Here is a 102,488-nt window from a genome sequence, read left to right on the forward strand (position 1 = left end):
AGTTTAATTCTATTTAGATACTAAAACTGAATACACTGAATACTGCAAACTTTATTCCCAACCACTCAGTAAAATACTACATACGTTTTGAGACACAGGGAAAAAAAGAAAAACCTAAAAATCTTAAGACTCCTCCTATTTTCATTTCCAATGATACTTCCCAATCTTGATGCTCAATCAGCGATTTAAATGTCAACTATAACCCAGTATTTTATTAGGTGCTATGCAGTATACTAGAGCAATAGAAGAGAGAGGACCTCAAACCCTCTGCTCCCTCAAATTGAAAGGCAGGCTTCCTTACCCCTCCAGACCACTACTGGACACAGGGAAGAAGTCGGCCGCGCTGTCGCAGCGCAGCTTCACCGGTCATCACGGCCCGAGCGCGGCCTCGGGGACGCTGGCTGTGGACACGGTGCCCACACCCGCCTGGGGGCCCCGGCTCGCCTCCCGGCCCCTCGGGCGCCCACCGCCTGGCGGCTGCGGCCCCGCAGCGTGCGCAGGACCCGCGTCGCAGCCAGAAGACGCAGGGCCACGGGTCCCAGTTTGGCAGGCCCCTCCATGCCGCGCTCACTTTGGCGCCGGCGTCTTGGCCCCGCGCCCCGCGGGGCTGCCGTTCCAACCGGCAGGCGGCCCCGTGGGGGCGGGGCTCGAGGACGTCCGTGCACTCGCCGTGCGTCAGCACGCAGCCCCGCCTCCCATGAGGACCCGGCTTGAGGAGCAGGGCAGCTAGAAACGTAGGAGGTGTGGAGAATTAGGGGTTTCCAAAAAGCGTTTGCTGACTGATCCAAGCAAAAGTGAGACATGGTTGTATCAACCCCTTTTTATTTTAAATATTTAATTGCAGTGGTTGATTTTTTTATTATTAATTAATTAATTAATTTTTAAAATTTAATTTAATGTTATATATTTATATATATATTTATTTATATTTATATATATTTATATTTATATATAAATATATGTTTTATATATGTATATTTAATCAATTTTATATAATTTATTTTTTATTAATTAATTAATTAATTTTTGGCTGTGTTGGGTCTTCGTCTCTGTGTGAGGGCTTTCTCTTGTTGTGGCAAGTGAGGAGCCACTCTTCATCGCGGTGTGCAGGCCTCTCACCGTCACGGCCTCTCTTGTTGCGGAGCACAGGCTCCAGACTCAACGCATTTTAAAAGTAGTAAAACTCCCGATAAGTGTCTGTGCTCGCCGCCCCGCCCAGGAGAGAGTGTGCCCTCCGTGAGGGACACGTGAAAGGCTGAGTGGACATCTGCCTGTGGTCTGTTACCTGGTGCACGGGTGTGTGAATTTCTGCGGAGAGCTCTCAATTTCTGTAGTTTCTGCTGACTTGACAGGGTGGTTGGCAAATGGTGACGTGTTCCATGCATTCAGGACATGATCGTGGTTACTAATAATCACTTTGTTCTCTCTGTGCATGTCTGTGTCCTAATTTTTTCTTTTTATAAGGACCCCAGTCATATTGGACTAGAGCCCACCCATTTGACCTCATTTGACCTCAGTTACCTATTTAAGGGCCTCATCTCCAAATACAGTCATATTACGAGGTATTGGGGGTTAAGACTTCCACATATTAACGTGAGCAGGACACAATTCAGCTGATGATAGAAGGTAAGAGTAATTTAAGCAAGTAAGTAACTATTTTTTAAAGTGAGTTGCTTAAAGATATGAATTGACTCAAGAAGAACAAGAAGAAATTACATAACACTGTACGTTATACAAAGGTATTAAATTAATCATCATAACATCCTGTGAGATCCACATGAAATCAGACTAAGCAAGATTAAGCAACTTATCCAGAGTTGTATAGTTAGTACTTTCCAGAATTTAAACCAGGTTATTTTCCCAGTTCCATTCTACATTATATTTTCATTTCATTATTTGAAATGAATTTTGAGTCTTCATTTTGCTTAGTTTCTGAAGTTCTATGGGGATAGAATGGAGCTGGATATCGTCAGTGACATTCACACATGGGGAAGGAAATTGAGTCCAGAAGCTTCCGTGATCTTTCCGTGGAGAACGCTAACAACAGAACCAGAAACACCGTTATCCTTTTGGTTCAGTCATCTTTCGTAACACACTACAAGAATTAATTTTAAGAAGCCCGCTGTTTTCCAAACTTTCACCAATGGGCTCTGTAGGGTCCTCTAATAATACCTAAGAGACTCATTAGTTTCACATTCCAAGCCACTTAAGACCAGGAGTTCTGACTGTTCTTTGTGAGAAAATCAAGTGACAATCATAGCTCGTAATTTAGGATGGTTTCTTCAGGGCCCAGGCAAAACCTACTACACAGGAATAATCATTGTTAATTGCATCTTTGACAATGATTGATCGGGTATCAAAGAGGTGTATACATTGGGAGAAATTATGATCAAAGAGAAACATAGGCCACAGATGTTTAATTAATGCTCAATTATTTATGAGTTTAACTTTAGTTAAGCTAATTTTCCTTCTTCCAGACAATTTCCAATTCACCTCTACAAAGAGACCAGAATAATCACCTTCCAATACAAGATTTATTGTGTTCCTTTAATTAAGAGCCTACAGTGACTTCTACATTCACTCCACGAAGTTTTGCTATGAGAGAAAAGGAGCCATTATATTTTGTCTTGAATTAGATATGCCACCATACTTGACTTAGCTCATCTTACTGGAAGCACTTTGAGGGCAGATCCTACAGTCTTGTCTTACATCCTCTACAGAATCAAGCCAAGGGAATCACACATAGTTACAGCTGGAAGAACACTTGTTCTGGGTTGATATTTTTAGCCTTTACCACCAAGACTTTATCACCAAGACCTATCTTCACAGTCTCTAAACAGAAGACCTTCTTGCCTTCCGTTTTCCTATTGACTAGGAATGTCAAGGGAAGAACTGAGAAGTAGCCATAGTCGGCTAGCAGCCAGCCCAGATACACCATCTGTGGAGATATTGTTTCTTTCAAAAGATATAAACATAAGAGGAAGTCCTAGAGTTTGTAACAATTGTGCATAATAAAATTCCATGAAAACCTAGAAATCCAGATGCAGATCAGTAACATATTGGTTAAATAAGCTGTTATATTCATGCAATGGACAAGTGTACAGACATTAAGAAGAACGAGATACTCTTTTCTATGAGATTCTCTTTTCACTGAACTCATCAGTGCTGCAAAGACAATGTTACATAATAGCTTTTCTTTAACATTATATCAGGCATCTTCATCTTGTCCTGTACTTATTGCCAGTGTTACTAAAGGTTATCATTTACCTCTTTCTCTTTTAGATATATAATTTCTTCTTACTGTGGAAGCATTCATCAATCCCTATTTTACTATTTCTTTTAAATTAGAAATGAATATTGAATTTTATAAAATATCTTTGGGGACTATTTCAACTGATTGTATACTTTTGTTCTCTTTTGACCTTGTTATATGGTAAATTATATTTTGTTATTTTATATTATGCTATTTATTATATATGGTATTATGTTTACTAATTACATTTATTATATTATAATTACATTATAATTAAGGTAGCATTTTGTTTCAGATAGACAAAACAACCAGTGGAATAGGAAGCATCTTAAAATTAGATGCAAGAGCGTAAGGGATTTGAGATTAAAATAAAATTGACATTTTGGATCAGTAGCCAAACATATTCAACAAAATTGGGAAACTATGGCTATCATTAATAAATTCTAGATATAGCCACTAGTTAAAAGTAAAAAAATCATGAAAGTGTAAAAGTATCAGAAACCTGGGAGACTTGAAATAAATTATTCATGAGCAACACCTTTCTAAGATACAAAGAAAAAAGGATACATTTAATTATATAAGAATTAAAATTTTCCTCATGGCAAAATGCACTCCAAAGGTCAGAAAACAAGCAAAAGGAATTGGGAAATATATTTAGAAATAGATATGCTCTCTTTACAACTTTTGAGAGAAGCACATGTTTCTTTTTCCTTTAACCTGTTATGTGGGTATTAACCTATAGTGTAAGTGCATGGTTCCTTTCCTTTAACCTGTAATGTGAGATTTCATCTGTATGGTTAAGTGCATGGTTCCTTTCCTTTCATCTGTAATGTGAGTGTCCACATGGGGCACTGTTTCCAAGCACAGACTCTGGATGTTCCTGTGCTGGTCCCATCACTGACCATCCACAAAAACTTGCAAATGTTGCTTTCCTTTCCTGGGGGTTAGAGTCTTAGCTAAGAAATGGAAGCAAAATAGAACCTTCCCCCAGGGATAATAGAAGGTTTAAAGGAGTAAATATGTAAATGACTTAGGACAGTGCCTAGTACAAGAGAGATCAATAGAAGTACTTATCAATTTTTTAAAGAGACAGACGAAAGAAATAAAATGTGGTGATTTCAGTCTATTGATATATATTCTTGACATTAAACTACCTTTTCATTCACTGGATGACCTAACTTGCTCATGCTTTTTCTTACTCTAGTGAACCTGGGTAGCTAATATCATAGCTTAACATTTTTGCTTTTATATTTACAAGTAAATTTGACCTGTAAATTTCTTTTTCTTACAGTCCTAATCTATTTTCAGTATTAGGATTATATAGACTTCCTAAGATGAATAAAGGAGCATTCTTCCTTTGCTACTCTCTAGAAGTTTTTCTTTATTAATACTGATGTTACCTGTTTAATAGAAGTTTGATAGAATTCCCCACCCAAACGTTCTGGGTGGGTCTGGTATTTTCTTGGTGAAAGATTGTAAACTATTGACTTAATTCCTTTACTGGTGAAAGAACTCCAGCTATATATTTCCTCTTGTGTCAGTTTTGGTAAACTTTAGGAGCTAGGAAATTGTCCACTTTCCATAAATGTTCAAATTTACTGGCATTTCAGATATTCTCTGTTTGTCCTCTCTGCTATAACATTGCCCTGATTCTTTCTGTGTATTATTTACTTATGTTTTTGTTTTGCTTACTCAAAGTGTGTTTTTAAAATCTTTTCAAAGAATATTCTTTTGACTTACTAAATCACCTCAATTATACACCTTTTTCTGTTTTATTAAGTTCTGCTCATATCTTTATTATCTATTTTTTTCTATGTTCTCAGGGTTTATTGTTTTGCTCTTCTGATGTCAATTAAAACACTTGGTTATTAATTTTAATAAATCTTTTTAGTTATAAATAGTTGAACTTCTTGAAGATGCCAGCTTAGTTGTAAGTATCTAAGGGTCAGCACCTCCACATTGTTGCTGGCCTAAGCCTTACTGCACTCTATAGCAATGTATATATTGACATTTTTTCCCCTCGACTTTCTGTGTTTTGCTACTTCTCACTTTTCTTTGGAGAGAAGCCCTCTGAAATATCCTTGAGTTACTTTACAGCCAATAAGTCTTTAAAATATGTGTATTTTTTTTAAGATAAATCTACTTATATAATTAGGCAAAAAATCTGATTTGCCATATTTTTGAAAACAGCATAATTTCACTCTTCTCCATGATTAATCTGCTGTTTTACACAACCTTTGAGTTTTTAGCTTTATCAATGACATGTACTTTAGAAATTTTTTAAAGAGCCTACCCACTCTTTTAAAACATCCTGTTCCTTGTTTCAGTTCTAGTTTTATGTCTATTTTCTGCCTTGCACCTGATAATTCCAACATTCAATGGATGGCCTTGGGAATCTAATTCTGGTATTGATTGTTTTTGCTGATTCTCTTCCATTGTAGCTGATTTCTTCATTATTGTGTAAATTTAGATCATGAGCTCATGTTTAGCTAAACTTTATCTGTGGGAACGCTATAGGCCTGGGTTGAAGGTCTACCTCTCCAGAGAGTGTTTAGTTCTGTGTTTGGAATACCACCCATCTGGGAGCATTTTAAGGTAACTTCTTACCTTCTGTTTGCAAGACCGCAAATAAACTTGCAACCCAAACACTGTGAACACAGATCTGGGGTTCAGAATTCTCCAGATTTCCTACCTGTTTCCTACCCAGAGCAGAGGCCAAGAGAATTTGGTCTTAGTCTCCCTTTGCCAGCAGATATTTTTTTTTACTAGCACACCCTTTCATTAAAGGTGAACCTAGGGATAGATAGGTTTAGTTCTAACTTCCCATCTAGGAGGGATGGAGTCTTATCTCCTGCCTCCCATGTGGTAATGGCCATTTTAACAACAAGTCTCTGTGTCAGGTCAGGTGTGTCATTAAACTATGGCCTGTATTCCAAATCCAGACAGCTGCCTATTTTTTATGGCCTATGAGCTATGAATAATGTTCACATTTTAACTGGTAATATTTTAAATGGTTGCTTAAGTACCTAAATAATAGCCTCAATTTTGCCTCTTTGGTCCACAAAGCCTAAAATAGTTGCTATTTCGCTCCATAAAAACAGGATTACCAGCTTCTGTTCTAAGCGATCAAGATCTTCAATCCACTCTTAATATAGCTATAACTCTCACACATGTACCCCCCTTCTTTCCGGGGTCCTGGAAATTTCTACTGCACACTTCAAAAATCAGACACGCACTTAAAAATAAGGTGTTTACATTTAACCTAGCATACCGAACTCTTTTCTTTTAGGAGAGTTTTTCAAGGAATCTTGCCCACCAGATTCTTCAGAGCTTCATTAATAATGGCAAAAAATTAAAACAACTTAACATTCAACAAATGGGAATTGTTCATAACAATTATAGAAGCACATACAGTAGAAAACTATAAACTGTTATTGAAACGGTGAGACATAACTCGTTTTATTCTTCGAGAACTATGTTTATTTAGGTCTCTTTTGTTTAAATAAGTATATTTCTGTGGATGTATGTATATAATCGTGTATTTATGTACACATACATTATTTATATGATATATTTATACAAATATGTGAAATACATACCTTTGATTTATATTTGTCTACATACACAGGAATATAATTATGTATATCGTATATTTATATACACTGAACTGAAAAGTGGTAGTATACATATATATTGTGTATAAATGTGTGTATATGTGCATGTGTAGAAAAACAGGTTGAGCGATATGTAAGCATGATTTAGACAGGGTTCAAGCTTTTAAAAGTAGTTATGTGTAGGTAGTGAGATTATGGCCCATTTGATTTAAAATATTGCATATTTTTACATCAATTGTTATGAACAGATTCTTACGTAAATGAAGTTATAAATAGTTATACATACTTGTATGTGTAGTGTATAATTAAAATATATCTACTTTATATAAGTATTATATTTATATTATATAATATACTTGTCTTATAATAATACATTATGTATTGTGTTATATAGACTACATTAACTATAATGTATTATCTCAGGTAATGATAATGATGTATTTCTATATTATGATATCATTGTTTTATAATCAATATTACATGATATATCATATTAATACTGTGAACATATTAAACGTATAAATACATTGCATTAGTCATATAGTTTGTGTACAATATATGCTATGCAAAAATACATGTTAATAGAATACATAATTGTTATACATTCATATAAACAGTAATATATTACATTTATACACCAATATAATCTTTAATATTGGTATATGTATATTCTATTTAACATATACATGGCTAATGCTCTTTAAAGCCATCTGCTACAAGAAGTAGAATGAGACCAGGAGTATGGCCAAAGCAAATTCTAAAAATATTAGATTATTTATATTCACTTATATGTCATTTTCCTGGAATCTGCATCTGGCTGTTAGAGAGCACACACAGCACAATCCCGATAAAGTGCCCAGGAGGACATGGGATCCTTTATTTACTGGGACCTCAAAGGAAACATAGTGCTATTCAGTCCCCCATCAAAGAGCTAAGAGCAAATCTTGAAGCACCCAGTAAAAGCCAATTGAAACAAAAAAGCTTTTCCACTTCAGCTTGAAAAAGTTAAGTTCCCAAGAGACCCCCTACATCAACCACCGAAGCTCATTTGGCAGTAAAAACAATAACATTCAGCGGACAACAAGAAATCGAAAACAATAGTTGTTTTAACAAAATAAAATCCAGCAGCTAATCAGTGTCTTTCCTGTTTGAAAGAAGGCAGTGGGAAGTGGACAGAAGACCTGATAGGAAAGATAAAAAGAAGAGGAAAAGGAAAATAAAAGTTTCCAGTTTGACAATCAAGCTGTCTTCTGCATCCATTTCATCCCAAGACCACCAAGCCAGTGTGGAGGCTTTTTCCTCCTTTCCTTTTCGTGAGACTGATCACAACCAGCACTGCAGAGTCCATTAAATGAAGAAATGCTGTTGCATACATGTGTGAATGAGCTGTGAGTGAAGTACTGGAGTAGAGGACACCTAACTTGAAACGTCCTCATGAATGTCCATGTGGCTGAGCAGGAAGTTAACCTGTCATAGATGTGCTAAATCAGAATAGTTGGGTTTTATTTTATTTACTTTTCCCGGGACTCTGTTGAATGACTGTCAGCTACAAGTTCAGGCCAGTTTTTGCTGAAGATTAATGCACTGGGAGAGCTGAGAGAAAACTGAATAGTAGAGCTGTCTTTTTCTTGACCAGTTCACCTTACTTTCCCAAACTCAAAGTCTTTCCCTATTTCTTTCTCCTTTTTATTTTAGTAAAATGAACATAACATAAAATGCACCATTTTGATCATTTTACAATTCACTGTACAATTCAGTGGCATTTAGTACTGTCACAGTGCTGTGCAACTGTCACCACTGCCTAGTTGCAAAACATTTGCATCACCCCAAAAGGAAACCTACACCCATTTTAAGCAGTCATTCCCTATTTCCCTCTCTTCCAAACCCCTGGCAACCACTACTGTATAATGTTTTCCGTGTGTATGGATTTGCCACTGCTGGACATTTCGTATAAATGGAACCATACAATCTGTGGCCTTTCGTGCCTGACTTCTTTCACTTAGTTGCATCCATGATGTAGCAGGTATCAGTGATCCACTCACTTTTATGGCTGAATTCCCTGATCCTGTTTTCTGCATACTGTTTGAATACCAGCTTTAAAAGATGTTGAGGGCGAAGCTCTGTTTTAATGGCACATCTACTAGGCCAATTCATTTAAAGAAGGTGAAAATGGAGATATTGTTGTGAAATGATCATCGTTGAGCAGCCTCAGCTAATTTGATAATGAAAAGTTTGGGAAATATTGCAAAAAATTATTTGCTTTATATTAAAAGCCTTTTAAACAAGGATTCAGGAGATTGTCTTTTTCTTGCAGGTAACTTAAATGAGGCAGAAGAAACTAACTGCCCTTTAAAACAGATTTTGAAAGGATTTTATTTATTCTTAATAGACGAATGGGAGTACAGGTTGTTCATATCCAATATGGACTCCCTGTCCAAACACTGTTTATCATTCTAGCCACCACTATCGAATTATATTTCTTGAGACTAATGCAGCTTAACTCCTGCATATTACTTTTGAAAATTCATCTATCAGATCCATTAATACAGTATAAACAAGAGATGTTCATGTTTCAGTGCAGTTCAAATATCAGGTATAAAGAGCCCTCAGTAAGAAAAGGAATCCTATATCTCTTGCCAGAATGTGGTCAGCTCTGGGGTGCTTTGCTAGCTGAAAGACACTTTGATTGTTAAGAGGATAGAGGTTGTTTAAGAGGGATGAGAGGCAAAAAATTTTAAGTACTTGTTTGTGTTAAAAACAGTGCTAGGCTATCTCATACTCTATATCAGTCAAGGCTCACCATTTTACAGATGTGAAAAGCGAAGTTAAAAGTGTTTCAGTAACTTACGAAAAGGCACGCAACCACTAAATTCAAGCAAGAATTGAATCCCAAATCTGTCACACTGAAGTTTGAGCTAATATTGAGATTAATAAAAATAGCACGAAATTAAAAGTTCAGAGATATTTTTTATTTCGTACTCTTTCACTAACCCTCTTTGGAGATAAATCATTTCATTTATATGGGCCTTAGTTTTCACAACTATAATAGTTGGAAGTTTGACTAGGTGACCTCTATGTAGTCTTCCAATTCTAAAATGTTCCATTAATTTGGCTTCCTACAATAATTGCCATTGCAATATATGCGTGCTGCCACCAAGTAGCAGTAGAGAGTACTAGTTCCTTTTTTAACCCTAGTGGGGAATGCCTTTTGACATCAGACTTATCCGTCAATAGTACAGCCTGTTAATATAACTATAAAATAACAAAATAATCTGGTATTATTTCCTGTAAAGCAGAAGCTTTACATTGTGTCTATGAATCGTATCAGAATCACCTGTAGGTTTTTAAACATAGAGGAAATCCAGAACCCATTGGATGAGGATTTTCAGAGATGGGACTTGGGCATCTGGATTTTTGGGCTCCCATCATTTGTATATTTTATTTTATTTTGTTTTTTGCCTATGTACAACATTTGTCACATCCTCTTGAATCTTTAGCAATTTCTGTTTGTTTTAAAAGTTTAGAATATTCCATAATCTTCACCTACTTTTCATAAGGCGTTATCTGTTATGTTTATTCACTCTTGTGCTTCTCCTGGTTAAAACTTCATTTTTTCTTTCTTTTGGGGGGTGGGGCCTGCCTCATGGCTTGCAGGATCTTAGTTCCCTGACCAGGGATTGAACCCCAGGCCCCCAGCAGTGAAAGCGCCAAGTCCTGACCACTGGACCACCAGGGAATTCCCAAGACTTCTTTTTTAAATGACTTTTTTTCCCACTCTGATTCATTCCTGGGATCAGTTTCATGTGGGAACATTAAACCAACCTTGCATTACTAGAATAAAGCCACTTTGATTGTGATATATTACTCTTTTACATACCATGGATACAGTTTGTGCTTTTATTTACAAATTTTGCATGCATGTTCAAAAGAGAAACTGGCCTATGATTCTATTCTTGTAATATTCTTTTTACTTTTGATCTGAAGCTTTCGTTGGCCTTATAAACATTTTGAGCAATATATTATTTTCTGTTTCCTGGAAGGGTTTTATGTAAGATTACCAATATTTCTTCCCTAAACATTCGGAGGAATTTACTTGGAAAGCCATTTATCCCTGGAAATCATTTTCTGTAAAGGTACTTAATTATACAAACAACTTTTTGAGTAGATATAGATTTTTTAGATATTTCTTTTCTTGGGTTAGTCTTGTTAGGTTGCATGTTTTAAGAATTTGTAATTTTGGATGAATTTTCAAATTTATAAATATAAAATTATAATTTTAACAGCTTTATCGGGATGTAATTTACATACCATAATTTAACCCTTTCATGTATACAATTCAGTGGTTCTTAGTGTAACCACTAAAAGACGTGTGTAACCATCACAACCATCCAATTTTAGATTTCTGTCCCCCCACAAAGAAACCCAGTACACGTTAACAATGTTTTTTCATTCTCTCAACCCTCTCAGCTCTAGGCAACCCCTAATCTCCTTTCTGTCTCTACAGATTTGCTATTCTGGGTATTTCATATAAATGGGACCATACAATATGTGACCTTTTGAGAGTGGCTGCTTTTCTTTACAGAATGCTTTCATGGTTCATCCATGTTGTAACATGGATCAATATTGCATTCCTTTTTATAGCTGAATGCTAGTCTATCGTACGGATATTCCACATTTTGTTTATTCATTTGTCAGATTGACATTTGAATTTTTTCCACCTTTTGTTTTTAGAAATATGCTTCTATGAACATCCACGTACAAGCTTCTGTGCAGACATAAGTTTCTATTTCTCTTAGGTATATATTTAGTAGTGGAACTGCTGGGTCATAGGGTAACTCTATGTTTAACACTTGCAGGAACTGACAAGCTGTTTTGTAAAATGGCCGCACATTTTGTACAATGGCTCAGACTGTACTTTCTATCCAAAGGTATCCAAAGTCACTTTAGATGCAAAATGTTTAAAGTTGACCTTTGCTGCTGCCCAAATCGTAGCCACTGTGGGCAGTCTGCCAGATGGCATCTTAGGTTTCTCAGGAAGAAATTAGAATACACGAAGGGGGAAATAAGTGTACAATTACATAATGTAGATTTCATATTTAATTTTTGGGAAAAGCAATAATTAGGTGGCTTTTGGTTTTAACTGGAAATAGCCACTCATTGGGAAATAATTACTCGCTAATGGCCTTAGCGAGTCACTCTGGAGCTTCTCCTAGAACTAGAAAACCTAACTAAGTTCTGCTCCCAGCAGAACATGGAGACGGTGCCCAGTGCTGGGGAGGCAGCACAGAACAGGGGAGTCGTCGCTGGAGGGAGCGGAAGACAGTGCAGCCACTCTGGAAAGGAGTTGGCCAGCTTCCTAGAAAGCGAAACTCCATTGCCCACTTTTCCCCAATGTCACCTCTTGTGCAAGTCAAGTCAGCGTCCCAGCAGGATCCTGACGTTGACACGACTGCCCCTGTCATCCGTTGCCCTGGGAAGGCCCCCGGCGGCTTTCGGTCTGGGGCTCTTCCCAGTCAGGGGAGCGCTTGTGTACAGCTTCTGTGTGGACTTCAGTCTCCATTTCCCCGGGGTAAGTGCCCATGACTGCGGTTGCCGAGTCCTGCGACGGCTGCTTTTTGAGGAAGTTTCGCGGTAGGGGAGCGCCTGGCCTGAGCCCCGCGTGCCGGCCTCTGCCCATCTCTCAGCCGCCTCAACCCCAGGAGGGAAGGTCCACGTGGACCAGCGCTCCCTCTGCACCTGCTGTGCCCTCGGTCCTCAGGGCCACAGGGCTTCCCCAGAGCACGGGCGGCGTGGGCCCCTCCCTGCGTCCCGCTCCACCCCCGCCTCATCCGGGCCCCCCGCCGCCCGTGGCTTTGGTGGGAGGGTCTCGAGGAAGGACCCCCTCCTCCGAGCCTACTCCACCCCCAGCCCCCGCTCCCACAGAGCTTCCGTCCCGACGCCAGGCCCGTGGGGCTCCCGCAGCAGCAGCGCTGGGACTGCCGGGTTTCCGCAGTTCAGTTCGGACTCCATCTACCCAGAGTCAGAGCCCGCAGGTCAGGGCTCGGCCCACGCCAGCCACAGGTCCACGTCGTCCTCTGCGCTTGTGGCCGACAGGCTGTGTCAGGAGTTCCCACGCCCCCAGCCTGAGTTCCGTTCGTTGGCTAGCGCGGGCCCCCAGAACACAGGCCCCAAGTCCACGGACTAGAGCACCGGGCTATTAGAAAGGAACAGCCAGGTGGAAGGAGGAGGTGGGGAGGCGGGGGGGTGGGGGTGGGGGGCGGGGTCGGGGCTTCCAGGCCGCCTGCAGGCACCCACCCCGCAGCTCTCTGAACCCCGTGTTTACCGAGATTTTGTTCCACGAGCACGATTACAGCGGGGGCCATGGGCAACGGATTCACGTTGCAACCCCTGGCCCTCTCCCCTCGCAGGAGGTGGGCAGGCAGGGGGACTGTAAGATGCAACCCGGCCTGTGGCTTTAGGTTTAGGAGCTGTGTGCCAGGACTGGGGGCCAAGACCCGACCCCTTTCTCCCGTAATTCACAGCGCGGCTCATCCTGGGCACGGAGGCTGGGGGACGATGGGAGGCTGAAGAGCATGGCGTCCGCCTTCACCCCCTCCCTCCTCTCTTGGCTGAGCCCTGCGGCCGCGCGGGTTCCCAGTGGGGCCCCCCCCCGGGGGGCCTGTCCCTTCAGGTCCTCCCAGCTGCCTGACACCCCTCTGCCCCCAGCGTGGACCCCCAGAGCCCCCAGCTCTTCCCACTCCTGGTCCAGCAGGACGGGGTCCCCGCGGCACCCTGGACAGGCGGGCGATGGGCAGCCCGGCCCCTCCCGGGAGGCAGCCCCGTGGGGTGGGGAGGGGGGCGGGCACTGCGAGCCACCCATGGTCGAGCGCGTCACCTCGGTGCGTGGCGTGGGGCGCCGTGGCTACACGCATCTTGATGGCCGGGATCAGACCCAGCTCTGCCACCAACTGGCTGGGTCCCCGGAGGCCGGTCACTGGACCCCATTGTCCCTGTTCACCATCTGCAACGTGCGTGACCCGAGGACCCCCTCACAGGTGGTCGTGAGGGCTGACCGAGTCGGTTTGTGTGGAGGACAGAGAACAGTGAGGCCAGCAGGTGAGGAAAGAGCTTGTCACTCATGGTTCTGGGCAGGGGCACGCCTTGTCACCTAGGGCCTCCCAGGAGCACGAGGGTTTGGCAGGAATGAGGGGAGGGGTGGCTGGGGACTGGAGCCTGAGGTGTGGGTCCCCGGGAAGGAGCAGGCTCAGGATTGGCTAGAATGAGCCCGGGGCTCCGGGCCTCTCCGGGGTCAGGAGGGCAGGGGGACGGTGGCCCCGAGTGTGGGAGCCCCGTACAGAAGGGGCTGGGGTGCAGCCCTGCGCTGGCTGGTTTGCGTCAGAAAGTGACAGACGCGGTGAACGCAGGTACCAGGCCCGACCCAGGGCTCAGCGACAGCTCTTGTTCCTCAACACAAACGCTGTCCCGCTTCGGCCGGTGCTGTGCCTTGCGGTGGAGGAAAGAGGGACTCAGAGGACTGTGGGACTCCGGCATCCAGGGTGGGGCCCGGGCACGTGGGCCCCGGAGTCCACCGGAGCGGCGGGCACATGGAGCTTCGAGGCTGGGGGAGGTGAGGGTGTGGACAGTGGGGCTGCGCAGACCGCCTTGACACTTGAGAACCACTGGCCCGAGGGACCACGGGGACGCCCGTGGAGGGGGGCGCCCAGGAGAGGTGGCCTGCTGGCGCGGGGCGGGGTCCTGAGTGCCGCCCCGCCCTCCCAGGGCGCCCTGTGCTCCTGCCCAGTCATGGCCGGTGGGGCCGTGAGGCTGCAGGGAGGCCAGAGCCCGGCACGGCGCCTGCTGCCCGCAGAGGCCCGGCCTCCCTCGGGCTGCTTCTGAGCCAGGCGTGCCCGACGAGCCCGTGCGCCTGGCAGAGCCAGCGGGCACGCTCCCCCAGCGCCCCTCCTGTCCTCGGACAGGCACGTCTGCTCAGCCCGGGAGCGGGGCCGGGCGCGCTGAGTCCTGGGCCGGGCAGGGGGCGCAGCCTGGGCAGGTCCTCGAGGCGCCCCGCCTGCTGCTGGCCCGGCAGGGGCCCCGCGGAACCGGCACCTTCCTCTGCGCCCCACGTCGCTCCCTCCCCCAGGCTGGTCCATTTCTACCTGTTTCTGCAAACCAGATAGACCCTGAAGGGACAGAAACTTAGCTCCCTTGAAATGGCTGAAGCTTAGGCTGTCCCCTTGGGGTAACTCCTGAGGAGGGTCCTAACAGTTAGGACCCGAGGCCCTTTCTTTCCCATCTCCCTCCTCTCGTCTGCCTCATCCGCCTCTTCTCCTTGAACCCCCCTCCGTGCCCCCGCCCCCTTTTTTTTTTTTTTTTTTTTAAGGATTTTCTTATTTATTTATTTATTTATTTATTATTTATTTTTGGCTGTGTTGGGTCTTCGGTTCGTGCGAGGGCTTTCTCCAGTTGCGGCAAGCGGGGGCCACTCTTCATCGCGGTGCGGGGACCGCTCTTCATCGCGGTGCGCGGGCCTTTCTCTATCGCGGCCCCTCCCGTCGCGGGGCACAGGCTCCAGACGCGCAGGCTCAGCAATTGTGGCTCACGGGCCCAGCTGCTCCGTGGCATGTGGGATCTTCCCAGACCAGGGGCTCGAACCCGTGTCCCCTGCATTAGCAGGCAGATTCTCAACCACTGCGCCACCAGGAAGCCCGGCCCCCTGTTTTTACGGCCATCTTCTTCCCTCAGAAAATCAAGAGCATCAAGAAGAAGCTGAGGACTTCCCTGTTAGCGCAGTGGTTAAGAATCCGCCTGCCAATGCAGCAGACATGGGTTTGAGGCCTGGTCCGGGAAGATCCCACATGCCACGGAGCAGCTAAGCCCGTGCGCCACAACTATTGATCCAGTGCTCTAGAGCCCGTGAGCCGCAATTACTGAGCCTGTTTGCCACAACTGCTGAAGCCCGTGCGCCTAGAGCCCATGCTCCGCAACAAGAGAAGCCACTACAATGAGAAACCTGCTCACCACAACTGGAGAAAACCCGTGTGCAGCAACGAAGACCCAATGCAGCCACAAATAAATTAATTAATTTTTTAATTTTTAAAAGATAATAATAGTAAACATCACACTTTAGCTGGGCAGGAGTCAGAGTTTTATTATCAGTCTAGGCAAGACCAAAAATTCAAAGCAAATTCAATTTTGCTTAAGGGAACATTGTAAGGTAACAATTCTTCATATTACATGCCTCATATGACCCATTTCAAACCATAGAGAATGACACCTTTATGTGTCACTGTCCCAGGAGACAAACAAATGTGAACAGCTAAAACATTTAAAAGTGCACCAAGCTTCGGAAGTCTCAAACAAAACTTGAATTTTCTGTACATACTCCTGTCAAATGAAGTTATTTCCTGTACACCACTCCTCTTGCAAAGTGGTCTTCTATTTCCTTTCATTTGACCTAGATCGGCTAGGAGACCTAGAGTAAGATCGGGACGGCTTGGGATTTCTTTCCTGGGACAGGGATCTCTCTCTTCTCCTATATCTAGAAAGGGACCTGCTCTGGCTGAGGGAGCAGCTTCTCCGTCTTGGAGATGTGTGGCGAGGTGGAGGACTCCTCCTCTGATAATCATCTCGAGGGCGACGACCCCAAGAAGGAGGCGGTCACGATTTCGGCTTCTCTTTTCCCCATTCGACAGGTCCACTCTTACTCGGCAGCCACATAGCGTTCTCCCATCTAGTTCTCGGACAGCATCGGCTGCATCTCGGGGATCTTCACGTTCAACAAGAGCGAAGCTGGGAGGGTTTTTAGCAACCCACACACTTCAGAGTGGTCCATAATAGCCTAAAGCTCGTTCCAATTCAGTCTTGTTACCACTGTTTCCAAGATTCCCTACATAAACTTGACAGTCCGACGGACAGGAATCACGATGCAAGACCCTCGTGGCTCCTGGGTTTCACGGGCCACAGGGTGATCCCGGACCTCTAGAATCTGGCAGCTGAATCTGCTCGCACAAGCTGTCCCGTGGGGATGCTGTTCCCCCTATGTGTCCAGCCCGGGGCCCTACTGGCTTGGCCCGGCCTCCCAGGTGAGACGGTGAACCCCAGCTCCCTGGAGCAGACACTCAGAGCCCTGTTGACCGGACTCACAGGACTGCGGCAGCGGCTGGACATGTGTGGCCAGCCTGGTGGTGTTTGGCCCCGTCTGCAGTTCCGGTTCCAGCTGAGAAAGAGCCTCGCTCTGTAATTTTCTCCTGGTTATGTAAGGATCCCCGGTGTCATTTGACAGAAATGTAGATGGTGTGTTCTTTCTCTGTTTTCTCCCTGCTTCCTCTCCTCTCTCTCTGTCTCTGTCTGTCTGTCTCTCTCTGTCCCTCTCCCTCTCTGCCTCTCCTTCCCTGCTGCTCCCACTCCTTCCTGAGAGAGGATAGACAGAGTGTGAGAGAGGGAGACTCAGAAGGAGAGGGAGGGAGAGGGAGGGAGGGAGAGGGAGAGAGGGAGAGGGAAGAGGGAGAGGAAAGAGGGAGAGGGGGAGAGGGAGAGGGAAGAGGGAGAGGGAAGAGGGAGAGGGGAGAGGGAGAGGGAAGAGGGAGAGAGAAGAGGGAGAGGAAAGAGGGAGAGGGAAGAGGGAGAGGGGAGAGGGAGAGGGAAGAGGGAGAGGGAAGAGGGAGAGGGAAGAGGGAGAGGGGAGAGGGAGAGGGGAGAGGGAGAGGGAGAGAGGGAGAGAGCGAGAGGGAAGAGGGAGAGGAAAGAGGGAGAGGGAGAGAGCGAGAGGGAAGAGGGAGAGGAAAGAGGGAGAGGGAGAGAGCGAGAGGGAAGAGGGAGAGGGGAGAGGGAGAGGGGAGAGGGAGAGGGGAGAGGGAGAGGGAAGAGGGAGAGGGAAGAGGGAGAGGGAGAGGGGAGAGGGAGGGAGGGAGAGGGGAGAGGGAGAGGGGAGAGGGAGAGGGGAGAGGGAGAGGGGAGAGGGAGAGGGAGAGAGGGAGAGGGAGGGAGGGAGAGCGAGAGAGTGAGAGGGAAGAGGGAGAGGGAAGAGGGAGAGGGGAGAGGGAGAGGGAGGGAGGGAGAGGGGAGAGGGAGAGGGGAGAGGGAGAGGGAAGAGGGAGAGGGGAGAGGGAGAGGGGAGAGGGAGAAGGAAGAGGGAGAGGGAAGAGGGAGAGGGGAGAGGGAGAGGGGAGAGGGAGAGGGGAGAGGGAGAGGGGAGAGGGAGAGGGGAGAGGGGAGAGGGAGAGGGAAGAGGGAGAGGGAAGAGGGAGAGGGAAGAGGGAGAGGGGAGAGGGAGAGGGAGAGAGGGAGAGGGAGGGGGGAGAGGGAGAGGGAAGAGGGAGAGGGGAGAGGGAGAGGGAGAGGGAGAGAGGGAGATGGAGGGAGGTCTCTTCCTCCCTCCCTCCCTCTCTCTCTCCTCCTTCTCTCCCTCCCTCCCTCACCCTCTCTCCCTCTCCCTCCCTCCATCACCCTCCCTCCCTCTCCCTCTCCCCCCTCCCTCTTTCCTCTGCCTCTTCCCTCTCCCTCTTCCCTCTCCCTCTTCCCTCTCCCTCTTTCCTCTCCCTCTAGAGACGGAGGGAGAGGGAGAGGAAGGGAGAGGGAGAGAGGGAGAGGGAGAGAGGGAGGGAAACAGGGAGAGAGAGGGAAGGAGAAAAGTCTCCTTCCCTCTCTCTCCCTGTTTCCCTCCCTCTCTCCCTCTCCCTCTCTGCCCCCTCCCTCTCCCTCTCCCTGTCTCCCTCTCCCTCGTCTCTGCCTCTCCCTCTGTGTCTCCATCTCTGGGAGGGAGTGAGGAGATGGAGAGACGGAGGGAGAGGGAGAGTTGGAGGGCCAGGGAGAGGGAGGAGAGGGAGGGAGAGGGTGGAGGGAGAGGGAGAGAGGGAGGGAGAGAGGGAGGGAGAGAGGGAGAGGGAAAGAGGTAGAGGGAGAGAGGGACAGGGAAAGTGGGACAGGAAAGTGGGAGGGAGAGAGGGAGAGGGAGAGAGGGAGAGGGAAAGGGGGAGATGGAGAGAGGGACAGGGAGAGAGGGAAGGAGAGGGGGAGAGGAAGGGACAGAGAGAGGCAGAAGAATAGATGGAGGGAAAGGGAGAGTGAGAGGCAGGGAGGGAGAGGGAGGGAGGAAGAGAGGGAGAAGGGCTGAGGAGGGGGGATCCCTCCCCCTCCCATGCTCTCCCCACTGCTTTCTCTTTCTTCTGCTTCAACAGACACCAGGCACCTTTTAGAGCAGCCCTGAAGTCAACGTTGATGCTTGGACGGCCTGACCTCCCCGCTGACTTCCAGCCCTGGACCACAGCTGGGAGATGAAGTCTACGGGGCCCTGGGCGGTGGCGGCGGGCTGCACAGGCCCCTTCTCTGATGCCCAATCTCTCCTCGTTTACGAGGCAGCCGCCAGCTCCCCTCCCTGACTCCCCAAGACTTTGGGCCTTTTTAATATGTGTCCATAATGCCATGAGCTACTATTTAACTTTTCTACGAGGACCCATTTCCCGAAATGCAGTGGTTTTCGGCCTTGGCTGCACTAGAGAACCCCCAGGGAAGGGAGAGAAGTCTCTCCCTCCCTCTCTCTCCCTCTCCCTCCGTATCTCCTTCTGCCTCTCTCCCTCTCCCTCTGGGGTGATGCCCGATGAGCTCAGATTCGCAGATGTTCCCCCCATCCCCTCTCTGTTCCTTGCGTGGGGTCTGGGGCTTCTCACTGTGGCCCGGGTACAGCCTTGACATTCAGACATCGGTTCCTGCAAGGACACTTGCGTTTGGTCCATACCACGTGTGGCTGCAGCCTGTGCTTCTCCCGTTTAGCATCTTCAGTAGATGGGGGCTGTGCACGACCCCTTCATCTTCCCCGCAGACACCACTGGTGCTTGCTCGGCCTCACGGGTGATGCGGGGGGCACGGGGGACAGTCCTGTGTCCCCACCTTCTTGGGCTGCAGACAGGCCACGTTGGTCCTGTGGTGACTGGGGGCTCCCAGGAGAACCCCACCGCAGACCCGGAGAGGTGGCCCCAGAGAAGGTGGCGTACGCCTGGGGCCGGGCCTCACCAGCCAGCCACGGGCCACCTGCAGCAACAGGCGTCTCGCCGTCCAGGGGCTGGGTGTTCGGGCGCCATGGGCATGAGCTGCTGTCTGCTCGGCAGCCGAGTTTGTAATGTTGAGCCCGGGGAGGCTCCTGGGTGGCTCCTGGAGAGCCTGGCCGCATTTCTTCCTGCCCTTGGCCTTAGAGCCCATCACGGTTCACACCGTTTCTGGTTCCAAAAGGACCTGTGTTAAGAAAGACAACGTGTTAGGACAGCACCCAAGTGTCTAGAAATCCGGGCCAGGAGGAGGAGGGAGGGGGATTGGCTGTGCCCGCCAGTGGCCTGAGAGCCCTGCCCGCCCGCAGAGACCTGGCCCGGGGCCCCACGGGGAGGGCATGGCCCACGGTCCCCAGCGCCGGCCGGCTCTGGGTTCCAGGAGAACTGCACGATCCTCGGGGAGCTGGTGAGGCTGCAGGCCCCGAAGTCCTGCCTGCTGGGGTTCAGCACGCGTGCCAACTCCGTGCTGGAGATGAACATGGCCAAGACCAGCCAGGTGGTGGCCACTTTCCTAGGTAAACCCGCCTCCACCTGAGTCCCAGTGGGGAGGGCGTCAGGCGGACCTTAACTGGACGTGGTGCTGCCTGAGACCCCACTGTGTCAGCCCTTGGGGGTCACCTTCCCGGACCCTTCATTCTGCCTCGAGGGGCGCAGGGTGGGGCGGCTGGGGGGCCGCCACAGGGACATAGCCGAGCCTCTCCCCTCCGCCCGCAGATGAGCTGGCCCAGAAGCTGAAGCCCCTCGGGGAGCAGGAGCGGCCGTGATCCTGGAGCTAAAGAAGGCCGAGTGCCAGAGGCGGGGCCTGCACTTTGCCGGGCCCATCAATGCCTGGGACCTGCACTACTACATGAACCAGGGAGAGGAGACGCGCTACCACGAAGACCAGTACCTGCTCAATGAGTCCTTCCCCATGCAGGTGGTCACGCGCGGGCTGCTGGGCATCTCCCAGGAGCTGCTGGGGCTGACCTTCGACCTGGAGGAGGGCGCCAACGTGTGTCACCAAGACGTGAGGCTCTACACGGTCCGGGACGTGGCCTCGGGCAAGGTCATCCATCGGCAAGTTCTACCTGGACCTCTACCCTTGGTGCGTGCGTGCGTGCGGGAACCTGTCGGCCGTGGGCCGGGGCTCCTCTGCGGAAGCTGGGCCTCACCCTGCGTCCCTCCCCAGGGAAGGGAAGTCCGGGCACGCGGCCTGCTTCGGCCTGCAGCCGGGCTGCCTGCAGCAGGATGGGAGCCGCCAGATCGCCATCGTGGCCATGGTGGCCAACTTCACCAAGCCCACGCCCGACCCGCCCTCCCTGCTGCAGCACCATGAGCTGGAGACCTACTTCCACGAGTTCTGGCAAGCGATGCACCAGCTCCGCTCCCAGGCGGGTGCGGGCGCGGGGCTGCGGGCAGGGGACGAGGAGGGTCTGGGAGCGCCTGGGAGCGCGTGGTCCTCAGGCAGGCCCTCGCCACGGGATTCTTCCGCTGATGTCACCCCGCACGTGGCGACGCCCTCGGTGTCATCTTCCATCGTCAAAGCCTACGCACTGGATGTGTAAACAACAGAAATGGATGTCCTCGAGACTCTGGAGGCTGGAAGCCCCAGATCAAGGAGTCAGGACTGGTTCCCTGCATGTTAAGTACATGTACTCAAGAGCTGCCTTTAAAAAAGACAAGAGAAAAGAAAGGCACGTTGCATGCAAGTCTGGTGACAGGCGGCGATGAGAACCAGAGGGAAGGCTCTGGGGCCGGGAGCACCGCGCCCTGTGAGGCCCTGCGGCTGCTGCCGGTCTCGGTGGAGGCTCAGCAAGTCCCAGTGACTTCCCCACAGCGCGGGGGGGGGGGGGTGGGTGCGGGGGGGCCAGCTGAGCGTCTGGGCCCAGGACCCACTGCTCGTTCAGTCTTCCTGCGGTCAGCCCTTCGTCCTAAGAGCGATGCTCTCACAGGCTGCACCGGAGCGCGTGGGGACAGTTTCCTGAGCTGTGCAGCCATCACTACTGCCCTGTTTTGGAACATTTCCATCACCCCAAAAATCTCCCTCACGTCCTTAGTTATCACTCCCTCCCCTCCCCAGCCCCTGACAACCAGGAACCCACTCTCTGACTCTGTGGATCTACCTGTTCTGGACGTTTCCCCTCAGTAGGGTCACACCCTGTGTGTCCTTCTGTGTCTGACTTCTCTCGCTGAGCATCGTGTTCTCAGGGTCCATGCACGTGGCAGCGAGTGTCAGGGCTTCACCCCTTTGCGTGGCTGAGGGCCGGAAAAAAGAAAAAAGAAAAGAAAAGCACGTTGCCTACGAGTCTGGTGACAGCCGGTGATGAGAACCAGAGAGAAGGCTCTGGGGCCGGGGGCACCGCACCCTGAGAGGCCTTGGCGCTGCTGCCAGTCTCAGTGGGGCACGGGCAGCGCCGTCCCCCAGGGGCTGCGGGACAAGCTCATCAAGTCCCGGCAGGCCAACTCAGGTGCGGCCGGGCCGAGGGAAGGGAAGGGGGCGCCCGGACCGCCCGGCTGGAAAGCGCGGCCTGGACACAGTGCCATCCCCCCGTCTCCTTCCTCCCGCCCCCCAGGCCTCTTCAACCTGCGCCAGATCGTCCTGGCCGAGGTGGACCAGGCCCTGCACATGCAGACGCCTGCGGACCCGGCCCAGGAGAATGCCCGCCTCTGCCAGGAGATCCTCGGGGGCCCAGCCATGCCAGGTAGCCAAGCGCACGCCGGGCCCACCTTAGCGGTCGGTTGGCGGCTACTGCCCAGGTCAAGAGGATCGTCTGGTGGTGTGTGAAAAGGGGACCGACTGACAGGCTCTGGCCGAGGCCCGGTGACCTCTGGCCTCTTCCTGCCTCAGTTCCTTGGCTGGTCCCTCCAGCTGTGGCCCACGGAGTCCGAGGGTGGGGTGGGCGTATCTGCACGTGCTTTCTGGAGAGCCTGGAAGAGGCAGGAGAGGGCTTCATAGCCCGGACGGAACGCGTCGACGAGGTTTGCAGGTGCGTGTCGGTGCGGAGACGCGGTTCACTCCCTCGTGAGCGCTTTAACCCGCGCTCTCCCCGTGCTGGAGGGCGAGCCCTCACTCATCCCTCGGAGCCTCGGCAGCTGACCTTGTAAGAGGCTTAGGGGTGAACCCTCGTGAGCTTCAGCAGAAAGTCGGCAAAGATTGATTTGTGTCCCTCCACTGAGTTGCCCGCAAGGTCCCCGTTTGCTACAAGTGTTGGGCCAATACTCCCTCTAGTGGCAGGAGACTGAGACAGGGCTGTTGGAGGCCCCCGCTCTGGGGAAGGGGCACGGAGCGGCCAGGGGGCCGGGCAGGAGCCTCCCCGCGTGTGTCCCACAGACTCGCCTGCCTGCGACCTTCGGCCGCCTGGCAGGAAGATACAACGCCCAGTCCTATGGCTACCTGTGCAGCGAGGTGTACTCCGCGGATACGTTCTACACACGCTTCAAGCAGGAGGGCGTCCTGAGTGGCAAGGTGAGAGGCCGTCCTGCCGCGCAGACCAACACGGAGGTCCTTGGCCCGGGCCTAGATGTTTGTGCCGCCCGCCTGGGCCAGCCAGGCTCTGAGAGCCCTGCCCTGGACCTCCTGCTCCCCTGCCCTTTGTTCAGTCACAGCAGAGGTGGCCACACCCACACCCTCAGTGAAGGCGGAGCTCCACCCTCCTGCAGCCCCGCCCCCTCTCGGCAGGTTGCCATGGACTACAGAAGCTGCATTCTGAGGCCAGGCGGCTCCAAGGATGCCAAGGGCATGGTGAAGCTCTTCCTGGCTTGCGACCCCACGCAGGATGCCTTCCTCCTGAGCAAAGGGCTGCAGGTTGAGGGCTGCAAGCCGCCGGCCTGCTGACGGCACGGGGTTCTGCCCACCCAGGCGGGCCGGGTGCCTTAGCGCCCCGCCGGGGCGGGGGAGGGGCCGCGTGTCCTCCCAGCCCCTGAGTCCCTGGCGGCCGGCCTCAGCCAAAAGTCTCCACCTGGACGTGTCTGGAGAGCCTGGTGTCAAGGCTCCCCCTTGTTGCACTAATGCAATCCCTTCCTGGGGAGCTTTCCTGCTTACAAAACGGTTCTTTGAAAACGCAGCCATTCATAAAAAGACTCCACTCCTGGTCTCTGCCTGCGGTCCCTTCCACCACAGGAGCGGCATGGGGGCCATCACACTGGGGGGAGTTCTGACCTTGGTCGGGGATCAGCCCTGCAGCTGTTGCAGGCTGCTCTCTGCTGGTGTAGCGTCTGGGTCACTGGGAGATGGCTGAGCTGTGGGGTGAGTTCAGACGGGGATGGCTCCCCCCACCCCGGCCGGGCCGGCTCTCCAGTGAGGGGGGTGTCAGGTTCCTGCCGGCCTCTCGCCTGCCCGGCACTGTTTGGCATGGCGGGGGCTGTGATTGGCTGCAGCTGCTTCTGGCGGTGGGCACAGCTGCGGGAAGCCCGGCTGTGGCTGTCCCTGTCCCCGAGTCCTGTCCTCCTGCTCACGGCCGGCCGGCTGGCTCCCTCCGCTCATCGGCAGCTGCTGAAGTCTGGACCACAGCAAGGGGCCGCCTTCCTGGGTCCTAGCAATTCTGCCCAAAGGCCTCAGGGATGCGGTTTGGTGCAGTAGGAATTCAGAGAGGGTGCTGCCCCACTGGAGCGCTAGGGTGGGTCTGGACCATCCCGTGTGTCCTTCCCTGGCCTTTGAGCTCCTCGGGAGCCCTGCCTCCGGCCCTTCGCCCCCACAAAGGACGCCAGGCAGCGGAGCGAGGGCGCGGGCAGCGCCCCTTCTCCCCGGGGCCCAGGCGGGCAGGCTGTGCCACGTTCTGTCCTCCCCTCAGCCTGCCCGCCCGTTCTCACCCGCCCTGGGCCAGTCGGCTGTGGACCAGGCTGTGGTGTCTGCCCTTCTGCAGACCCGGCTCAGCTCCCTGCACCCACTTCTCTGCCTTCTGTGTTCTGGGCTGGTCGCAGGCCCAGAGCCGGTGGGCAGGCACCCCGTTGCTGGGAGGGCTGTTCCTGCGAATTGCCTGGGGCTCGAAAAGGAGCACAGCCGGCCTTCCATCCAGCGCTTCTCGATGGACGTGGAAGGGGCGTGTCGGGGCCTGTTCCTCTTCCCGTGCACCAAGCCCCCCGATGGTCCCCGTGCAAAAACCAGGTGTGGCGTTGGCACCCCAGCCGTGTGCCGGGCAGTCTGTGGCGGGCGCCACAGGCCTCGGGCTGGTGGGCCACAGGGTTCCCGAGCGGCAGGCAGGTCAGGACTGAGAGGGTGAGGCCTTTCCCCGGGTCCAGGGCCCAGACTGACGCCGGCTGGAGGCCCCTCCGCTCACCGCCCGCACCCCCCAGCCCCTGCCCTCACGTGAGCCCCCAGGGCTGAGCTCAGGTGTTGCATGCCCAGGCTCTCCGGCAGCCCAGCCCGTTCCCACTCCTCCGTGGTCACTGAAGGACTTGGAAGCAGGTTGCCCCACAGAGACTGCTGTTCCCCGAGCCCTGGGCAGGGGGCGGGGAGGACGGGCACAGGGCCCTGCAGGGGTGTGGGCGCCGGGGCAGCCGGAGCAGCTCCACACAGTAAGTAAGAGCATCTCACCAAAAACAGTGCGTTTCTCCAGCCGCCCCGGGATCTGGGCTCAGGTCCTGGGGCAGGAAGGGGCAGCAGTGCAGCTGTTAGCTGTCACTGGGGGTCGACTGTGGCCCGGTGCCACCTCTTAGATCCTCCCCCGTCCCCTTCCGGGGTTGCGACCGGACCCCTGCCAATCGGGTTCTCACTCCTCCCCATCCCCTACGCCTGCTCCATGAAGGTGGAAGGAACACATTTTTTTAAAAGGTTAGAGCTCGGGCTTCCCTGGTGGCGCAGTGGTTAAGAATCCGCCTCCCAATGCAGGGGACAAGGGTTCAAGCCCTGGTCTGGGAAGTTCTCACACGCTGCGGAGTAACGAAGCCCGTGCGCCACAACTACTGAGCCTGCGCTCTAGAGCCCGCGAGCCACAACTACGGATGCTCGCGTGCCTAGAGCCCGTGCTCCGCAACAAGAGAAGCCACCGCAACGAGAAGCCCACGTACCGCAAGCAATGAGAAGTCCATGCACCGCAACCAAGAGTAGCCCCTGCTCGCCGCAACTGGAGAAAGCACGCACGCTGCAAGGAAGAGCCAACGCAGCCAAAAATAAATAAAATAAATCAATAAAATAAATTTTTAAAAATCATATTAAAAACCTATTAATGAGATTTTAAAAAATAGTTAGTCAGTTAGCTACTTAGTTAATTGTGCCGGGTCTTAGTTGCCACAGGCCGGCTCCTTAGTTGTGGTAATCAGATATTTTTATATTCTTTTTTGTTCCTGAACAAAGGCCTCAGAATCCAGTACCTATTTGATACCGCTCACAGCATAGCTCAGCACGGAATAGCCACATTGTTTTTCTTTGGCTGCTATGTACCAAACAGGCTTTTGTACTGTTTTACCAAATGCATGTATTTAATACCTGTTTTTAAAAACATAGTGAGATCTCAAAACTTTAAATTGACTAAAGTAAGATTCTCTCTGTAGTACTACTTGTTTGACCAACAAACACTACCTGATGACACCGGTGTGGTGCACTGAGCCTTACTCTAGCATATCGGGATAAACCCTGTTGCGACAAGTGTTCATCCTCCAAGTCCCCAAGGCCTCTCACACACTGCCAGTGAAACTGCTTCCTGCTTGGGAAAGAGGGCCCCAGTTCGTTTCTTCAGAAGCTTGAAGGCTACGGAAGCCCTCCAAAAGGTTAGAGGGCAAAGAACAACTCTAAAACTGGCACATTTGTTTAAAAAAAAAACACTTGTCAATATTACAAGAGCCAGCTTGCTTTCCCTTGCGACACGTTTTCTTAGGAGGCAAGGGATGTGGCCATGTGACTTGGACAAGCCGTTTCCCTCTGTCTCAGTGTCCCACCTGTGAGTGGGTAGTCTGACTCAACTTCATTACAGACATCTGAATAAGGATCATGAACAGTGGCATCTAATTTCCAAAATAAAAACAGGAGAATGAGTATGTCTTTTACAACAGGACGTCAAGTCTACCTCAATGATATTGCTAGCCTTGAGTCCAGTGCTTCTCGCTCAGTGCAATTGTGCCCCCCAGGGGACATCTGGGAAAGTCTGAAGGTGATTTTGGTGGTCACAACTGGGAGGAGAGAGAGGGAATGTTACGGGCATCTAGTGAGTAGAGGTCGGGACCTTGCTAAACACTCTACGATGCACAGGACTCACACCTACAGCAAAGGTTTATCTGGCCCCAAAAGTCAATGCCTTGCTTGAGAAACCCTGCCTTAGAGCAAACCACGGATACTCATCTTTAGCAGGTAACAGGACATTTACTGCCCACCTGTAAACCTACAGACTTCCCGACTTACACAGCTAATCCTGTGGCAGGAATGAAATAGATAGCGTGTGACCATCTGGTAGTATCTAGGTTTGCCCCTCAAGTCACACGGGACAGTGCTAGAGACTGACATTTTCTATATTGGAGGCCTTTGGCAAGCCACCAGTTTTCTAACCTAAAAAGTCTAAGCAGCATTATTACAATACACATAGTAACACGACAACTCTGCTTTTATAGAGAGATTAGATGTGGGAAAGGAGCTTATCTGACATCAGAAGGAAATGCTCTAAACGCATCACATCTGCTGGTTTGACTGGAAAATCTTGACAGCTGGAGAGGTAGGAAGGTAGACAGGAGAGAACACACCACAGTTACGGGCCTGCTGAGTCCTCGGGTCTAACCATAATACACTACGTACTGCCCTGGGTCCAGGGATATGTTCTAACACCCTCTCAGTCACTTACGGTCCATACACAGACCAAGTGTACATTCACAATTACCAGCAAGTGTACCAAAATAAGGCAGAGTTAAGAAACTGAAACGCGAGCCCTACCTGGTCTTTTTCTTCCTCATCGACAGAATCACCTGATTTTGCTTCTTCAGGGTCTTCCTCAGGTTTCTGTTTGGCAGGGCTGTCACACACAGTAAGGCCAACTGGTAGCTCAGCCAGACCCTAGACTTGCAGTGGGCACAAAACAACTTATATTCCTCCCTACCAAGAGTACCCTCTGTTTGGAAAGATTCAGGCCATGGACACCCTCTTCCCTCCAAGGAGAAGCCCTTTTTGCCAGGACACTAAAACAAGCTTCGAGCTTAATGTTTCTTTGGATGACAGGTTTAGAATACCACCGTTTTGCAAACCCTAAGAAATAATGGATCTAGACTTTGATCAACGGCTGCTAGAATCACCGAAGAGACATTACATGTCTCTGATGGACAGCCCCATACCGTCAATGAAGTCGCACAAAACAAAGCTGGAATCTGATCAGGACTCTAGACCTAACTACCAGTTGACAGAAAACTGGAGACAAGGGAACACATTCACCACCGAAACGATGCAGTCAGCCAGACCTAGAAGCTATTAGACAAAAGACCTCTTTTCTTTAAATAAATGGCAAGAAAATAAGGAATCTATCACTTGAAAGGCTTAAGGAACAAATCAACCAAACTCTGTTAACACAAGGGGAGGTATGAACACTGCTATATATTTGTTAGTAAGGAACTGTTACACTTTGTAAGGCATGTTTTGTCTTCTTCAAAAGACTGTTTGCTAGATGTTAGCAATTATAGCAAAATATGAATAAAAAACTTGTCAGAGAAAGAGACCTTGTCATCTAGAAATATCGTATTTGTGGATAAGATGACATGTCCGATTTGTCTCAAAGTAATCCAACTGGGGGGACACGGGTGTGTATGGAGTTGTAATCCATTTGGAATAGTTTTCACTTGGAGCATATGGCAGTATAGATGAAACAACAGCCAGGAGCTGTTAACTGTTGATACTGGGTGATAGGTACACAGGGGTTCATTTTACTATCCTTGGCAAAAGCAATGTGGAAGTCAGAATTACTAAGTTACATCCTACTAATTCTCTATGTGTTTTACCAAAAACAGTTGGCCCCTAAAATGGGGGCTGTCCATTCATTATATACTGACCCCCTTGTGAAATGAGACGTGATGGTGGTCTGCCTGGTAGTTTGCCTTGTAATCCTGGGGCCCCATGAGACTTCAGCTGCTTACAGAAAAGAAACAACAAAGCCACTAGGAATAAAGAGTTCACAGCCAAGGCACAGTTCTTCAGCATCAGCAAGCTGGTGCACAGACCAGGTTCTGCGGATTAAGTACCCTTCTCTTCTTATTCTAAGCAACCACCGTCTTCATAAAGTCATCAAATTAGCCCCTGCCAGTTTGCTAGGCCAGTTTAACACAAGCTCTTGTATGAAGGGCCCAACCCTGAGACGGACAAGGAAACAGAGCCTCTGCTTATTTCGTCAAACGATGAAGTGGCCAAGCCCCTGACCTGAGCTCAAGTCCCAGGCTCTTATTTTTAAAAATTCCAGAAGAGTTACTCTGACTACAAGCGGGGAAGGAGTCTAAGAATAAATGTTTAGCTTCAACAGGCATGTCACTTACAAGTCATAAATATCAGCAGCTCCTGTTTTCTTATACCTCATCAATTCAACCACATTTGGGGATCTAATGCTCTATAACTTGGTCGAAGACAAAAATTTAAAGTATATATCTAAGCTAGTTAGAAGTATACACAAGAGGGAATTCCACGGCGGTCCAGTGGTTAAGACTCAGCACTCTCACTGCCGAGGGCCCGGGTTCGATCCCTGGTTGGAGAACTAAGATTGTACAAGCCGAGCAACACAGTCACCCCCCACCCCCCAAAAAATAAAAATAAAAAAAAGATACACAAAAAACAAGTACTGCCGGTGGAGGGGTTGTGTGTGGGGGGAACAGACAGACCCTATGGCACCGAGTCTGTCCTCCCCTTAGGCGGTACCAGACTCCAACGAGCTCAAACGAGTCAAGTGCTCTTACATTTTGTTTCTCCATCGGACTTGCTTCTCCTGGGCATGCAAAGTTTGGAAACAGGTTTGGGGGACTTCTTTTTCTCTGCTATTTCCACTCTGCGCTCCTCACCACTTGTCTGGCTCCCGTTTTCTAGACATCCATTCACTTCCCGACTGAAAGCATGTTCTCCAAGGACAAATCTGTATTTAAAAGGGATTTGACTTCAGCCAGGTAGCCCTCCTACAGCAGGAAAGGATAATTTAAGTAGCAGTGAACGTCAACAAGTGGCCATGAGAGAATAAGGAAACACATGCGCTTCCTTTATAACTATCAGGTAACATGGAGAGGTGGGATGATCCCGCCTCCCTGGTCACAGACAAGTTACATGGGAGGAAACGTTTTCTAGCCGCCGGGACGCTGACGACTTAACCTCTGATAATTCTTCTTTATGTCATTTGGTTTCCAAGTCACATAACTGATTCTTTATTTCTGTCTGCAGAAATTCAGGCAAGAGATTCCATTTCTCCTTCACGCATTCCTAAGGGAAGGATATAGGTTTACAAGTCTCCACATTCCCAAGGTAGGAACCAATGGACTAATACCCAAATAGTTACACTGCCTGGTCACACAACAATGACTGAATGGCAGGCAATGCTGAGTCGGCCAAAAAGGAAACTAAATATTCACAAGACATGTTCCTGTTGTTTTCGTTAAGATCATATCACACCATCTCCAGAGTGGTGAAAAATGGAAAGATTAAAGGTGAAACAGACACCTAATAGCATACTAGAACAAACCTGATTTGGAAAAACAGTGTGACCAGGACAAATTATAATCCAGACTCGATGGTACGGAACCCAGACTGGGAAACTCGATGAGTTACCAAAAGCTAACCAATAATAGCCTATTAGTCCAGCACATTAGACAAAAACATCCACGTTATCCTCAACTTCAGGGAAAAGAGAGCCAATTCCACTTAAATTTGTTTTTAGGAACTACATAGTGTCGGTCAAATGGTCACATTTGATCATACATTTTGTTCAGGTGGAGATTACCTTACCTTTTCTGTTAAACTCTCTCTTTCCAAATCTTTGAGCCTGGGGGAAGAAAAAGGGAAGAAACAAACGCTTGTTCAGCAACATTGTCTACCTGTAAGAATACCACAGTTCAAACAAATTTGGAAAGAAGTTTAACATGAATGTTAGAAAAAAAACCAAGGGCTTTTCCCTCCCCCAGTGTCTAGAATGCCCTAAGGTAATGCCTACACGGTAAGAAGTTATTTTCAATATGAATGAGGTCCCCCTTTTGGGGGGTGGTTTTCTGATGGTGGTAAGAGATGGTAGAGGAGCTCTAGAACAATATTTTTTTCTTTTTTTTTTTTTTAACGTTATTTTAAAGACACTGGGTCACACAGTTGGGTTCCTTCCCAAGCTAATTGACCTATAGGTGGTCTTCCTCCAGTTGGACCTGACAAGATTTCATAGAAGGGCATACAGAGGTTAGAAAGAGTGGACCAGGGTGACAGGATGCTGTGGGGAACAGCCAGCTAACTTTCCCAAAGGCCAGGATGGGGTGGTGGCAGCATTCTGAGGAGGAATATACGAAAATGGAGGAGTCAAGGCATCTGGGGCAGCAGGGGGTGCCCACACCCAAGCAAGAGAGATGAAGCTAGAAAAGTGGGCTGGCGCCTCACCCAAGAGCTCATCCTTGCAAATGTTTCTACCCAGTCATTCAGAAGTGCACAACTGTCATGAGTTTAGCTGGAAAATCATGGCCTGAGTTGGTTCTTGAACATCAGTATCTTGCCTCTTTGGGGAGGAAGGCGGCGAAAAGAAGAAAGGAACAAAACTAGAAGACACCGAGGAAATGGGGAGGCTGCTGTTCCTAGCCTGGGTGCTGACTGTGGGCAGTTGGGTGCGAACAGGTCTAACCAGCTGGGCGAGCGTCCCTCAGCAGAGGGGCAGCACCCTGGGCAGGCGCTGGGCCTCCACCATCTATGGATCCTCCCCTCCAGCACCCAGGCTAGGTACTCAGTTACCAGCAGCCCAGAGGGCAGGAACAGAGCTCTGCCAGGCTGGCCTTCCCAGAGGGCACGTGTAAGCAGCACAGCCAGGAAGGTGAGCGACAGGCTTTGCTGGCTTGTCGGGAAGGAGGGCGACACAGCTGGAGTCAGCGCTAGGCTCCCCTCGGACACGGGCACTGGGCCCCCTGGTCTCAGGCGCACACTGGCCTCCAAAGCCCTTCCCTCAGGATGGCGATCAGACCCTCCACCCAGCCCACCCTCCCGCCCCAAACACCAGCAGGTCAAGCACCACTCAGAGAAGGGGGCCTTTAAAGGACTTGAGAAAATCTGAGAATCCGGACATGGAAGCTACGATGTTTCACCTGTAGCTGAGAGCTCTGCTCCCAGAGCACAGGATGGCCGAGGGGGCGAGATGGGAGGGTCTCGCTGTGACCCCCAGGCACCGCTGGCCTTTTCAGCCACGTGCCTGCCTTCCTTGGAAATACATTTCATTAACAGCCAAACGGAACACCCTGAGAAACAGGAGGAATTCTTGGTTCGTTTCAACCCTTAGCAACAGTGAATTTTCACCACCGGGTATTTCGTCTGCTCTCTGCAATGCGCTGCAACTTGCCTTTGGGCTAAACGTGCCTCAGCTGTCCACGGCACCCGACACACTTGGCGACTCCTAATATAGGCCTCCTAATATGCATGTGGTTAATACTGGCTGTTTTAATTTTAGCACATCGGAAAACATAAGGGGTATAAGTTCTAGTAGCATTAAAAACAAGAAAGAGTTAACCAATTCTAATAGTAGCTTTTCCTTTTCGACCACTTCCCAAAATTATAGTTCTCTTTTTCTGTCTAGCAGTTGTGGATGGTTCCTTCACCGATGGAGAAGTTATCCACTGGTACTGAGACAGAAATGATAAATATGCCATTTAAGTTACAGGTAATTTAGGAGGGTTTGATCTTCATTGGAAATTAAGATACTTCAAGTTAATCAAAGGTTTTCAATCTGCATTTCTGGGAACCTAAATTAAGGCATCACACAACATTTTCAAAAACAGAAAAGCCATTTCATTGGACTAAAAACTTAGTTTTAAGGTGGCAGAAAGTACCTTGATAATTTTCTTTTAAGAAAGAAAGAAAAACAAGCCATTAAAGAGAAATTCTTCCGAGAGAACTAAAACATGTTATATACCTCTGACTTGGCACTCCTTCCATCTGGAGAAGTTTTTGGATAACTGCTTTCATCACAGACTGATCTAAAGTAAAATAAATTGAAATTAGACTAATTATTTCCCAGTGAGTGGCTATTTCCATTTAAAACCAAAAGCCAACTAATTATTGCTTTTCCCATAAAATTAAATATGAAATCTACATTATGGAATTATACACTTATTTCCCCCTTTGTGTATTCTAATTTCTTCCTCAAAAACCTAAGATGCCACCTTGCAGACTGCCCCCAATGGCTACTATTTTGGCAGCAGCAAAGGTCAACTTTAAACATTTTGCATCTAAAGTGGCTTTGGATACCTTTGGATAGAAAGTACAGTCTGAGCACTGTCCAGACACTTAGATACCTAAAGCGCATCTAAGATAACAAACCAAAGTCCTGATATTCCCTCAAAAGCTGCTCCTCCCATCAGCCCCCTTCTTCTAAATGATACCACCCAGTTGCACACATAATCATCAACGACTTGTCTCCTTGTTACTATTTCCTTCATACCCCACATCTAATCTATCGGCAAGCCCTGTTAGCTACACCCTCAAAACACAACCTGAATTCAACCACTTTTCACTTGCTCCAAACTTCCAACCTAAGCTAAGCCATAAACATCTCTTATTTGGACCACTGTGATAGTCTCCTAACTGGTCTCCCTGTTTCTCTTCTTTATCCCCCCAAGTCTATTCTCTATACCAGGTCATCTTATTGAGATACTATTTGGATCATGCCTTTTTCCAGTTCAAAACCCTCTACTCATTTAGAATAATCCACACCTTTACTCTGGCCTTCAAGACTTTACAAGATCAGACCCCTGGCTAGCTCCTTGACCTCACGTCATACCACACTCTTCTTCACTCACTACTCTGACCATGTTGGCCTCCTTGCTTTTCCTTAAATACTCCACCCACCTACATGCCTGCATACTCATTGCCTCCTTGTCCTGGAATGTGCTTACCCCAGATCTTCCATGGCTTGCTCCTCTCTTCATTCAGCTCTCCGTTCAAATGCCATTTCTCCAGTGAAGCTGTCCCCTAACAAACTTATCCAATGGAGTCCTACCTGCCCCCACTCACTCTCCTTACATTAAGATATTTTTGCACTTCCTACTATCTAAAATTATATTACTTATCTGTTTACTCATTTCTGTCTGAACCCCTTCACTAGAATGTAAGCTCCACAAGGGTAAGACTTCTGTCTGTCTGGTTCACTGCTTTATCCCTAGTGCCTGACCCGTATCTGGCACACAGAAGCTATTAAATAAATTACTTGTGAAACTGACATATGAATAAAGTACTCCTTGCAAGAATTCAGAGGTTGCACAACAAGGAAATAACGCTCTTGGTGGAAGCAGGCTTAGTATCTAGGGTCACCTCTATTCAGAGTAGAGATAAGAACAATTTAAAGGTATAACTCACTTTAATTAGTACATTATCTGCTAAAAACATAAGGGAAGTGCAACATTACAAAAGTACAGTTGACACTTGAACAACATGGGTTTGAACCTCGCGGGTCCACTGACACACGGATATTTTTCAATAAATAGGTACTATCGTCCTACACGAGCCGAGGTTGGTTGAATCCACAGATGCGGAACCACTGACTATAAACTTATACCCAGATTTTCAACTGCGTGGGGGGCGGCACCCCTAACCCCCAAGCTGTTCAAGGGACAACTGTATACGATGAGGAAAGTGAAACACGTTAAGTTTTAAAAACTGTCAATACGTGAACAAACTCTTTTTGTTTTGCTATGTGTTAATCAATTTTAAAAAAAAAGTGACCACATACCAACAAGTGGATTTTTTTCTTATATCCAAAACGACCAGAGTTCTGTTGCTTTCAAGGGCCTTTAGTAAAGCCTTTGCTCCTTCACTGGTGAGGCCACACTGCTGCAGGTCAAGTGCTTTCGATGAAAGACAAAAGGTCACTTGCGAAGTCCATACAGATTTAACATATAGACAACTCTCATTTTCTCACGTGTGCAAGAGTCCTGCACAAGACCAGCCATGGCAGCTTTGTAATTTTGGGTATGGAAAGAAACAGAAACGTATACACACACACATACTGCATAATCCAATTTAAAAACCTCTTCTTGGAATGTTCATTGCAGCTCTATTTACGATAGCCAGGACATGGAAGCAACCTAAGTGTCCATCGACAGATGAGTGGATAAAGAAGATGTGGCACATATATACAATGGAATATTACTCAGCTATAAAAAGAAACGAAATTGAGTTATTTGTAGTCAGGTGGATGGACCTAGAGTCTGTCATACAGAGTGAAGTAAGTCAGAAAGAGAAAAAGAAATACCGTATGCTAACAGATATACACGGAATTAAAAAAAAAAATGGTTATGAAGAACCTAGGGGCAGGACAGGAAGAAAGAAGCAGGTGTAGAGAATGGACTTGAGGACACGGGGAGGGGGAAGGGTAAGCTGGGACGAAGTGAGAGACTGGCATGGACATATACACACTACCAAATGTAAAACAGCTAGTGAGAAACAGCAGCACAGCACAGGGAGATCAGCTCGGTGCTTTGTGACCACCTAGAGGGGTGGGATAGGGAGGCTGGGAGGGAAACGCAAGAGGGAAGAGATATGGGGATATATGAAAATGTATAGCTGATTCACTATGTTACAAAGCAGAAACTAACACACCATTGTAAACCAATTATACGCCAATAAAGCAAAAAACAAAAACAAAACAAAACAAAAAAAAGCACTTTTTGGATGTGCAATGATAACCCTGCCTTTAGTACCAATAAATCGTCCAACATATTCTACAATTACAGTACTGAAGAATAACTGTATATAACCCATGAGAAAAAAAATCACAAAATGAATCTCCGTTCATAATTAGCAAGGGCAGCAGTGGCATGTAAACCTCAGAAGCAAAAACTGGTGGAGCTGAGAAAGGCACTGCATTCTTTTGATCATGATCTTGAGCTTCAAATCACACTTCTAACTAGTTACAAGGGGAAAATGAAAGAGAAGAAATGTACTAACTGTTAGTTTTAGAGCAAAAAAGACAAGTCTAGGAGGATACAAATAATAACAAATTCAAAGAATGTGTGAAGACACAGTACATACTAAAAACCTATCATGAAAGTATGATGGTCAAGAACTCTCTCAGTAAAAGGTCAGACAAAAACTAGAACAAATGATCATGAATTCTAGTAGTTCTGGGGCTGAACAACCTACTCACTTAAACAAAAGGGATCATCACAAAAGCGCAGGTATTAAAAAATACTACATGAAAGGCAACTATCATGAGTCATTTTTTTAAGTCTTGTGTGGAGCATCACATTAAAATAACTGGAGTCTTTCAACACCCCACGGCACACAGAAACAGAGAGTCAGACATATGGATCTGACAGGATAGGATACAACCGTTACAACCCCTCACTACAGAAGAATGGACACAGGGTATAATTAACCAACTAGCCAAATTAATACAAACAGCCAGTAAACCCACCAGTAAATCAAAGGAATACAAAATAAAACAAAATGTGGTTATTCTCCTATCAGATTAAGCCAAGCCTTTAAAATGCGTATACCCTTTTGATCCAACAACTCTCTTTCTAAGTATTTAACCAAAAGAAATAGTCAGAGATACAGGCAAGGATACATATCAGAGTACTATTTGGAACTGAAAAACTGGACGTAGCTTATATACAAGAATGGAGAAGCTATGTGTACTGTGGCATATTCATATAATGGAACACTGAACAGTCACAAAAAATGATGCACTAGATGCAAATTTACTGACTTGCTAAATTAACTGAAAAAAGTTATGAAATTTGGAGTAATCCCACTTGCATGAAAAAGGGAGAGGTACTCATTTTTGTAGTTTTACACTTTTTTAAAAGTGCTACAAGCCAGTGTTTGAGTGAGGCAGGCTTCACATCCACTGTTGGCGTGGACTACAAATTGGCATAGCGTTTCTGGATGGTAATTTGGCAATGTGTATCAACAGTCTTAAAAAGGCGGAAGCAAGAAGAACTACAATCCTGCAGCCTGTGGAACAAAAACCACATTCACAGAAAGACAGACAAGATGAAAAGGCAGAGGGCTATGTACCAGATGAAGGAACAAGCTAAAACCCCAGAAAAACAACTCAATGAAGTGGAGATAGGCAACCTTCCAGAAAAAGAATTCAGAATAATGACAGTGAAGATGATCCAGGACCTCGGAAAACCAATGGAGGCAAAGATCGAGAAGATGCAAGAAATGTTTAACAAAGACCTAGAAGAATTAAAGAACAAACAAACAGGGATGAACAATACAATAACTGAAATGAAAACTACACTAGAAGGAATCAATAGCAGAATAACTGAGGCAGAAGAACGGATAAGTGACCTGGAAGACAGAATGGTGGAATTCACTGCTGCAGAACAGGATAAAGAAAAAAGAATGAAAAGAAATGAAGACAGCCTAAGAGACCTCTGGGACAACATTACATGCAACAACATTCGCATCATAGGGGTCCCAGAAGGAGAAGAGGGAGAGAAAGGACCAGAGAAAATATTTGAAGAGATTACAGTCGGAAACTTCCCTAACGTGGGAAAGGAAATAGCCACCCAAGTCCAGGAAGCGCAGCGAGTCCCATACAGGATAAACCCCAGGAGAAACACGCTGAGACACATAGTAATCAAACTGGCAAACATTAAAGACAAAGAAAAATTACGGAAAGCAGCGAGGGAAAAACGACAAAAAACATACAAAGGAACTCCCATAAGGTTAACAGCTGATTTCTCAGCAGAAACTCTACAAGCCAGAAGGGAGTGGCATGATATACTTAAAGTGATGAAAGGGAGGAACCTACAACCAAGATTATTCTACCCGGCAAGGATCTGATTCAGATTCGATGGAGAAATCAAAAGCTTTACAGACAAGCAAAAGCTAAGAGAATTCAGCAACCCCATACCAGCTCTACAACAAATGCTAAAGGAACTTCTCTAAGTGGGAAACACAGGAGAAGAAAAGGATCTACAAAAATAAACCCAAAACAATTAAGAAAACGGTCATAGGAACATACATATCGATAATTACTTTAAACGTGAATGGATTAAATGCTCCAACCAAAAGACACAGGCTGGCTGAATGGATACAAAAACAAGACACACAAATATGCTGTCTAGAAGAGACCCACTTCAGACCTAGGGACACATACAGACTGAGAGTGAGGGGACGGAAAAAGATATTCCATGCAAATGCAAATCAAAAGAAAGCTGGAGTAGCTATACCCATATCACATAAAATAGACTTTAAAATAAAGAATGGGGCTTCCCTGGTGGCACAGTGGTTGAGAATCTACCTGCTAATGCAGGGGACGTGGGTTCGAGCCCTGGTCTGGGAAGATCCCACATGCCGCGGAGCAACTAGGCCCGTGAGCCACAACTACTGAGCCTGCCCATCTGGAGCCTGTGCTCCGCAACAAGAGAGGCCACGATAGTGAGAGGCCCGCGCACCGCAATGAAGAGTTGCCCCCGCTTGCCGCAACTAGAGGAAGCCCTTGCACAGTAACGAAGACCCAACACAGCCAAATAAATAAATAAATATATAAATAATAACTAAAGGTGTTAATAATTAAAAAAAATAAAAAATAAAAAAATTTAAAAAATAAAGAATGTTACAAGAGACAAGGAAGGACACTACATAATGATCAAGGGATCAATCCAAGAAGAAGATATAACAATTATAAATATATATGCACCCAACATAGGAGCACCTCAATACATAAGGCAACTGCTAACAGCTATAACAGAGGAAATCGACAGTAACACAATAATAGTGGGGGACTTGAGCACCTCACTTACACCAATGGACAGATCATCCAAAATGAAAATAAATAAGGAAACAGAAGCTCTAAATGAGGCAATAGACCAGATAGATGTAATTGATATTTATAGGAGATTCCATCCCCAAACTGCAGACTACACTTTCTTCTCAAGTGCGCACGGAACACTCTCCAGGATAGATCGCATCTTGGGTCACAAATCAAGCCTCAGTAAAGTTAAGAAAATTGAAATCATATCAAGCATCTTTTCTGACCACAACGCTATGAGATTAGAAATCAATTACAGGGAAAAAAACGTAAAAAACACAAACACATGGAGGCTAAACAATACGTTACTAAATATCCAAGAGATCACTGAAGAAATCAAAGAGGAAATCAAAAAATACCTAGAGACAAATGACAATGAAAACACGACGATCCAAAACCTACGGGATGCAGCAAAAGCAGTTCTAAGAGGGAAGTTTATACCTATACAAGCCTACCTCAAGAAACAAGAAACATCTCAAGTAAACAATCTAACCTTACGCCTAAAGGAACTAGAGAAAGAAGAACAAACAAAACCCAAAGTTAGCAGAAGGAAAGAAATCATAAAGATCAGAGCAGACATAAGTGAAATAGAAACAAAGAAAACAATAGCAAAGATCAATAAAACTAAAAGCTGGTTCTTTGAGAAGATAAACAAAATTGAAACAAAATTGATAAACCATTAGCCAGACTCATCAAGAAAAAGAGGGAGAGGACTCAAGTCAATAAAATTAGAAATGAAAAAGGAGAAGTTACTACAGACACCGCAGAAATACAAAGCATCCTAAGAGACTACTACAAGCAACTCTATGCCAAGAAAATGGACAACCTGGAAGAAATGGACAAATTCTTAGAAAGGTATAACCTTCCAAGACTGAACCAGGAAGAAACAGAAAATATGAAGAGACCAACCACAAGGAATGAAATTGAAACTGTGATGAAAAATCTTCCAACAAACAAAAGTCCAGGACCAGATGGCTTCACAGGTGAATTCTATCAAAGATTTCGAGAAGAGCTAACACCCATCCTTCTCAAACTCTTCCAAAAAACGGCAGAGGAAGGAACACTTCCAAACTCATTCTGAGGCCACCATCACCCTGATCCCCAAACCAGACAAAGATACTACAAAAAAAGAAAATTACAGACCAATATCACTGATGAATATAGATGCAAAAATCCTCAACCAAATACTAGTAAACAGAATCCAACAACACATTAAAAGGAGCACACACCACGATCAAGTGGGATGTATCCCAGGGATGCAAGGATTCTTCAATATACGCAAAGCAATCAATGGGATACACCATATTAACAAACTGAAGAATGAAAACCATATGATCATCTCAATAGAGGCAGAAAAAGATTTCACGAAATTCAACACCCATTTATGATAAAAACTCTCCAGAAAGTGGGCACAGAGGGAACCTACCTCAACATAATAAAGGCCATATACGACAAACCCACAGCAAACATCATTCTCAATGGTGAAAAACTGAAAGCATTTCCTCTAAGATCAGGAACGGGATGTCCACTCTCACCACTATTATTCAACATAGTTTTGGAAGTCCTAGCCACGGTAATCAGAGAAGAAAAAGAAATAAAAGTTGGAAAAAAAGAAGTAAAACTGTCACTGTTTGCAGACGACATGATACTATACATAGAGAATCCTAAAAATGCCGCCAGAAAACTCCTAGAGCTAATCAATGAATTTGGTAAAGTTGCAGGATACAAAATTAATGCACAGAAACCTCTTGCATTCCTATACACTAATGATGAAAAATCTGAAAGAGAAATTATGGAAACACTCCCATTTACCACTGCAACAAAATGAATAAAATACCTAGGAATAAACCTACCTAGGGAACAAAAGACCTGTATGCAGAAAACTATAAGACGCTGATGAAAGAAATTAAAGATGATACCAACAGATGGAGAGACATACCATGTTCTTGTACTGGAAGAATCAATATTGTGAAAATGACTATACTACCCAAAGCAATCTACAGATTCAATGCAATCCCTATCAAATTATCAAAAGCATTTTTTACGGAACTAGAACAAATCATCTTAAAATGTGTATGGAGACACAGAAGACCCCGAAGAGCCAAAGCAGTCTTGACGGAAAAAAACGGAGCTGGAGGAATCAGACTCCCTGACTTCAGACTAGACTACAAAGCTACAGTAATCAAGACAATACGGTACTGGCACAAAAACAGAAACATCGATCAATGGAACAAGATAGAAAGCCCAGAGGTAAACCCACACACCTACAGTCAACTAATCTATGACAAAGGAGGCAAAGATAGACAACGGAGAAAAGACAGTCTCTTCAATAAGTGGTGCTGGGAAAACTGGACAGCTACATGTAAAAGAATGAAATTAGAACACTCCCTAACACCAGACACAAAAATAAACTCAAAATGGATTTGAGACCTAAATGTAAGACCGGACACTATAAAACTCTTAGAGGAAAACGTAGGAAGAACACTCTTTGACATAAGTCACAGCAAGACCTGTTTGGATCCACCTCCTAGAGTAATGGAAATAAAAACAAAAATACACAAATGGGACCTAATGAAACGTCAAAGCTTTTGCACAGCAAAGGAAACCATAAACAAGACGAAAAGACAACCCTCAGAATGGGAGAAAATATTCGCAAACGAATCAACGGACAAAGGATTAATCTCCAAAATATATAAAGAGCTCATGCAGCTCAATATTAAAGAAACAAACAACCCAATCCAAAAATGGGCAGAAGACCTAAACAGACATTTCTCCAAAGAAGACATACAGATGGCCAAGAAGCACATGAAAAGCTGCTCAACATCACTAATTATTAGAGAAATGCAAATCAAAACTACAATGAGCTATCACCTCACACCAGTTAGAATGGGCATCATCAGAAAATATACAAACAACAAATGCTGGAGAGGGTGTGGAGAAAAGGGAACCCTCTTGCACTGTTGGTGGGAATGTAAATTGATACAGCCAATACGGAGAACAGTATGGAGGTTCCTTCAAAAACTAAAAATAGAATTACCATATGACCCAGCAATCCCACTACTGGGCATATACCCAGAGAAAACCGTAATTCAAAAAGACACATGCACCCCAATGTTCACTGCAGCGCTATTTACAAGAGCCAGGACATGGAAGCAACCTAAATGCCCATCGACAGACGAATGGATAAAGAAGTTGTGGTACATATATACAATGGAGTATTACTCAGCCATAAAAAGGAACGAAATTGAGTCATTTGTTGAGACGTGGATGGATCTAGAGACTGTCATACAGAGTGAAGTAAGTCAGAAAGAGAAAAACAAATATCGTATATTCACGCATGTATGTGGAACCTAGAAAAATGGTACAGATGAACCGGTTTGCAGGGCAGAAGTTGAGATACAGATGTAGAGAACAAACGTATGGACACCAAGGGGGGGAAACCACGGTGGCGTGGGGATGGTGGTGTGCTGAATTGGGCGATTGGGAATGACATGTCTACACTGATGTGTATAAAACTGATGACTAATAAGAACCTGCAGTATAAAAAAAAAAAAGTCTTAAAAATATGTCACACTTAGTCATTCCACTTCTAGGACCTTATTCTACAGAAGTAATCCCAGTGAACACAGAGACGTACATACAACGTATTCACATTGTTTCCGACAGGGAAAAGCAAACTGTGTAAATCGAATTGCAAAGAATTGATTAAACTATGGGACATCAATACGATGGAATACTACATGATACATCATTAAGTGAAAAAAGCAGGAATATGAAATAGCAAGTATACTACAATTCTATTTTTGTAATCACTAAGTGTACAAATATATTTATAGAAAAATAAAAGACTGAAAGTGTATGCACCAAAATGAACAGTGATTAAGTCTGGGTATTAAGATTATAGGTAATTGTTCTCTTGTTACTCTGTATTTGCTATAAAGAATATATGCAACTCTTAGAGACAGATTAAAAGCAAAATAAAAGTTATCAGTAAATTGAGGCTTTAAAAAAAATCCTATCACAACAGTATCATGCCAAAAGCTAAGCATATATCATATTAAAAATTCCATATTTTCAATTTTAGAATTTACCTCCAAGCCACAAATCCTCCCTAAGAGATTCTGCCAAAGCACGTGCACCCAGGTCACCGATGAGCGTGTGGCCGTTCAGAGTGACGCGCCTCAAGCCAGCCATACAGTCAAGATCAGGTCTCCTGGAGCGAAGACTCTCAGCCCAGGTTTCTTCATGCCTTCCGGTAGTCTGATACTTCAAAGATTTAATGGGATGAAATTAAGATGCCTGAAGAAGGAAACGGGGTGTGCCTACTGAGTATGGCTTATTATGTCAGAGATTTACACACACACATATCAAGCATATATGCCAGGAGAATCAACCTGAGAAATTAAACAGTCACTGCTGCTTTACGAGTCCAGTGACCCAGATTCTACTTGGTCAGTGATTAGATTCCAGCCACTGGATGACCTGCTCTTGAACAGTTATGTCAAGTTGGACAACTCAATTACAGTCTATGAATTATTTTCCTTATCTTCTAAGTCAGGGAATTGGTTCTAAATTCTATCATTGCTGAGGCTCTAAATGTCATCATTCTGTCCTCCAATGGTCTCCAAACACCTGACTGGGCAACCCATAAGAAAACTTTTTAATATGCATCTTATTTTTTAACAAATTATATACATGAAGTTCTATACATATAATGTATGTACATTATAAACTACACAGATAGTGTTTAAATGATACAAAGCTAAACAGGTTCTAATATGTTCTTTTCCTAACTCCTAAGGCATCATTTTATTTATGTTTTAAAACTATTTATTTGTTTGTTTGTTTGTTTGTTTGGCTGTGCCGGGTCTTTAGTTGCAGCATGCCGGATATTTTAGTTGTGGCATGTGGGCTCTTAGTTACGACAGGCACGTGGGATCTAGTTCCTTGAGCAGGGATCGAACCCAGGCCCCCTGCATTGGGAGCGCAGAGCCTTAACTGCTGGACCACCAAGGAAGTCCCAGGCATTATTTTAAAAACTGTATTTACAAAATGGATCTCACATGCTCCCTACGGTACGCACACAAACTTTAGAGGCCTGGACTATGCACAGCCAGTTGGATGCGCCTTGGGAAAATAGTGGTTTGACATTTAACCACAAGTATTGTCTTAAAGACATTCAATTCTTTATATTCATAAAATAAAGTTTGGTAACAGGGAACACTGACTTTAAATGAAAAAAGTCTTATTACATTCTTGAAAAAAATAAAAGACTCAAAGTGCCTTTGACACTCTAAAACGAACATCATTAGGGTCATTTTTCTATTAACAATACCTTATAAAAGCTCCAAGCAGAAATAACAGCAATCACTTACACAGTGCTTAGTATGCGCCAGGCACTATTTATACAGATGAGTTCATTTAAACCTCATAATGAGGCACAGAGGTTAAGTGATTTGTCCATGGTCACTTGCTATGAAATGGGAGAAAGGGAATTTGAACCTAGGCCATTTGGCTTAGGCACCCAAGTTCTTGACTGTTTTCAACCACAGGGGTCAATGGACTTGCCCTGTAGAGGCTCAAAGAATTTTTCAATTTTTAAAATCTAAATTTAAACATTTCCAGCTTTGTGGGCTATACAGTTTCTGTTGCAACTACTCAACCCCACTGGCGTAGGGTGAAAGTAGCCATAGCTATCAGGTAAACAATGGGTGCGACTATGTTCCAAAGTAACTTTCTTTACCAGGCGACGGGCTGGATCTGGCCCACCAGCCATAGTTTACCTACCCTTGATCTGCACCATCAAACTATTCAGAAGGCTTCATGTCAAATTATTAAATAACTTTAGGCCTAAATACAGGAATTATAACCACTGTAAAGTTGTTCAGGCATTATTTTTAAAACTGTATTTACAAATTGCTGATGTAGTGATTTTTATTAGTTTATAAACTACAGCAGCTAGTAAACACTTGATTCAGTTAAGTCTTGAAGACCATAATGGCATAGTTTTTTCACAGTATCACAATCAATGTGTTCAGTAACTAAAAATACATTAAAATATTATTATATATTAAATCTCTTATTTCTAAAATTAAGTGGACTATCTTTACTACATGGCAGAATCCCAAACTGAAAACTGGTCATATTCTTTCAACAAAACGAAAGCTGCACTCACACGTATCAAAAGACAAAAATTAAATGCCATCTGTATCAATATATTAATGTGCTTCAATCACATATGTTTTCATGAAAGTTCAAACATAAAAAAATCACCTTTAAGATCTTGGCCATGTGATCTGCTCCCTGCCATGTCAGATGACACCCCGTGAAGTTTACTGTCTTAAGAGTGGTAGAGTTCCTAACACCTTGACAAATAACTGAAAGAAAGAAAAAAAAAACACACACACAATAAGATGAAGAGCCTATACATTTGTTAATCTTGACTTATTTGCTTTTCTTGAGTCAATTGGAGGTTTATAGCCACATTCTTAAAATCATTAACTACAATCTTCCCAAACAGGTAATTGACGAACAGACGCATTCGAAAACTTGTCAGTAACAATGCGTTATTCCAGTTTACAGCAGCAGTTTAATTCTATTTAGATACTAAAACTGAATACACTGAATACTGCAAACTTTATTCCCAACCACTCAGTAAAATACTACATACGTTTTGAGACACAGGGAAAAAAAGAAAAACCTAAAAATCTTAAGACTCCTCCTATTTTCATTTCCAATGATACTTCCCAATCTTGATGCTGAATCAGCGATTTAAATGTCAACTATAACCCAGTATTTTATTAGGTGCTATGCAGTATACTAGAGCAATAGAAGAGAGAGGACCTCAAACCCTCTGCTCCCTCAAATTGAAAGGCAGGCTTCCTTACCCCTCCAGACCACTACTGGACACAGGGAAGAAGTCGGCCGCGCTGTCGCAGCGCAGCTTCACCGGTCATCACGGCCCGAGCGCGGCCTCGGGGACGCTGGCTGTGGACACGGTGCCCACACCCGCCTGGGGGCCCCGGCTCGCCTCCCGGCCCCTCGGGCGCCCACCGCCCTGCGGCTGCGGCCCCGCCGCGTGCGCAGGACCCGCGTCGCAGCCAGAAGACGCAGGGTCACGGGCCCCAGTTAGGCAGGCCCCTCCATGCCGCGCTCACTTTGGCGCCGGCCTCATGGCCCTGCGCCCCGGGGGGCTGCCGTTCCAACCGGCAGGCGGCCCCGTGGGGGCGGGGCTCGAGGACGTCCGTGCCCTCGCCGTGCGTCAGCACGCAGCCCCGCCTCCCATGGGGACCCGGCCTGAGGAGCAGGGCAGCTGGAAGGGTAGGAGGTGTGGAGAATTAGGGGTTTCCAAAAAGCGTTTGCTGACTGATCCAAGCAAAAGTGAGACATGGTTGTATCAACGCATTTTTTTTTAAATATTTAATTGCAGTGGTTGATTTTTTTATTATTAATTAATTAATTAATTTTTAAAATTTAATTTAATGTTATATATTTATATATAATTTATTTATATTTATATATATTTATATTTATATATAAATATATTTTTTATATATTTATATTTAATCAATTTTATATAATTTAATTTTTATTAATTAATTAATTAATTTTTGGCTGTGTTGGGTCTTCGTCTCTGTGTGAGGGCTTTCTCTTGTTGTGGCAAGTGAGGGGCCACTCTTCATCGCGGTGCGCGGGCCTCTTACTGTCACGGCCTCTCTTGTTGCGGAGCACAGGCTCCAGACTCAACGCATTTTAAAAGTAGTAAAACTCCCGATAAGTGTCTGTGCTCGCCGCCCCGCCCAGGAGAGAGCGTGCCCTCCGTGAGGGACACGTGAAAGGCTGAGTGAAAGTCTGCCTGTGGTCCGTCACCTGGTGCACGGGTGTGTGAATTTCTGCGGAGAGCTCTTAATTTCTGTAGTTGCTGCTGACTTGACACGGTGGTTGGCAAATGGTGACGTGTTCCATGCATTCAGGACATGATCGTGGTGACAGCACCACAGTTGCAGCCCTTCCTCCAGGGAACTTGTCACAGCCCTGCAAAGCCACTGACTGGCAGAAGTGACAGCGCAGCAGATAGGAGGACCTTAAACCAGAGGGGGCCAGGTCAGCTGGCACATATTTTCAAGTGATTCCAAAACAAACCTTCCATCTGCATCAAACCGTTAGGCAACTAGACTCGTTTTAGGCTTCGAGTTATTTAAATGTATCGACTCAGGGAGAGTAAAGCTTCTTGTTTTCCCTCTGGGTTAGTCTGCTCATTTCAAAGAGCAAGTCCAATCAATCAAGATATTATTCAAGAAGGTGCCGGGGAAGCTGACCCCAGAAAAGGCAGCCAAAGAGTGTGGCACTTTGCATCACTTCTGCTCTCAATACATTCAGAAAAGTGTGGTGAAATTCTTCATTCGAGGTCTTGTCATGTGTTTCCTGGCCTTTGGAGAAAGGTACCACTGTGTTTTGGGAAAGGGGCCAAAAAGCAGATGAAAATCTAGTATTATGACTGGAACTTTTTTAACAATGTAAAATTTCATAGAAAAAAATGTTTATAAAAATATGCCTCTTTATGAATATAGAAGATTACATTTTCTGTTTTTGGTGAGTTCAAGTCAGCACTCCCTGTAAAATGAATTCTCTGTTTTGTGCCTCAAATCCTTTTGAGAATGAGTGTAGAATACATAAATTACATGTTTCTCTTTGCAAATTGGCCTTCAATATTTCATGTGCCAAGAAAATGTTACAAAATTAGGGCAGCATTAATATCTTTATCCTAATAATGCTCTCGAAACACAGTTTTGTGTATTTCACTTCATCTGCATAAACTGGTGGCTGGCAAAACTGGGAGTAGACTAATATGCTACAGACAAAACCCAAGATGCATTTAGTGCTCAGATGTAAATTATTCCCATTTTGGCATCCACTACAAGGGATCTTCACACCGTGTTCTAGGAAAGCTGAATTACAAACGTGATGTCCTGCCTTCGGGTCAGTTACACTGTTTTTGATGAACAGAGCCTTCCTCTACCCATGGCATTCTGCTCAGGGACACAAAGCGCCTGTACCTTCCACCTCTCCCCCACCCCGCCTCCCTCAGTCCCCCAACCCAGACCATCTACTTGTCATGGCAAAGGTCTTATTGGCTGTTTTGCTTTGAAACCAACCACAAAAGGATTGCAAACGTTTTGGTGACCATCCAGAAATTGCTCTCCATGGATTATAGACTTCAGGAATAATGAAAAGTACTGATTTCCTCAGAAACTTTGTCCGGCTATACTGAGGGAAAACCAATTTTAAATGGGCAAAAACCACCTAAATCCTGGTAAATTTCATGCCAGTTATAAATGTGTGAGATTTCTCAGCTTTTAGTTTATAGTCAGAACAGAAATGGATACAGTGACCTATGAAGGTCAAGTAATCGTACATCTTTTATCATCACAAGGAACTACTTGACATCTAAAATTTGGAGGGGGTAGGAAAAAGAATGACAGATTTTTTAGTACACAAAATACTGTAAATAGGCATCTCAAGCAGTCATTTGCTCCACATCTGCAATATCATCGGGACTACTTAGGCTAAGAGTGATTAATAGCAGTGATTGTAAGAAGGTATTTTTTTAAGTGCATTATCATCTGTTGTTTTAAATTTTGGTTTCATGAGGTTCCACTGCCAATACGACTTTGTCATATTTTTCCAGCTGAGTCTTCCTTTTTCTGAGGTTTCTTTGTATCCTAGTGTCCAGGTACTTGAAACTAAAAATAACTTGTTAAATCTTTGTACTCTCAGAGGACATTAATCTTATTTCTTAAGCATTTGTTCTTCAGCTGTGTCTGTGTTGGAGAGGAGTCCTGCTTTTGTTCAGCTGTTTTTCTAGCCCTGATGGGTAGATGAAAAACCTAAATGAGCCCAAAGGATTCCCATGTAATTAACAATTATACCCATTAAATGTCTCAGAAAAGACCACTGCCTTTGCTGGGGAAGCTTTTCTCAGGCTTAGGGAGAAGTTGTCACTGGGCCAGATCCATTCTGTATCTTATCAGCGCCTCATTTACAGCCCTTATGGCTTTCAGAAGTGAGGAGTAGGCCTTCCAAGGGGAAGCTGAGCTCTGTCTGAGTCAAGGGTGATGGCAAGGGCTGGGCTTGAAAGAGAAGACTGACAGGCAGAGGTGGAGCCATAGCATAAAGAAACAGTGACAGAAAAAGTGGAGGAAGACAGCTGTGTCAGGGGTGGATGGAGTGAATCACAGCACACACCAATAGTAAGTTCACAATAAATGTGTGATTGATTGGATCAGATAAAAGGCAGGGAAGGGGGGATTATGTTACTGATTGTTTCTAAAGAAGATTAACTTTTTCTTTCATTTCCTTTCTGCTTATCACCTAAAATTCAATAGCTACACTGAGGTAGATATGTGGCTATTAGTTCCTATTTACATCTTGTATTCTTTTCATTCTTCTTATAATGTGTTTCTTGATTTTTTTTTTAAATAACTGCTTTATCATTTCAATAAAATATTTGGGGAAGCTATTGTACACATTTCATTATGTTAAAATACTTGTTAGTGATTTCTAAGGAGATGATGAAGAAAAAATAAAACAAAACCAAATATGTACAGGCAGGAAACTGTAGATCCTAAGTTTTAGAAACTAGATGGATCTGTCATTTTACAGTTGAGTCGATTATACGCCTTCAGAAATGTTTGAGTTCATAAAGGTACATATTGTCCTATTTTCTTCTAAGTGGAGTTCATTTGGGGGTAGATTCAGGATGTTGGTGTGTTTTGTGGATGTAACTAGTAATTTGGTCTTGAGAATGTGTTAGAAAGTACTCTGGACTTCAGTCAGAGACAGGAGTTGAGATTCTCCTAGAGTGATGCGTAAAGAGAAACACCACAAAAATTACGTCATGCCATCCCCCTGCTTAAAGCCTTTCAGTGACTTTCTTAATAAAATCCAGCTTCTTCAGAAGCGTCCTGTGAGCTCTGGTCCCTCTCTGAGTCTTGTCCTATGTCACTTTCTCCCCTTTGGCTGGGCCCCAGTTGCTCACACATTCTTTCCAAGTTCCTAGAAAACGCAAGCTCCTTCCTGCCTCAGGGCTTCTGTGCCTGATGTTCCTTCCCCTGAAATTCTCTGCCCCACCTCCTTGCCCAGCTGGCTCCCTTAAAAACCAGCTCCTGGGCTTCCCTGGTGGCGCAGTGGTTGAGAATCTGCCTGCCAATGCAGGGAACACGGGTTCGAGCCCTGGTCTGGGAAGATCCCACATGCCACGGAGCAACTGGGCCCGTGAGCCACAATTACTGAGCCTGCGCGTCTGGAGCCTGTGCTCCGCAACAAGAGAGGCCGCGATGGTGAGAGGCCCGCGCACCGCGATGAAGAGTGGTCCCCACTTGCCGCAACTAGAGAAAGCCCTCGCACAGAAACGAAGACTCAACACAGTCATAAATAAATAAATAAATAAATAAATAAATAAATAAAAGAACGTGAATTTCTTAAAAAAAAAAAAAAAAAAAACCAGCTCCTTGGAGAGGTCTTCTCTGACCACCCATCTCAATCAGGCCTCCTGCCTGTTCTCCCAAAGCATGCGAGTGATTTTCTTTGTAACACATGGCAACACCTCTGAATATTTTATATATGTAGACTTTACTGTCTCCCCTTCTGGAATATAAGCCAGTTACCTTATCTTGTTGAACGATGAACCCCCCGGTGCCTGGCCCTATTCCTGGCTTGTGTAGGTGCTCAGTAAAAAGGTTTGGGTAAAGGGAAGCTTGAGTTCTGAACTAAAGCACTAAACTTGCGAATCTGTACAAGTGAAAGGAAGCTGCAAATAAGAAAACCCGGAGACTTGACAACTGAAGTTTAGTGCTCATTTGAAGCATATAGAATGAAAAGGAGCCATTGAAAAACAGAAAGGCAAAAAAAAAAAAAAAGAAAAGGCAAAAAAAAAAAACTTTCATATTTAAAGCAAGTCAAGAATAGCAAAAGTTTAAACTATCAAAATCTTACGATGACAGAGCACAAACAAAAATCAATGTATTTTAGTGCCTTTAAAAAATATATATTTAGAAAGAAATATAAAATGTTCAAATCACCTTCAAATTATGAGAAGAACATGAAAACATTGGACAAATGCTAAGATATCACTTCATGGGCAGTTTTAAGAAAAGGAAAATGGGAAGAAGAGTAAGAAGGTAAATAGGAAAAGGGGGATGGGAAGAAGAAAAACAAAGGAAGGAGAGAAATACTCTGAAGACTCTGGTCACTTGGGGGTTGGAGAACACTTTGCTTTCCCTGTCCTGTGAAGTACTAATCAGTTGAGTAACCAGGGCTGAGGGCTCTGGACCTGCCCCACAGGGGGGAATCTGCCTACAGAGCTGCAGAGCTTCTATCCAGAGCGATAGCCAATGATAGCCGTGGACCAGGTGAAATCAAGCCAGCCGTCAGACTCGGCCAAGAGGACAGAAGTTCCAACAGTGTTTCCTAAGCCACGGGTACTTGTGATCCGGGTGCATAGGCACAGTGAAATGGAAAATGGCATCACTCACAGGGAACTGTCTTGCTTTTGTTAGAATGGTTGGTAGCAGTGCCGCAGACCCTGGGGTTGATCTGGCAACCAGGACGATGGAGTTTGGGAATGGGTGAAAATTGCTTTGTTAAGCCTAATGCAGGTTCTAACCTTGGTGGAGGAAGTGATATTTAATGTCACATAAAACCAAAATGAATTATCCTCTAGAGAGTCATCTGGTTGGCATTTCTTTCCTATTTTTCTTCCTTCCTAGGCCAGCTCAAGTCTATTAAAATTCTGTTAGCTAAATGTCAATGGGTTCAGCATGCCTCCTCTCTGTGGCACATGTTGAAATTTTCCTATAAAATACTATTTTAATGTATTAAACAGAATTTTATTAATGTCAGCCCCATAGATTTCCATACAACCCAGTACCCTGTCTGGAGTTACATTTACCGGCGTCGGTTTATTTTTATTATTCTCAATTCATGATGACAAAATACTTAGTGGGAACAAGAAAAGGGAAAGTAGCTTTGCTGCTTGAGCTAAATTACTGGAGGACTAAGATTTGCATTTAGCATTCTGGCTGTTGGGCTTATTAATTAGGCCAATAGTTTCCTAAAAGAATTGAAGCTAGAGTTTTCTCTTGGTTGTCTAAAAAGAATTAGCCAGGCTTGGCTGTGCCAGGCTGGAAAATTTACCGGTTTATTAAGAAGGGGCATTTTGCAGGCACGACATTAAAAGATTTTGAGCTGCGCTGGCACTTTGGTTTCCCCAATGAGGAATTTTTGACGTTAATCCTGTGTTTGCTCTGAGGAGCTTCTGGGGCCATTAGCACCCTGTGGGCTGACATTATCCAGGGGCAGTGTTAAGATCAGTTCGGTGCTTTGTGACCACCTAGAGCGGTGGGATTGGGGGGGGGGGAGGGAGATGCAAGAGGGAGGGGATATGGGGATATATGTATATGTATAGCTGATTCACTTTGTTATAAAGCAGAAACTAACACACCATTGTAAAGCAATTATACTCCAATAAAGATGTTTAAAAAAAAAAAAGTGAACTCATTTTGGAAAGCTGGAAGGTTTCAGAGTAGAAGTGTCCTTATCTTTTTTAGTACCCATGTTACCGAACAAATTTCGAGTGCCTGACACACAGTGAGGCCAAACAAACCAAAACATCAGAGTTTGGAGCAGAGAAAGGTTATTGCAGGGCCATGCAAGGAGACAGTTGGCTTCTGCCCAAAAAACTCCGAACTTCTCAAAGGGTTTCAGCAAAACACTTTTATTAAAGGCAAGGTGAGGGAGGGCGTGGTTAGTTGTGCAAACTTCTTAGTGTTGGAATCCTTTGTTCTTGCAGATATCTACATAGGTCAGGTCAGGATGTTCCTGTAAACCTCCAATAAAACAAATGTTATTTTCTGTTCTGCAACTTTGTATCTCTATATGAATGGACTCTTAAAGGTCAGAGTCCTGAGAACAGGCTATCCTGTATATTTCAGGCTATAGGCAACATTCTTTTACAAAAGGTTCAGAGCACAGGTAACAGAACAGATCTAGTTTGTCACATACAAGCTTATCTTTCTTCTCGACCTTGGATTCAAGAGTTCTACTGCAAGGAAAAGAGAAACATTGACTTTTTTCTGTTGAGAAATGCTAAAGACATATTTCCCTCTCTCTTCTCACAAATAAAAAGACTTTAATGATCGTTCCATTAATACAAGGTACCAAGGATTATCACTCAGGCTGTTGAGCCGCAAATGCAGGATACTTACAAGAAACTTGCCTACAGCAACTCGTACTTTACTTAATCACAACTGGGAACTCGTTTTTTTTTTTTTTAATGAATCTAAGTAATAAAATTTAATTCATACAAAGATGGTCACAAGAATGCAGCATCATTCCACCCCAGTTAGGGATTAGACTGCTGGGATGAATCATATATCCAGGGGAAAAAAACTGGGCTGCTTTGAAAAATTCTTTGATGGGTGTAAGTTTTCTCCTTAAATGCTTACATTTTCCCATATTTCAGGCTGTTCCTCAAAATGTACCAGGTTCATAAAAGTTAAATCTGCAGTTGTAAGAGCAGCTAAAAGAAAATACAAGCACATGACAGAAAAAAAAAAATCCACTTCTCTCTAAAATGGTGAAAGGACTATGCTAGTAGGGAGGGCAGTTTTCCAGAACATTCCCAAAAGGCGTTCTCAGTTTGGGCTAAGTCTGAGGCATCCAACTGGAATTCAAAGTTTTATATGCATTGCTTTTTTTTTTTTTTAAAGTTTGCTATTGGGGGTGCACGTGCGAGAGCTATATATATATATATATATTTTTTTTTTTTTTTAATTTATGGCTGTGTTGGGTCTTCGTTTCTGTGCGAGGGCCTTCTCTAGTTGCGGCAAGCAGGGGCCACTCTTCATCGCGGTGCGCGGGCCTCTCACCATCGCGGCCTCTCTTGTTGCGGAGCACAGGCTCCAGACGCGCAGGCTCAGCAATTGTGGCTCACGGGCCCAGTTGCTCCGCGGCATGTGGGATCCTCCCAGACCAGGGCCCGAACCCGTGTCCCCTGCATTAGCAGGCAGATTCTCAACCACTGCGCCACCAGGGAAGCCCTATGCATTGCTTTTTAACCATTGGAATTGCTGAGAAAGCAATAGGCCAGCCCCACCCCATCACTACATCCCATTCTGATGGATTGGATTTTCATTTTGTGGATGAAAATGTCATGCGAATTACGTGGCTGTTTCAGGGGAACCCAGTGCACCTAAGCTCGAAGGGCAGATGGGAGAGGATGGAAACTCTATTAAGGTGAACCTGATCAAGCAGGATGACGGCGGCTCCCCGATCCGACACTACCTGGTCAAGTACCGAGTGGTGAGTGGCCTCCTTCCCGGGCTTCACACCACCCCGCAACCCTGACACCTGCCTTCTTGGAGCAGCAGCGTGCACAGCCCAGGGAGGCAGGGGCGGCCTCTGTGCCTGGCAGGTGGCTCCTGGGTCCAGGTTAGGGTTTTACATTCCAGGATTGACTTGCAGCCTTTAGGTCATGTCTACACTGAGACCACTTTTTTTTCAGTCCCCTATTTTATATTTTTTAATTGAAATACAGTTGATTTACAGCGTTGTGTTAATTACTTCTGTACAGCAAAGTGACTCCATTATACACACACACACACATATATATATATATATATATATATATATATATATATATATATATATACACATTCTTTTTCTAATACTCTTTTCCATTATGGTTTATCATAGGATATTGAATATGGTCCTCTGTGCTACATATAGCATGGATAAACACACTGAGACCATTTTAAAACCTTTAAAATGATTTTGGTGACGACAAATCCATACCATGATTGATTTTTCTGCTTCCTAAATTATTCTACGAAGTTATCTTGCCATCACCCAGTACTTTTTGCAAATAACATACTGATATCTGATAATCACACTTGGATAAAGTGTGTATCATAGGCCAGGCGTGCAGGCCCATGATCACATGCATTTTCTTCTCCCCAAGAACCCTACGAAGTTGGTCTTAATGATTATCCCCACTTTACAGAGGAAGTAAGTGAGGCTTATGCAGTCAGTGACCATGTCACTCATACAGCCAGGCAGCCAGGGTTTGAATCCAGGTCTGTGTGCCTGAAGAGATGAGGTCCTTAGCCCCCGGCCTGGACTGCCTCAGGTCCTAAACCAGCTCCTTCCCTCGCCCCACCCCCAGTGCTCGTGCAGCCCATCTGAGCTGTTGTCACCCTGCTGTCCGGCTACCAGTGAGCCTGGCTTTAATCCTTTTCTTCTGGATTTGCCCACCACCCATCTAAGATTTCTGACATTCCACCTGTCATCCCCGACCCCCAAACTGAAAATCATCCCATTGTGGTTTTTTGGGTTTTTTTGGTTTTAGAATGACCCTTGGCCATTGCCTTCCACAACCAATTGCTGAGAGGTTTAGAGGCAGCCTCTGAGCATTGGAAATAGCCTCTTGCTAGGATTTCTTGCCCGTAGAAAATAATGAACTTGAGAGGAGTTTTCTTTCTTCAGATAGCACCCAAAATAGGCTTTTCCCAGGAAGTTTGACTTACTCCCTCTCTGCCTTTTGATCAGCCCTGCTTGAAGTGCCGTGGGAGCCCTAACCCGGTTAGGTTTACGGAGAGTCCGTACAGCACAGAGCACTCCCGGGCACACGTCTCAGCCGCTGGGCAGCCTGTCAGTCCACTCAGCCCTCTCCTACTTAACTGTGAAGTCCGGTGTGAGCCTGATGTTGGAGCAGGAGCCTCAGCTGACTTTCCTAAGGCCCAGCCCAGAGGCACCACCGTCTGAGAGGTCCCTGTGGTTTCCTTGCCGTGGAGTAGGATGCAGGGACTGGGCAGGTGGTCCCATGGAGCCCACTGGAAGTGGGCAGTATGGGGGGAGGATGTTATTATGTGTTGTTATGCTGATGTGGCCCAACAGACATGGGACCCAATTCCAGCTTTGGGACCTGAATAGGTCACCCAGTCTTCCATAATCTGCATTTCTCCATCAATAAAATGGGGAGAGCTTATCGAGCTGTTGTAAAGATTAGTTATAACATAAGCAAAGAACCTGAAATGTGCCTGACACTTGGAAAACTCTGTACATGGTAACTGTGATAATCACTGCTGTGATGCAGGCTGGGGCTGGAAATATCTCCCTTATGAGGCTACATCAGGTGTCAGTGTTCCAGAAGAGCCGTCCCAGCTGTGCCAGGCAGGCCTGCCTTAAAAAGACAACTGGGGCAAAACACTGGGATATGTTAGACTTCGACAACCTTAGCTGTCCTCTCTCTTCCACCTCAAAATCCTAATATTTGCTGAACATTACTATTATTATATATTATTAATATGTATTACGTAACATAATGTTTGCTTTATATTCTGGATCTCTCTTTTGTAATGATGTTTGCCAAGGAAAGAAGCCTTTCAGAGAAAGAGAACAAAAACAGCTGAATTTCTTCATTTTAACTTAAAATGGGGCACATGCTGACACTCTCAGGAGCCAACTTAGAGCCATAGCCCGGCTTCCAGTTAGACTCTGAGGACACGAGCGCCCCCTTCCAGCATTTCCCCACACTGGTCATGGCCATGACACGAGTGCTATCCCATTCCTAAAGGCATCTCTTTGGCTGGTACAAAGCATTTTTCTGGGAAGATGGCTGGCTCTCCTGGAATGTAACTCTTCCTCCAGCCTCAGCCACGGGCTAGACCACCTTCCAGGTGACACTGCTAGCATGTTCTGCTCTTCCGGGGAGCAGCCCAATATCCAGTAGACATGGGTCAACGGCTCCCACCCAGAACAAACTCACTGGCAAACGTGTAGGATAGAACTGGAAAGAACATTCGAGAAAAGAAGGGCACCTATAACTCCAGTTTCGTGCCTGAAATTATGCCCTGGGCAGTGCTCTGCTAAGCTGAGTGTACCTTGTAGGCACTTGGGCACCTCAGCCTTGGACCTGACAGAAGAATTCACACCTGTGACACCTCCAGCTCCAGTCTCAGAGACCAGGTCACACTGCATGGAAAAGGACCATCCAGTTCAGTGCAGCAGATGTGTGTTGAGCTCCCTTCTACGAAAGGCTTTGGGCCCAGAGGCTCTTGGCCACAGCTCGACTGCCCGTGTGGCTTGGGGAAGTCACCTGACCTCTCTCTCCCTTCCCCGTCATCAGCTTTAGTAAGGGCCTGGCAAAAGCGCTGGCAGGCTTGTTGTAGGGATGCAGTGAGAAAATGTGCAGAAAGCCTTTAGTCCAATGCCTGGCACGTAGTGGGTGCTCCATAAATGATAGTTTTTATTTTTAATAAAAGTGGAATCTGTGCAGTGTTCCCATGTCAGGGAGGTGAGTCACACACCTGAGTGTGACCAACATTCTGAAACAGGACAAGGAACACGGTTGTTGGATTACTCTTCTAGGTCATCCTTAGGCCATGGGCCAGCATTCCAGAGTGTAGCTTGGGTCCCTGCATGCTCTCAAGGTGATGCACAGGACATTGAAGAGTTGGCCCCATGCCACACTGGCAGTCTGCCGCTGTTTGTATTTGCAGGCACGCACGGTTGACCTCCTGACCTACGTGATCATTTACCTTTGGGTTTTTCAGGCTGGTTACGAATAAAGACCATGTCCTATCTTTGGTTTTTATTTCTGTTTTGCACAATCCCTTATGTTCCTCCTGTTAGCTGGTCTTAGCAGCTATTTCATCTAAAGCTTTCTGGTGTCTTGTATCTTTCTTGCCGGTTTCTCCCAGAAGCTCTCCTCCGAATGGAAACCAGAGATCAGGCTCCCATCTGGCAGTGACCACGTCATGCTCAAGTCCCTGGACTGGAATGCCGAGTACGAGGTCTGTGTGGTGGCTGAGAACAAGCAGGGAAAGTCCAAAGCAGCTCACTTTGTGTTCAGGACCTCGGCCCAGCCCACAGCCATCCCAGGTATGACGGCTTTGCTTTCTGTGAGTTTCCCGCTTCGAATTAATGCACAAGTGCCGCACCTCCTAATGTGCCTGAACAGCCCCCGACAACTCGCTTGCTTACAGCCATCCTCGTGATTGGTTGCCCATGCAAAGCTTACTTTTGCTTTGTACCTAGCTGTGCAGTAGGTTGAGATGGACTGGACCCCCAGGAAGGCTTGGCCAAGCCTCCTGAATGAAGGTCCTGTGTCATTCAGCCTTGGAGGACTGATGATAAGCCAGTCCGTGGGACCCCTCAGATGGGAAAGACCCCAGCTCCAGCCAAGCTTTGGATGCTGGTTGAGGAAGGATCCTTTTTCGAGACCTTATCTGCTATCTACCATTTCATACAAGGACCACATAACTATTTTTAAGCACTTTCTATCTGATGCTTGTTTGCCTGCACAACTGTGGTCCAAATCTCTTCTCTGTGGGAACCCCGAGAGAAGGAACATATGGTGCCCAGTTAGTTAGTTAAAAATCCTCTCTGCCAAGGGCCTCTCAATTGAAAGAAAGATTAAATTGAGCCACTTGAAACAGAACAAGTGGAGAAAGTAGACGCTGGAAACCCCCATCCATGAAAGGCAGTCCAGTCTGCTAGAGGCCAGGATGGGAGCAGCTCTCCCAGGAGATGCAGATCTGTCTCTAGGGATCCAGGACCAACTCAAGTGTGGGAATAAAGTGAGAGTTCTGCTTTCCGGCCCAGCTGGCTTGCTGCTGATGGCCAGTCTCCTCAATGACCTAATTCCTTGGAGCAGAAGGAGATCTTCATCGTCCCTCTCTGCTTTTCCAGAGCAGCCAGATGCCAACCACAGGCAGGAGAGGTGGGCATAGAACATGCAGCTGCAGCCTAGTGGAGGGGTCCCCATAAACGCTCTGCAGTGTCCAAGTGTGGTAGGAAGATGCTCCAACCTCCCGGTGGCCTTCGTCTGGCCTCCATTATGCCTGTCCTGTCTAGAGTGCTTGCCCCCAGCTCTCAGCTCAGTGATCACGATTGCTCTTTCCAGAGGGAGAGAGGCCAGAAAGGACATGGGCTACTATGACACAGGGCTGTGTGTGTGGAAGTGGGTTAGTCGAGCAGCAACAAAGTAAGATCAGTGTGTGCTTCCCGATGGTTGGTTGTGCATGAGTGTGTGTGTGTGATAGATGTGTGCGGGCCCCCAGGGAATTGGCGGCCATAGCTGAGAAGTGTCCGTGGTCCTCCCCTCTGCATTGACAGGGAGACCCCTTAGCATAGGCTAGGGTGGGTGTCTCTCTGCAGGCACTGGTCACGTGGTCAGTGATGAAGCCAAGGCATCTGGTTGTGACTGTAAACAATGTTCTCCTGACTGCTTCATAGGCTGTCCAAATAGAGGTGGCCCTCTCTATTCTCTGCCCCTTCTTTCTCTGCATTCCTGGGTCAGTTTTTCCCTGAAATTGACAGTCTGTTGGGAGTGTCCAGATCTGCTCGGCTTTTATGGGGCACTTAGGAGATGGGGGAGTGAGAAGCCTTGAGTGATTCCTTTGCAGTGAGACAGATTTCTCCTGGCATCTATTTCCTCGGGTAAGACTTTGTAGGTGGTGATTCCGACACGCTGCGTTCCCAGGCTGGGTACTGCCAGCGGCATCAGCTTCTGGGGTTGGAGAAGTTGGGGTCACTGTGTGTCAGATACAGAAATTCTGGGAAGACCAGTCCCCCGGGTCCTGCCCACCGGAGCTGTCAGAGTCCTTCTGGCTAATCTCCCAGGCTCCCAGTTAAAGGGGAGGGTTGGAGGGGCTACTCACCTCCCCAAGAGGGCTTCGGGCTCTACTGCATAGGTTTTAGAAGGAGGTTGCTTGGTTGGACTTCTCTGGGACCTGCGAATAAAACCTCTGAATTACGAGATGTACGTTCACGGTGGAATTCTGTGGTCAGTGGGTGGTGGAGGTGAGAGGTGCAGAACTAGATTCTCTTTAAGAGCGCTATGGGTGGGGGGATTGTACAATAGCAAGAAGAGTCCGATTTATTGCTGAAAAGGTGGCCCCCATCCTTGCATACAGTTTGCTGCACATACTACAGTGATCAGATGCATCTCTACCCCAATGTGTAAAAAGCTCTAGAGACTAGAAGGCCGTGGGGAGACTCCTGACTGCATCTTAGAGACCTCCCCTTATCAAAGGTAACACTTTCCTAATCAGACTCTTGTATTTGCCTGTGGAGGCTTCTGTTCTCTCACTTTAGTTTCATTTGCTCCCTGACCCCTAACCCCTGAATTCACCCTGCTGTGCTGCTTCTGGCCTTGCTGAGCTTCGGAACTGGCCTTATGGTGATAATACCGCACTGAACTCTTCTCTAACCTTTGTCAGTTTAATTTACAAAGTTGAATTAACCTTTGATTCGTGCATTCTCTATATTTGACCTTTTTTTTTTCTTTTTATCTATTTTTTTTCTCTGTTTCTATCTCTTCCTTCTCTTTCCTCCTCCCCCCTCCCCTTCCTGTGTCTGTCGTCACACATATCACCTTGGACGTCACTGGGACATCCCCACTGCCACATTTGTTTTTAAACAACCACATTCTCTCTGGAGACCCATTGCTTGGCACCTGCAGCAACCTTGGGAGGCTCCTCCGCGTCCTACACCTTTGTCTCATTGCTTTTCTCTGCAGTGACTCTTCTCTTGCTCTGTTAGGGACTTGAATGCCAAAAAACTAAATTTGCCTAAAAGCCCAGTTCCTATGACAATGATCAGTGCCCCCTTTGGAAGAATCTGTCAGGACTGCCATGGCCACACCACCAAGCTCTCTGTGGAAGAGGAAGGTTTGGCAATTCGAAAAAGCTGGACCTCCAGACTTACTACCCTTCACAGATACTCTTGTGCCACTTCATAAGGAGTTTGCCCCCTTTTTCATAGCAGTATAAAAATGTTTGGGAGCTCTTCTCTTTAAACTCTCTCTCTCTATATATATATATTTAAAAAACAACAAAAAACCATTACACTAGGTTTACAGAAAAGTTTCTGCACATCTGCTACTGGTTGCATTTTTGGTTCTTACCTGAAAATGATGTAGCAGAGAAGGATTTCTAAGTACTCTCTAAAGCTTGCATCAGATTGTTAAAGTCACCCCATGTCCCCATTGTAACCCTGTGCTCCTCTGCTGCCCTTCAATACGTAGTTGGCTTCGCTTGCATTTAAGTGCCCCTGGTAAGCCCGCTGTGATTCACCGGAGCATTTTGCTGGCATGATGGGCAAAGTAAGTCACCCTGTTGCCCATGCAGCGGAAGAACTCGGATTTGTTGAGTATTTTCTGGGGCTGATCCAACATCCTGGGAGGCGCTTTGGTCCTGGTAGTATAACCAGCACCCGACGCTGGCTCTGTGAACAGGGCCACCCTAGGACGTGCCCAGCACCTGTGGGCTCTGGAAGGTGTGTGTCTCCCAGTCAGGGTGATACCTGCTGCATGGCTACAGATCAGCCACAGACCTCGTGTCTTGGCGGATGTGGCCCAACTGTGACCCACATTATCGCGTAAGCATCAGACCCCCAGGTTGGAAGCATCCACTGTGAGCCTGGCACGAGTCGCGCCCCCCTCCCCACACGTGCTCAGTAGAGCGCAAGGCAGGGCCAGCCCGGAGTGCCCATAAATTGGAACCCAGCCAGCCTGTCATACTGCCCGAGTGCCCCGACCCCCTGTCGGTCAGTGGCTTCAGTGACATTTTAAAACTTCTGGTGGAAGCCAGCTGCCCCTCTGCTGTTGGGGGTACCCCACGACATGCCCAGGAGAGGAGGTGAGGTGCGTTTGTTAAAGTTCCCCGTAGAGACTCGGGTGAATCCTGCTCAGGGGCGTCAGTGTCTGAGCTCAGGGGTACCTTCTCCTGAATAAAAACTGCCCCCTCCGTTGTGGTCACATATCATTCCACATATCTCATCTCTGAGCATCTCCACAGAAGTTTGATCTTTGTTCTTTTTGGTTTCTTTACTCTTTGGTTCTGTTGTTATTTTTTAATGTTCAAAGACGAGCCTTTCTCTTTGGGAATCCAAATGATCCTATGGTCTGCAGGGCAGAGCTGCCCGTGTCGGTGGGCACAGGCCCGTGTCCCCAGCGCTGGCAGTTTAGAGGGTCAGGTACACACACCGGAGGCCACAGGCTACCCAACAGCTCAGCCAGGCAGCGCCTGTCGCCCCAGCCCCGTTGGCCTCCAGCCCCGCCATGAACCTCTCCCCCGGGATCCCCGATCTCCCGTCCCACCATAGCAGCAGGAGCAGACACGGTTCTTAGGCACAAGGCAGAGTATCAAGAAGAGGCCCATGGTGCCTCCGGGCCCGGCGTAGAATCCCAGGGCCATTAGGAGGGCAAAGGAGGGAGAGGTGGTCCTCACGCAGGTCACCCGTCACTGTCGCCTGACTCCCGGTAGGCTCTTGGTATCATCTTCGGCAGAAGTTGCATATTCACCCAGGAGGGCCCACCTCAGAGGTCTGCCCCACCCTGGTCCCAGTCCCATAGGCAAGGGCCTATGTCTGTGTTTCTGAAGATCTGGCCCAAAGTGTGGGAAGGCCTGACATCCATGACCCTGTCCCCTCAGCTCATTCTGGGCCAGGCAGGCCTCAGCTGAAGCAACTTTGGGGTCATTGCATTGGCCCCATTCAGACAGGCCCATGGTTTGTAAGGGATGCCCTTCGGGAGACAGCATTCAGGCACGCCCGCTCCCACCGGACACTGAGTTCTCTCATGGTGGCTGCAGCCCTCAGCCCTGCCGGGAACCCCTAAGACAGACCCTGAAGGAGGGAGCGCTCACTGCCCCGCTCAGCCGCCCTGCCCCTGCGCCCTGTCTCAGTGCTGCCCAGTCTCGACATGCCACAGGGCTTCTCTGCTCGTTTTTTGGAATATTTATATGGCAGGTTTGGATCACATTTTTCTACTAATAAGAATGCTAACGTTGTGTAGATAATCAGCGAGGCCTTGATGAAGTTTACACCTTTGCATTATTAAAGGAAATAACAGTTCATGTGAACTCACCAGCGTGTTTGGATTTTATTTGATAGTTGTGTATCCTACAAAGTGCCAAAATCCCTTTGCCTCCACCTCACAGGTACCTGGATTACTTTGATTGCCGCAGAGAGCCCTTTAAATTGGACCCCAGACTCGTAGCTTGCTGAGTGGAGTTCTAGCCAAAGGAATCGCTTTCCCTTCCTCATGAAAAGTGATGCAGTTTTCTCAGCTCTCCTAAGAGCTGCTGTGGGTCACCGCCTCCTTGGACTTTCCCCAGCAGACAGGGCGAGGGGAAAGTGCCTTTGCAGAGCCAGAAGGTGGTCACCTTGGGATCAGGGGCACACTCTGGGCCACCAGAGCCACAACTCTGTTGCAAGTTCTCCCGATTGCACGGCTCCCTTCACGACTTCATATCAGAGGCTTCACAGAGTGACGTGGTGACAGAGAGAATCTAAGAGAAGGGTCTCATTGGCAAACCCTATTCTGTTTATAATCACGCTTAATTGGATGCCTCCTGAAAGCCCCAAGGCCAGCCGTCTATTCAGCAGATTCCAGGAAGGAACAAGCAGACGAGTGAACCAGAACCTCAGCTTAATGGTTCCGAGAGTTGGAGGCGGGAGGGGGCACTTCTGCACTCATGTCCCGTGACACAGTGACTCGGGCCCCCTCAACTGCAAGGTGGGAGATATCTTCCCATTTTGAGGCATTTATGAGCGTAGGCACTTGTAGGTCTCAGTCTTGGGCAAGCCAGGTGTTCAGTGCCGACACCTCCCAGACCAGGAACCACAGAGGATGGGCAGCCCCAGCTTCATAACCCCACCGTTCAGCGCAGCTCGAAGCCCAGAGGTTGTGGAGGAACTGCTCCCAAGAAGCACACTATGTATGCAGGTGTGCAGATGGGGTAGCCAGGAGAGGTCAGGGGAAGGTCATGCAAAGATAGACCCCAAAGTTGTTTTCTTTTCCTTTTGTAAAATGTTAAGCAGGATGCAGGAGATAACCTTTGTCCTTCTAGTTTCCTGGACTAAACAATTCTGTAACAGCCACCAAGAGGTAATGAATGTTGGCTTGACTTGGATACCCTTTCATTTGCATCCGGTGTTTCCTTTATTTACAGTTTTTTGTAAAAGCTCCGCACATCCTTTCTCCAGCTTGAGGGGTACCTCACTTCCTCTGGAAGTCTAGACTCTTAATGGTGAACTGGGTGGTCCCTTGGGGATAAGTCTTTGCTCTCTCTCCATCCATCCAGTACATCAGTTAGGTCAGGGCCACCAGGTAAGACTGCACAACTCATCCTTGGGTGGGGAGTCATAGGAACAGCTGTTATTCATTGTAATGCAGGCAGAAAACTTAGAAACAGTGGTCCTCAAAGTCTGGGGTGCATAAGAATCACTGGGGTGCTCCATCAAATCCTGAGCCTGAGCCTCACCCCCAGAGATTCTGACTTGGTGGAATGGGGGATCCCCAGAATCTGAATTCTTAACAGAGCACCCCAGGAATTCTGCTGCAGGTGGAGAAACATTATACTAAAAGGTATTTATTTTTCAACTAAAGATAAAATCATAAGAATCAATGAATAAAGATGGGACCTACCGATTGTCTTGCAGGAAAAAGTCCTGCTCAGTACACACTGTGGAGGACATGGACATGAGGGAATCTGTACCCTGTGCTGGGGACTGTAGGACATCTCACATGCAATGACAGGCTCTTAGAGTTGAAGAGGATCTGAAGACATCCTCTATCCTAGGCTCTTGCCAGTGCAGGAAACTCATCCAGAGCATTACGGTATCCCAGCCAAGGGATTTTCCAGCCTCTGCTTGAATGCCTCTGGCAACAGGGAGCTCTTCCAAGGCAGCTCACACCACACTTAAATAGCTCTTGTGTGTTTGTTAGTTCTGTCTCATGTGAGTTCAAGTTTGCCTCTACCCCCATAGTTGCCATCCATTAGGGACACTGAATAAGACTACTTCCTTCTCATGACACACCTTTAAATATTTGGAGACAGTGTTCTTATCTCCAAGGCTAAACACTGTTCCTTTGTTCAACAAATATTCTTTGAACGTTTCTTATAAGTTGGGTTGTCCTAGATGCTGGGGAGACAAGAGACAGACAGGGTACCTGCCAGGATATTCTAGAGGGCGGGGCAGCCAGATAAAAAGCATGTCAATGAACAGAAAATGGCAGATAGTGGTAAGAAGAGAATAAAACAGGGTAATGTGGTAGGTACTGGGTAGAGGTGCCTGAGTAGATAAGAGATTGGGGCAGGGGAGGGGGGAACCTCTGCAAGAAGGTGACATTTGAGCTGAACCTGCAGGATAACAAAGAGCCACCACAAGGTGACGGGGCTGGAGGGTTCCAGGCAAGGCATCAGCCAGGCACTCTGACAGGAACGGGCTGGGCGTGGTGAGCAGAGAGAATGGAGGTGCTCCTGGCTGGAGCACAGGGATGGGAGGCGGGGCTCAGTTCCCTGAGTTACGATGGTCAGAGGAGTGGGAGAGTCCACAGCACGTGTAGCACTTTTTTTTTTTTTTTTTTTTTAATAATGATGATCCACAGCATTCATGAGCTGCCTTTTTTAAAAAATTTATTTATTTATATTTATTTTTGGCTGTGTTGGGTCTTCGCTTCTGTGTGAGGGCTTTCTCCAGTTGCGGCGAGCGGGGGCCACTCTTCATCGCGGTGCGCGGGCCTCTCACCATCGCAGACTCTCTCTTTGTGGAGCACAGGCTCCAGACGCGCAGGCTTCAGACACGCAGGCTCAGTAGTTGTGGCTCACGGGCTTAGTCGCTCCGCGGCATGTGGGATCTTCCCAGACCAGGGCTCGAACCCGTGTCCCCTGCATTGGCAGGCAGATTCTTAACCACTGCGCCACCAGGGAAGCCCCTGTAGCACCTTTTAGACCAAGGGAAAGAATTTGAATTTTATATCAAATGAGAGAGAAGACCATTGCCCTACCTTCTGTTTTATATCAGTCTCGTTGCCCTCCTGGCCCTTGGAGGTGTTGGCCTTGGCCTTCAGAGCAGTGCAGCCCTCTGATGGGTCTGCTGAGCCCAGAGCACAGGTGGATAACGGCTACTTCTCCCACACGGAGCAGCTTTGCAGTGGTTTATTTTTCTTCCTTAGAGACATGACTAGTTCCCTAAAACGATATTTATGTATAAACCTCAGAACATGGTGTTAGTGCCTTTGAGTCCAAAAATACAGACATTCTTTCCCCACAAAAATACCTTAGGCTCCTTCTGCAGGAAGTAGACACTTAACACCTGTTGGGTACGGGTGTCAGGTGGCCTCCAGCCCTGAGTCATGGGATGGGGAGGAAGCCCAAGGCCGTATTTCTTCCCTGTTCAGGGAAGCAGCTTTGGTATTCTGAAGACCAGGAAGGCCTGCATGTCTTTCTTTGCTTTTGTGTGTGGATGTGTGAGCACCACGGGGAAGCAGAGTGGACGGTGTGCTACTGGGGAGAAGACCGGCTCTAGCTGAATGCAGGGACCCGTGGCCGGTTTCCTGCTGCCAAAGCCCAGAGACAGAGTGGCCAGAGCTGGGTCCTCTGAGCATGGAGCCCGTTGCCAGACTCAGGCCTTCCTGGGGAACAGGCTGTGTCTTCAGTGTGGGGTTGAAAGGGACCAGTGGGGGAGCCTGAGGAGGGGCTGGGAAGCAAGAACAAGGTCCCAAGGAGCCAAAAATGAATATTCAAGATCCTAGGAGGCTCCTGCGGCACAGGCCCAGCTGAGCCCTGGGTGCCAGGAATTAGGTTGTGAGTGGTCGTCTCTTATGTGCTGGCCAGTGGCCTATACCCTGAATTGAAGTTAGAAATAAGGGCCATCAGAATAGGACAGCAGTTGAAGGAGCCCCGCCATGCCTGAGCAGGGCCCCTGGGACACACAGAGGGCCTCCCAGGAGCACAGACCACAGGGAGACAGAGTGTGTGGCCATCTCTGTCACCTTGGGTTACCTGTTCTTTCCGTTATTTGGCACATGATGTGGCCAGAGGCCCCTGGGCCTGGCCCAGATTCAGCAAAGGCCCAGTGAGACCCAGGTTGTGTTGGCCACAGTTCCTGCCTCCAGTCAACAGGCCTGGGTGGCCCCAGTGGGTCCGGAGGACACAGGAAGCTTCAGACAAGGTCTGGTGGTACGATGGGGCTGCCCCTTCTGGAACCCTGTCCTTCCAGAAGAAGAAAAATGAAGCAGCGTACCCACTTTTCAGCCTGGGGTCATGGTTTCCACACTGGCTTCCACAGAGCTCCGCATGGGTTCTTACTTCCCCCAGCACAGCCTTCCGCCTCCCAGATGCTGGTGGGAATCACCAAGTGGTCAGGGGTCCACCACAGGCAACTAGCACCCATCACGAGGGGGCCCGATGGAGCCAAGCCTGGGGTCCTTCTGTGATACCATCAATAGCCCAGGGCCCCCAGGGGATTCTAGATGGACACCAGGGAGTAAGACACAGAGGTTGAGTCATTCAAGTGAGTCCAGCTAGAGCGGGGATGCTGGGTGCTGCTCAAAGGTGAGAATGTGTGTCCGTCTGTGGTGGGCACGTGTCCTGTGTGAGTGAGCCTGTCATGCGTGCGTGCGTGCATCTCTGGGTGAGTCGGCTGGGTTTCCTGAAATCTGATCCAAGCGTGCCTGGCTCCCAGATGGTGAGTATTCCCAGACCTTCCACCTTGCCCTCTGGGCCTGGCGAGGTCCCCATATCTCCAGAGTAAGTGAGCTTCATTCGTCTTCCTGGTGCAATGAAGAAGGATGTGGTCCAAAGTCGGGATCCTCTGGAGCGGCTCCTAAAGAGGGGGAAGGAAGCGCGGAGGTGCGCGGGGCATCTTGTTGTGCCTGACGTCACCACAAGCCCAAAGGAAGCCCTGGGAACCCTCTGTCGCCCCATCTGGGACCCTGTCCCTGGCAGCTCCCAGGGCTCACGGGGAGACCAGCTGAGTGTGGGTTGAGAGCAGGGATGGAGACACAGTGCCCAGTCTCCTCCTGACTTGTGGGTGCCTTGTGCCCTTGTCCCCTGGTCTATGAGAGGAGGCTGCCATCCCTCCCTCTTGAAGATAGAAAGAGACCCTGTTGTCTCAACACCTGGGGGTAGAAAGGCCCCAGGGAAAGTGTCACTCTGAACACAGATGCCACAGCCGTCCTGTGGGCTCTACCCCACCCCCAGGGCTGTTGCTCGGCAGGTCCAGGTCTGCATCTCAGTGTACTAACCAACACCATCCCTCTCTCCCTCCCCCCCAAGCCAACGGCAGCCCCACCTCAGGCCTGAGCACGGGCGCCATCGTGGGCATCCTCGTCGTCACTTTCGTCCTGCTCCTGGTGGCCGTGGACGTCGCCTGCTACTTCCTGAACAAGTGTGGCCTGCTCATGTGCATCGCCGTCAACCTGTGCGGAAAATCGGGGCCTGGAGCCAAGGGCAAGGACGTGGAGGAGGGCAAAGCCGCCTTCTCGTGAGTGCAGACCCGCCCGCTGCTGCGGAGTGCTGGACTCTGCCCCGGCCTGGGGCCCAGCAAGCGAGCCACCTCAGCTTCCCCGCTGGGAACCCCGAGGGGAGCAGAGCATTAGAGAACTGGCTCTCAGAGCAGGGTCTTCAGGGGTACCTGTTGAAAAAGCAGACACCTGGACCCAACCCCACAGCTAGATTCGCATAGACGTTTGAAATCCCTACGTAGGTCAAAATGAGGGGAATTGTCAGAGCTAAGCCCGGAGGGGAGCTACCAGGGAGGGGTCAGCATTTGAGAGACACTTGCCTTGCTGCCGTTACGCATCCATCATTCAACAAATATTTATGGCGCAGCCGCTACGGGCACGGCACCATCCCCAGGCGTTAGGGGACAGCAGTGAACAAAGCAGATGAAAATACCTGTCCTCCTGGAGGACGATCCAGCATCCTCCTGGAGGATGTGCTCCAGCATCTCTGGAGAAACAGATCCTGAGCCAAATAGCAGGAACCTTCACAGACTGTCACTGGGTGGGGCTGAGGTGGAGCAAGGCGAGAAGGGACGGAGCAAGGAAATAAGTTGTTAGCACCACCCCATGCCAGGCCCTGTATATACATATACATATATCATATACTTATACATGTATGTACATGCATATATACATACGTATACATGTTTTACTTACATATACGTATAGCTATACTTATACATGTATGTACTTACATATACTTATACACTTATACGTATACATACATCATATACTTACACGTATACATATATGTACATGTATACTTATATATACATCATATACTTATCCATGTTTGTACTTACATACACATATACACATATGCGTACATACTTACGTGTATACGAATATAGATGACTTGAGCACTGAACTGTGCCAGGCACTGTGCTAAGCACTTTATATCCATTATCTCAGTTAATGTTCATAACGTCTAGGCAAGGTAGAGACTGTTATTTGCCCCATTTTCTAGATGAGGAAACAGAGGTATGGGTGAGCAGGTCACACAGCTAGCAAGAGCGGGGGCTGAGATGCCGCACTTGACTCTGGTTCTGGATCCCACTGCCCACCCCCCTAGCCTCGGGCCAGGCACAGGTGCCTGAGCTGTAGCTGGCTTCCCCGGGAGCCCCCTGCATCCCCCAGCTCCCTGGGATGGAACCAGCAGAGCTGTCTCCACAGGAAAGATGAGTCCAAGGAACCCATCGTGGAGGTGAGAACTGAGGAGGAGCGGACCCCAAAACACGATGGAGGGAAACACACAGAGCCCAACGAGACCACGCCGCTGATGGAGCCCGAGTACGTGGGCGGGTCGGGCTGCCACCTCCTTGGCAGAGCCTCACACCCACCGCGTCACCCTACGCACAGCTCCATGCTTCCCACCCATGGCTCCCCGCCGAGCATGGCAGGCCAGAATTCTGGAGTGCTGGGCCAGGAGCGCCTGACCCCACTCTCTCCCTAGACACGAGGCATTCTTGATTCTACCTGGGTGGCTGTGGATGCCTTAAAGCCTCCGTGCGTACGTGGGATCCCTAGACCCTGTGCCCAGGTCACACACACATTCTGGAAATGGCTTAAGGAGACAAAACTTCATTGAGAGAGGCTGAGCTTAGCAGATTCTGTTTAGGATTTCCAAGAATTCTAGGGTTTTCTGCATTCTTCCTAAAAGGGCAAGGGAAGCTGGGGCCCTGGTAAAAGCTCCCTGGTTCTCCTGGTCTCGGAAGTCTTGGGGACCCTCGGTCAGAAGCCACATCCAGCTGTGATGGTAATGACCACGTGGGTATCGTGGGTCCTGTGGGTTTGAAGGAAATGGAGTTTCACTGAAGCACAGAATCTCTGGCTGGACCACCCACAGCCCTGAGGGACCACGTGGAGCCCTCTTCGTCTCCGGGGCAGGTGGGCCCAATTCCCCAGGGACCTATGACGCCTGCGGTGGTGGACGCTGAGCTCCAGCTGGCCTCTCCCTGAGTCGAGATGCAGGCAGGAGTCCGAAAGGGCCGCCAGGGCCGTAGGGAAGGGAGCCCCGTGCAGATCGGGAGGGGAGTCAGCAGGGAGGAAGGTGACAGTCCCTGTTAGACTGCCGAGTTCTCTGTTGTCTCCTGTGTCCTCTTCTGCCCGCCTGGGCGTGTGCTTCCTCTCGCGTCCTCCTCTCTCTGTGGGCCTGTGTCCATGCCTGTGCGTCCCCCGCATGCCAGCCCCCGGCCCCCGCCTTGGCCTCCGCCCTTCCCGGCTTCTCTGTCCATCTCAGCTTCATCGTCTATCTCTTCTACGTCCTGTCCTCCCCACAGGCTGCCTGCTGACACCACAGCCACTGTGGAGGACATGCTGCCTTCTGTCACCACCGTTACCGCTAACTCTGACACTATCACCGAAACCTTTGCTACTGCTCAGAACAGCCCCACCAGTGAGACCACCACCCTTACCTCCAGTATCGCCCCCCTGGCCACGGCCACCCCTGATTCAAACTCTGTGCCCGCCAGCCAGGCCACCCCTTCCAAGGGGCCCGGCGTTGCCGCCACCTCCCCGCCCCCAGCGTCAGCCCCCAAGGTCGCCCCCCTCGTTGACCTGAGTGACCCCCCGACCTCAGCCCCCGCCGCCAGCAACCTGTCCTCTAGCGTCCTGGCAAACCAGGGGGCCATGCTCAACCCCAGCGCCCCTGCCAGTGCGGGCAAGGCCCCCAAGACCCCTCCGGCTGGCACGCCGGTCCCCCCCCCAGCCGGGGCAGCCGGTCCCCTAGCAGTGGCACCGACGACCCCCACCCCAGAAGCCCCCCAGGCCAAGCAGGAGGCTCCCGGCACCAAAGGTCCGGACCTTGAGCCCACCCAGCCCGGCACCGCGAAGAGCCCAGCCGAGGCAGCCAGGGCCCTCGCCAGCCCGAAGAGCGAGGCGGCCTCCATCAGCACCACAAACCCTGCCCAGGGCGAGGACTTTAAAATGGATGAAGGGAACTTCAAGACCCCAGATATTGACCTTGCAAAGGATGTTTTTGCAGCCCTGGGCTCTCCTGCTCCCGCCGCCGGGGCCAGTGGACAAGCCCCTGAGCTTGCTCCTTCCACGGCCGACGGCGCTGTTCCTCCTGCGCCAGCCAAGACCGAGTACGGCCTCTCTGTCCACTGTCGTTGGGGGGTGTCCCGTGGTGGTGTGCGTTTGTGCTGTGTCCTCCCTGTTAGATGTGTCTTCAGCCTACTCCAGAGCTTCTCCGAGGCGACTGTCAGCCAGGGGCTGGGCCGAGGCAGAGCGTGGGCACAGGCAGCAGGCCCGCCAGGCAGCCTCCTGCTGACTAATTAGGCCACGTTAATTAGGTTTTATCCTTATCGTCCTAGCGGTGGCGTCTGTCGTCCCTGCAGGAGCCTTTGCATTCGGGCCACGGATGAGCGTAGCTTGGGAAGTGAGCTAAAGGAGGCCAAGGTGCCCTGATCGGCCACCCTGGGGCCCGCAGGCAGTGTGTCATCCAGGGCAAGGCCGAGTCCCCAGCAGAATGGCACGGGTATTCGGGAAGTAAGGAGGCAGACCCTGAGGCTCGTGTGGGGAGAGGCTCTGTGTGGTCCAGAAGGCCCCGTCACACTCCAACCGACACACCCACCCTTGCTTCTCCTGCCCTTGAGTGACTGGGAAGACGCAGAGCTCCCAAGCACTGAGTGACCGCTGGGTCTTCCAGGTTCGAGGCCAGGTCCTTCAGCTTACAGGTTTCTTCAGCGTGAGGCCAGGATGCAGGGGCGCCAGCTGGGGCTGGGGTCTGAGTCTGCTCTGGTGCGTCCTTAAACCAGATTCTCACTCTTGGGACTGACAGAGGCAGAGTCAGACAGAGGCTTTTATAGAGGCTCCTGTGGCTGCTCCCAGGTAAGCGGAGGTGCTGCCGCCAAGAGCAGCAAGGGGACCCTCACCAGGAGCCCCGAATCGTCAGAAAATAAAAGGACAGCCCCGCCCACTCCACCCCACTCAGCTCCCCTGCAGCCCGGCAGCCCACTCTGGCCTCTCACCGGACTCCCATGGAAAGCTGCCTCAGTAACAGCATTTTCTTACCCTGCCCGGGCAAGCCATAGAGGCATCACCAGGAAAGGCAGAGCACAGAGGTGGGGGGGCGAGGACAGGCAAGAACAGGTGGTTTGCAGAGGGCCCCCCGGAATCAGTACCAGGGAGCCCAACATACATGATTCATACCAAGCTGGGCCGCTGCAGCCATGCAGGGTGAGGAAAAGGCTGCACCTGCTGCACTTGCACCACCCCAGGTAAAGCTGGAGGCCCTGCATCAGATTAGGGCCGGAACGGCTCCTTCCACTGATTCAGAGCTTCTCCACTTTGGCTGCAAGTTAGAACCACTTGGGTGCTTTTGAAAGTCACCACGTTCAGACCGATTAAATCAGGATTTCTGGGGACACGGCCCAGGCATCAGTGATTTTTAGAGACGCCAGGTGATCCTGACGTGCAGCTGAGTTTGGAGACCAGTGCTCTAACTGGAGCCCCCTTTGAGGAACTGGCCAGAGGGTGCGTTACTGCAGACGATTCTCCGCAGGAAGCGTCCTGTAGAAGCAAAGCCGGAGTGCCAGGAGACAGAAACGAAGCCAGCGCCAGCCGAAGTCAAGACGGTCCCCAACGATGCCACACAAACAAAGGAGAACGAGAGCAAAGCATGGTGGGTGACGAGACACCAGCAAAGATCAAAGTAAAAAGTGACACAACAGCTTCACCAGAGCATCTCCAATATCTCATACACACACACACACACACACACACACACACACACACACACACACACACATATCTCATTCCTCTAGTGTCTTTTGCCTTTAAAACGAAAAAACAGAGTGTGGTCTTTGTGAGCTTCCACCATGGCGTACCAGGGCCAGGGCCAGAAGGTGCAGAAGGTGATGGTGCAGCCAATCAATCTCATCTTCAGATACTTGCAAAATAGATCTCGGATTCAGGTGTGGCTTTATGAGCAAGTGAATATGCGGATAGAAGGCTGTATCATTGGTTTTGATGAGTATATGAACCTCGTATTAGATGATGCAGGAGAGATTCATTCTAAAACAAAGTCAAGAAAACAACTGGGTCGGATCATGCTAAAAGGAGATAACATTACTCTGCTCCAAAGTGTCTCCAACTAGAAATGATCAATGAAGTGAGAAATTGTTGAGAAGGCAATACAGTTTTTTTAGGTGTGCTTTGTTAGAAGTGTAGTTCTAAAGCATTTATTCATATTGTTTTGCTCACCTTTATGTTATTACCAGATGACAATAAATGCTGTGGGATTGTTTTTATTAAAAAAAAAATAAAAACGAAAAAACAAAAAACTAAGCAGATCAACGTGGGATCTCCTTTTTGTAGATTTGTAGAAAGGGTTCCTTTGTTGCGCACTCACTTGTAAGAAAATGAGACAAAAAGGTGAAACCCACAGCCAAACTAGGACTCTCCGTTCCCTGAAACCATTTAAAAATCAAACAAAAGGACCCCAAATTAAGAATCTAGGAAGCTCAGAAAAAAAAAAAAACCTCTAGGTTCAGGAAGACCACACTTGGTGTTGCCCAACTGGCACAGACCAGGTTCAGAGAAATACTTCCAGACACTAAGACTAACTGAATGAACAAAGTCCAAGTTTATTTTTATACTTTCAGTCGAGTTTGAACTCTGTAAAACCTCATAAATAAGTTATAATTTCTGTTCACTTTGTATTTGTTCAGTATGCAAAGTGTGTCACCCTTTCTAGCTGAATTGAATTCCCACATAGACTCTTGTTTTGTAGGAAGAATGCCAAATTGCAGCTTCTGGGGGTAGATCTCAATTTGCAGTATTCGGATTTCTTTTCCTTTCCTTTTCTTTTTCCTTCTTTTTTTACCTTTCTGCCAACTTTGCTTTCCAGTGTTTACAAGTTGACAAATGTTTGACTTCAGTTGTGTTTCAATGTCCATGTAAAATAGCTGCCTTTTCTTTAAGTTACAAGTACTGCCTAAGGGTGTAGGATCATCACAGGACAGCTTCACGAAATCTGATTGTTTACAGTGGCTCTTCCCCCCTTTCTGATTTGAAATTTTTGCCTGTGTGCGACTCAGGTGAAAATCCATCTCGTTCTGGAATGGTTTTGCTTTCGGGTTTTCTGTTCTTTTTTGTTTCCTGGGGGGTTAGACCACTTCTGATTAGCTACCACCTGCCTGTATCTGTGAAAAGGATCTGCTCCCCAGGCATCTCTGTCCTTCCTTTTGAAGGACTCTTAGGCTTTGTTGAATGAAGCAGAGAAGATTGTATAGTTGGGGCTGGTCTTGGTGAACACACATTTTTACCTCAAACATCCCCTTTTTTGTAGAAAGCCAAATAAAATATATACGTACAATTTCGTTTGAGCCCAGAATCTAGATTTGAGTGGAAGAGCATGTGTGCTTCAGGGAATTAGTGTCTTTTTTTAGAAGTCTGTTGAAGTAAAATAACATCGGCCTCCTGTTCACTTAGGCAGCATTTGTAGAAACAAAAGAGAAAAAAAAACCAAAACCAACCTGCTGTCTGGAGTCATAACACAACTTTCCTGGATTGGAAACCAAGTGGGAGGAAAAAAAAATACAGAAACTTTAAGGGGGATGGGAGGGGGAGAAGGGAAAAGCCAGCCCTTTGTATAGAAATTTTGCTTTTTTTTTCCTCATTCTACTTTAGAACTGCAAGCTTGTGCACTGTGGATGCGTGAATATTTTAGTGTGAGACGTGTTTTTGTCATAGTATTGAAATAAAACTTCAACATAGTTTGGTTGTGGAAGGTATAGCAGATAGTTCAGAAAAAAATATTCAGGAAACAAAAATAAATCTTAAAAGGAACTGAAGCCTTCAAACAAAGAAAATGAAGTAAAATTGATTGTGATAATGAAGATGATGGTAAGTCAACAGAAATCAGCACTCTGCAGGTACCTTTCGCAAGGTACAAAACAGCAAGAGGTTAGGGTAGCAAGACTTCCCCTGAGTCTGTTCTGTGGGCCACACTCCCCAGTGTTCTGACACTTCTGCAGACTAATCAGTGGCGCTATGCTAGATAATCATATCAAACTGTGAAAAATAATGGTCTCGTCATTTGCTCAATGTGGGGTTATTTTGCATTTTCTCAGCTCCTGGGGATGGAAATGGAGGATCCCAGTCTACACAGCTCTGACCCTTTGATGTTAGGGCTTGCACAAATCTATGGTTCGAATGCACAGGCCCTCAGGAACAAGTCAGGTGAAGACAGTTGTTAGAGCACACAGAGCACACAGCAGATGGGAGCTCCTGGGCATCTGAGACAGACGGGGAGGACCCAGCGGGGAGTGGTAGGCTCTTCCGGTTCCCCAGGTTGTCAGTGGAATCAATTCTTCATCTTGTGATGTTAATGGCTTTGACTACCTAGGCCAAGCCCACACTATACCTCGTCAAGACTGTGCATCTCACTCCAAGGGGTTGTGGTCAAGTAAACTGATTTTGGTTCCGGTGGTTAGGAAGAGAAAGAGGTATGGTCAACCCTCAGATAACCTGGCCCAGGGCAGCTGACTCCCCTGCCCCCTCCCGAAACCCTGGCTCTGCCATTGGCTGGAACCCAAAACTCTGCCAACCTTTTGTTTTGCCTCTCTCCCATCATACATAGATTTGTCTCTGCATGCGTGAGCTTTCTTTTCTTTAAAAACAAGAGAAAGAAAGAAACAGAGCAGTGCTTTCTTTAAAATCAAAGAGGGAGTCCCTTTATTTTCAAGACGTTCTATCTTTTGTGTTAAAGGATAAAAGCTTATAGTTTTCCTTTTTTAAATTTTTTGAAGGAGGGCTCACTCTACCGGTTTCCAGTGTCTGTGTGTCTATATGTGTATGTGCCGTACATATGTATTCACATAAATACCGGCGTGGCCAGGTTCTGCTGGAGGGGCACTCAAGTGCCATGCAGGGGGCCTCGGAACCCTGAAGGGCTGTAGTATATGTAGTGCAGCTTTGAAGTGGAACGCTATTTTCACACTTTTCTGTGGAGCCTTCCAAGTCCCAGGTTTTCACTGTAGGCTGTCTGTCTGGATGGTGGTTATCAGATCTCCATGAACATCTCTACCCAGCATTCCCGACTTCGGGGGCCTTCTCTCTTGTTACAAACTTTTTACCAAGTGAAACATCGATACCACCTTTGTTTCCATTCTCACTGGTCTAAATACTGAGTACTAACTGAGAATTTTGACTTCGCATTCTGTCAGAATACTTGAGTTCAATAAAAATTGAAAGAAAAAAAAAGCTATTATGGTCCAACTGGGATTTATTTCAAATCCGAGGAAGTCTGGCATGTGAATCAAATGTGGAAATGCCTCTGGTAATTTTTTTTTACCTCACTTAAACCCAGGATCTTGAGTTCATGTTACCTGAATGATAGTTTTTAGTCTTTTCTCTCAGGTTGATAGAGGAGTCCTCATCGAGAAGGGCCAGACATCAGATTCAGAAAGACTGCATTCAAATCCTGGTTCTGCCACTTCCCTGTTGACCTTGGAAGAGTTACCTAATCTCCTCCAGACTCAGTTTCCTCTTTTGACAAACAGGAAATACCAAGCTATTAGAGTTGGGGTGCTGGGTAATGAATGAAGCAGCGTATAGGAAAGCCTTGGCACATAGTAGGTGCTCAACGAATGGGAGTAGAGCTGTTGCCTCCCTGGTGTGTGATATAACATCAAACCCACCTGAAATAACAGTGTACACCTGAGCTCCAAGGTGCCAACGCTGAGGTAGATACATGAGGCTATTCTAGAATACGTGATCCCTCTCCTTATTACTTTGTCATCCCGCTCAGCACGTGGAGCCTTAATTCAACCCCTGGGATTTACTGAAACCTCTGATCTAGACAGAGAGTGAAGAAAACTTTGCCTCAGCTCAGAATTCTCTTGCATACGCTGCTGTCTGGCTGTGTTGGGAAGAAGCAGCCAGTAGAGTTGGGATCATCTATTAAACTATGGAATCAGGAGTTCCTGGGGAAGAGGCCAGGACGAGGGTGAGGCAAGCAAGGAGCCCAGGGAGCAAAATGTAACTCCTTCTCAGGGCCAACCCTGCACCTGCACGAATCTGAGTGACACCATCTTTCGGGTCTATGGCCCTCAGCCTGGTTTCAGCCTGGGTCAGTGGAGCCTTCTCCTGGGGTGGTGTCTGCAGCCACTCCCAGAGTTTGTCCCTTCACTGGCCCTAGGGCCTGTTTAAACGGCACAGAACCACATGCATCTATGTGACTTCCTGTGCCACGGATTTCCAGCTGCATATGGCGGGGTGAGGGACTCTAAGAGCACATTGCTTTCCAAGATCTGGATAACCCTCTCCATTGATCCATGAGGGCTTGCTTCCAGAGCCTTCCTCTTTCAAGCTAGTCTCCTCTCTGATTCACTAAGTATTTCTTGAGTGTCTCAAGGTGCTCCAAGAGACAGCAGTGAACAAAACACTCTCCGGTGGAATGTTTGTTCAGTGTGGGGCTGAGGATTCTAGACAAGAACCTAGTACGTTGTGGAGTCATTGGGCTGTTCACCTGCATTCCAGTTCTCCCCCTCCTTCCCAGCACGTGACAGGATTACACTTCTCTGTTCACTTACAGTAGATGTGGCCATGTGGCTTGCTTCCCACAATGAAATAGGAGCAGGGGAGTGCATGTCCCTTCTAGGTGGAGCCTTTGAAAGCCAGTGGGTCTCTTCCCCTGCCACAGCAGTCAGCAACACTGCACGTGGCAGAAGTGCCATCACCTGGGCCCAGAGTGAGGGGTGTGAACAGAGGACCCATGATGGGCATGGCGTGTGCATGTGGGATCAACCCAGTGAATGTTTAACAACCAGCTCTCCAAAGAAGGAGAGGAGGGGTGGGTATATATGTACGAGGTGTGTGTGGTGTGTGTATATGTTTATTAGAAACTTTGCTGATATAAAGAATGCAGTTTACAAATAGTAAAACAAACTACTCTACACTGAAATGCCATGTACCCAATAGATACAGATGCTTTGGTTCATTTTTGCTGAAGTCTTGTATCCATAATCAACCTATGGCTGCAATTGATGGATGAGTGTACTTCCAACATGAATGTTGCCTGATATATTCATTTATGTTAATAAGTAAGACGAAAGTGACACGATGAAGACCTATGGGTCAGAACTTCACTCATTCATCAGTGGTGAGCAACCTCTTTGCCGAATCAGGTGTAAGTTTTTGAATACTACCTCAGTTTTTGCTATTCACGGTGTAATGGCTGCAGACGTGACACACTTTGAAGTTTAATCTGCATCATAAGTATTTTCCCCATCACTTTTTAAAGTCTAGACAAACACACACAGAGAGACACAAAAATGATCAAACCCTGATTTGTAGCTTTACCGATTTCAGGGGTATGTAAATATTCCCAATATGGCTGATTTCTACATGTCATCACTGCATGAGGAGTTAGGTAGAAATGCACAGTAGCACATATTATATATTAGTATTTACACAATACAAATAAAAAAGACATAGATAACCTCAAGCACAGAGGTCATAATAATATGGGGTAATAATAATAAACTTCATATACATTAATAATAAAAGTAAAATGTTGTAAAACAATGGAGATCTGATGTGTTTTGAGTACGTACTGCCCTCATTTTTAATGTTTGTTAATTGGAAGTTTATGTAATTTAACTTTTAATAATGACCATGCTTAACACTGACTTAAATTTCCTGAAAATTTAACAATTGGCTCTTCTGACCCAGTACAAGCTGGCTTCAGCATACCACTGGATAACCCTTTATGTTATGAGCCACTTCACCTTGGGGTCTGTTACCATAACGTTATTTAGCCTATCATGGCTAAATCAGGGAGTGGTCAGTCCTATGGGCAACAATAAGTCCAGGTGAGGGGGGAGGTCAGAGTAGTCTTCTCTGAAATGATGACATTGGGCAGTGACCTGGAAGAAGTGAGCTACTGAACTATGCAAGTATCTGAACGAAGATATCTCAGGCAGCGAGAACAGCAAGTGCAAATGTCCTGAGGTAAGGACTTGCCTGGTGTGTTTGATAAAGAGCAAGGAGGGCAGTGTGGCCGGAGCAGAGAGCAAGGGATGGTGTAGGACAGAGGCTGAAGAGGTAGGAGATAAGTCAGAGGTATCCACAGCTAGATCACATAGGGTCTGTAGACTATGGTTAGAATTTTGGCTTTTTCTTCAACTAAGATGGAAAGCCAAAGGAAAATTTTTAGCAGAAGACTGACATGACTTTTAAGTTTTAAAATTGTCACTCCAGCTGCTGGGTAGAGAATAGACCAGAACAGGGCAAAAGAGGAAGTAAGGGTACCAGTTAGGAGGCAATAATGTAGATGAGACAAGATGGAGTGCATGGAGCAAGCTGGATCCAGTGGAAGCAGACAGTGGCCAGATTCTGGCTCGGCTGAAGGTCAAACCGTCAAAAATGGATAATAGATTGGATGTGGGTTTAAGAGTGGCGTCAAGGATGACTTCCAGATTTGGGGGCCGAAACAATTGAAAAGATGGAATTGCCATTTACTCTCTAAAAGGAGTAAAGAAGAAGCAGAGTTTGGGGATGCAGACTCTGGTTCTGGACACTTTAAGTCTGAGATCCATGTGAACATCCTAGCGAAGATTTTGAATAGACTGAAGCTCGAGAGTCCGGAGACACAGGTAGCAGCTGGCAACACAGAGCTTGGGTTTAAAACCCTGGCACTTGGTGAGGTCACCCAGGAATGAATATAGATGAAGAAGAGGAGAGAACCAAGCACGGAACCCAGAAAAGAAAATTCACAGGCAGCTCTATGTCAAGGAAGAAACTGAATGACTCTTTATCTGGCACTTAGGACAATGGCACTTACACAGGGGGTCGGGGGAGGAACAAGCTTGCACTGACAAGATGAAAGACCATCTGATTCCATCTGATTCCAGGCTGTCCCTGCCATGTGCAGTCTCCTGACTATGCCTCTCATCTGTCAAAGCCTTGACTTTTGCTCATGATCTTCCTCTCTCCTGAAGCTCCTCCATCACCCTAGATGACTTCAGTGCTTTATGCAGACAACCCTTCCAACACACAGCTTGAACTCCTTGTCTCCAGCGACCTTGAACAACCTAATCCCTTGACCAAACCCCAGACCTGATCATCACCTCAGCCATCCAGCCTGAATCAGACATTCAGACGCATATTCCCTGCCCTCCAACACTGCCGTGGCCATCCAGCTCTCTCACTCAGCTACTCCCAATAAACCAGCGCTTTGTCCTTGTTGAGTCTGCTACTCACTGACTCCCAGATTTTCCCCTACTTGCTACATTCTCCCTCCCCCTCCCTCCGTATCCAGCTTCCATTCCCTGGTCCAGCACGTCAACCACTCATTCCCAAAAATCCAACACTCCTTTGCCTCAGTGTTCTCACTTTGCGTCTCTCTTGTAAAACTTCAGCCCTGGAAAATCATCTGGCTGCTGGCTCTTTGCTCACCCCTGGACAGCTGGCCACCTTTGGAGAGAAACCAGGTAATCAGTCACGATAGTACCAATACATAAGTCCCTCTCAACTAGACTCTGACACTAGCACTGCTTGACAATCTTACGGATATTTCTCAACAACTCGTTCATAGGCTACACACGTCTTCACTTTCCCCAAACCAACCCTTCCCTCAGCCATGCCTTCCATCTCAGCTTATGGTCTTGCTTCCTTCTTCTAAAGGAAAAGTACAGTTGGCAGGAAGGAACAACCTCAAGCACCCACACAAAACCTACAACCCCTCTGTCCCCTTCCCCTCCCCCCCACCATCTCTTGGCTCCCGTATAAGGAAGCAGCATTTCCCCTTCCTAAAGGCTATCTCCATCCCTGGGTGCTGGCCCTTCTCTCCGCCTTTCATGGGGTCTTTCTTCATCCATTCAAGATCCATTCAACAAACATCATTGAGCACTGGCCCCAAGGCCATGACTGTTCTAGATGCTGGGGAAACAATGACCCCCCTCTCATGGAGCTTACACCTAAATAAACATATATCATGAGTCCAGGCTGAGTGCGGTGAGAAATATGCAGTGAGAAATATGCAGTGAGGAAAGGATGCTAGCAGGTCCCGAAGGAGGAATGGCTGTTTGATAAGGAGGAATCAGCAAGGACCTCTCCAAGGATCTGGCATTAAGCAGAGACCTAAAAACATGAAGGAGCACGTGTTCCATGCACCCAGAGCCTTTCTCGGCTGGCAGGGTTGCGTGGTGGGTCAGACTCTCGAATGAATATGAAATGAAAATTTTTTTCTAACGTTGAACTTAATTTCTCCTTCAATCTGCCATGCCATGGGGTGGTAGAAATGTAATCTCCATCAAACTAAGCCCTCAGCCCTCTCAGTGTTGCTGACATGACCCCTAATCGTGTTAATCTCCAAGCCCATCACAGTGATTTTCCCTTCATACTCCATGTGCCAGAGTTAGTGGAAAAAATTGTATTTCCTTAATTATGCCAGGCTCTTCCTCACTTACAGGTCCTGGCATGTCCAAGCGTTTCTTACTGTCTCTGGAATCCTCTCCAGCACCTGCAATGCCCACTAATCCTTTACTCTTACTTCATCCTCAGGTCTCGGCTTAAATATCTCCTGATCAGGTAAACCTCTCCTGACACCTGATCCAGGTTGCATACTCCCCTGTTCGATGTTCTCTCCAGGGCCAGTATACAGCTGGCACTCGCAAGTATAGTTGTATCAGGTTGTTAAAATATTGAAATGCTTCTTCACTGTTGTAAGCAACTGCTGTCACCCAGCCCCTCACACAGGATCTGTCAGATGCCCCCAAGATCCCACAACCCAGGGGGTTGCACCTGACCCTGAAGAGGGTCTTCAGGGTTCTATTCTCGTGCTTTAGCTGGTGTCCATAGCTAACATAACCCCCCACTTTTTTTAATGTCTAATTTAATGCTTCTCTTTCCCTCTGATTCTAAACTTCTCCAGGCAAGGTTCTGTGTCTATCTTATTCACTACTTTATCTTGGTGCCTCATAAAGCACCTGCCATGAAGTAGGAGGTTGGTATTTGCCTGCTTCATGAATCATGGAGTGAATGAATGCATGAATGAAGTGAACATATCTATATGGACACCAGCCATGGTTACCTGCCCATGTTCATGTGTATGTGTGTGTGTTTATGTGAGTGTGTCTGTGTGTGTGTGTGTAAGTGCAAACAGGGTCTGTACCTGGCCAGGGAAGATGCCTTTGAACTTGAATCACACAGCAGTGCCACTCAGTCTTGAAGAAGTCCACCCTAGGGACCAGGGAAGTGTCTGGTCACAGGGCTCACATGTGGCTGGAAAGGGTCTGCTCTGCCTGTCCCAGTCCCTGATCACCTTCCTCCAGGCTGGTAACAAAGTCCAGCCAGTGAGCAGCCCCTCCACGATGGAGGCAGGCTGGGAAGACTCGGGTTAGGGGATCATGAAAGGCAAGAACATTGCAGCTGGGTCGACCCCATCCTGTTACTCAAACCCATGGTTATCTGATGGGCAGGACTGACCAAGCTAGCCCAGGGAACCTCCTTCCATGGTGTTTTCTCTAAGGGGAAAATCTCCGGGCTGGGAGGCTGGGAAGAGCAAACAGAAGGCAGGAGAACAGGCTGGTGTGGTCTGTGGAGGCCTCCCGGTCCCCAGGTCCAGGTGTCGGTGTGTTGGCCTGCCGGGCACAGCACCGTGCGGTTGCCTCTTCCTGAGCAGGTGAGCCCAGGCGCGTGGCTGTCAAGCCCAGCCCAGAACAAGGAAACCCACAGGGTCTGTCTGTCTAGAGTGCTTCTTGTCATGATGGCCAGCAGCAGCCTGCTGGAAACGCGACAGTGAACATGAGGAAGAAGCTCTGACGAGCTCTCGGGCTGAGAGGGGGGGTGAAACTTCTCAGGGATCCGCACTTCGGAGCCCAGGGATCCAGCCCACAAGTCCTGCCATACTCCGTGTCCTAACGCTGAAGGAGGAAAGAAAGCGGGTCCTTAGAGACAAGGAGAGGGTCTCCCTGCCATACTCCGTGTCCTGACGCTGAAGGAGGAAAGAAAGCGGGTCCTTAGAGACAAGGAGAGGGTCTCCCTGCCATACTCCGTGTCCTGACGCTGAAGGAGGAAAGAAAGCGGGTCCTTAGAGACAAGGAGAGGGTCTCCCTGCCATACTCCGTGTCCTGACGCTGAAGGAGGAAAGAAAGCGGGTCCTTAGAGACAAGGAGAGGGTCTCCCTGCCATACTCCGTGTCCTGACGCTGCAGGAGGAAAGAAAGCGGGTCCTTAGAGACAAGGAGAGGGTCTCCCTGCCATACTCCGTGTCCTGACGCTGCAGGAGGAAAGAAAGCGGGTCCTTAGAGACAAGGAGAGGGTCTCCCTGCCATACTCCGTGTCCTGACGCTGAAGGAGGAAAGAAAGCGGGTCCTTAGAGACAAGGAGAGGGTCTCCCTGCCATACTCCGTGTCCTGACGCTGCAGGAGGAAAGAAAGCGGGTCCTTAGAGACAAGGAGAGGGTCTCCCTGCCATACTCCGTGTCCTGACGCTGCAGGAGGAAAGAAAGCGGGTCCTTAGAGACAAGGAGAGGGTCTCCCTGCCATACTCCGTGTCCTGACGCTGCAGGAGGAAAGAAAGCGGGTCCTTAGAGACAAGGAGAGGGTCTCCCTGCCATACTCCGTGTCCTGACGCTGCAGGAGGAAAGAAAGCGGGTCCTTAGAGACAAGGAGAGGGTCTCCCTGCCATACTCCGTGTCCTGACGCTGAAGGAGGAAAGAAAGCGGGTCCTTAGAGACAAGGAGAGGGTCTCCCTGCCATACTCCGTGTCCTGACGCTGAAGGAGGAAAGAAAGCGGGTCCTTAGAGACAAGGAGAGGGTCTCCCACGGGCAGCCACACCCGCCCCACCCCGCCCAGGCTGGGAGGTCAGTGGCAGCACTCATCCGCAGCCACACTTGACCGAGCTCCTCCATCATCCCCTCGGCCAGCCTTCTGGGTCTCCTGAGACACCGTATAAACTGCACATTCCTGGATCCCAGATCCTGAGGCTGCAGGTCTGGGGTGGCGGGATTCCATTGTAGCTGGCCCTGAGACCACAGGTGGAGGAAGGCTGGAAGGCGGGTGTCTGGGGACCACCTCGCTTCAACATCAGGCGCCTGGCCTGAGGGCCCAGCCCGTCCAGCTAAGGGCAGGGAAAGGCTTCTTCAGGAGGCTCTGCGGTAGTGCAGGGACAGACAGGAAGGGCTGCAGACACAGTCGGGGGTCTGGAGTCAGCAAGACACTGCCCACGGCTCAGCACACTTCACCACACACGCTGGAAGAAAGAGTTAGGGTCCCAACGAGCCAGCCGTTTGAGACAAGGAGCAACCAAGATGATGTCGTGTCCGAGGAACAGATGTGAACTCCTGCACACTCCCTGAAATCCAACTGCTGAAGCATGTGCTGACAGGATGGGGCTTAGCAGCAGAGCCTGTTTTTTGAAAAAGAAAGAAAAAGAAAAAAAAGACAATGGATTTTTAATTGGCTATAAAGTCAGCATGAGAGGTGACGCAGTGTAGACATTCAATAATACTTGTGATATTGACACTGACGGTTGTATTCATTTTTGCTTCACACTTCTCGAATACTGTGTAAGCCGCTGTTCTAATTAACTTAAATATTTACTCTGTTAGTCTTTATAATAATTCTATGAAGTAGATATTATTGTTATAAACCCATTTTACAAATGGAGAAACTGAGGCACAGAGAGGTTTCCTAACTTGCCCAAAGTCACACAGCCAGTAAAAAGCAGAGCCAGAATTTGAACCCAGTCATAAGGCACCCAGAGCGAAGAACACGTGAGCCAACACTCCACCCGGCCCTGGGCAGACCACACTTGTGGTACAGCTTTCATACCACAAGATCCCGCATCACATCCAAGAAACACAGGCCAGTGGGGTGTGTCTAGGGCAGAACCACTGGAGGGGGAAGGAACGCAAATCCACGTCCGAGGAGGAGCGTGGGGAGGAGGTATATATGTTTCACTTGAGGAAGAAAACCTGGGAGCAAGTGGGAGGGCGTGGGACTGAATACAGGAGACTTCAAGTGGCTGCCTTCACACATCTGAAGGCTTCTCAATTAAAAAAGAGAATGGGTCCTGGGCATACATCCACAGAGAACTCTAATTTGAAAAGACACATGCACCCCAATGTTCACTGCAGCACTATTCACAATAGCCAGGACATGGAAGCAACCTATATGCCCATCAACAGATGAATGGATAAAGAAGATGTGGTATATATATATATACATATATATATATAATGGAATATTGCTAAGCCATAAAAAAGAATGGAATAATGCCATTTGTAACAAAATGGATGGATCTAGAGCTTATCATACTGAGTGAAGTAAGTCAGACAGAGAAAGACAAATATCATATGATATCTCTTATATGCGGAATCTAAAAAAGTGATACAAATGAACTTATTTACAAAACAGAAATAGGCTCACAGATATAGAAAACAAACTTATGGTTACCAAAGGGATATCGGCCGTGGGGAGAGATAAATTAGGAGTTTGGGATTAACATATACATACTATTATATGCAAAATAGGTAAACAAGTACCTACTGTATAGCATAGGGAACTATACTCAATATCTTGTAATAAACTGTAATGGAAAAGAATCTGAAAAAGAATATACGTGTGTGTGTACGTGTGTGAGTGTATAACTGAATCACTTTGCTATACACTTGAAACTAACACCACATTGGAAATTAGCTATACCTGAATTAAAATTTTTTAATTAAATTTTTAAAAAAACCTAACAAGTAAAAGAAAGGGGGGTGGAGTGGGCGTCCCATGTGATACTCTTGTGGGCTCAAGCAGAACCAGCATTATAGGGAACCTGGCTTTACAAACCAGAGGAACACTACTGTCTCAGAGCAGCCCTAGAAGTGGACAGTCAGGTCCTTAATAGAGGCTGGGCAGCCATTCCTCAGGCATGAGGAGAGGAGATTGATGCATCAGATGCACAGATGATTCTGTTCAAATTCTCGGTTCCTTTGATAGCAGTGACTCTGCGCTCCTGCCACCACTGAATGTGGAGGAAGCAAATTGTCAACGTGATCACAGCCATCGTTCGAATTCACCTTTGGGGATAGACAGTTAAGTTCCAGATGCAGCAGAGGGGCTGGAGCCAGGAGGAGACGGGGCTCTCAGGAGTGTTGAGACTTTCCAAGACAAGTTTCACCTGGCATTTTACCAGGACTTGTCTCCACCCCAAAGACGCTCCAAGCTCGACCACACTCCAAGAAAAAAGACTGTGGCATTTTCATTTACTTATTTGTTCAGTATTTATTAAGGTCGGATATTTATTGAGCACCTACTATGTGTCAGGCACTGAGCTGGGTACTGGAGGTACCGATAATGTCCCTGACCTGATGGCAAAGAGCCTGGCACAGTGGAAGGATCATGGGCTCCAGAGACCAACATACCTTACATTGGACTTGAGGCTCTGGTATGTCCATGCTGTGTGACCGTGGGCAAAGCACTTAACCTCTCTGAGTATGTTTTGCTTATATCTATAAAATGAGAATTCCTACCTCATAGGACTATTTGAAATTTAAAAGAGGCCTTGCAGTTGGCATGTGATAAATCAGTGTTAGCACTTACATTAGTCTGGGTTCTTAGCTACAAGCAACTAAAGCTGATTCTGGTGGATTAACCCCAAACAGGATTTTACGAAAGGAGACTGAATGGCTCACACCATTGTGGGAGGCCTGGAGAACAGGGCTTTAGACCAAGCTTCCAAAAGCAATGCCCGTAACGAAACTGCAGAGCTGGCCTGATGAGAAATCTGCCACTACCCACTCTCCCCTAAGCAATGCCACATCCAGGTCAGGCACCTGGCCTTCGGCTACTACCATCTGCCCACCCCTCACCCCCAGCTCCAAGAGAAAGCCGACGCCTCTGTACTCTCTGCCAGAAAAATGGGTTCTGAGCAGAACTTCTCTCCTCACGTTGTTCTCATCTCCAGACTGGGTCTCACTCTGGTCACAGGGCTCTGGGTCTCACCTAGGACCAGTTGGTAGCGACAAAGAAGCCTGGGGGATGAGTTCTCAGGCTTCAACTTTTGGGGGGGGTTAGGACTCAGAAGGCTAGACCTTCCTCCCATAGAGCAAGGATGCTCGACAAGTGCTTGGCAACCTGAACATGATAAATGTCCACTGGAGTCCCTTACCCAAGCTATTCACCAAATACACACCCAGCCTCTTAGCAGTCCTGCGAACTCCTGGTGGAGATGCCCCCAACTCCCAAAGCTTCCCTGCCCTCACACTGCAACCCTGACACACCAAGGAACCATGGAGATCCTTTGTGTGCATCGCATCTGTGTACACGTGGCCCCCATCTCCAGCACAAGGGAGAGTATCAAGCAGGAGGTCTGAGAAGGGCTGGGGACCCTGAGGTTCCCGGGAAAGCCCAGATGAGCAGGCTAGTCAAACTGGGACAGGAGCAGTATGGGCTAAGGCTGCCACCAAGTGGCCATCCTGAGAACCACAGGAGGACCAGCCTTCCCTCCAACCCCGCTGCCCAGACAGAAAACCCCACCTCCCCTGGGGCATGGGAAAGGAGCCCTTCTCCTCCCCTCCGCTCCTGAACTGCCTAAACCCACGAACTCCGAAGGAGATAATGACATCCAACATTGGTTTGGTATCCTGAAGTGTACAACATGCTTTCATGCAGCAATAATAATTACATGACAATATTATTGTTGTAGTAGCCATCATAACTGAGGGCTTACTATATGTCATAAACTTTAAAATATCATCTCTTGACCCTCACAACAAATCTGTAGCGAACAAATGTATCTGCCCAGCTGGCTTTCATTTTCCTTCCTTCTCTCAACGGCACCTTTTTTGGGATGGGGGCAGGGGTCAGAGGGAGGATTCCCCTTCTGTTCTCAGAACTTTCATTGAAATTACTGGCAACAAGAAACTCTATTCTCACTGAACCCATGAGAAAAGGTGCCACCTGAGGAGAAAGCTTGCCCGAGGTGGAAACCAAAGCACAAGAAGCAAAGCAAATCTCAGCGACATGGGAGCACCCTGGATCCAGCCATACCTGAAAAAGTCCTGGACTTTTCCATTCCACGAACCAATATATTCCCCTTTATTTAAGTCTAAGTAAACATTTTTTTTACTCTAAACCAAAAGAATTCTATTAATTCCTATTTAATAAAAGAAATCAGCATGTGGAAGTAGGGTGTTGTAACAGATCCAAAAATAAGGAATTGTCAAAGGCAAGGTAGTGAGGGACATTTATTCGACTCCATGTGCTACTCTGTTCTAGGCCCTGGATATCAAGTAGGCACCAGGACAGATAAGATCCATGCTCTCCTGAGCTAATTTTCTAGTGGGGAACTCCACAATAAACAAATTCGACAACAGCAGCTGGCAATACATGCCACCCAGAGAATTATAATGGGGTGATGTGACAGAGTAGGACCAGGTGAGAACTTTAGATTGGATGGGCAGAGAATGTCGTGATGGAAATGCTTTCTGTCCACTTGGCTACTGTTTCCCAGAACTCCCTTCTATGTATAGTTCCAATTAGAGCTGGCCAAAAGAAGAACTTGTATGAGATTTGAAGGCAGAAGTGATGCAGTGCTCATTGCTTTATTGAGGACTTTTTGCCGTCAGCTGCAGGGATGCACAAATGCAGAGGCTGGGCGAGTTCATCACGTCTTTGCTCTCCTGCACTCAAGTCCGTCAGCGTCCGACCGTCAGTGTCCTTCTGATCAACCACAGCCTCAAGCCGATTGCCAGACACTTGGCTGTAGAATACACAAAGGTAATAGCCTCCCATTGACCTCTCTTGAACACCTCCTTCACAGACCCACAGACGTGGTGGCTTGTATTAGAGAGGTGGTAGTAGTAATGGAAAGTGCACGGGTTTAACATCTGCTCCGGAGGTGGACTTGCTAGGACTTGCTGGTGGAGAGAAAGAGAGGAATCAGGATGACTCCTAGGCTTTTGCCTTAAGCAAGAGGGTGGATGTTTGGGGCCATTTTCTGAGATAGGAGGGAGCATATCTAAGGAAATAAGAGTTCTATTTTGGACATTGTGGTACACTGAAAAAAAAGAAAACCAGCCATGATATTTTATTTGATTGAAAAAAATGGCCACAAAAAATGGCTGCAGATTCTCCCAATCATAATCACAAACTTACATAGAAGTTACAAAGAACTTTGTTTTTACTGTACCATTTGAAGATAAGTTTCTGACCCATGCCCCATTATCTGCACATATTTTACTATTTCTTACAATCAAGGACTTTCCCTCCCTTACTTTACCACAATCAAAATAGAAATCAAGAAACGAATGTTTATACAATACTACTATTTAATCTGCAGTCTTTATTCAAATTTCCCCAGTTGTTTCAATAATGATCTTTATAGCAAAAAATAATAATAATTTTGGTGTGTCTACCATTCATTCCAGAAACACACATCTCATTTAGTTTCCTGCTTCTCTAGTCTCCTTCAATCCGGAATATTCAATCTTTATTGTTTGCCATGATCTTGACTTTTTTTTAAAATATAAATTTATGTATTTATTTATGGCTGCGTTGGGACTTTGTTGCTGTACGCGGGCTTTCTCTAGTTGCGACAAGCCGGGGCTAGTCTTTGTTGCGGTGCGCGGGCTTCTCATTGCGGTGGCTTCTCTTGTTGCGGAGCACAGGCTCTAGGCACACGGGCTTCAGTAGTTGCACCACCAGGCTCAGTAGTTGTGGCGCATGGGCTTAACTGCTCTGTGGCATGTGGGATCTTCCCAGACCAGGGCTCGAACCCATGTCCCCTGCATTGGCAGGTGGATTCTTAACCACTGCATCACCAGGGAAGTCCGATCTTGACATTTTTGAAGGGTACAGTCCATTTCTTTTGCAGAATGTCTCCTGATTTTGGTTTGTCTGAAATTTTCTCACAATTATATTCAGGCAGTCCCTCTGACAGGAACATCACAGAGGTGGTAATTGGTTTTCTCGTTGCACACTATAAGGTGACACACAATTTCCATTCTCCTGTATCTGATGGTATCCACTATGATCACTGGATTAAGAGGGTGTCTGCCAGGATTCTCCACCGCAAAGTTCCTCTTCTCCCCTTTGTAATTGATAAGCATCTGTTCATCCTTGTGGTAAATATCATTAATTGAGGGCTTAATATGTGGACAGGTACTTTAAAAATCTGTAAATATCCCATGCCCCATCAAACTTTCTATAGGTTTATCCTTTATCTGTATCCATGTAGACTAACGGTTTTCTTTTTTTTTCTTTCCAGCAAATTGTTGCTCTCATTATTTATTCTGATGCTCCCTTGTCTGGGAGCGGATTCAAGCTAGCTTCTGTATCATTTTTTACAAGATCCCATCATTTTTTTTAAAAAATAATTAATTAATTAATTAATTTATTTATTTTTATATTTATTTTTGACTGTGTTGGGTCTCCGTTTCTGTGCGAGGGCTTTCTCTAGTTGCGGCAAGCGGGGGCCACTCTTCATCGCGGTGCGCGGGCCTCTCACTATCGCGGCCTCTCTTGTTGCGGAGCACAGGCTCCAGACGCTCAGGCTCAGTAATTGTGGCTCACGGGCCTAGCTGCTCCGCGGCATGTGGGATCTTCCCAGACCAGGGCTCGAACCTGTGTCCCCTGCATTGGCAGGCAGACTCTCAACCACTGCGCCACCAGGGAAGCCCGATCCCATCATTTTTTGAGTACTTCATTGCTTTCTGGAAAAAAAACGTTCCGGGATCATCTTGTACTTCCTCCACCTGAAAATGGGAAGCAACCAATTCTCCAAGGAACCCTGGTTCCAAGGTCTGTAGACAAGGGGTGCTGCTGTTCCCAGGCCTTCTCAGTGGACACACGCACACGCGCGCATACACACACGCACACAGATGCCTTCCTCTCACTTCTCCAGCGCCACCTCCCCGTGTGGACATCCTCCCCATCCTGCCTGGAATGTAACGTCCCACACCAGGCCAGGCTGCTCCCCACCACACCCTCTTCACTCGGCACAAGCTCTGATACCCTGCACTGGCCCATTCCTCTGCCAGATGCCCTTGACCTCACTTAGGCTCTGACACCCCAGGCCAAGCCACTTCCCCCAAGCAGCAGCGACCCTACTTCTCCATCCGACTTCTGCTCTCACACTGTGTCAGGTCACCCCCCCCGACCTGGGGTGGATGCCCTTTGCGTGCCACTGGTGCTCGGATTGCCCAGGCCAGGCTGTCCTCCATCCCGCGCGCCTCACCCATACGTTCTTCATTCGAAGGCTGATTCCCTACTTCTGGCTGCTTCTTCCCAGGAATGCCTTCCTCACAACTGCTGGCGCTCAGACACCTTTCTCTGAGCCACTGCAATGGGTCTACCTCTAATGGCTTCAGCACTGAAGTGTTCAGGAAGGGAAGGGAAAGGGTAAAAGCCCTTTTGAAGTTTCCAGAATGTTGCCTTGCTGGAGAAATTTCAAGTCCAGAAAAAATAAAGGCTTGTGATTGCTGAAGCCCTAGGCCAATTCTAAATTCCCCGGCCCCACCTCCATCCCTGTCCCGCCGTACAAATGGCAAATGAGCTTTTAATGTGCACAGACCCCAGGAAGGAAAAGTCCTCTGATGCCCTTCCCAGATGAGGTCAAGGAGCAGAGTTGACAAGGGATAGCTTTCCGGGGGGTGTGACTGGGGGCTTGTTGAGGAATGTACTCCATTCCCCAGGAAGGGATGACATCACATTCCCGAACTGCAGGGTGGGATATAGTGTATGGACCAGTGACCACAGTGGGGTCACACATCATCAATGAGGATTTTCAGTTGCAGTTATCTGATGACTTTCCAATCATTGTGACACATCAGGCACACAGGGTTGATGACATTTATTATTTAGCTACAGGTTGTGGGACCACGAGGACTCACACCTGGACCTGACCGAAGGGCGCACACCTCACTCAGAGAGCCCTGACCTGGGGCTAAACCCAGAAGTAGATGGCTTTGGACCATCTTCCTTTGGGCAGAAGTGAATGAGTTGGTGTCTAGTGGTATAAGGGGGAGCATTTTTCAAACTACTACTTGGGAGGAAAGATGTGTAGAGTGCTGGGTAGACAAATGATGAACTCTAGTGGAATTGTTTTTCCTGCTCAGCATCTGTTTCCCTTCCTTATCATAACAACACCCTGGTTTCCTTTGGGGGAATTCACCCTTCCTCACTTTCTGTCTGTATGGATTGGGTAGGGTGGACCGTGGCTCTGGGGATGGCCATGTAACCCTGGCCTGGCCAGTCAGCATATTCCATTCCTGACCTCATGATTATTCAGGTGTGGACAAGTTACCCAATCAAGCCACTGAGAGACAATTCTGGGTTTTGTGGGTTGTTTTGTTTTGTTTTTCAGGAATGATGCCAACAGAGAAAAGCAGGGCCGAAATGGGAACATAACCTAAGCCTTAATGATGTCATCTGAGACCTAGAATCTTATCATGACCAAAGACAGAGTTTTCATTTATGAGCCAGTAAATTCCTTATTTAATTTGAGTTCTAAATGGATTTCTGTTACTTTCATTGAGAGTCCTAAGGCAAATTCTTTGGGGAGCAATTTTTACAGTATTTTACAGATGAGGAAACTGACACCCAAAGAAGCTGAGTACTTGCCACAGGTCACATAGATGATGTGATGGTTAGTCTTATGTGTCAACTTGGCTGGGCCACAGTGCCCAGTTAACCTAATGCTAATCTAGGTGTGGCTGTGAAGGTATTTTGTAGATGTGGTTAATATCTATGTTCAGTTGGCTTTTAGTAAAGGAGAGTCCCTTCATCCCATCAGTTGAAAAGCCTTTGAACAAAAACAGAAGTTTCCTGAAGAAGAAAAAATTCTGCCCCAAAATGGCAGCATCCACTTCTACATGAATTTGCAGCTTGCCGGCCTGGACTTGAACTTGCAAACCCCCAGTTGTGTGAACCAATTCCTTAAAGCAATTATCTATCTATCTATCTATCTATTATCTCTCATCTATCTAATCTATAATCATATCTATATTTATATCTATACCTATCTCCTGTTGGTTCTGTTTCTCTGGAGAGCCCTGATACAGATGGTAAGTGGCAGAACTGGAACTTGAATCCAGATCTGTCTGACTCTAATTCCAGTGCTCTTTACTTCTCACAATTAAAGCTGCTTAAGAAAAACAGTCATGTGGGAATGTAGATTGATACAGCCACTATGGAGAACAGTATGGAGGTTCCTTAAAAAACTAAAAATAGAATTACCATATGACCCAGCAATCCCACTACTGGACATATACCCAGAGAAAACCATAATTCAAAATGACACAGGCACCCCAATGTTCATTGCAGCACTGTTTACAATAGCCAGGTCACGGAAGCAACCTAAATGCCCATTGACAGACGAATGGATAAAGAAGATGTGGTACATATATACAATGGAATATTACTCAGCCATAGAAGGAACGAAATTGGGTCGTTTGTAGAGATGTGGTTGGATCTAGAGACTGTCATACAGAGTGAAGTAAGTCAGAAAGAGAAAAACAGATATCGTATATTAACGCATATATGTAGAATCTAGAAAAATGGTACAGATGAACCGGTTTGCAAGGCAGAAATAGAGACACAGATGTAGAGAACAAACATATGGACACCAAGGGGGGAAAGTGGTGGGGGCGGGTGGTGTGATGAATTGGGAGATTGGGATTGACATGTATACAGTGATGTGTATAAAATAGATAACTAATAAGAACCTGCTGTATAAAAAATAAATAAATAAAATAAAATTCAAAAATTCAAAGAAAAAAAGAAAAACAGTCATGCATATGTATATGGATACCTACCTGTAACCTATTGATACAGGATGCTGAAAGTATGCTAATAATCTCGCATCTTTATCTCCATCCCAAACTTTTCTTCCAGAGCTCACATGTGAATAGACAATTCTTTTCCCCAGCACTCTGAACTCAGCCCATCAAAGCTCCTTATTATGCCTTCCTTTGTCTCTCCTCCTCCTCCTCTTCCTCTGTTCCCACTTGCAGAGGAGGACACGGTCATCCACTCGCTTCCCTAAGTTCCATAGCTGGCATCATCCCCAAATCCTTCCTCCTCTCCCTTCCTACTTCCAATGAGTCAATGTTTTCTACTGCTTTGCCCTACTAAACATCTCTTGTATGCATTTTCTCCTCTCCATCCATACAACCACAGACCTAGTTAGGCCCTCATCACCTCCCGAATATGCTTTTGCAATTGTACGTACTTCCTTCCCCACAAGCAAAGGCCTGGGGGCTCAGCACCGGCTGCAGGACTAAGTCGGGAGGTGAGAGTTGAGTAAAGGACATGAGTGTGCGTCTACGGAGTCATCTCCACAGGAAAGCGCCCAATCCGAGGCTCTGGATATGCTCTGAGGTAGCAAGGCAGAGAAGGACAGTGAGAGTGTGCAGGCCACGAGGCCCAGAGCCAGCCGGAGGACAGACTCAGGGGGAAGAACGCAGGGCCGAAGAGCCTGGGTCATTTGTCTGCCCACAGCGAGGGAGCCGCACCTCGGTCCGACCCTTCCTGCACAGCAACATCTACCTTTCTCCAGCGCAGACCTGGGACTGACTTGCTCAGAACATGCCAGTTCTTCCCTTCCACCTACAGGATAAAAGCTAAGTCCTTAGACTGGCTGCATCTGACCTCCCTCTCTGCCTTCACAGAGAACAATCCACCCTTGCACTGCACGCTCCTGCAAGACTGAAGTGCTCGTGGTTTCCGGGTGATGCCACACTCTCACATGTCTGCCCTTCACGCCTGCTCTCCACTCTGCCCACAGTGCCTGGTTCACCTGGCACATTTCAGCTTCTCTTTCCTCCCCTGCGCTTGTGTTGCACACTGTGCAAATCTCCACTGCATCATCCGTCCCACTGCACCTTAACTGCCTACAGGTCTTGGAGGTTTGCACAAAAGACTGCAAGCTCCTGTCCTCTCATCATTGTCTTCACACCCCTGCCCGATCCCCATGCCAGAGAGGCTGTTCAGTGTGCGTTTGTTGAATGGATGAATGAATGGATGGGTGAGCTAGAAATTGGGAGGAGAGACTGGTTTGGGCTAGTTCTATAAATTAGATTTACAGAACAATTGCGAAGATAGTGCAGAGAATTCCTGTAAACCAGAATAGGTTTACCAAAACTAGAGAATTAGCATTGGTACGATACTACTAACTAAACTACAGGCTTCATTTTTGTTTGTTTGTTTTTTGTTTTGTTGGACAACAAATTGGTAGTATTTAGTCAAATTATAAATACAGATATCAGTTCCACTCCTGGTTCTTAATCCCAGAGAATTCTTGTATAAAGGCCCACAAATGAGGATGTACATTGAAACATTCTTTGTCATGCCAAGACAGAGACAGGCTTCATTTAGATTACACCGGTTTTTCTATCAACATCCTTTTTCAGCACTAGGATCTCATCCAGGGACCATCTTACATTTAGCCATTATATCTCCTTAGTCTCCTCCAGTCTGGGGCAGTTTCTCAGTCTTTCCTTATTTTTCATAACCTTGACATTTGAAAAGTACCTTTTGGTTATTTTGTAGAATGTCCCTGAATTTGGGTTGTCTGTTGTTTCCTCATGGTTAGACCAGGGTTATGGATTTGGGGGGAAGAATGTCACAGAGGTAAAGTGACTTTCTCATTGCATCAGGAGTGCACAACATCTGACTTACCTACTGGTCATGTTGACATTGGTCAGTTGGGTAAGTTGGTGTCTACAGGCTTCTCCACTGTGGAGTCACTATTTTCCCTTTCCTGGTGCTGTTCTTTAGAAGTGAATCACTTAGTCCAGTGGATACTCAAGGGGAAAGGAATTGAGTTCTATCCCTGGAGGGGTAGTATTTACATTTATTATTTGGAATTCTTCTATAATGAAGATTTGTAGGACAGGAATTTTAAACTTTATTTTTGCTATGACACCACTGTTAGTCAAGTGAAGCCTACAGACCCCTTCTCAGAATAGCATTTTTAAATTTAACTTTTTTATTTTAAAAATAAAACATACAGCATTACAAAGGAAAAGAATTATACTGAAATACAACTATCAAAATATTTTGTAAATGAATGTGTGGTATGTTAATAAATGTGTTTGTTTATTAACACATCAAAACACGAGTTCTAGCAGCACGTCTAATAACGAATCTCAAATTGTTGCTGAGCATAGATGATGACACAACTACTGCTAATACCACTGAGATTTGCTGCCTATATTAACAATGAAAGGGGTACTACTTCAGTGACAGGTGTGTAAAAATAAAGGTATAATTATTTCCCAAACAAGTTCACAGGCCCCAGAATTCTATCCATGGACCCCGGACCCTAGGTTAAAAACTCCTGGTTTAGGAGGGCCCAAGACTGCAGAGATTTCTTGGACTGTGCAAAACGAGGTAGAAAGTACTTGTGCAGGTGGTAAAAAGTAAAAGGGACTTCACCTTCTCTGATAATAAATGACAGGCAAAACAATCCATTTATCACAGATTTATTTATCAAACCATCTATCATCTTTTAGATTGGAAAAAATTAACACTCAGTGCTGGTGAGGATATTGCAAAACTGGCACTCTCCTACATTACCGACGGTAGGGCTAATGTGTACAAATTTGCCCAACCCCACTGAGAAGCAATTTGGAAATACCAACAACCATAAAAAGATTCAAAATCTTGATTGAGAAACCCACTTCTGAGAAACTACCCTAAGAAATTAATTCTAGCTATGTAAAAAGATGATTTAGAGATGCATGTTGCAGCAAAGTTTACATCAGCAAACAATATTAGCAGCAAGTAAAGATCTAAAATGATGGCAAGTAGATAGGCGAAGTGCAGTGCATGGATAAGTGGAACGCACTGCAGAGATTAAATGATCGTTACTAAAACAATGCATAACATGGGACAGCCTTATGAGAGGCAAGAGCTATATGGATCCCCTCTGAGCCTCAGTTGTCTTTTCTATTAAAAGGGGTATAATAATACCATCTCCTAAGATTGTTATATGGGTTCATGAGATGACACTTAAAGCCCCTAATAAAGGGCTTAGGACATCATGGGTGATCAGAATGTATCAGCTATTATTATGATGATGATATTGTGCTATATCAATAAAGTGAAATACATAATCATATGCAAGCATGGTTACATTGATGCCAAAAAATGTAGAAAAAAATTAAAAAGGAAATATATCAAAATGTTAATAGTGATGGTGTCAGGATAAAGAGATCATGAATGATTTTCTGTTTTTCTCTACTTTCTGTTTCTATGGTATGCTTTTAATATGCTATTAAACTGTTAAGACAAAAAGAAGCAAAGGTGTTTGCTAGAAATACATATTCGCTTTTCATAACAATCAAGATAGAGTAAGTCACTCTGGAGCCCTATATTTCTCTGCATCCTTTTGTCTCCAAAAGCTTGGAGGCAAAGAAAATAGCCCTGCACAAATCGGGTGTATCTATAATTTCTGAGTGGTGCAAATCAGCCCTAGATGAAAGTGCCCCAAATAAATGATGAATAAATGTTAAATATTCACTACAGCCTAAATCGTTGACATCATTAAATTTCTTACCCAGAGAAGGAACGTCCCCATGGCAGGAGCGGTAGCAGCAATAGAAGGAGCCTAGCCGAGTACGTGGCAATATTAGGTGCTCAACAAACATCAGATAAATGCCTGAACAGGGGCTGACTGCTCAGGAGTTCCCCTGCTTTCTCTACCACCGCGTTTGTCCAGACGCAGCCAGTCTGTCCACACGGTGGCAGTGCCTCTCCACACTAGGTAGAGACGGGCAGACACACTTTCCGCCTGGCACTCAACTCCCCTTCCCTTTTCAGGCAGAGACGTCCCACGAGCCACAGAAAAGGCTCCAAAGAAGGACACTGTTGGAGTCACCCTCTCTTTCTTAGTGGAGTGGGAGACACGGCCCTCTGGCTACAGAGAAAATGCATCCATCACCTGTGGAGGGTTGGACCAGCCTGTGAAGCACCTGGAGCAACCTGTACTGAGGTTTATACATCCATGAGACAGAGCTAGGGCCTGAGGCTTCCGGGGTGGTCCTTGATGATATAAGTTTAAAACAGCTCTCCAGGGACTTCCCTGGCGGCCCAGTGGTTAGGACTCTGTGCTCCCACTGGTACGTTCCATGGTACCAACGTCTTTTCCACGTCTCTCCATGCTGTACGTCTTTTCTTTACTGCTGGGGGTATGGGTTCGGTCCCTGGTCAGGGAACTAAGATCCTGCAAGCAGCATAGCGCCGCCAAAGAACCCCCCCAATAAACAGCTCTCCAGGGAAGGCTGATACCTGGGAGTGTAGTGAGACGGGACAGTATGAGCTAGGGGGCCACTCAGACCAGGTTTCACATCTTGGCTCAGACTCTGGCAAACCACACAACCTCCCTGGCTGCATTTCTTGCCTGTGAAATGGAAATAGGAATTGTATGGCTATTGAGAGATTGAAGATCGATAATGCCTACAGAGGATTGAGTGAGATGCCTGGCACATTGCAGCTCAGCGAGTGTTAGTTACTATCGTCACTGTTTTAATTGCTGTTGTTAGTAACTGTGATGTCATTAATTGTGCATAGAAATCCCAAGGAAGACTCTTGCCCCCTATGGGCACACAGACTAAATCTGTGACTAGATCCTGAAATGATTTCTTCATCTATAATAAGGTGGGAACTGAGAGAGCAAAGGGTGTCCAAGAGGCAAGAATTTTAGCTGTTTTTCAAATAAAGGACATAAGCTTGGGGGAAAAAAATCAAATGTGATTTTTGAATTCTCTTTAGGGAGGGAAGAGACAGTACTGAATTCCTCCAGTTTCCCTCCCCTTCAAATCTTTTATTTATTTATTTATTTATTTATTTATGGCTGTGTTGGGTCTTCGTTTCTGTGCGAGGGCTTTCTCTAGTTGCGGCAAGTGGGGGCCACTCTTCATCGCGGTGCGCGGGCCTCTCACTATCGCGGCCTCTCTTGTTGCGGAGCACAGGCTCCAGACGCGCAGGCTCAGTAGTTGTGGCTCACGGGCCCAGCTGCTCCGCGGCATGTGGTATCTTCCCAGACCAGGGCTCGAACCCGTGTCCCCTGCATCAGCAGGCAGATTCTCAACCACTGCGCCACCAGGGAAGCCCTCCCCTTCAAATCTTGAAGACAAAGTAACCAAGTGAATTGTAGTCCCAGCACCCGTGGTGATGGGGTTGCCCAACAGACATCTTTGTGGTCTGTCTGGCTCCTGGCTCCAGGCTGACCTTGTCTGCAACTTTTCCATCCAGCGGGCAAATGTACGATTCCTTTCATTCCTCACGCAGTTGTCCTCAGGAAAAAAACATTTTTTTTCTTCCTTATTTCTCCTAAGTTTATAAAGTATGATTGATGAGAAAAGGCAAACAGCTAGAATTGTTTACACAAAAGGAGAGCAGAGTAAAAGAGAGGAGAAACAGCTTAAATGATCTCCAAGTCCAGGTTTATTATACAGTGGAAAGTGTCCAAATGTTCTCCAACTTTTTCCTGAGGACATAAAGAAAAAGTCAAATTTAAGTACCACACAAGGGATTTAGGTAGGATGAAAATAGCAGGTTCTCCAGGGGGAATATATTTGAAATGTGTCACACACATTTTAAGTCTGTTTTCCTGAATATTGGCAGACATTGACACTTAAAATATAAATCACAGTGATCATAATCTATGTACGTTCGTGCACAAGGTCCCTAGATTTTGTCATTGTAGCAAGTGAAGAACAATGGTCTGAGTGGGCATATTAGACATGAAGGGCTATGTTATGCTGTGTAACAAACAGGTCCAAAATGTTTGCCAATCACAAGAAAAGTCTATTGCTCACTTGAGCTGCATGTCCATCAAAGGTAGATGGGCAACTCTGGTCCATGTCCTTTCACTCAGGGACTCAGGCAGACACAGACTCCACCCTCTAGTTGCAGGGCAGGGGGAAGGGCTGGCTATGTATGGTGAGTCAGACTCTGGCCCCTAAAGGCTTCTGCCCATTTCATCTCTTCCCACCATGGCACTGAACAAAGCAAGTCACCTGGCCACAGGGAGGTGAGATCCTACTGTGTGCCTGAAAGGAGGAAAACTGGCATCTTTGTGGACAGTTTATCACCACCCAGGCTTACTAGGACTTCTGACTTTAAAGCGATCAATCTGTCAAGTATGAAATTTACCCTAAGATGTATTTTGTGACTGCCACAATGTTTGTCCTCTGGATGGACTTCTCTGGGAAGCCTGGGGTAGGGAAACTATAAGCACTCGTAATCCTTTTCCACCTAGAGTGACTTAGATTTGAACCTTCCTCCATGCAGGGCAAGAGATTAACTCACTTCCACAACACATCTTTTCTTTTAGGCTCCAACTAAGTGCCAGGTGCTGGGGAAATTAAGACAAGATAAAACAAAATCCCTTCTCTCAAGAGATTCATAGTCTATAGTTGTCCTGTTGGATTTATCAGGATGGGGCTTAGGGTGAAGTGTGGGCTTGACGGACATCCATGTAGGAGTCATCAGGATGGAAGTGACTTCGAAGATGCCACAAGTGTCTGTGCCTGCTGAATTCTGTTATTCCAGCCTGACCTTAGAGCACACACACCTGCCCTCTCTCTTGTATCCCTCCTGCTCAGGTATCTCACCCTGAGGCTGGGCTCTTCCCTTGTCTCTTCCCTGCTTCACACTCTTCCTGTGGCTTCCCTCCTTGATACCCTGTGGCTTCCCTCCTTGATACCCTGTGCCCTGCGCACATCTCTGGGCTCACCTCTTACCACTCCCGCCTTGAACTTTTCTGTTTTCTCACACACAGCACAATGTTTCCTGACTCTAAACTTCTGCTCAATCTGTTCCCTGTGCCCGGAGCACTCCACACACTCTCAGCTTCCACATTAACTGTGTCAATTCCTATTTCTAAGGGAACTTGCCTGACACCGTTTCCTCCTCCTTCCTTCTTCCTTAAGCGCTAGACTGTCACTGTCCTTATCACATGGTTCTATAAGAATTTGTTTACGGATAAACAACAAGGTCCTACTGCATATCACAGAGAACTACATTCAATATCCTATGATAAACCACAACGGAAAAGAGTATATAAAAAAAGAATGTATATATGTGTAACTGAATCACTTTGCTGTGCGGCAGAAATTAACACAACATGGTAAATCAACTACACTTCAATTAAAAAAATATTGAAAAAAAAAGAATTTGTTTATGCATCTATCTTCCTCATTGGGCTGTGTGAGGACTGGGGCTGGGCCCCTGACTTATAGTATGGTATCTTGTTAAAGCAAATACTCCAACAATATTTGTTGATATTACTGTGGCAGAGAATTATGATGAGATGATCAGTGAAAGACATTCAGGCATAAAAATATCCTATATTAGGACAGTATTCTGAGTGTGGGTGTGTGTGTGGGGGGGCGGCTATAAAATGGAAGTATGACTGAAGAGAAAAAAATAACTTCTAACTACAGAGATAACTTCTAACATAAAACATTATTCATGTGCTTTTTAATTGTGTGATCTCAGTGTCAAATTTCTCTGGTGTTTAGAGTCCTTCGGACAAAAGTTATTTACAATAGACATGTTTTTTAAAAAATATCAATATTTCTATTTTTATGCATAACATCATTTGGACTATTTGGAAGGACTTGTCACCAAAAAAAATTGATATCAGCTTTAAAACAGAGTTGAATAAATGAATAGCGTCTTCCATATCAGCTACCGTTAGGTTTGGCTGGGAGTGACCGAAAACCCAACATAACAGTGACTCTAACAAGATAGAAGTCTTTAGATTCCCAGAACCTGATGTACTGTTGGGGTTAAACAGCTTTCCTATACAGAAATATGGAGTTAGATAGTCCAAAACCCAGTATGGTAACTCCATGATCATTAGAACACAGGTTCCTTCTACCTGTGGCTTTCCATCCTCAATATACTGCTTCTACATCATGGTCCAAAATGGCTGAGCCAGCTCCAGCCATTGTGTCCACATTCCAACCAACAAGAAGAAAAGGTAAGAAGAAGGGAATCCTTTTTTAGGACACTTCCTAGAAGTAGCACCCACCACTTCTGCTTATATTTAATTGGACTGTCATGTGTAAGGAAATAGTCATATGTAAGGAAAGTTGGGAAATACAGTCTATTCCAGGTGCCTGTGCTTTGCTAAAAATTGGAAAATCTGAAGAAGAGAAGAGTAACTATTAAAGAACAATTAATTTATTCAACATCTCCACTTGAATAACTCACAGGCATCTTGAACTGAATATAAATCTGAGCTCATCATCTTTCTCCACACCTGATTCTCCTTGAATATTCTCCATCTCAGCCAACGGAGAGCCCTATTCTCGCTCAAGCCAGAAACCTAATGTCATTGTTAATATTTCCCTGCTGTCAATTCCCCCTCCAAAATACATGGCAAATTCATCTAATCCTCTCTATTCCCTCTACCAATACATGCTGTCGA

The 102,488-nt window shown here is 47.0% G+C and overlaps 3 protein-coding genes, 2 long non-coding RNA genes and 1 pseudogene across 6 annotated transcripts; 4 read left to right on the forward strand and 2 right to left on the reverse strand.

Moving 5' to 3' along the window:
* Nucleotides 1-1,051: 1,051 nt before the first annotated feature.
* Nucleotides 1,052-9,153, forward strand: LOC130708833 (uncharacterized). 2 transcript variants are annotated; one of them, XR_009009241.1, is made up of 3 exons: nt 1,052-1,626; nt 2,478-6,695; nt 8,023-9,153. It is a non-coding gene; the product is annotated as an uncharacterized LOC130708833 (long non-coding RNA). The 2 variants fall into 2 exon arrangements; XR_009009240.1 differs by having other exon boundaries at nt 8,026-9,153.
* A 4,273-nt stretch (nt 9,154-13,426) lies between these two features.
* LOC130708832 (uncharacterized) lies at nt 13,427-16,411 on the forward strand. The gene is made up of 2 exons (XM_057552800.1): nt 13,427-13,962; nt 15,589-16,411. Exons 1-2 carry the CDS (start codon nt 13,440-13,442, stop codon nt 15,717-15,719), a joined length of 654 nt encoding a protein of 217 aa, XP_057408783.1. The 5' UTR covers nt 13,427-13,439; the 3' UTR covers nt 15,720-16,411.
* LOC130708911 (serine/arginine-rich splicing factor 3-like) lies at nt 15,975-20,366 on the reverse strand (annotated as a pseudogene).
* Nucleotides 20,367-25,996: 5,630 nt separating this feature from the next.
* On the reverse strand, nt 25,997-45,970 carry LOC102999157 (uncharacterized). Its single transcript, XR_009009239.1, has 8 exons — nt 45,634-45,970; nt 45,020-45,123; nt 42,838-43,012; nt 34,709-34,823; nt 32,894-32,957; nt 30,748-30,784; nt 29,715-30,225; nt 25,997-28,899 (listed from the first exon to the last, which is right to left on the reverse strand). It is a non-coding gene; the product is annotated as an uncharacterized LOC102999157 (long non-coding RNA).
* A 59-nt stretch (nt 45,971-46,029) lies between these two features.
* LOC130708912 (neural cell adhesion molecule 1-like) lies at nt 46,030-72,757 on the forward strand. Its single transcript, XM_057553309.1, has 7 exons — nt 46,030-46,126; nt 53,982-54,106; nt 57,505-57,685; nt 67,873-68,080; nt 69,273-69,389; nt 70,379-71,185; nt 72,604-72,757. Exons 1-7 carry the CDS (start codon nt 46,030-46,032, stop codon nt 72,755-72,757), a joined length of 1,689 nt encoding a protein of 562 aa, XP_057409292.1.
* A 143-nt stretch (nt 72,758-72,900) lies between these two features.
* Nucleotides 72,901-73,356, forward strand: LOC130708866 (small nuclear ribonucleoprotein E-like). The gene has a single exon (XM_057553222.1). The coding sequence runs from the start codon at nt 72,920-72,922 to the stop codon at nt 73,196-73,198; it is 279 nt and encodes a 92-aa protein (XP_057409205.1). The 5' UTR covers nt 72,901-72,919; the 3' UTR covers nt 73,199-73,356.
* Nucleotides 73,357-102,488: the final 29,132 nt, after the last annotated feature.

Source organism: Balaenoptera acutorostrata, chromosome 9 (genome assembly GCF_949987535.1).
Source record: "Balaenoptera acutorostrata chromosome 9, mBalAcu1.1, whole genome shotgun sequence".
Lineage (NCBI taxonomy): Eukaryota > Metazoa > Chordata > Mammalia > Artiodactyla > Balaenopteridae > Balaenoptera > Balaenoptera acutorostrata.

Bases quoted from the DNA above. Each gene is read 5' to 3' on its own strand.
- LOC130708912 (XM_057553309.1), top strand. From the start codon at position 46,030: ATGGGGACCCGGCCTGAGGAGCAGGGCAGCTGGAAGGGTAGGAGGTGT. The intron at 46,127-53,981 runs GTGAGACATGGT...TGGCTGTTTCAG, and splicing joins GCTGACTGATCCAAGCAAAA to GGGAACCCAGTGCACCTAAG. The intron at 69,390-70,378 runs GTACGTGGGCGG...TCCTCCCCACAG, and splicing joins ACGCCGCTGATGGAGCCCGA to GCTGCCTGCTGACACCACAG.
- LOC130708866 (XM_057553222.1), top strand. From the start codon at position 72,920: ATGGCGTACCAGGGCCAGGGCCAGAAGGTGCAGAAGGTGATGGTGCAG.
- LOC130708832 (XM_057552800.1), top strand. From the start codon at position 13,440: ATGGCGTCCGCCTTCACCCCCTCCCTCCTCTCTTGGCTGAGCCCTGCG. The intron at 13,963-15,588 runs GTGAGGAAAGAG...TTCTTCCCTCAG, and splicing joins GAGAACAGTGAGGCCAGCAG to AAAATCAAGAGCATCAAGAA.